Source organism: Odocoileus virginianus, chromosome 4 (genome assembly GCF_023699985.2).
Source record: "Odocoileus virginianus isolate 20LAN1187 ecotype Illinois chromosome 4, Ovbor_1.2, whole genome shotgun sequence".
NCBI lineage: Eukaryota > Metazoa > Chordata > Mammalia > Artiodactyla > Cervidae > Odocoileus > Odocoileus virginianus.
In genome coordinates, this window is record NC_069677.1 from 16174875 (window position 1) to 16316221 (window position 141347).

General features: G+C 37.9%; 1 protein-coding gene and 1 pseudogene across 9 annotated transcripts; one reads left to right on the forward strand and one right to left on the reverse strand.

Annotated features, from left to right (window-relative positions):
• Positions 1–22617: 22617 nt before the first annotated feature.
• On the reverse strand, positions 22618–120759 carry OPA1 (OPA1 mitochondrial dynamin like GTPase). Of its 9 annotated transcripts, none has more exons than XM_020882586.2 (31): positions 120688–120759; positions 106723–107041; positions 105975–106071; positions 104239–104346; positions 103550–103603; positions 102803–102870; positions 93121–93231; positions 88217–88270; positions 85263–85367; positions 76147–76233; positions 75417–75530; positions 74625–74705; positions 74426–74500; positions 74046–74117; positions 73864–73963; positions 73167–73297; positions 70132–70204; positions 69975–70047; positions 68842–68957; positions 67598–67662; positions 66767–66843; positions 60700–60865; positions 58391–58543; positions 57015–57123; positions 56477–56556; positions 53078–53218; positions 51184–51300; positions 49295–49388; positions 48706–48816; positions 27902–27976; positions 22618–25717 (listed from the first exon to the last, which is right to left on the reverse strand). In XM_020882586.2, the coding sequence occupies exons 3-30, from the start codon at positions 106048–106050 to the stop codon at positions 27912–27914; spliced, it is 2676 nt and encodes an 891-aa protein (XP_020738245.2). In that variant the 5' UTR covers positions 106051–106071; positions 106723–107041; positions 120688–120759; the 3' UTR covers positions 22618–25717; positions 27902–27911. The 9 variants fall into 9 exon arrangements, with proteins under 9 accessions (XP_020738245.2, XP_020738247.2, XP_070322322.1 ...); XM_020882588.2 differs by lacking the exon at positions 120688–120759 and adding an exon at positions 110773–110982; XM_070466221.1 differs by lacking the exon at positions 120688–120759 and adding an exon at positions 110688–110762.
• Positions 120760–131016: 10257 nt separating this feature from the next.
• On the forward strand, positions 131017–131950 carry LOC110130519 (ribosome biogenesis protein NSA2 homolog pseudogene; annotated as a pseudogene).
• The last annotated feature ends 9397 nt before the right edge of the window (positions 131951–141347 follow it).

A 141347-nucleotide genomic window follows, 5' to 3' on the forward strand; every position in this document is an offset into this window, starting at 1 on the left:
AATGATTCTGTTATATATATGTAATTTAAATTACATATATAAATATATATATAATTTTTCATGTTCTTTTCCATTATAGTTTATTACAAAATATTGAGTATAGTTCCCTGTACTATACAGTAGGTTCTTGTTGGTCTTTTTAAAATCTATTTTATATATAGTAGTGTGTGTCTGTTAATTCCAAACTCCTAATTTATGAAGATAAATTAGAATCATCATAAATTTTAAAAGATACATGGGAAGATGCATATGTGAGCAGGTACACACAACTATACACATCTGTTCTGCTAATGTGCCCAGCTCCCTCAGGGCAGGCCCTGCGCTGGGTGCCAGGCCACAGCCTCATGAAGGATGTGGACAAAACCTGCAAACAGAAAACAGAAAGCGACGTCAGGACATGCCCGGTGCCTTGATCCTTGGTGCATTTGGAATCACGTTTGAACCCCAAAGACATAATGCTGAAAGTAGAAAACTCATCTGCCGGTTCACAGGGCTTGGGGCAGGTCACAGAAACCTCGCTGGCAGCCGGCAGCGTCTCCCCTCCCACTGACCCGCCTGTCCCCTCGCTCACTGCTCTGATCACGTGCGGCTCCCTGGGGACCCCATTGTCTGCACGGGGTTCATTTGGGAAACCCAGCTCTGGGAATGGAAAGGGAAACTTCAACCGTGGCGTTGGACTTTTGTGCCAATACAACTGTGTTTTGTTTGGGAGTTTTGTCTTTTTTCAAATAACACTACACAGAGAACCCTAAGAAAGTCCCCAGGCCATGGCAGACAGACGCAGCAGTTCCTTTTATCCCATCAGTCAGGGGGAAAAAGTGAGAAAGAGGAAAGAAAGGGAAGAAAGGAGAAAGAAGCCCCCGAGAGCCCCTTCCATGTCCTTCCCATCAGCCACGTGGGTTTGCACAATTAAATCTCAATAGCTCCTTCCAGGGCTTTGTCCCCTGACTGCCCATAGGACGGTCACTCTGGCACTCAGTGACTCCCCGCTCCAGACTGCAGGTCTCTCCCCAGCTTCTCCTTCCGGCTGCACCCAGCAGACTCACTCTGCTGGAGGAGCGTGGGGCACTCCCCACGGCAGGGGAGCCCACACCAGGCGCGGAGCAGCCCAGGTTCCAGCTGGGAGAAACTGCCAGTCCCTGGAGAATGTAGAAAGCAGGCCACTGGCGTCGCTGGCCTTTTATGTGGCTGCAAAGAGAGTTCATCCTGAGTGTAGGCTGGTTTATAGCAGAAGTAAGGAAATGGTTTGTTTGGGGATTTTTCCTATTAAGGACCCATCAGGAATCACATGCATTCACAATCATCTAGCATTTTCTATTTTAAAAACATCCTAAACTTTGAATTTATCTGATAATAAAATTAAAGTCATGAAACTTATTACAAGATGTATATTTTAAATCTGAAGCTATGGTTTCAAATAGGCCTTGGCCCTAGTTTGGAAAGAAAGAGAATTCAGAAGGAGTGCAGAGAGTTAGAAGGAGGAGATCAAGAGGCTTCTCCGGAATGGGTTCCCCACATCCCGCTCCACTTCCATCCTCCCTCTTCCTTTCCTTTGCCCCTTCTCCTCCTTCCTTGACTCTGTGGGTCTCTCTCTCAGGTTCTCGTGAGTTCCACTGCCTGCACAGAGCATTTCGGGGTTCCGTCCCTACCCCTCTTGCAGCACCTTCCGCGTCACCACAGCCCTGGGTACGGTATCGCGCTCCATACTCACCGATGCTGTATTATCCCTTCTCTTCTACCAGAGTGGATTTGCCTGCATGGCTTAGCCATCGAGGACCAGAACTGCTTGCTCCCTGAAGGCAGGGGTGGGGTCTGAAGTGCCCCTAAGGTCCCCCTATAACCAGTGACCTGCTGCGTAATGGGTATCCAGTGTGTCTGAGTGGACCTGCAGGTGACAGAACGTGATGCTGAGTCTCTAATAGCTTGACTTGGCTGTTTGCCACCCCAGCCTCCACAAGGATATTGGCCGAGCTGACTGGAAGCTTCTTCTGCCAATTTGTTCAACAAACAGGTATTCATTGGTATTCATTACATAAATATCCCCAGTGAAAAATAACTCATTTAATCTTAAAGTTCACATGTGGAGGGAGGACGGACATGGAATGTGAGTTCACAGACCTTGAATTTGCTTTCAGAGTCACCCATGCCACTGCTGATACTATTTGCTCATCTGTAAAATGGAGCCAGTAACAGTAACATCACCTACCCTGTCGTCTTCTCTGTTTGTGAAGAGAATGTCTGTGAAGAGCACTTTGTAAAGAGCGTTTACCATATAAATGACTGCAAAGCAAGGCTCCTGTGCTGGGAAGTGTCATTCTGTAAGCCGTTGTTCTCAGTACGTAGAAATAGATTTGAGAATTAACAAAATTAAAGACTTGTTTTTTAAAAAGAATCTATATATGAAATTATGATCTCTGCAGTGCCAGGGATAGGGTGGGAGGACATTAGGGAAGGGAACTGGGTGGATATGAATGCGAATGGTAACCAGTTTTCCTGGAGCCAAGATAATGAGTGAGGTAAATTTGGACAGGATAGTTGGGGCCACAGGGGCCTTGTGTGCATCTTAACGGAGCCCTCGAGGATCTCTGAGCACAGAAGTGGGGTGCTGTGAGCTCTGACTGGTCAGTGTGGCGGGACGTGTTGGATGGGGAGCAGAGACCAGGGAGAGGGTTGACTCAGCCCCACACAGCAGGAAGGGGACTCTGATGGTCACTGCCTGGGCCGGGGGAGGGGCAGCCCCAGGACACCAAGGCTGGGCTATCTGTCATCCCAGGGCACCCCCATCCATGCAGGACACTGAAGCTGCCGTGGCTTGTCTGTCTCCCACGCAGAGCCGTACACTCCTTGAAACAGGTGTCAAGCCACGTATGTGCCCAGCATCTGGCCAATGGAAGGTGCTAATAAATGATTAGTGACTTATATTTGAATGAGAGTGACTTATACTTAGTGAAGTGAGTGAAGTTGGGGTGTCTGCTTTGTGGGGGAGCTATATTTTCAATAATGTGGTCCCCTGGACCTCGCCCCCCTCCTCACCTCAGGATGGATAAGGCTCTGGGAAGTTTCCAACTGCCTCCCTTCAGACATTGCTTTGGCCCTTCCCATCTGACATAGGTCCCCTGGGAACACTAGACCAGGCTGGACCACAACCTGCTCTTCACTGAGAGCCATCAGGGCCAGATTTGTAGTGTCAGCTCTGTGCTAGACCCTGGGTGTATGACATACATCATCTCATTTAATTCCAGTTCATCTTTATGGCAACCTTTTAAAAGGGTTAGAACCCCATTTATTAAAGGTAGGAAGTGAGACTCAAAAAGTTCAGTAACTTGCCCAAGACCATACAATAGACCAGCGGACCCAAATTATCATGCTATGAACTCCTTAGGGTGGGATTGCCTTCTGTTCGCTCTCTATCCCCCACAACTTTGCCCGTGTGATGCAAGTCTGAGTGTCCATTGAATGAATGACTGAAACAAAGTTCTTCTGACTCCATAGCTCAAAGTGCTCTGAGCCTTCCTTGCCTCATTGGGAAATAACATGACATGGATGGGCTTGGTATGAGGTTAAAATGGGTCCTGGCAATATGTTTGGTAAATAGAGGGGGTATGGAAGCTATGTGCTTTCCAGAATTCCCCAGATCCCAGACTGCAGACAAGGCTAGCACATATCATTTTGAAGAGGTTTGGCCTTCGGAGCTCAGCTCGCTTCCCGTTAGGGCACATCTGTGTGTCCGATCTGATTCTCAAAACTGGCATCATCACCTGCCACCAGGCAAAACTTCCAGGAGAAGCTGAACAAACTCCTTTTATTTCCACAGCATCTGAAACCGGCTCACCAGTCCAGTCCACCACCCCACCCTGACCACACCTCCCAGCTCCCCCACGGCCCTTTGTCAGGGAACTCGGAGGAAAGGTTAACCGAAAGGGGGCCGTCTTTGTTGCTAGAACAAACTGAAGGAGTCTTTTGGACCTAGAAAAGGGAACAACAGTCTCAAAGGCCCCTTGCTGAATCTTCTAACTTCGGAGAAAACAAAACAGAACTTTAGTCCCACCCTGATGCTCCAGGCCGGTTGCATCTATCTGGGACTTATCAACCCCTGTCCAGAAACCTTCCACCCCCTACACCTGCCCAGAAGACTTATCACCCCCTGCCCAACTACAAATGTCGTCTCAACAAAAGAATACTCAAAATATCCTGCCTGATTAACGTGTCCCTTATCGCTTCCACAAACCTCCCTATAAGTATGAAGCCTCCCTGATCCCTCTCAGTGCTCAGCCTGGTCGTTAGGCTGACTGTCGCCCCTCCTTGCCTGAATAAAGGTAACCTACTTCCATTGAGGTCATCTTCCCTTTTCTGCTTCGCCCAAACTATACCCTACACAAACTAGCAGGGGCATCGCCATCTCCACCTCCCTGGCTGAAGTTTCAGCTGCTGTGGCCACACAGAGCAAGCCTTGTTCTTTCATCAAAGTTCTAGTCCTAGTTTTGCTCCAGCGTTGTGCAGACTTCAGCGGGGCCTTTGTGACCAAAGAATCCCCCTGGACAATAGGGACACCTCCTCCAAAGAGCCTGCTCCACCCTGGAGGGAGAGCCAAGGCTCCCAGGCTGCCTGGCTGCCCAGCAACGGTGGATGTGGAAAGTTCCCTGAGGCCTGGGAGAAGGGGAGGGCTCGGCCTCCACAGTGTCGGGCCTTCTCTTAGGCCAAGTCACAACCCAGGGGGAATGCTGCCTCCAGCCCTCGCCAGCTGGGGCCAAAATCAGCCGCAGCCACATGGGGACAAGACAGGAGACCTAGACTCAACTGAACTGTCTCTTAAAGAAGCTGGCTTTTCCTGCCTGGTGTAGCTGGGTCCCCTCTTGATCTAGAATCCCAAGAGCATTCATGACCAAACAGAGAGTTCAACAGGGAAGGTAAGGGAAGAGAAAACGTGAAACTTCATTGACCATTTAATGAATGCCAGGTGCTATGGGAAGCACTAAAAAAAAAAAAAAAAGAAAGAAAGACATAGGGACTTCCCTGTGGTTCAGTGCTTGGGAATTCGCCTTTCCACAACGAAGAGAAAAAGACGGTCAAGAATAGTTCTGCCATACAGTTTTATACACCAAGTCTTTTCTTCATCTTATTAAATTATCAACTCTATAAAAAAAGAATTCGCCTTCCAATGCAGGGTATGCAGGTTTGATCCCTGGGAGGGGAACTAAGAGCCTGCATAACACAGCACAACTAAGACCGAGGGCTGCATAAAAGAACCGTGCACGCTGCAGTGAAGACCCAGTGTGGCCAAAAATAAATAAAGACACACCATGCCATTTATTGGAAGGTTGGAAGGCATAACATAGAAATGATGTCAAATGATCACAGATTGATAGGTATAATGCATTTCCTATCAAGACATTAATATTTATTAAGTACTTACTACATCCCAGGTATTCTGTTAAGTAATTTATCATTAAGCATTATTTATTCTGTGCTTATTATAATAAGCATTATTTCATTCCGTGTTCATCTTATAAGGAAGGAACTGTTATCATTCTTGTTTTGGAGATAGAATTTGAGGTTCAGAGAGGTTAAGCAACTTGCGTTAAGGTCTTGCAATCTGTAAGTGGTGAGCTGGAATTTAAATTTAAAGAATACACCTAAAAAAAAAAAAATAGAATACACCTGTATTCTTTGTTTCTTTATTGAGGTATAACTGACATACAATACACTGCACATATTTAAAGTGTACAAGTGGTAAGTTTCTGCGTTCGTGAAACCATAACCGGAATGAATACAGTGAACTTACTCATGAGTCCAAAAGTCCCCTTGTGCCCTTTCATCCTGGCCCCAACCACCCACTGATCTTCTATCACTTTATGTTAGTTTGCAATTCCTAGAAGGTGGGGTTCCTAGCAGCATACAGTATGTCCTCATTTATTTAAAAAATCTGGCTTCTTTCACTTAGCATCATCAATCTGAGATTCACCTATGTTGCATGTATGCCCATTCTTTTTACTTGCTGAGTAGTATTCCATTGCATGAACATACCAGAGTGTGCTTATCCATTTCTCGCTTGGTGGACATTTGGGTGATATTCCATTTCTGGCTGTTAGAAATAAAGCTGCAAAGAACATCTGTGTATAAATTTTTATTTAAACACAGGCTTTCATTTCTCTTGGGTAGACACCTAGGAATGGAATGGCTAGATCATATGGTGGGCTATGTATTTAACTTTCTAAGAAACTGCCAACTGTTTTCCAATGTAGGCTCAAGCAACTCTTCTTCCCTTCTGGGACCCAGTTTTCCTACCTGTGAAACCAAGCAATCCTTTAGGGCCTTCCCAGGGACAGATACCCCATGTCCTCTGCCTCCTGTTTGTAAGAAAGTTTTAGCCTCCTAAGTCTGAGTTTCAAAGAATAAAGTTAATCAGATGTGAAAAAAAAATGCAAAAACAAAGGAGAACGGTCAATCAGGACAAAATAATACTGGTTTAGTCATAAAACAAAATCAATGACCTTTAGTTTTGCCTCGATGACTATACAGAATATCCTTAGCCAGATCCTTGGGGTTTTCTTTGCAGATACTAAAACCCCCAGCATGTGGGAGAAGTGAACTGTATCCTGACCACAAACATGCAGACTTTAGACCAGTTGGAACCATAAGGTTGATGATATTGTTATTTGAATAACTTCCAAAATACCACTCTGTTATCTCACCACCAACCAGTCAGAAGAAAGTCCATGAGCTGATCATGCACCCTACAACCCTTTCCCCTACTGTTGCCTTTAAAAACCCTTCCTGAGAGCTATCAGGGAGATCAGGTATTTCGAGCATGAGCTGCCTGTTCTCCTTGCTTGGTGTTTCGCAATAAACACTGTACTTGCCTTCACCACAACCCAGGGTCTATAGGCTGGCTTTGCTGCACATTGGGCAGGCAGACTCAAGGTTGTTTCTTTACCTTAGAAGAAGCAGAACCCCTAGCTCTGACACACTTTCTGTAAGCCTTTTCCACTGCCTGCCACCCCAGCCCACCACCACCACTACATACACACACAGAGGAAGGCTTTAGGAATGTAAAAGGAGTGAGATATCTGTCTCATAGCTGACTGTATTTAGAGGCAAGTTTCCAGCCTCCCTTCTCAGTCTCCCTGGGACAGTTTTCAGATAGGAGAATGGACCAGGTTCAGGACCAGAACATGTCAGGTGTATTTCAGTGGTGTGGAGAGAATCCTGAACTGACCTGTCCCCTGATGTTTCTGGATGATGGTATAGAAGGAGGAGATGCAGTGAGGCAGTGGGCAGGGCAGCCACCTCTTTCTTAGAACATGTCTCCAAACCTGTGCATGGACCCGGGCTCACAGACAGTTCTCCGGTGCACAGCCCGTCTGCTTCCTTAGTGGAGCCACAGACCACACACTGGCACTGGAAGGGCCCCAAGAGACTCAGACCAACTCTGTCCTTTAACAAGGCCAACCCAGATGCCAGCGTGCTGAGGGCCTTGCCCAAGCAAGGGTGGAGCTGAGATCTTTGCACGCTGCCTTGTAACCACACCCTGCTGGACAAACACATAATACCTTGGCTTCAGATACCAAGGGAAAGTTTCAGAAGCATGAGATTCAAAACAGGTGAAAGTAATTTGTGTTAGACTAGGATAGGTCTTCCCCACTGTCTCCGTGGTAAAGACTCCACCTGCCAGTGCAGGAGCCGCAGGAGAAGCAGGTTCGATCCCTGGGTCGGGAAGGATCCCCTAGAGGAGGAAATAGCAACCCATTCCAGGATTCTTGCCTGGGAAATCCCATGAACAGAGAAGCCTGGTGGGGTCTTCTGGGGTTGCAAGAGTCAGACATGATTTAGCAACTGAGCAAGCAGGGATAGGTTAGGTTAGTGGTCACCCTTGCAGGAGGTGATCCCGGGAGGGAACGCAGGTGGGCTGTGGGATGCCAGAAACGTCCAGGCTCTTGACCTGCTGAGTATAGGATGTGGCAGTTCCCATCAAGCTGGACAGGTGACAGGTGTCCACTACATTTCAATAAAAATGTACTTTTAACAAACGAATGAAAAGAGACAGGAAAGGCAGTATGTGGCCTGAACACGGTTGGGCTTCCCCATGGCACGGAGGGTAGTGTGTCTGGCCCCCCAGCTGTGCCCCTGGGAAGGGGCTGGAGGGCCGGTCGCCTGCGCTTGTTGGCAGAGCAAACACCCAGGCCTCTGAGTGCACTGTCTCCTCTGTGTACACAGGGTGTTAGGCCAGGCTCCGCTGAGCTGCACTTCAGGGCGACAAAGACAACAATGCCACCATCTCGTAACTGTCAACAGCATCACCGTGCTCCAGGCTTTGTTCCAATATTTGCGGAGCCAGAAGGACCAGGTCGCCTTTATGATATTGACTTAGATGCACCACTAACCAGCAAAAGAAGAGTGTCCGGGCCTGTGGGCTCGCGGCTGGGGCCTTTGGGACGTGCGTGGCCTTAGGCAGATGGTGCAGGGTCCTGGAAACCCGACCCGTTGGCTGTTGTTACTATTGTTACTGTTACTATTATCTTCCTGGTGAAGTCATGAGTTTCCAGACTGTTGTGAAGACGCCCTCAAATCCTTTGTAATCCGACCTGCCAGATATGCAGGGAGAGCTGGAAAGATGAAACATGAAGTTTACATCTGGAACTGAAGTTTTTGGAAAATGGCAGTGGAAAGTTTTTCATAAGGAAGTTTTCTTTTTTTATAGGAAAAAGAATTTCTCTTTTTCTCCTTAACTGGATCACACTCTATAAATGCCAAGCTTGTTAGCCTCTAGTCGAGTGTTTTACTGCCCCCAGTGATTTCAGAGTGAGACACTCTACCACTGACAAATACTGAGGCTACTTTCCAGAAACCCGTGTTGCCAGGGGAAGCCCCCGCTCCCCCTGTGAGCCCCAGGCCTCCGGGCCGGCCGTGACCTGCGACCTCTGGCGAGGGGCCAGCCTGCGTCAGCTGGACAAGCCGGCTGGGACACACCGCCCTGGGGCTCTGCTCTCCAGGAGGGGCTGACCCCTTGCTGCAGGTGCCCTTTCCCCGGGGCGGCCTCTCTGTCCGTCAGGTGACCAGAGGCTCAGAGCCTCTCTGCGGCCTGAGAGGGTTTCTCTTCTTCCCGTCTCATCAGAAGAGCTCGCCCTCCGTGCCCTGCCCCTCCCTCGGCCTCCAGGCCCACACATTCAGCGAGGCCTTCAGTAACCGTTAATTTAGCCAATTTCCTGGGCCCCACCGTTCCCCAGGGACCCCACTTTGGTGGGCAGCAGCGGAACAAGACCGCCTGCTGTTTCCCCTTCCCTTTTAATTACACGGGGACAAGCTTCCTTGGGCGGACTTTGGGAGGCAAGCCCCGGGCCAGGCTGGCTGCCCTCCACGAAACAAAGCACACATGTTCCAGAGAATTCCCTCCTCGCCTAATCCGGGCCAGGAAGAAAAGGGCTTTTCTTCTTGTTGTCAAAGGGGGTCTTCGATGCTAAGATACCATTTTGTGTCTCAAGTCATGTCACGGGACTTCTGCCTGGGCCTTGTGGCCTGCTCTTTAGAAATGAAAGACACAGCCCGTGCTTCACCTCAGGACAAGTACCACCCCCCACCCCCCCAACACGCCCACCTCAAAATGCAGGGGCTCGGGGGCCAAGAGAAGCGGGGAAATCTCCCAACTCCCACTGTTCCTTTCTTATCCCAGCAATCTCGTCTTTCTGGACTATTTGCCCAAAGGATGAGTAGGGAGGGCTGGGCCTCACCTGCTGATCTCAAGGGTCATGAATATTCTTATAATCCCCTGGAAAGAGCAGATTCCTCCTGGTGGCTGAGGGGCTTGCCACCCTTTCCTACCGGCAGCCTGTCTCCTCTCTGCTCCACGACCTCTGGGTCCCAGCTGGCTTCTCCAGATTTTCCAGAGGCCTGGCTCTGCTGCTTTCCGTCACGAATCTATGTCCCTATTTTATGGGTGAATTAAAGAAAGTAACAGCAAAAATATTACAGACATGCAACCTGATGCTTAGAAAGGAGTTGGGTTCAGGCCCAGAGAAAAAGAAACTTCCTACATTGCTGATAGTTGCACACACTTAAACGTTTACACTTTACCTTGTTTGGCAAGAGGCTTGAAGGTAGCTTTTGGAAATACCCATGAAAATTCAGATGAAGAAATCAAAGATAACTGCAGGGGAAGTAGTAAAATGAAATCAAGGCAGAGTGAAGTCAGTTAAGACATGTAAGTGTAAATTTCTGTTTGTGAGCAAGGCTCAGCTGAGAATTTAGCTTCCGGCTTCCTAAGCAGCCAAAGAAAAGGGAGAAGCAAGGTCAGAGCACGCCAGGCGCTCAGGGGAAGCAGTTCTTGAAACTGAGGCCTGACGCGTATACACTATTGATGCTATGTATCAAATAGATAACAAATGAGAATATGCTGTATCGCACACCAAACTCTTGAAGATCCTCTGTGGTGACCTGGATGGGAAGGAGATCCACAAGGGACGGGATATACATATATGTCTGGCTAATTCATTTTGCTGGACAGTAGAAACTACCAAAAATTGTAAAGCAACTACACTCAAGTAAAAAAGAATTCTAAATAAATAAAAACAATGTAATGCAATAAGAAAAAAAAAAAAAAGACACTAAGGCCTGAAGCTCTTTGCTCCCTACCCCATCCCCGTGAATGGTGAGATGATGAGTCTTCAAACAAAAACACTATGAACTGCATTGAAAATGTCATCTCTGGTTTAAGTTTCCTTAAGCTGTGCCTTAAAATGGTTGAGTGTACAACTCACATAGCAATGATCACTTCACTCACTAGACTTCCTTCTACTCTTGCCATCGTATTTAAAATATATCCTGCATTCAGGCTAAGAAACAAACAAATAATTCTTATGGGGTCAGCATGGCTGCAGATATTTTAAACAAAGGCTCCGATCCTATCGCTAAGCCTTATAGTACAGAGCAATCATTTTCAAAGTTTCAATCTTTTAAAAAGTACTGTGCACACCAAAGTTTTTGCTGACATGGGTTTATGTCTATTGATCTTTAATATTTGATATTGATACATTAGAAACTGAAACATAAAAAATTAAAATATTTACTCTAATAAATTTTTAAAAATAAAACAATTCCATGTTTTAACATAAATTATATTTCTTATGGAAAACAAAAGAATGTAGTGTCAAGAGTAGCCTTCTAAAAGTTCTTTGCAATCCTCTTGAATATGCAGCTTGATAGGAGATAAATGGATTCTTCTATCTGCTTTTAGATTCAATCTGTTGCAATATGTTGTTTTGGTTGAAGGCGGTGAAGAAAACTTGGCCTCACACAGTAATGGGATGAAAAAAAACAAGGAGAATGGGAATAGCCTTTCCAGGTAATTGTGCAGCTTCTTTGACGTGACACCAACACTTGACAGATCAGTGAACCTATCCTCTGTGACATAAAATCCCTTGGTCCATTCCCTGCTTAGAGAGGAGCTTCCCCCCTTGCCTGTTCTAGATGTGTCACACACTAGCTGATCAGAAAACCTGGTTTCCCGGGTTATGCAGATCTTCCAGCTGACACATTTCTTTTGACAATAACAAAAAAATCACATTCCTGGATACCATCCTCCATCTCATCAGAAAAATACTGAGAAGCTATCAGACTTGTAATGTTTCTTCAAATTCTCATTTTGGCTTAAATGTACAAGTTTTCTCATTGGTGACCAATATAGCAGAGGTGTTTTCCTGAAAGTGGCAGGGTTACTCTTCTTTTTGAGAAGATATCTGCTTTATGAGTCAGTTTGAATTACCACAATCTATTAGTCATTCTTTTAAGCAAAATGATATTCCTTGAAAAAAATGACAGTTTCGGTCATAAGTCAAATAACCGCACAAGTACCTTTTATCAATATGACCATCATATTCTGGATTGCAAACAGTTTTTTATGTGATGCTCCTAATTTGTCACAGACTATGTACTTAAGGGTTGAGATTAAATAAAGCTAAAAATCACTAAAATACATTGGTAACATAGCAATACAAATTAGTAAAATGAATGATTTTTAATATTTCATCAAGTCACTCTTTAATTAAACTAGCTTGCTTATTTTTTTTTTTAAACCATGAGTGCATCTTAGTAAAGATGACATAGCACCCATTAGGACAGGTCATGCCATTGTCTTGATCATGCTAAGCAGTGTTACCCACGCTGCTTTCACAGAGCCAGTGAATGTTGACATAGTGAAAAGAAGAACCAAAATACCAGTGCTATTATAACATCATGTTGACCATGTGATCACTGAAAGGGTCTTAAGGACCACCAGGGGTCCATGGGCCACTCTTCTCAGCTGCAGATGTAGAAGGCTTGGCATCTAAGGCAGCAGTTACTCTAGAAGCGATTCCAGATACCAAAAAGGAAGAGGATTTCCCTCTGAAAGTGGTTTGTATCTTGAGCATAGCTTTGATAGCTAAAGGAATTAGCAATGTATCCTCTGTTGCAGCAAATAAATACTTCAGAAATTTAGTGCTAGAATCAAGTTATTTGATTAAGGTCAGACAAATGTTTAAAATAAGCCAATAACTGAAATGTAGTCATTTCATCACAATGACTACCTTATATTTTAAAGATCAAGTGAGATAATAACTCTGAAAGCTATATCCCAATTCAGGGCAGTTTTATTTAGAAAAGGCAGTTTTATATCAAAATAGTATCAAAGGTTTTTACAAATGTCAGCATTAGAAGGACCTTTAGTGAACAGCCAATCAAACCCTTATATTTTATCAATGAGGAAATTAATAAAGATGCAAAGGACATTCCAAATTATAGCAAATCCTGGTTTATGGGTGCATAAATGGTTTTTTGCCAACTGAAGTGAAAAGTTAATTATTTAACCAGATAGCAAATGAAAAAATAGAACACATGCATGTGTTCACAAACACATAAACTTGAGTAAACATACAGATAGCAGTAAATGTTACCATACCTTATACATAACTCAATGTCTACATAATACATGTTTTATAGACATAAAAAAAAGTTCACTCATTTAAATAGTTTTTTAATATTTGTCATGTGCCAGATGTTATGCTAAATGCTAGGGATAAGGAGATCTGTAACACTCGATGTCTGCCCTTAAATATCTTCCAGTCCCATGAAGAAACATGTGGATGAAGCAGCAATCCCAGTGCACAATGCTATGTCAAGACAGACACACGAATGGGGTGCTAATGGGAAAGCAGCCAATTCGGGTGGGAGTCAGGGAGGAAGGAAGGGGGCACAGAAGTCTCCCAGAGGAAGTGGTGCTGGATCAGGGTCCCCAAGGATGGGATGAGAGTTATCAGAGCAAGGAGGACATTCCATCCTGAGTAGTGTGTGTGCACCGCTGATAGCACACACTGTGATAGAAGGTGGGCTGATAGCAGGAAATTCTGTGGTTCTCCATACAGATGTGGACTGAGGGGGGTGACTGGAATTGCTGTTAGAGAAATGGGCAGATCCCATCCCCTGAAGAACTCTGTGCTAAAGATTCTGAACTTTATTTGAAAATTATCTGGAGACAGTTTTAATCAAAAATGGTCATGTTTGCATTTTAGATTCTTCTTCCTGGCAAGAGTATAAAGGATGCTTAAGAGAAGTGAGAATGAAGGCATGTGGTGGGAATAGAGATCAGCCGTGGGGCATCTGAGGTGTGCAGAGACAGGAGGAAAGAGACTAAGGTCAAAACTGTAGACATTGATGACTAGGTCTGTTGTTTGTTTCAGGGACAAGGGGAGTCCTGGGTGTCTGTCTCGGCAGCCATCACAGTGCCTGTCACCCAAACAGTGAAATCTGGAGAAGGAACAGTTTTAATGAAGAAAGGGGTGCTTGCACTTTGGACAAGTTGAGTGTAAGACATCTAGGGTACATGCAAGTAGGGAGCTGGAGCTGGTGTTTGGTAAGGAGAGAGAGGAACAGGGATAGAACTGGAGAGTTTAGAGTCACAAGCAATGTGGCTGGAAGTTGAGCAGGTAGGAGGAATGGAGACAGAAAAGGAGAGTTCTAAGGGGGCACTCCTAGAAAGGCCCACCCTTGGGAAGGTGGGTGAACAGTCCTGACAACCAGCAGCCATTTTGTTATAAGATGGAGGATGAGGATAAAGTGGGGTCACAAAAGGACAGAAGTCAAAGAAATGAGCTGACAGGGAGAGAGAGAGAATAGATGTCACAAAGTATTACCCGGCCTTAATGAGTCAAACAAAGTAAGTATAGAAGCATTTGGGGGGATTAGCATGGAGGTTGCTGGGCGCCTCTGTGAGAAGCAGTGGTGGAGGCAGTGATGACATGGAGGAGGGAGGCCCAACTGGCAAAGAAAATGCCAGCTTGGAGTGAGAATATGGCGGTGATCTCTCTTTCAAGGAGCTTGGCTGAGAATGAAAAGAAATATAGTGCATAGTTCACAGATAAATAGGGATCAAGGGACGTGATGATTTATTTCTAGATCCTGTGATTCAAGGACATTTTAAAAGTTAATTTGCTTTATTTCCAGATAACTCTACCCAAAGTATTCAGAAGACAGTAAGTTAAAGCGGTGGTAGAAAATGGAGGATGAAGTGGAGGTATAAAGTGGTGGTATAAAAGTAGACGATGAAGGAAAACATGTTCAAATTAGAAAAATGTAAAAACAGCTAACTCAAGCAGGCATACTGAATACGATGCCCCAAATCCGTTTCCTTACACTTGCGTGATAAAGTGTGGCCTGTTAGCAGGGCCAGTAGGCAATACGGAGCCAGTCCCTTTGTGCTCCCGGGAACATGAGGATTCACACAGCTCACAGTGTGCCCTCCCAGACAGCCAATCCACAGTCTTCAAAGACCTACTGGGCCCTACTTCCCTCCCATGTTCCAGTGCAAATTAAGCTCGTGCCCTTCCCTCTGGCAGGGAGGAGATCTGGGTGTGAACTGTCTTCTTGGCAGTCAGGGGATGCCAAGACTGGGTGGCCCAGTTCCCAAGGTCTCGGGTGTGGTGAGGTGTGGCAATGAGTCCTAGAAATAGAAAAATGTGTTCTATTTGCAAACATTCCCGAGGGAGCTGGAACTTTCTTATCTACAACTCTCAAATGCCTGCCTTCTGAACTCACAACCTCTCAAACTTCTCTGACGCCCTTTGCCAAAAGCAGCTTCAGCCTCAGGCTTCCTGCTAAGCGATGCAGGCCATTTCTAGCGGAGAGGCAGTTTCCAGGGCAATGGTTAAGTGTACAGACACAAGAAGCCAGATATCCCAGGTGGAAATTCCCACTTTGCCGCTGATGAGCTAAGCAAACTAACAACTTGAACAGCTCAGAGACTCCATTTCTTTTTCTTCCCCTCCTATCTATAATAGGGGGGAAATACCAGAATCTAGCTCTCAGGGCTGTGGAAACCAACAGTGTTCATGAAGGTTAAGTGTTTACAGTAGGACCTGACACAAAATCAGCACTTAGCAAACGTTTCTATCATTATTTAGGAGGATTTAGGGAACACCGTGTACCCAGTTTGGAGGCAAATATGATGCTTTCCACTGAAAAGAGAATGTAATCTGGAAAAGGTCCTGTCCTGACTTAGCTGGACCAGGAGACATTTTCCTTTGGGTTTGGGAAAACATTTTTAGATGCGAAGTGTAATCAATGGCAGAAACTCATAGGCCATCTGGGCTGGAGGCCTTCGGGAACATCCCAGAGCAGGAAGGGGCTCTGATAAGGTTACCTATCACGTGGGCACAGAGCATAATTAGAAGCACAGCTCTCTGGCTGCATGGCCTGTTCCCTGCCTTTGCTCTCCTATGTAAAAACACACAGGTTCAAGACCTGAATGTATGTGCTTGTCAGGGCCTTGCCCTTCTTAGTAGCTGCCTTCTTTCTGGTGGAATTTTCCCAAGTAGAATTCTTTTTCTGGAACCCGTGATGAATTCTTGATTACAAATCCAGGAAACACACACACACACACTCAGTATTAATAGACTTTCCTTTATGACAAAGCATGCTTTAGTGAGTGAGGTGGTTTTATTCCAGCTGTGCCACAAATTATCAATACAAAATAATTATTTAATACCAAGATTCTGGATTACCTCCTCCTCGTGCTCAGCTGTGTCCGACTCTTTGTGACCTGCCAGGCTCCTCTGTCCATGGGATCCTCCAGGCAGGAATACTGGAGTGGGTTGCCATTTCCTCCTCTAGGGGATCTTCCCGACCCAGGGATCGAATCTGAGTCTCCTGCATTGACAGGCAGATTCTTCACCACTGGGCCACTTGGGAAACCCAGTACCTCTTCTTCAATAAACCTTAAAAATAATGTGCTCTGAATACTCAGAATTCACTGAAAATATGAAAAACTGGTATGACAAGTGCTGTTTTCCCTGACTGAGGTTTACCAGTGTGACTTTCAGAATTGAAGAGTTTGATGTTTAGAACGAAACGCTTTTATGTAAGTCTGTGCATCTTGTTCAGTCGGGGTTTTCCCTGAGCGCTGACTCACCCAATCCAGGTCTCCCTTTATGAATATGCCTGCCTCTTTACCAGGCTGCTCACAACACGAAAAGGAACTGCATTTCAGAAGAGTCGAGGAGGGGAGGCAAAGGGCTGTTTAGCACATGGCCAGCCCATCCAATACCTGCACTTTGCTCAAAATTCTGTGCTGAAACCTACCTGAGATCCCAGAAAGACTTGGCCAACAAGCCGGTCTTGGGACTGCAGGTAGCTTCTCTGAGCCAGAGTTGACCTGCTGGTAACATGTTCCCTTTAGTCCAGCCTCATCATCAGAGAAGCTAGAGCTCTGTGTATCTAAATGAAGCTAAAAACCTATTCATCTCTAGGAATGACCAGAAATCATATTCTTTTCAGAAGCCCTAGTAATACTGTCACTCAAATCCATTGAGGCCAGAGGTGAGCATAAAGTGACAGTTTAAATCAGAGATTTCTAATGGTGACCCGGTAGTGTGGGTAGTGTGTTATAGATGTTTTGGTCTGACTCACACACCAAGACTCTTAAAATCAGCTGCTAACATTTTAAAGGAAGTTTTCACAGGACTCTCAGGATTCCCAACTTCTACCAAATGATTGGCTTTGGAGGTATTACATCTGTGTCCCCTGACATTAATCATCATGGAACAGAAACAATACTTCCCTGGGGAGGCAGGAGGCAAGGGTTTCAGCTAGACCACTAATTGAACAAATTGCTTCTCTCTGGGCCTTTTTCTTCTACTTTTTTCCTTCTTTAAAACAAAACAAGAGTTATTGTTGTTCTAAAACTATAATTCATTTTCTAGATAAGCAAAGTAAATCTGAGGGTAGAAAAAAAAAAAAAGATAAAATTCCTCTGGAAATCACACCATACTCTGTACAGTTAGCCAGGTGGTAGGAGGTTTTAAAAATGTTTCAGAATATATATAACTGTTAACATAAAAGATTATCCAAACTATAGGCGCCGGTATATAAGTCATGGTAACTCAGAAAGAGGAAGCTATTTTTAAAAGATGAGGTGCTGGGTCTCATAGGCTCGGGAAGATGGAAGCTGCCCGCCACCAGATGCTGAGCATGCAGACTTGCTACACATCCATCTGCCATGGAAATTTCCCTGCTTCCACACTCATCTTGTCTTTCTGAGGTTGAGCATGCCACGCCTCAGCCTTGGAGGCTTTCTGCTCTGGTGGCTTCAGACAAAGTTACCATTAACTCCCCAACCTGCAAGAAAATTATTTGATACAAAGGATTCCAAAATGTCCTCCTCTCCCCCTACAAGCCTGCAAACAAATGGTACAGGAATGAGGTCAGAAAGGAATTCCCCGCCTACCAGGCCCCTGAATTCATTTACCTACCTCAGAGCCCATTCAGGGGAAGGGGTGGGACTGGGAACAAGAGCCCCTTGGAGGCCAAGTGGAGTTTGGGGGTCGAGCGCTACATTACAAGATCTGACAGGCCTTTGCCAGCCTTCAGCTTCTTTGTGTCTCTCACATAATAGAGAAACACAAACTGAGCAGCACACGATCTGCGGTTACACCCTTGGACCCAGCGCACTCTTTGCAAATGCTAATAGTATTGTAGCATCCTGTCACCCAGGAACACAAAAAAAGGATGTTGATTTTCACATGAACCAGAACACGCCCATTGTACACAAGTTGGTGACCAAGTTGTAGTATCTGCACATCAAAAGCCCAGCCAATCACAGGGCACACAGCTGGTGAACTGCCCCGATCGGGCTGCCTGGCCCAGAGAACAGATCCAAATGCCCTGTCCCCCGCTGCAGTGACAAAACACAGGACTTTTGAAGTGAATGGGCCCACAGTTTCAGGGTCCTGATTCAGTGATGACCAGAGCAATTGGTGTAATTAGCAAGAACATCAGTGTCTCAGATATTTAAAAAGAGAACTCTGAATGTATGAAAATGGGAGTGGCTTCATGCTTCTGCCGAGAGTCTTCAACACAGCAGAGGGTAGGGATGTTCAACTAGGCATGCACACTAGTGGGTACCAGAGGAACAGAGAAGCTCCCAAGAATGTTGGCAGCGGAGTATTTATTATCTGTTTCTAATAGTCCTGGGAAACTAGAAACTCTCAGGGCAAGAAAATTAAAGAATATATAAGGTATTCCCGAAAATAAACTTATTAAAGATTGCAAAGGTTTCTGTTAATAGCTTTTGGAAAGTGTTTAAGGCAGTCAAAATTTGGAAAAATAAAATATTCAATCACGGTTTTGAAAACAGGTAAAATTAATTCTGTGTCTTAATAGTTGGGCTAACTCAAAAAGAGAGGATCTGTAGAAGTGAAATGGGAAAATTGTTGAGTATTGATGTTGAGGGAAAACTGCAGAGTATTCATTTCCACTCCTATAACTTAAGGTCTGGGTTAGCCCTGAGATTAGAACCCCCCTGAATCTCAGTATCACCTTGTCTCGAAGGGACCTGTAGGGAACCACACATCCCTGCAGGGCTTTCCATTCCCACGATGCGGCAGAAACCTCATATAAATTAGGGAAAGCCACCCTAGGGCATTTCTGTCAAGTTAGCTCAAGTTGCACTTTCTAGGTATATCAGTGCCCTAATATCTCAGAATTGATAAATAAGTTCATTTTCCTAAAAGTATTTTTGAGAGTGAGCGAGCATGCTTTGGACAGTGGCTTGTAACCAGATCTGTTTTCCAGTTTAGATTCTATTCACATGAATGACATTGGTTACTTAAAACTTTTCTGAGCCTATTTTCTCATTTATAAAATGGAAATAACCCTGCCTGTGATAATGGATGCATAACACAAGACGTACTGGTTCCTTTGCTTTAAAGTTCTTTTCTTCAAAATTTAAAAGGAAAGTCAAAGAAGTTTCATGGGATTAATCCTTGGAAAAGACAGAAGAGTGGCCTAAAAGTGTTTCAGGGGGTTTCCAGATAGATCCCCAAAAGCTCATGGCCAGTGACAGTCCACTCCCCTGCTGTCCTTTACATGGACACTAAGAGTCCTTCTGGGAATCCTCCTCAGGCTGTGTGGCCACCCCTGCAATGCTGTAGACGGAGGCGGCTGCACTCCTTTCCTCCCAAAATGCATCAAGCACCACCTCCTCCCATGTGTTGCCGCTGGCAGTGGGGAGGCACGTTGGCTGTGAGCTGGTATGTGCCTGCAGTCCCAGCTACGCGGGGTGCTGAGGCAGGAGAATCATCTGAGCCCAGTTCTGGGCTGCAGTGCGCTATGCTGACTGTGTGTCTGCACGGAGTTTGGCATCAGTACGGTGACCTCCTGGGAGTGGGGGACTACCAAGTTGCCTAAGGAGGCGTGAAATGGCGCAGCTCAGAACTCCTGCGCTGATGAGGAGTACTGGATGCATTCCACCTGGAGCACCGCTGAGTGAAGTGAGGCCTTCTGACTGAAGCCCTCTAGACAGATACAGTTCTTAATGGAGAAACGGTAAGGACGGCATTTTTGTTAACGGCCCATGACTACTTCCGTGTTAAGATGTATGGAAAAGAGATTAAAAATGGAACACAAACTAAGGAAGCAGAGAAATGAGTAGGTTCATTCGTTAAGAGATATGTTAATTTCAATACTTCCTGGTAGCTGAGGCAAAAAGACAGGTGAAGTCTTGAGTTCTCTTTGACAGAAGGGAAGCACTGTACATGGGCTTCCCTGGTGGCTCAGAAAATAAAGAGTCTGCCTGCAATGCAGGAGACCCAGGTTTGATTCCTGGGTCGAGAAGATGCCCTGGAGAAGGAAATAGCAACCTACTCCAATATTCTTGCCTGAAGAAGTCCATGGATTCACAGAGAGGTGGACATGACTGAGTGATCAACACTTTAAGCACTATATGCTTTGGTCTGAAGTGGAAAACTTGGCTGGTCCTGAACTATCTTGTAATCCTCACTTCAAAGAACCTAACTGTTAATTGAGACATGTCATTTTACTTTTGCAAAAGGTGCTGTGTATTTTCTTCAAACAGGTGCATCATGAAATATTTGTCTGTGAAAGCAAAGGACATAACATTAGATAAATTAATAAGTGGGTAAAAGTAAGTAGTTCAGGCAGTAATCCTTTCTGATTTGGCCTAATTCTCAGATAAACTTTAGCAAAACAAACAAGATGGAGTTAACCTATTCCCTACATACTTTCTCACAAATGTTAGAAGTCTCACAAGCTTTTGGCAAGTATTAGATCATGTACACCATGACCATAATTTTTCACAAGTGGATAAAATTCTAATTCCTGTGTTGTTGCTATGATTTAGTTATTCCAAGAGACAGTTTCAAAATGGATATTCTTCTTTGAACTCTTAAGGAGTGAAACCTATATTCTTAACTCTACCGTAAGACATACCTCTTTGGAGGCTTCTGGCAGTTTTCATTGGATCTTCAGTGGGGTCTCTGGCCTACAATTTTTTAAATGACTTTTTGCATTTTCTCAAATACTTGGATAGGAACCATGCTACACATAGGTTAGTTAGTTAAAAACAAAACAAATAGTAAAAATTCTTTACCACATAGAATAAGGAACTGGTTTACAAAAACATTTAAAAGCTGTAGTTATTCCAGTCAGTGACTTGACCCCAAATAAACCTTAACACTGATCCTGTAGAATGTGAACAAAACACACATGAAGGCTTCACAGGGTGATCATATACACATTCTCTGTCAAGCTGGTAACTCAACTCTCATTTCAAGATACACACTTAACCCAATGCCTTATGATGTATATCTTTTCTCAGCTTATTTTATGAAAGTGTCTTTAGGCTAAGTATCACTCACATTTAAACTCTGGACACTGCTCTGCTTTTTAATCTTTGACAACTTTTATAGTGCCTATCTTAAGTTTTCTACATCTACCAACTTAGTCTAATATGTGCAGGAATTATTTATGACTTAGTTATCACAAGTTGAATATTTTATTGTTTAAATAGTAATCATTAAATAACACACTTTGTAACATAATTAAATAATACATCTCTATTATTTACAGGCACATGGTAGCTTCTTCACTTTGACAAAGATGATAATTCTTCAGCTGAAAGTATTGGCAGAAAACAGATAAAATTACCCTATTAAATCTTCAGGAAGCAAACTCTTCAAACTTTCTTGATTTATGAAGTTGGTGAAGTACACAAAGGATGAAATAATTTAAAATGCAACTACGTTTGGGGTCTCACACTAGGAGTGGTCTGTTAGCACTGATAAGTAGCTGTTAATATGATTGAAATATGTCCTTCCCTATAAATTTTCTCAAGGAATTTAAAGACTGTCTTAACATCTATTCACCAGAAAATATACCACACTCCAGCGACTGTGCACTACTTAGGGAAGTAATCGTGACTTTACAGACTCTTCCTGGTTTTGGCTTTAGCTAACCATATGAATCAGGGAGAAGATACACCCACGCTCTGTCTTATTTTACATATCTAATGATCACCAAATCTTTAGCTCAGCTGGTAAAGAATCCACCTGCAAGGCAAGAGACCCCTGTTTGATTCCTGAGTCGGGAAGTTTCCCTGGAGAAGGGATAGGCTACCCACTTCAGTATTCTCGGGCTTCCCTGGTAGCTCAGATGATAAATAATCCACCTGCAGTGTGGGAGACCTGGGTTTGATCCCTGGGTTGGGAAGATCCCCTGGAGAAGGGCATGGAAACTCACTTCAGTATTCTTGCCTGGAGAATCCCCATGGACAGAGGAGCTTGGTGGGCCATAGCCCATATGGTTGCAAAGAGTTGGACACGACTGAGCAACTAAACACACACATGAGCAAAGTTCTGGGAAAAATTCTAAAATTAAAAAAAAAGGGAGTTTGTAATCGAGTGGTGGATGGAATGAAGTGATCTTTAAGGTTCCTCTGGCTCTAATACTTAATGATGCCTTCTTAGCCTCATAAATGACTAAACAGGTTAGGATCATCAATGAAAATGATGGCCATGGTAGCAAAATACAATTAAATACATTAAAAAAAATATATTTTACCAAAGAAAATACCAAACTGTATTGACAAATATCAAGACATGAAAAAGAGCATGGTTAGATCATGAATTACAACTGTGCAATGTAAGGCATGTGAAAGTCAAGCATTCAAAGAAGAGCCACATATTAAGAGGCTTGTTAGACCATGAATTTGGTTATACTGTGGAGTCAATTATCATCCTGGGTGCATAAGTTTCTCTCTCTCTCCCCCTCATTATAACAAAGACAACTTAAAAGATGCTCTCCAATAACATGATTTCAGTGTCTTTAATTACTCATCTACACCAATGATCTTAGATCAAGCACAGGCAAAATATAAATTGCAGTAACATCTACATATAGTGTGAACATTTTTAAAAATAATACAAAGTTCATTCATAGTGCACAAGTAAAAACAAGGCTAAGTTTTAAATATTTAAACATAAAGCCATGATTATTCAAAAGGTAAGCATATTTATAAACATATTTCTATACTGCTGAAGTTCCTGAAACTACAGCATATACCAGCTTAGAGAACCAAAACTGAAAAAAAACAAAACACAAAACTTTGATCCCCTTTATTGGAAAACTAAAACATATTTCTTTTAGCACATAAATACATCTAAAATAAATAAAAATAAAATTATTGACTGGTTAAGGGATTTACCTTTTAAACCTACACTCTGAATCTTAATATCATATGCAAAATTCCCAAATTATAAGGTCAGGAAATACCACTCTCTGCAACGTTCCCTACTCATTATTACACTACTCATTTGTATCTGGAGGCTCAATAATTTGTGGGAAGGAGTGTGTTGGAGTAAAGCCTGGAAAGAGGGGATAATACAGAGAAAAGAGGACATAATTAAGCGGCTAAGAAAGGCTGACTGCTCCGCTTGTAACTACAGCTCAGCTGAACTATGGTTCAACCGTGAAGCTGCAGGAACTGCTCATTTCCTATCATTCACTGCCTACATAGCTTGATTTCTTAAATTGATACCTGGATTGAGTAAATTTTAGATACAATCTATTTACAGTTGTTCAGTCTTCAGTACAGAGTTTTGTTCATTCTATTCCTTGCAAATTCTGTGGTGCAATACAAAATGACTCCTGGTCTCATTAGAATTTAACTTTTATATACTGAATTTGTTTCTATTTGTTACATTTTTATACTTTTGTGTAGTGATTTGTTTGCATTTGAATCATTTGTGATTTCTGAACTACTGACACAACACAGTTTACTGTTGAAAATCTGAGAGGTTTTTTTTTTTTTTTTCTTTTAAAACATCCAATTTTAAGAAATAGCTAGCTTTTGGGTGGGGAGGGAAGCATGCTTAGTGTGAGATCTGCCATAAAGGAAAACAATATATAATCCATGAAAGAAGTTATATTACCAAGTAGGACAGGGAACTGTCTGGACTCTAAAATGGGATTTTTAATAAAATTTTATTATTTATATATTTAAATCACAAATACCAATCTCAAAGAAATGGAGACATCTCCTTTAACCACCCCTTCTTAAATTTATAGAAAGAGATGTAATAAAAGCACTGACTAACATCAGCCTTTTGCTTGGGGGAAATCTGTAGAAACACAGCTGAGCGCTTTTTTCCCTATCCATAGCTCACAGAAATAAACACGGTTCCTTTTCCTTTTTTTTTAGAAATACATTTGTAGTTGTAAAGTTGCTGTGTTTTACAACTGCAAAAATAATAATTACTAACTGAATGATGTCTGCTTCAGTGAGGGTATTCACTCACTGGCCAGCACTAGTTAGAGGGAGTTAACCAGTAAGGTCACCTCTTAACCTTTGTACAGAACATCGGGGAACCCTATTCCCTCTCCATTCACCCACCCACCCACTGTCCCCAGGTCTGAAGGATACAGAAATGTTCTTGAAGACTCAGTTCCCAAATAAAATATATTGCTACTCTCTGCTTAAAACTGCATCTACATCCTATCAAACAGTATATAACAAATAATTCCTGAATTTTCAATTTCTGAAATATTTTGTGGTATCCTTTAACCTTGCATATTGTGTCAGATCTTGATAGAGATCACAATAAAGAATGTACTGATGTTAAATTTAAAAAAATGTGGGAACTGTTACCAGAACATAATTCTAAGAAACTTAAAAATTAAGTAAACTGTAAAATAAAAACCGTCACAAAATGGGCACTTTTATTAGAATACTAAAGGTATAATGAAATGGCAGCAAGAAGCAGAGTTAAATGGCAAAGACATTGAAAGTCAAAAATGGCCTATTTCTTTGCTTTAAAGTCCTTTAGCCATTACAAAATATTAAAAAAAAAAACACATGAAAATGATGTGAGGATATTACCATAATTGAACTGCAATGAATTAAACTTTATATTTTTCTTTAAACATCCAGGGAAGAAGGGAATGGTCAACATAATTCTAACTGTTGAAATAATTTCCATTTAAAACACAATTTTATGAAAGAAGGCTTTTCCTGAGGCCTCAATGAAATGTTGACAATAGTCTAAATGAATTAGTCAATTGATTATTCTTAATCTTCCCCATCTTACGTCACAATCCAACAGCTCTGTCAACAGGTTAAAAAAAAAACAACAAAAAACCACTGTCAACAAGAAAGCCTAGCTCAAGTATAAAACATCCAAAATGAATGAATTCAAATGGATAGAGAAAGTACAAAAACATCAACTGAATCAAATAGGTAAGCTGCTACTGACTTAGCTTCTAAGGCAACTTCTAAGCTGTCAATGAAGGGTTGAAATCTTTCACTGAATGTACACAGAATTGTAATACAAATTAACCTATTTGAAGAGTTTTTCTGTTAACTCACTTTCTTTCAAGTAAATATAAACTGAACTATCCTGGTCAAATAGCTTCTGTACACAGAACATTGCAGATACAGACAACAACTCAGCAGGTTACCATCATTTTATATACAATTGATAGCCTTTAGAAAATTGCCATAAGTTTTATTTCAAAACACCTAACATTCTTTCTCTGGAAAAGAAATTACATCCAGTAACGTTGGCTAATGAGTCAGTTGAACTCGTGCCACTAGAAATGAGACAACAAGCAGGAGTGCAAGTTTCTTATCTTCAAGGACAGCCTAATGGCCACACCACTTAAATTATCCCAGTTTCTCACTTTAATACAATAAAACAGAATGTTAATAGCATTTCCACTTTTCTTCCATTCAAAAGGTAGCTGACTGTTAAAGTGCCTCTAACACACATAAATCATTTTTATTCCATGACTTTATTTTATGTTTAGAAAGGCAGAATAGCAGAAGAACAAAAGGCAAGACAAAAGACTTTCGAGTTTTCTTTCTTCAGATGTATGCAGAGGTGATTATATGATGAGTAGGATTCTGTAAAAATAAACAATTTTCACTGGTAAATTTAGGTCTGGGGAGACAAATGTAAAATTTCTAAGTAAATTTTACTATTGTATGATCATAAAAATATTGAAGCTTAACTGCCTAAGTTGCTAGCTTCATTAAATTTAAAATATCCACCAGAACAATACAACAGTTTTTATCAAATATGATGTATGAATCAAAAAATATTGGAATTAATCTTCAGCAAGTATCAGTTATTCAAAATGATCAGGCTGAGTAACTACATGCATCTCAAAACTCACTGAGAAGAATACAAATTCCTTAAGATGCCTGGCAACTTTTATTAAATGGTCAAAATGAAGCAAGGCTACAGTTTCACCAGATTTATTCTTTTACTTTTTTTTTTCTAGCCTTGCCTGTGGCATGTGGTATCAGTTCCCCAACCAGGGAACCTATTGAACCTAGGCTCCCTGCATTGGGAGCACAGTCTTAACCACTGGACCACCAGGGAAGTCCCAGATTTATTCTTTTAAGTGGATTTGCAGTATACAAAATAGATCATCTGTCCAACTCACAGATAAATGTAACAGTTCACAGAGCCATGAATGTCAAGGGGTGGGAAGTGCCCTAGAGAGCAGAGACAAGTAGGGAACAAAATAAGCTGGGACTGTTTTCCGGTACACAGTCTGCCTCGTAGGACTGTCTCGGCCTTCACCTGGGCCAGACACTTTGGCAGGAAAAGGCATGTTCCTGGCAGCAACAATCACTCCAGATGTCACACTGACCAGCTTAGGTAAGTGACACTGACCTGGTTGGCTCTGGGCTTCCTTATTTCATTAAAGAGATGGAAATGTACCTGATATTTTCAATTGGGTTTCTGTGAATTCCAACCCCCCAAAAAACTATATTTGTAAACAAAAGTATCAAGCAAACTCTGATGCTTATGAAGAGAATCTCCAAATCCAGAAGATTCTCAAATGTTTCTAACATTACCTACTGATAGTAAGGAACTATGACAATGAGGAAGACATCATAACATTTCATGGTTTTAAAAGAAAATATTCGTACACTGAAACTGTATAAAATGTTTACGAGCATAGATACTTAAAAACACTGAATTATTTTTGGCCTGTGTGAAAGATGATTAATATTTAGTTTCTAGACACATTTTTGCATACATCCATATACCTGTCTTAGCTTATGAAAGAGAAATAAACAAAGTAACAAAGCATTATTCTAAAGCTTTTTACTCCTTCCTCTCTCATGCATTGCTGGTGTACCATTCTATGTGATATTGGTCTAAGCTGTGCTTCCTTTTTCTAGCTTGCTTTCTCAAATATATTGCCTCGACAGTACAAGAAAGTAGGCAGGCTGATTTAAGGGCCTTTTCTGAACACAGTGCAGCTAGGGAGAAAAACCTTCACGTTTCTACTCCGTTTACTTCTGTGTTGCAAGCTGTCTACTGAGCAAGGACTCACAAATAAAGTGAGTAATTAAATATTTTAAATAAGTGATAAGGTCTTAATTATAGCATTTTCCTTTTCTCGACTTATTCAATAAAAGACTTTCTAATTATATTTTTTCAGCAATAATTAGCAATTAACTCTGCTATTAAGGGAAGTCTTCAAATATAATATTTTATTAGGCACTGCTGCCACACACTACAGAATTAGACAAGAGCCCACACATTTAGAACAGTCCTAAGTTCTACAGCTGTCAAGTTATTTTAAATTGAAAAAGTTTATTTAAATGTTTTTAAATGCTGAAAATAAGATTAAGAACAATTATTAAAATTTTTAGTCAACCCCAAATAAAAAGATTTGCAAGTGAACATATATGTGATTATTTACTGAATACGAACAATGAGAAAATGAGTGCAACAGTTCAATTCTTTATAAACAGAAAACCTATGAGCTACCAGCATATCATGAAACATTTTAGCTTTGTTCACCTTTTTTCTGTTCAAAATGAGTTCTAGGGGAGATTTTTAGTTCAGCCACAAGGCGATCAAGTTATTCAAAGGAACACCATACATAAAAACTGTAGAATCTAGTTTTGGAAATTCCTGCTTTTTAAATTATTCAATTACATTAAGATTATTATTAAGGAGTAAGTAGGATATAGTTAAGCAGAATGATAAACTATTAAAGTAAGTTTTAAATATAAATTTTGCATTTAGACAGTACCAATGCAGTAAGAGGTTTTTTTACTCACTTATTATAATTTACTTCTCCTGATGAAGAGCTTCAATAAATGCATCAAGTTTTTCTTGAATTTCTCTAACTTTTTCTGTAGATATAAAAAGATAACAAATTAATTAAAAACAAATTTATTTCTTGAAGGCAATGGTTTGGGATACTTGAACTACTTAGGAAAAGGGGAAAAATCATCTTCACATGACACACCATCTGATATCCAAATGAAGTTCAAACAGATTATAGCAATAGCCCTTCTAATAATTTTTTGGAAAGGGGAAGAGTGTAGGGGACAGATCCTTTTGAGAATCTAATAAATGTTGCAGATTCTTACACAGAAAAAGGCAAATATAGATATAGATACACATGCAATTATGTGTAGAACTTTAAGGAGTTGTTAAGATTCTGTGAGGTCTAACCAAGGACTCACAGTTAGCATTATCTGGAACAGAGGAAAATATAAAATAATAAAACCAATTTTTTAACATTAGAAGAGAATACAAGTGAGTATATAACTGGCCTTCAACTAGGAAATGACTTTCTAGGTGTGAAGTAACAGGAAGTTACAAAGATCAACCAATACGACCACATTAAAATGTATATTTTATATGTCAAAACGTCCTAACACTGAAAGACAAAAAAGAAACTGTAGGAAGTACGTTCAACAAAAATGAAAAAGTCAGTAACACTTAAAAAAAAAAAAGTACTTTTCTTTCTGTGAATGAGGAAAGGAAAGTTTAAAAACACCAGAGCCACTGAAGACAGATTTACATTATTTTATTTGATTTCAGGTTTTCACTTTAGGTGTTCAAATAAAATCTACAAATTCTCTCTGAAATATAAAAATTTCCTTCAAAATGTATTCACATGGCATGCCAACCCCCTAATATTAAAAGCAGAAAGAATCATGATTTATTCTACTTCACTGCTAACTTAATCATGCAGCTCCTATTTTAAAACACAGGTTAGGCATGCTATTGAACTGTGGTGCTGGAGAAGACTCCTGAGAGTCCCTTAAACAACAAGGAGATCAAACCAGTCAATCCTAAAGGAAATCAGCCATGAATATTCATTAGAAGGACTGATGGCTGAAGCTGAAGCTCCAATACTTTGGCCACCTAATGCTAGGAAAGATTGAGGGCAAAAGGAGAAGGCGGTGACAAGAGGATGAGATGGTTGGATGGCATCACTGACTCAAAGGATGTGAGTTTGAGCAAACTCCAGGAGATAGTGAAGGACAGGGAAGTCCGGCGTGCTGCAGTCCATGGGGTCGCAAAGAGCTGGACATGGACTGACTTAGTGACCGAACAACAATAGTAAGCATGATAACAAGTTCTTTTATCCTGTTAACGTAATATGTTCGTGAGAATTATCAATTAAAGTGAAATGACTGGTTCAAAGTTGGTGACCTAAAGGCAAAACTGCAAAGCCTTCTACCTTCTATTCTTACTCTTACGAAGTTTATATTTTTTTCAGCTTTTCTTTTTTATTTTTTAAAAACTGAAATATAATTGATTTACAACATTTGCATCTTTTACATTTAAAAATAAATAATCTGCAATCAAAGATATAAGTATCCTTTTCTATCAATGAGATAGCATTTGTGATGAGTAGCCAATAAAAAGGACTGTTCTTTTGGTAAATTCTTGTCAGCACTGTAGGAACTCAACGTAGCCTACCAGAGTTGTATATAAAGAATGCAATGTTTTCATTTTCTTTTTCCAGTAATTTAGAACTTCTAATTCTTAGTACTAGACTGAGATGAATACACACCAAAAAAAAAAAAAAAAAAAAAAAAAAGCCAGGGCAGAGGGATCCCCTAATATTTTAAACAAATTATTTACTGAGAAAATATGTTACAGGTAAATATAAACAAGAATTCCTTGCTTCTATCTAAAAAAATCAAACTCTTGGAAATTTAGTTTGTACTTTTTGTAGTCTTTTTTTATGGGGGGTTTTGTTTTTTTAACTAGCAGTCAAGCCAGTAAACATCCTTCCTTTCACAAAATAAGGCCACATTTTTATTTTAAAAATTATTTCAAATAGTTACTTAGAAACAGTTCATCTATCTTCTTCACTGAACATTTACAGAGTTTCAGATACTATAGCTCAGTTGAAGACTTTCTTTAAAGGAGGCTGGGAAATAGGGGGAAAAAAGTTTTCTAAATCATCTCATACAATTTTGGAAATGGATGAGGTTTTTAAAAAATCATCTAGCTTAAACAGCACAAAATATGGAAATCTCAAACAAGTGTTCAGAGCCTTAGCAGCTCTCTGAACACTGTACTGAGAACTACTTCTACGTGGGAAAACTGCATTAAATCACCGTCTATCTGCTCCATCATCTGAGTACAATCAGGCAGCTGAAGGGCCAGCTCTATCTGTCCTTTGCCCTGTCAATGACCTCTATGCTCAGCTGGACAGACTATCTGTGAGTGTGTGGGACAGGAGCATCACTCACAAGAGACTTCACAGCAAGATCGACTTGTATTGACAGAGACCAAGAGCCACTCTGACGCATGTGCCTAACTGTGGAATCTGAATCAAATTCAAATTCTTCTAAAATTCAAGATAAGTGATGTTTCTCATAAATTAAAGTTTTTAAAAAAACTAATTATATATGAAAACCACAGAATAGAAAATTACCAACTTTCCCTTTGAAAAGTTGTTTTTACAAAATATTTTACCACTGGAATATCAAAACACTGTACCTCTATGCCCTGAAACCTCAAGAATAACACAAAGAACATTAGTAAGTAACTAAGAAGTTAATGGGAGGAAACGAGAGAGAAGAGGATGGAGGTAAAAGTTGAAAGAAAAAAGAATAACTGTGATAAATGTTTCCTTTTAATACTAAATTGGAAAACTCATTTCTTCATTTGCTCCTTCACTTATATAATGTACTTACTGAAGTGACATGGGGACATATGATACCCTGCCTTTAAGAAGAATTCCTTGCTTACCTTCTACCTCTCTCTAAGTCTGTAAGTGTCTACTATATTTTGTGTGATTTCAGATCCCACATTTCATTTGGTCCTCATATAACCCCATACATTTCACTGCCAAAGACGAGGCTATTAAGCCTGGAGAGTTAGCCTTGTCCACATTCCTCCACTTCAGAGACATATACTAGATCTACTACCATATGCAGACTCTAAATGGTAACAAAACAAATGCTATTATTGCAAGTGTATTTGTTGCAAGTTTTGCCTGCCTATTGTGAAACAAGATATTTTGATAATAAAAATAGGGAATAAGATAGTTACTGAGCACCTCCTAAGTAGTTCTGTGTCTAGAAATGTCTAAAAAAATGAATATTATGCTATCATAATATGAATATTATGATAAGATGAGTATTATTACTTCTTCCTCTTGAGATTAAAAGGAGACCTTTGGAGAACAATCTAAGAGCAGGAAACTGGACCAAATGTCTACAACAATGTCTGACTTACTATATATGCTCAATAAATATTTGATAAATGAAATTACCAGAAGTATGGCATGGAGAATGACGGCTACAGGTTATCAAGAGGGGGGAAAGAAGCACTTAACATGCTTCCAGGATGTTATGCCAGGATCACAAGAGCTACAGCAAGTCTGGGAACAAGAGGCAGGTTAAACGTTGACAATGAAGAGCTGGTGGGCTCCCAACAACACACAACAGAGAATACTCAGGTCTTAGAACACAAAAGCAATTGGTGGGGGAGGGGAGGGAGGACTTAATTATTACACCTTATTTAAGAAGGCTAAAATATGATGATTATACAAGCACACACAAGCATGATTTCAAGCTTTGCAAGGAAGTTATATTATAAATAATAAGGAACATTATTTTGCATATTTGAATTAATTTTAAATTCTGATGTAAAGTTCCAGCAATATCTTTTATCTGGCTGCACAGAAAACTGAGTTATGCATAAAAATCAAGTTGGAATGTTAGCAACTAACACTTTCCACTTTCTGATCCTTCAAACTAACGTCTCACTATTACAGTGTTTTCAAACCCCCAAATCTTAATGGTATTTAATTTATCAACATTAGAACTTACTTTCCCATGGAAAAATGTGTATATATTAGCAAGGCTAATTATAGAGCAAACTCCTTTTTCTATTAAATATTTGCATTAAATATTTACATAGCTAGAGAATTCTTATAAATTTGTGATTTACTTGATAAACTAAACCAACTCAGGAAGGGATTAACAAACTGCTATTTCTGTACACTGAAACAGCCAATTCCACATGGAGTGAATACGGAGTCTACTTTCCATTTATCCAATGTTTACTTAAAAGATGAACAATTTCAAACATCAATTCATTGTGCTTCTTGATTGAGTCATGAATATTCCCATAATCCCCAACTCATAAACCATCAGTCTTAGTGAATGAAGTTCCTTCTCTTTTTTCTTTTCTTCAGATGACTTGACACCCATTCATGTTTAGGGTCTCTTTATCTCTACATGAAATGATACCACTACTCTCATTTTCTTTTTGAGTCTTCTGATACTTGCTCTAAAAGTCTCAAAAACACACTAATCTGTAATTAGGTTTTGAATACACTGTGAATCCAAAAGGCCAAACCCGGGAGAAGGTTCACTTCAGTGGGTAATAACAGTTTAGAACAGGAACAAAGAATCACACACAAAACACTACCACATGAACCGAAATAAACCTTTTACAACTTTTGATGTTTTTAGAGAAAGCATAGAGAAATGAGCTGCAAACTTATGGATGCAGTGTATTTTACACAAGCACACATCCAAAGATCCAAATGTTCCTTAAGAGAACTGTTTCATAACACACTGCATGCACGTTTTCTACCAAGCTTGGGGACACCTTGTAGGTGAAATTTTGCTATAAAAAGCTATTGACTAAGGGACTGAAAATTAAAGGAACACTTCTTATTATGTTACATATGCTGTTCCTGAACAGGCTTGCTTTTTATTAGACAATTACACTGTAAGTGCTCTTTAGAAATTTAGTGTTTAAAGGAATCATCTAGGGAAACAAGGAAAGAAAACCAACCAAAAACAAGTGAATTGAGACCAGATTCAAGATTCTCAAAACTACAGTCAAAATCTTAGACTTAGCACCAGAAAACATGTACACCTTTGACAGCTGAAAGGAAGAGCCGAAGAGATATATAATCAAATATACACATTTAAATCTAACACTTATCTTCTGAGTCCTGGCCCTCCAGTTTTTTTTTTTTCTCTTCCCTACAAATAGGTATGATTATTTTGAAACATACTCATTAATGAAGACAAATGGTAGACTTCTGTTTGTTACAGAAGAGGGAGGCGTCATCTCCTACGTCCTGGGGAAAGCTGTTTGAGACTGGGACAGTAATTTCAAAGCTGGGTGGGGTCCAGACTTCCAGGGGTCTCTGAGGTGGAAATATAGTTCTCTGGGTTATTTCTATTGCTTCAAAAGTTCAAATGGAAATCTTTGTTTGGGCTAGAATTATATCTACTCTTGTAACAATTATTTGTTTGGGCTGATTAAGAGATATAATTGCAATTCTATGTTTCAAATTAAAAATAAAAGCATATTATAGACAAACCTTATAAAACATGGACTTCACAAAATGACGTATACAAAAATAAAACGAGTGTCTGACAAAAAACAATGTTAGGAATCCCTGGTCGAATGCTCCTAATAAGCAATAGGGTAGTTATTTCATATGATTTTTATAAAAATGAGACCACACTGTACTAACAGGCATATGATAATGTGATCAGGAGAACTACATTTCTAGTCCTGGCTTTGCCTTTAACCTTACTATTGTGGACAAATCACAGTCCTAGTTTATCAATAAAATGAGAGAATATGTCTTAAAAAATTCAAAGTCTATACTAATGTACTTTAAAACTTAGGACTGAAATGTACTATTCTGATGTTATTAATAATTGCACCTTTTTAAACTTATTAGTGGTCTTTTGTTCTTTAGTATCTTTTTATCTGCTATTAAGCTACTAGCAAAAACTGCAACCACAAATGATAATACTATTCTCATAGGATTGCAGAGTTCATTTTAGATTCATTTTATACTGTCACCCTCCCCCACCCTCTGCCCAGGAACAGGCCAGCTTATATGAATTGTTTACTTGCAAAGAAGTCTGTCATTTAAAATCACTCAGCAAGTGCTACACTTGCTATGTAATAGATGCCCATGAATATTCATTCATTTGTTCATTCATTTATTGACAGGTGCGTTATCTGACTTAACCAATACTTAATCTAAACATTAAAGATGATTACTTTAGGGACTTTCCTGGTGGTCCGGTGGCTAAGACTCCATGCTCCCAATGCAGGGGACCCAGGTTCGATCCCTGGTCAGGGAACTAGATCCCACATGCTGCAACTAAGCGTTCACATGCCACAACTAGGACCCAGTGCCGTCAAATAAATGATTTTAAAAGTTTTAGAAGTTTATTTCAGACTCCAAAACAATATGATTTAGAAAGCTGCCATAAGAAAAGTCTGTGAAATAAATTATAATTTATGTTCTGCTTCACTGACTACACTGAAGCTTTTGACTGTGTGGACCACAACAAACTGTGGAAAATTCTTAAAGAGATGGGAGTATCAGACCATCTCACCTGTCTCCCGAGAAACCTCTATGCAGGTCAAGAAGCAACAGTTAGAATCAGACAAGGAACAATTAACTAAATGATTCAAAATTGGGAAAGGAGTCTGACAGGGCTGTATATTGTCACCCTGCTTATTCAACTTACATGCAGAGTACATCATGTGAAATGTTGAGCTGGATGAAGCTCAAGTTGGAATCAATATTGCTGGGAGAAAACATCAACAACTCAGCTTTGTAGATGATACCACCCTAATGGCAGAAAGTGAAGAGGAACTAAAGAGCCCCTTGATGAGGGTGAAAGAGAATGGAAAAAGCTGGCTTAAAACTCAACATTCAGAAAACTAAGATCATGGCATCTGGTCCCATCATTTCATGGCAAATAGAAGGGGAACAAGTGGAAACAGTGGCAGATTTTATTTTCGTGGGCTCCAAAATCACTGTGGATGATGACTGCAGCCATGAAATTAAAAGATGCTTGCTCCTTGGAAGAAAAGCTATGACAGACCTATACAGCGTATTAAAAAGCAGAGACATCACTTTGCCAACAGGTCTGTATAGTCAAAGCTATGGTTTTTCCAGTAGTCACGTATAGATGTGAGAGATGGTCAATAAAGAAGATCGAGTAATGGAGAATCAATGCTTTTGAATTGTGATGTTAGAGAAGACTCTTCAGAGTCTCCTGTACTGCCAGGAGATCAAACCACCAATCCTAAATGAAATCAACTCTGAATATTCATTGGGAGGACTAATGCTGAAGCTCCAATACTTTGGCCACTTGATGAGAAGAGCCAACTCACTGGAAAAGATCCTGATGCCAGGAAAGACAGAAGGCAGGAGGAGAAGGCAGTGGCAGAGGATGAGATGGTTAGAGAGCATCAATGACTCAATGAACATGAACCTCAGCAAACTCCGGGAGACAGTGGAGGACAGAGGAGCAGGGTTAAGACAGAGGAGCCTGGCGTGCTACAGTCATGGGTGTTGCAAAGAGTTGGATATGACTTAGTGATAGAACAACAACATTCCTTCACCACAACCCAGTGTCAGTTGATTAGCTTTGCTGTACCTAGGGCTAGGGGATCAGAGACTGGTTCGGCAACACCAGTAGGGAGCTCAAGACTAAACTGGCAGCTTGTTTATAGCAAAGTATGCAGAACCCTCGAGAGCACCAATCTCATCCTAAGTTTCACATTATTTCACTTGCCTGGATTTTCTCTTCCCTTCCACCCTTTTAATTTAAGAATTCTTACCTTTTGCACAGGGTAGATCTTTATAAGCTGCATCAAATTGTTTTGGGAATAAGGTAGGAAATTAGTAAACTAACAAGCTAGTTTGTAGAAGATACACCACAGGCAGCTGATATACTGTAATATATACACAGTAATATACTATAATATTCTAAAAATGATCTTTTTATACCAGCAGTGCTTTTAAAATCAGTAATTTAAGAACATTTTTAGGAAACAATATTATCACATTTAACCTTCTATGAACAATCTCTAAATGAGAAAATTATTTTCATTTCTGCTCAATTCTCAGAAAACGCAAAGATACAAATATCTATACTTAAAGTCATTATTTTCAGCAATAGAAAAAAATCATAATTTCTATACAATTCATGATCATTTTTTAAAAAGTTAAGATTCTACCATAAGATTATAATCATCTCCTGTGAGTTACTTCATTCTGTATCCAGTACATAAAATATTCCATATTCATACAACTATCAACTAAAAATTATGATGAAAAAATATTTAGAAGTTATTTTATATGCTAACTCATTAACATATATTGATTTTTTTCTCAAAAACGTTTAAATAAATACAGTATTTCAAAGTAAATAATTTCTTTTCTTTCCCCACAGGAAAGCCTGAAAATCAATACAGTTTAACAACTATGATATAGGTAATTAATTGGGAAAGCTAAAAAAGCACTAGCCTTATGACCAGTAAAATATTCAGTCCCAAATAATTAAGAAAGCATACAAATAATTTATCATTTCTTTCTTTCCTATTTTCTTATTCTTAAAAGCGTATTTTATTCTGAATTTTGTTAGAAGAGACTGTTGAAACATTTTAAGAAAAGGAAACCACCCAGGCAGCTCTTAAAGAGACAGGACATCATTTATCACTTGCAAAGACAGATTTATAAGAAGAGGGCCCCTTCTGTTCCTTTAAGACTGCCAAACAGATGGGAAGTGAATGGACAGTCAATGGGACAAGAAAACACATGGGAGGTGCTGTTCTATGTATGTTCCCAGCATAAGAAAGAGGTCAAGATTGTAACTGCATGACTGGATCCTGGAAAGGGTCTTTCTTCAAGCTGTTACAAAGACAAATGCTGTTCCTCATACTGCTGTCAAACTGTTATAAATATTGGTTTGTCAAAAGACCTTCAGTTCTGAAGATTTAAAAGGGAGGAGTAACAGATGAATGAATCATGAGAATAATTCTTAAACAGCTCATTAATGTAATTTTAAAAGTAAAAGAAAATAATACAAGAAGGGAGAATGTAATTCTGATTTATGAACCAAACTAAAGATTGTAGAAAGTAAAGTATGGAATTAAAAATTACAGACTTTAATAAAGTTATGAATTAAGTGAGATGAAAAACAAAATTGAAATATAATTTTATCTCTTAATAAAACACTGCATTAGAACAAAGTATTATTAATTTTATCACAAGGAGAACTAATAGCATTCATATTTTTTTTTTTAGGCTGATTTCATAAGTTTTCAGTTATTTCTCACTGTAACCCTATAAAGAGGTATCATTACTGATATTGGTTTCATAAGTCAGAATGAGGCTCAAAGACACAAAAATAACTTCAGAATTAATTTCATGCATTCACTAACTTAGAAAATCGCCTTTAAATTATAATCATAATTTCTTCTACAGAAAAGGAATAATCGTAAAATTGAAAAAGCAATAAGCATGCATAGATTTATATGCCTGAGTTATCTTTTTCGAAGAATGAAATCATTACATGTCTTTAGGAAACAAACTTATTGTTCTAGAGTTAATGATTAGTTTAACTAGGAGAGCAGGGTCTGAAACCAACACATTGAAAAATAATATAAAAAAGGAAGCCAAACTATATGAACGTGGTTATATACAGTCACCCACTAGCACAATTCCAGACTAAAGATTAAAAGAATCCCAAAACAAATCTAAAAAGATACTATCTCTAATACATATTGTTAGTCCCAGCTTTGCCATAAAGATTTTTGTGCTTGGCTAAACCATTTTCCTCAATGAACATCAATTTTCCCATTTGAACAATGGGGATAATAACTTATAAGCCTTATATGCCTTTACAAGGCAAACCTAAGAAACTGTGTAAAGTGTAAAGCTCTGTACACATTTAAGGGGTATATACAGAGTTCCAAGCAGGATTTGAGTGGGATTCCAAAGTACCTAATGATGCAGCTACTCGAGAATACTTTCTTTTCCTAAAGCATTGCTTTCTTGACTGTCAGCAATCTCAGTGAGAATAAAGGTTACAAAGCTAAGAAGAGACTGGATGGTTTAAAGTGGAGGTAGCAGCCAAACATTCAAACCATTTCCTGTTTAAAAGAGAATCATGAACTGACCCAAGTTTTAAGAAGCGAATGCTTCAAGCATATTTGAAGGAAGGGGAGACATAGTGAAGGCACAAGTACGTATAGGAAGCGCCAGGGTCCTAAATACAGGTGGAGATTAACTTTAAAACAGTAATTTTTAGTACATGTTTTGTTACAAGATAGCCTCTGGAATACCTCATCTATTTAAAGTAATAAGCACCATAGTTTTTATTTTTACTAATGCTCCTTATTCCTCTCAATGAATCTTTTTGAAGTAAGTTTATATGAAGAAAAGGAAAAGAAATTTAGCCTACTGATAGATGAGAAACCAGAAATAGAGGCAATGACAACAAACTGAAGACTCAGAGTACAGGTGGAAGCTAATCCAAGATCTCTTCATGAAAAATGCGTTCCAGATGTATGACACAAGTTACAGCCCTAAGATCACATTAAAAACTTTATTAGAATACAGAGCTACAGTGGTTATTTCTGGGCAGTGGCAATAGCTTAAAAAGTTCTGCCATCTATATTTTCTAATTTTACAAAATGCATATGCACTAGTTTTGTGATTTAAAAAAAGATGAAAACAAAAACACCCAAAATTCTAACAGTTGTACTGGGTGAAAACAGGTACATATGACTCAGAACTGGCACCATGAAGTGGTGCCAATAAAAAGAGAGACTAAAAAAGACTTGAATTCCTTGACCCAGAAAAAAAGATCTAACTTAAAGCACTAAAACTAAAGTAATAGACTGAAAGAATTCTCTTAAGAGGAATCAAAATAGACCATTTCCATACACCAGCTAACGAAGAAGCAGACAAAATCTGTTCTTTAACAGGCTGCACAAGATTGAAAACTTCACTAGTTCAACAAGGTTTCAATTCATTCACAGATGACAGATCCATGAAGGAAATGAGAAGAATTCAATGTGAATTCCCCACCACAAAGGATGAAACATTGATGATCACTTATCATGCAGCCCCATGAAATGTCTCTTGGTGTCACAATCACCAAGAGGTTATTTGGGAAGATAATAGTCATTCTTAAGATTTATCATATCACAAACCAGCTTTATCATTTCTATGAACATGACAGTTAAGAATATGCAATTTCTAAGGTAATTCTGAATTGTGCTCATTTGGGCAAAGAAGCAGTTAAGGAATGTATAAAATGGTAAAGAAATTAAAATTCCTTTTGCTCTTAACGCCCTCCCCCCCCAAAAACTATTCTGAGAACCCTATTTCATAAAGATTACCAGTTCAGTATGCATCAATTTGTCCTTCAAGACAATTTTTTTAAAAAATTATTCATTTCTGCTTATTTTTTAATATACTGTTACACATGTCGATGGATTGTTTCACAGTTCGATTTAGCTTTCAGTGACTAGATTCCATTTTTCTATCCATCTCAGGATGGAGAGAATAGTACAAAAGACATAATTAAAAAATAAAACAAATCAAAGTTTAATCCCAAATATAAACAAATCATTTCATTCTAAACTCTCACTGAGGGAGTGGTAAGCAGTAACAAGGGGAAAACAGCCTAATTTCTAGTTTTAAATATGAGCACTGGCTTTTTAATACATATTAATATACACACAAACACATAACACAGTAACACATAAATTGAATCCACTTTAAAATGATAACCAAAATTCAATTCATACATTACTCAAGAGTCCTTTCCTATCTTTATTCTGACTTTTATCAGTTAAAAATGTGGCTTTTAAGCAAAATGAACATACTTGCTGGTAAAGCATTGAGTACCAGTAGCCTATACAAGATTTTAGAGAAGTAAATATCCTTTTAATCTTGTACCAATTTATCAATATCCTTCAATGTTGTCCTTAAAAGACAGACTTAGTGCATGAAAAATGTGCTTGATTCTAAAAGCTCCATTTTGACTCTAAATTTTTTCATGAATAGGAAAGCACACAATTTGGACTCATCGTGTGGAATCATGCCTGTAAATAACTACTTCTCTAACGCAAAGGACTCTCCCTGAGGATTCCTTTATTCTTTGTGTCAACTCACACACACACACTCTCTCTCTCTTTTTTGGGCTACAACACAAAGGCAGAGTCTACTTCATCTCTGCAGACTCAAGGTAAAAATAACTTTTCACTCTCTTTCTTAGCTGCTTTTCAATTTCATTTTACTAGGAGAAATATTTCACAAAGGCAGAATTTAAAGACTCAACCACTTTTACCCTGAGAAGATGCCTGAAAGACTTCAAACACTGATAACATAACACAGGAAGCAGTTATTTATTCTGCAGTGAAGAAAAAAATTCCAATCTTTCCATTTTTCAAATATATTCACATCTACTAACCATTCCAAAAAGTACTAAATATCAGAGAGAATAAAAATACTCCAATCGACTTAAGACTTCCTAATAAACACACACAAAAATGAAAATGCTTTGGTGAATTGGGTGGGCCAGTGATTAGGACATCACAGGTAACCAAGAAAGCAGGGGTTTTGTTAGGGATGAAAGCTAGATCATAAAATGTTAGCAAAGGAATGTGTGGATACAGAGCTGAATGCAGGAAATGTGAGCTGTTCCATAAGAGAAATGAGATGGCAGTTTCCTGGCAATACAGAGGAAAGCTTCCTTAGGATGAGAAAGTTTCCTTTTCCCTCTCTTGTAAGTTAAGAGAAGTGGGCTAATGAAGAGTCTGTATTAAAGCAACATGACTCAACATTCAGCAAACATATACAATGTATGATTTACAAAGTAAGGGGAATTTACGAAAGAAGCCTATCACTTGGGCAGAAGAGATCATACATAACAGACATGAAAAAAACTCTTAAATTGGCTATTTTGGTTGATCTACAGTTGTCTATAGTGGGAAGCCTGCCTTATGCTCCATTAAACAACACTGGCAGTACCTCGGTAAGGTTTCCAACCACTGAAGGAAGGTAGAAAAGCAGAGAGGAGGGAAACACTAGCTCAGGACCAAGAGATAATAATGACACAGAAGAAGGAACAGTGAGAGATAGTAGAAAAAGAGAGACAAAGGGAAAAAGACTGCTTAGAAATGTGCCAGAAGCCAGCAGAGATGAGAAACCAGTATTGAGGTTCTATAATTATTGGCCAAAACTCACAATGAAAGCATTTAGATATAAATGATGCCACAAGGATTGTCTAGGTACCTAGAATTCTACAACTCAATACTATCCTCTTATCCTTTAAATCAAATCCCTTCAAAATTAATTTTCTTTGGTCATGTTTACAGAAACAAAATGGACATGCTACTACAAATGATAGTTCAAATAACAAATTTTCAGTAGCCACATGATTTATCACACTCTACTAAAAGAAGATAAATGACCATTTCACCCCAGTTATAATTTGGCAGACTGTACTGCTGAAAACATGAAGAACTCTCTAGAACACTGGTGTGAGGGCATGGCATGAGTAGCTGCTGTGATGCATGGCAAGAATCACCTATGGAGACTTGGCAAAATACACATACCAGAGCCCTGGCTCTGGGAAAGGTAGTTTAAACATGACTTCCCTTTTCTACAGTGTTAAGTTTCAGATTCTGAGTAAAATCTTTCAAGGATAATTTTTAGTCTCACACTGCCGTGTGGCCGCTATTTTCATCCACAAAGGCCCTCAAAGATTCTGTAGGTATGGCAGAAGTTTAGGAATGTGGAGGAACCAATGAAAATTAAATTCAAGAGTTATCTATTTCTTTTTTCTAAATGAAGCACAACAAAATTATTCTTGCTGAAGCTTTTCTCATTTTGATATTTTCTGACTACTTTTTACCCAAGTTTTAACATGATGTGAAGAAATTTAACTCTTATAAATTAGAATTATATTTTAGAGATAATGAAGGTACTTCTTAAACTGGAACAGCTAAGGAGCATTTCTCTTCAAAACTTGCTTTTAAATGTAGCACTGGATCATTCTGCTGTTGCTCCCTTTTTATGTAATTTATAAAATTAAATTATAAAGCCACTAGTATACTAATCATGAATAATAAAGTTTTCATTTAAAAAATAATTTGTTACTATCTGATAGCTCAGAGAAAAAAAGAAATTTCCATCTGTCATCTATATTTCTAAGTTTTTAGCATCAAAACTGAATCTCCTGCACACTAAGATACAAAACTTGTATCTTGACTCCATTCTAATTATCAAGAGAAAGCACAGAAAGAAGGATAAGAGGAGACTGGGAAAGTGAGGAGATACAAAGACGAGCCCCACCAGCATTGTATACTCCCCAGAGAAACAAACTTTAGGATTGGAGAAACAATTGCTGGCTGTCTGGGAGATGCTCAGGCATCAAACAATAAAGAACAGTCAACAGAGGCAAGAGGCCGAGCACGCTGCTGCCACTGCTACTCTAATCCCCAGAGCTCTAGGAAAAAGGCCAGCTGTTGCCACCTCGCGTAGGGAGTCAGCAGAGCAAATTAACTACGGGCGAGGAAAGCTGCGGATATTGGAAAATTCCAATTTATCAGCCTCTTTAATCTATGCTGCTTTTAACATTAAGGGCATCAAAATTATCATTAAAATAAGCCTGTGCAATGGTAGCCCAAGTAAAAAGTTTATTACTGTGTTCATATTTCATTAGTAAATGAGATGTAAATATGAAATATTTGGCTTTGACTGAAGCATATCTTCTCTTCATGTAAAATACAAGAAATATAAAGAAATATACTGAAGCTTATTATAAAACATCTCAATACTCCCAGATAAGCTCAACAAAAAAGTTCAACTAAGAATAACAGCCATTATGCTCAAGTAAAGATTCTGTATCTGTTACAGTTGGATCTTAAGTCTCCAAGTACAAACACACCAGACTGAAAAGCTGTGTCTAGATTTTGGGCAACTTACATACAACTTACCTATGGCGGAATCTGATCAAGTACACTTAGAGACAGGTCTACAAGTCATATAAAGAAAATTAACTTCCTTCAATATGTTTACTGGTGGTGTTCACACTTTAGTGTTCTCCTACCCAGATTTTCTACCAAAGGTTTCACATTGTTTGAAAGTTTAAGCTGCAATGCTTTTGTACTACAGGAAGTACACAGGATGATAGTGATCATGATCATAACTAGTATGTACATCTTTCTGACCCACTCCGTAAGGCACACTGTCAAGTATGGAAGTTTCCAAATATACAAGACTGTTTCATATAATTATATAGTCTAATGCCTTGGGGGTTTTTTTGCTCCTCAAAAAAAAGAGTTCAGCACAGTAGTTAAGAAACCTGAGCTCAAATCTTGGCTTTACCACTATGTGGGTGTTTTTAGGACTCCATTTCTTTATTATATATAAGTGAGAAAAAATGACTGTACCTATGAGAATATGAAAATGCATTTTAAACATATAAGCTAGTATCTAGCATAGGAAACATATTTAAATAATAATTCATTTTCACAAGCAGAATCAAATTCTGATACAAAAATGAAAAGGAATTTATTTTAAAATAAGGAGAGGAAAATCTAAATGACTGTTAATATCCCTTTAATTATTGGGTATCAGTGATTCTTTGATTATGTTCACAGAGAATGAAAAGTATAACTCAGATTTTAGTGAATAAGAGCTGAAAAAGAAACCGAAGCTCTAAACTCCTCGCAACTGATATCAAGGTCCAAAAACTCACAATAATCTAGTCAACTATTGATACAATATTCATAGAGCAAACAACAGAAGAATCCCGTGCTGTACTGATGAAACGCAGTTTAGCAACACCACCAGCAGCTGTTACCAGTGCCCAGACATTCAGTTTCCGGGCTGGAGTCGAGAATAAACCCCGAAAAAAAAAAGTCTACGAGGAGTTAGCAATATTATTTTATATAATAACAATCACAAAATAGATCTTATAAATCAGATTATAGAAAAATTTTGAAATGAGCTATATAACATGCTTCTTTTTCCCTCTCCAAAGAAGGCGTTTTAAAATTGCAGTCTATTTCAATAAATAGATAGGACACACTATTAAAAATTATGCTGGGAATCCAAATGGATTTTATCTAAATTAATGTTGTACTTAAATATCTATAAAAAAGAAATCCTGAGAAAATATTCACTACAAAATCAAAAGCATTTCATCAATGTCATAGTGGATACTGGGTAGTTCTGAATATGAGTAGACATTGCAAAAAAGGGATTAAGGTGGAAAGATCAGTTACGTATTTTATTAAATTGTCCATGAGGTGACCCAATCTTTCAACATCTTCAGAGATGATGTTTTCAAAAGCCTCATTTTCTCTAAATTATTTTCATATGATCCCTGATCCTGTATCAGGATATATCCTTTTTTATCCTTTTCTCAGACTTAGGAAACAGTTTTAAGAATACCACAAAGAGCATAATTTTCCTGAATCATTTACTGTCATTATGCCTCATAAGCCCCAATTGCATTGTGTGTTAGCTACAAATAAGATTATTTCCCTAAATAATCTCAATCTAACAAACAAAGTTTAAAAATTGATAATGTTGACATATGACTACCATGTAACCCTCAGGTCCCCACCAACTGTCCCATTAACATCCTTCAGAGCAAAAAGATTCAGCTCAGCATCACATAAATTGTCTTTTGTTTTCCTGTTCTTGGTCTCCCTCAAGCTGGAACAATTCCTTAGCCTTTCCTTGTCACCCATGATCTTGATTCACTTAAGAGATTACAGCCAGCTATTTTGTAGACTGTGCTTTAACTTGGGTTTTTCTGATGTATCTTCATGATTGAATTTAAGTCATACATCTTTGGTAAGAAAATCACAGAAGTGACACTGGGTTCTTCTCACTGAATTCTCTAAGGTAGCACATAGTTCTGATCTGACCATTACTGATATTATTATTTTAACTGCTTGATTAAGGTGGTTATTATCAGTCTTTTTCAACATACAGTTACTCTTTTTTCCTTGCACCATCCTTTTTTACTTTGATGCCCAAATTGTCCTAGTGTTGGCTAGCAGGAGCCTCTGCATGTTGGCTTCTGTATCTTGTTGACATGTCCCTATCATCCTTCAACTACTTCCTTACTTTCTACATCCTCAAGATGCCCCAGGGTCCTCCTGACCTCTCCCTGTTCCACGATGGAATCCACTGTTTCTAGAGTCTGGGTTCCTTGTATGACTCCTCAACTGATGAGCCTCCTAAGACTAGAAGAGGCAAACTCTTCTTTCATCTTTCTAATTCTAGTTTTGTGGCTTCATTTCAATATTGAAAGTGGTACCTCTTCTTAAAATGAAAGAACATCACACTACTTTTTATGTAATCATCTTAAAGTATAATCAGTTGCTGAACCTCCAAAGTAAAGTGGTGAAATGATTTGAAAATGGGCAAGCTTAAGCCTGGCAAAATACATGATGCATCAAACTTGTACCAATTTCTATAATATTTCATCCTGTATCCATTTCAAATTGTAAAAAAAAACAAAAGCCCTATCTGCCTTCCTTTCTTTAAATTTCATTAACCAACTTAACATATTCTAATTAAATATGCTATACTAGGAACTCTGATCTGTGTAATACAGTAGTAACCATTAAACTTTGAAAGTTTTCTGGCTGAAAGTATCCATGACCATATTCCCAAGTGTTAGACTGAAGATAAACAGTAAGGAAAAAGTACTCTCAAGATTCTTTTTCAACTAATGGACAAAGTCATGTCTCATCTCCTTTAGTGTGACTGATGAGGCTGAGTCACTGGTCAAACACTTGCTTCCAAGGACATTATTTGGTACATAAACATTATGATAATTATATATTTATACACACACACAAAAGTGGTAAGTCATTTCAAGGGAGTCATATGAATACTTTTTCAGGAAAAACAGCAGGAAAACATAATAATTGGCTTGACAGTACACAAATTTGTGTTAGCAATACACTTTCTTTAAATAATCAAATTGGGAGTGAAAAGTGATGGGGTTACATAAGAGTCTATTAAAGGGACTTCCCTGGTGGTCCAGTGGCTAAGACTCCAAGCTCCCAATGCAGGGGCCTAGGTTACACTGGTCAGGTAACTAGATCCCACACACGCCAACTAAAAGTTTGCACGCCCCAACTAAAGAGCCCACGTGCTGCAACTACGACACAGCACAGCCAAGTAAATAAATATTTTTTAAAAAGAAGACTATTCTAAAACTTGAGAAAAGACACATTTTCTAATCACTTAAGAATGCATATTCAGGTAAAACACATGGAAGTACTTCACTGTCTGATAACTATTTCTTGAGAGACACAAAAGAAACAGATCTGTATACATTGTGAAACTGATACATCTCTTCCTGAACAGTACTAATTCAGCATAAAATTATGAACCAGGAACTTACAAATCTTTTTTGAAACAATTTCCCTAACAATCCTATAAAAAAAAAGTACTACTGTAGTACCACTCTTTCAAAGGAAGCTAAGGTTGTGGGAGATAGCCTGCCTAAGAAGGGGGAGACAGAGGATGAGATGGTTGGATGGCATCACCGACTCAATGGACATGAGTTTGAGCAAACTCCGGGAGATAGTAAAGGACAGGGAAGCCTGGCTTGCTGTAGTCCATAGGGTTGCAAAGAGTCAGAATACCACTGAGCAACTGAACAATGACAACAAAGCACATGGTAGTTCAGATTTAAGTACAGACCTGTGAGTTAGCACAAACTTAACTATTCTGCCGAAGTGGCATGAAAAACTGGAAGAAGAACAACAGGAGATGGAAACAAAAGTTAAAGTGAGATATGTATCAAAGAAAGATTACCTAAAGAAAAGAAGGAAAAGGCAAGGAGAAAGAAAGAAGCAGCTGAGGTAAGCTGGGAGGAGAGAGGAGAGGACAAACAGTGGAGGACACACTGCTCCGGCACAGGGAGGAGACCGGAAAACTGCCGGGTTTTTCTTGGATGTTCTGGGGACTGTGTTGTAGTGCTACACATCAGCTCAGAAACTGTTTTCAGATTTGAGTAAATGCTTTCTGTTGAGCATGTGCTATCTTCTGGACATCAGAAAATTCATAGATAGCAAAGCTAAGTATACATTGAAAGGAAAAACTACTGTTTCATGAAGCTGAAATAAGGGAAACTTGTTACAAGGTTAATACAAACAGAAGCACTGATCACTAGTATTTTTATTTAATAATATAAATCTTTCACCGATTTCCTTGGATTCAGAAGTATCTAAGTAAATCTTAACATGAAATCCAAACAGCTTAAAGTGAGGAATTCACTAGCACCCAGGAAAGAACCTCGACCCCTATGCCCTAAAAACAAAGTGACAAAATGATGAGTAAGGCTCAGCGAGGTTGGGGGCTGAGGGTAGGGAGCCATATCGTCCTGGTGTATGTGTTAAAGCCAGTACAAGCTTAAGAGGGTATTCATGTGGGGGTGTGGTGACCTACCCAGTAGTGAGGAAAGGATTCGTGGAGGAGGGTAGGCAGGCAGTGCAAAGTGCCAAAGCACAGGCAGACAAAAATGGTATCTCTACAAAAGCATGTTCGGGATTCAGGTGAGGAAGAGTCCTTGTGTAGCTGGATAGGGAGCAGGAAGAACGAGGAGAGACAGTGTCAGAGCATGACATCAGTAAAAAGGACTCCATGAGGAAGGGCATCCTGGCACAGAATGTCACAGCCGAGATGAGGTGGAAAGGGTATTAACACAGGAGGAGGAACTGTGGTGATGGCCTGGAGTCAGGTGAGGAGAACCTGAGCTGGGTGAGGACATTTAAGCAATGAAGGGGACAGTGCCAAGTTTAGTTACATGTAAGAGGACCGATGAAAATAAATATATTAAGGACACTAAGAGCCAGAATTCTGTCAGAAAAAGGAATTATAAATATAGAAAAGGGGAGATTTCTCTGGGTGGTCCAGTGGTTAAGAATCTGCCTTCCAAGGCAAGGGATGGGGGTTTGTTCCCCGGTTGGGGAACTAAGATCTCACATGCCGTGGGACAACTAAGTCTTCATGGCACAACTGCTGAGCCTGCAAACCAGAGCAAAAGGTCCTGCATGCCCGTGTGCCACAACTAAGACCTGATGCGGCCAAATAAATAAATATTTTAAACAAAAATACAGAAAAAGAGAAAATTAGAATGAGCTCAGTATTATTAGATTAAAATCGAAAGTACTGGTGTCAACTGATGGTTTTCAATATAGACACATGATTAGAAATAGATATAAATGTGTGTATATGTGCACACAGACACATATGCATATTTGTTCCCTTGCTCCCCTGAGCGCGTCTGGGAACAGTGATATTTCAGCAACAATAAATGTATCTAGTTCCCAGCTCTTGATTTCTAAAGGCTGTGCTGTGCTTAGTCGCTCAGTTGTGTCCGGCTCTTTGTGATTTCTAAATATCATTCTACAAAAAAGGGAAGCTGGGTCAGGGAAAACAAAAGATGCATATGGAGTATCTTGTGATATGGAAGGACAACATAAGGACAACAGGTGAAACTTGAATGGAGTCTAAATATCAGATGTAGTAATTTATCCTTGCTGTTAAAATCTTGATTTTGATGGTTGCTAGGAGAAAATCCTTGTTTCTAAAAAACACACATTAAAATATTTGGAACTGATGGAACATTAAGACAGCAACTTTCAAACAGTTCAAGGAAAAAAAGCTTTTTGCATATACTCTTCTGTAAGTTTAAAATGAAATGGAGAAATAAATGGACATGCGGAAGGTGAAAAGGCATTGAGATGGAGGGCAGGCAGGATTACTTACTGAGGTCTTCGGCCAGTTGAACTCGTTTGCCAGTAAGCAATTTTACCTTCTTCTCACTGTCTTCAGCAAAATCTTCCAATACCTCTTTAACATTTTTCTCTAATCGCCTGACTGTTTAAAGCAAATAAGGAACACAAGAAGCACCATTTTTACGAACGTACAAGAATGACAAAGTCAACAATATATATGGAGAGCAAGTTCTTATTTTTCTCATCATGGTAAATCTATTAAGTTCAGACTTCTCAGTTATAGGGAGAATCTCTACCTGATATACATTACTTTATATATTCTCAGAGACAGTCTTCTTCTTAAGCCCTAATACTTTCACGGAAGTACAGATTTCCCCAAATCCTAAGTGATGCCTAGCACACCTTTAATAACAGAGTTTTTGGGTAATAAAGACTCCTGGTATGTTTATTTTCCATATTTCTCAATTATGATTTTATTTTCATTAATATTTTAAAGGTAAATTATTTTTGATTTTTTAATAAATCTAATTTTCAGGAAGTATTTGGGCATCCTTCTATTTAAAATGAACATTACGGTTATTTTTGATGTCAAATTAGAAAGCAGTGCCTCTGTGGCTTACCTTCAGTGTTTGTAAGTTGCTGTCTTAAAGTATTTGCGGTGATAGCAAGCATACGCTGTATTCGCCAAAACAGGACAACATCATTGCATTCCAACTGAAATATGAGGTGATTAAGATTACCAGATGCAATTTAAAAATGAAACCACAATCATGAACCCATACAACTACTAAAGTCAGCACCTACATCTTATGATTCAATAAAAATATTCGGATTTTACCTAATATACATATTCCTCTTATAGAGAGAACCTAGTGATTTTTTTCTGTATAGGATCCATGAAGTTCTGCATGATTTGGGTTTTATCTGCTGCACAGCTAAAAGTTTTGATTTCAATGACAAAGCCAAGTAAACTTGGGAGGTAGAGCATTTCGTTACATTCTATACAAACAGAAGTCCACAAAATACATCCTTAATTAGCATTTAGTTTCAACTAACAATCACAGTACCTTAAATATGTCCTCAGGCTAACCTCTTTTCTTTGAATGTGCACACAAGCCATTTTTGAAATTCACTTGCATATGAAAATAAATTAGTGATATTTTAAAAAAGAAGCTTATCCTCTGGGTGAGGAGTAAAAGAGGGATAGGGATTAAGAAGTACAAACAACTATGTATAAAATAAACAAACTACAAGAATATATTGTACAGCACAGGGAAACATAGCATAACAACTTTAAACGGAACATAATCTATAAAAATATTGAATCCCTATACTGTGTACCTGAAACTAATATAATCTTGTAAAATAAACTATACTTCTAAAAAAATCTAGCATGCTGCTTCTCAAAAGAGGAAGAAATAAAGCTTATTCTACACAGAGAGGTCTTTCCAATAATTGTGGGTTAGTTGCATGTGTGCTCAGTTGCTCAGCTGTATCTTGACTCTTTGCGGCCCCATGGACTGTAGCCCGCCAACCTCCTGTCCATGGATTTTCCAGGCAAGAAAACTGGAGTGGGTTGTCATTTCCTCCTCTAGGGGATATTCCCAATGCAGGGATTGAACCCGCGTCTCCTATGTCTCCTTCATTGTAGGCAGATTCTGTATCCACTAAGCCACTGGGGAAGCCACATTCCAACAATTAAAATGATGCAAAAAAAACTTGTCAATTTTTACATTGTCACATTTAAACAAAAATTTTCTTTTAAGCTGCTCAAAAGAAAAGCATTTTATGGATCTCAAATAGGACTGCTGATTAACAGAGCTCTTTCAGTATACTTTGAAAAGCATTTATTTCTGCTTGCACGAAAATTCTCAAATGCATTAGTCTACTGCCACCTAGGGGTTTTCCTAGGTCTATGGAGTCACAGTCAGATAACTGAACAACTAACACGCTCACTGCCACCTAGGGGTTACTCTGTAAAATGTGACATTAAACTGCAATTGTCCATTTTAAGAACTTTATACAGTTCTTTAAAGAATTAGTTAAAGCAAAATTTTCATGAAGAAATTGATGCTTTTGAACTGTGGTGTTGGAGAAGACTCTTGAGAGTTGCTTGGACTGCAAGGAGATCCAACCAGTCCATCCTAAAGGAGATCAGTCCTGGGTGTTCATTGGAAGGACTGATGTTGAAGCTGAAACTTCCAATACTCTGGCCACCTGATGTGAAGAGCTGACTCATCTGAAATGACCCTGATGCTGGGGAAGATTGAGGGCAGGAGCAGAAGGGGACGACAGAGGATGAGATGGCTGGATGGCATCACCGACTCAATGGACATGGGTTTGGGTGGACTCTGGGAGTTGCTGATGGACAGGGAGGCCTGGTGTGCTACAGTTCACAGGGGTCGCAAAGAGTCAGACATGACTGAGCGGCTGAACTGAACAAGGTTACTTCTAAGCACTTAAACAACTATCACTAAAAAACATTTCTCCTTGCTTTTGGAAACCTTACCTCAGAATCAACAAAATGCCTCTGGTAGTAATAGAAGCCTCTTCGACAAAGGTTACAATGGTTTAGAGCTGTTTTTAAGAAATGTCTTCTATAAACTTGGTGCCAAGTATCCTTAATCTGAAATAAAAACAAAGAAAACCAAGACCAAAAAGTTACTGCATACTCTCCAGGTTGATCAAACACATTTTGAAAAGTCACATACAAAGTTTATTTATAAAAAATTTAAAAAAAAAATGAAAAACAACAGCAATGTTGTTATTCTGTCAACTGTTTATATCCATTAAAAAATGTTTCAAGATAAAGATTAGATTACTACTAATCTGACTCGTTAACAGTCTTTGTACTTCAAAATTTGTACTGTTTTTAACAAGCATTATTATTAATAATCTAGTAGAGTAGACAGGGTGGGGATTATCTTCCCCTAGCTAGAATTAAGGTGTCTGAGGCAAATGAGGTTGTGAGCATTGACTGAGGTCAGGGCTAGACTAGGAAGCTGGTCTCAGACCATGTCCATCAACCCAACAAGATTTCCTTTCTCATTATTAAATTTCACTGTTACCTCAGCAATATGGTCCCCATCATTTTATTACTACATAGTCTGTCAGAGTGTTCAAGGTTCTCTCACACCACTGTCTTCTACTGAGCATGACAATAATGTGGAGAAAGTAAACAAGCCTAATCAACATCATGTGGCAGTTGAGAAGGGGCTGAGAGAGTTTATACCAACTGTTACAGGCAGTATTACCAGCCAACGGAACGGAAATGCACCAGAACTCACATCTCCTGACATCCAGCCCATCTAGATTACAGTACTCTGTTCAGTGAACATACGTTCTCTTGGGGAGAAAACTGGCATTTTCTTACTCACAGAAAGTAATTAAGACATATAGCCAATGCACATCCTAAGATATGGACAAAGTCCCTCCTATTTGTAAAGTTCAAAAGTATCCAACCAAACACAATTTATTGTTAGTGAGAGCGAGGACTAATGTGGATAAATTAAATCTGTATTCAACTAATAACTGCATGTAATCAATTGCTTTAACTTCATTTTCAATTTACAAACAATGAGATATATAACAGCTTTATCTGTTTCTTTTCATCAGTTTTCTTTTATTGTTCTGATCTCTGGTGAATTTTTTAAATAAGTATACTCTTTTCTCAAGTGCAGAAACATAAATAGCAAATACTCTTTAAAAGAATTTATATATGGCTCTGAAATTTCTTAAATGATTGTTTTACCCACTAGAATTACTTTTCTAAATGGAATTCACTTAAGCTAATATTAAAATGAAGTTGATTCTTTACACCCTAACTAGGGAACATAGATCCAGAAACACAATTGCTTTTTAAAGACTTTCTCCAAATAAGCATCATGAAATAAGCAAAAAAGTACTTTAAACTATAATTATATAGCCTCATATTTATTTATAAAGAGCAAAGAGATAGAACTCAAAGGCATTATCCAATTTACTCATACACATTAAGTATGATTAAGATACATCTGACTGAAAAAAAATACATATAAATGAACTATATTTAAGCAAAAATTTTATTTTGTAATCTGAGCCAGTGTAATGTGGTACAGAGATCTGAATGTGTTTCATCCCCTTTTGCCAGAACTAACTGCTAAATTTGCCCAGATACTTCCCTTTTCTAGGTCTCAGGTTCCCCATTTACAAACTAAAGCATTACACTTAACAATACTGAGAATAAAATTTCAAATTTTTTCCACACTCAAAATCACTGAGTTCTTTCTGTCAGCAAAAGTACCCATGATCAAAATCAAATTAAGTACTTAAGTATCTAGGTAATATATTCGAAGTAATAACATTTTACTACAAGAAACAAAGACTCAGGAAGCAAACTCATGCTTTTCAGAAACATTCATTACCAAGCTTGGGTCTACTTCTACTCCTCGTGATTCAAGGTTCTTTCGGACTGTAGTTATCTCATCACTCGCAAGGTAAGCTGGGTGCTCCTCATTACACTTCAGCATCTTCTCCAGCTCATTCTTGGTTTCATTGTGAACACACTTTGAAATGTTTAAAAGAGGACTGTGTTTAGATAGTTCATGATTTGGCATAATTATAAAAACAGAGTTCCATTTTTAATAAACATATTACTTCGGCACGACTGGTGTCACACGCCCAATTACAGCAAACAAGGAAGAACAGAACAGCACGGTTTGTGAATGCAAAACAACCTGGACATACGAAGGGCCACAGGGCTAAGGGGATTAGCCCTATTTGCTGTATTTTACTTTGGCTGAAATGTTTTGCTGTCCAAATTAGAGAACCAGACACCTTACTATGCACTTCCTTTCTTGACCTTAGGGTATAAGTTCAATCTAGGAAAAAGCACCCTGTATACATGGGAAGAAATAATGTTCTATGAATGCCTTAAATCTAAAAACTGGATGACTATAAGGCTCTGTGCCTGTTCACATAGTCCTTTTCTGATAAATTAAATATGAAATTAATATTTAAGTCTTTTCATTAAAAATCATTATTAGACTGCTTCTGTGAGGTATCTATCATTCTTAAATTCACTTCCAGTCTCTTAACAATTATATTGCTTATAATCTCTTCACCAAATGAGAAAAACACACACACTAGTGATAACTTTGAAAGCAAAACTAGAATATGGTGTCAAAGTAAATTTATATTTTCAGTTTTCCATCCTTTCCAAATTACATGGTACACGAAACTAGCTTCAAATTCACTGAATTACAGGAAACAAGTTACTGCCATAGCACTTTGCCCATAAGAATAACACTTAAACACAAAGAAATGGCTTGTAAATGAAACTACTAAATAATATTCTCTGAAAACATGATACATTAAAAGACATTTAATAAAGAGAAATTTCACTGCTTTCTTAAACTTCTGCTATCTGGTCCGAGAGAGGAAGGAAATCTCTAATCATGACATCCTCCCACTCTTCCTGCACTGTTTCACTTCCATTTGTCCACCTGTCCCCATCATACTGGGTGTCCAGGAGGCTACTACTCGCCCATGTATCCTGACCAATTTTCCATTAGTTTAGCTCAAAGTGAGAATGCTTCAAAGGAATGGATTCCCCCCTCCCCCCACCCCCGATTAAGGAAAAGTAACAATACAAAAGCAAAAAATAATTTTTAGAACATGGATTTCTCCTTTTCAACACAGGACAATCTTGTTTCTTTTCCTAAGTCCTGCCAATTCAGAAAGAAATGAAACTGTTACAGAGCTATCTAAATCTGCCAATTCAAAAAGAAATGAGACTGTTACAGAGCTATCTAAATTTGCAGCATGAGACTTTAGGAATATTCTCAATCTCTTCTAGAATCAGTTTCTCACTAAAGCCTCCAGGTATGAAGCCTCCAGTGGTTTTCACCTGGGAGTGGGAGGGTTAGAGAGACTAGAGAAGGAGAACTTAATTCGGTGGGTCTGACATGAAGCTATGTACTGAAAGAGAAAACAAAACATACATATACAAACACCTCCCCTGTGATTCTCCTGTCACTCCCCTCTCCAAACTATGGCCTCCACTCATCTATGGATCTTATGCACGCTGCCCTGAAACCCTAAAAGAAAGTTTCCTCTATAGATCCTTGCTTTGACCTTAAAACTTCTGGGTTGGCCAAAAGGTTTGTTCAGGTTTTTCCTGTTGTTGTTTTTTATGGAAAAAACCTGAACGAACTTTTTGGTCAGTCCAGTAATTCCCCTGCTTCTCTTTTAAGGGATTCCCTGTAAGTTCAAGTTCCTGAGAAAGTAACATACAACCAGGAACCATTCCTCTCTGAGAATGTTTGGCTAAAGCATGTTTACAACTAGTTGCTGAAGTAAGTTCTGCCATCATTGGTTGTTCTAGACCTAATTAAGCCTAACTAAGCCTTAAGGGTCAGACACCATTTTCCTTGGAGTTTATCTGCCTTACACCAGTTCTTTCTAATCAATGTTTCTTCCTGTCTCAAAGTCAGAAATCTCCGATAGATAGCCCTAAAATTCTTTTTTGAAGACTGCCTCCCCGAAGCCCATGTGGACAGCAGAGGTAACTGATGTACTCTGAACACAGGCAAGTGAGTGAAGTTGCTCAGTCGTGTTCATCTCTTCGCAACCCCATGGACTGTAGCCAGCCAGGCTCCTCCATCTATGGGATATTCCAGGCAAGAATACTGGAGTGGGTTGCCATTTCCTTCTTCAGGGGAACACAGGCAAGACCCAACCGTAATTCTGTCAACTTCATCAGCTTCTCTTCAGTCTCTTCATGACTCATTTTCCCAAAAAAATCAAATTAGAAAGAAAAAGAAAGGAGGAAGACTATCCCTTCACTATTTTAAGACAACTGGGACTCAAGATAGTCAGCTTATGAAACAAGAAATGCCTAAAACCAGAAAAAATAATAGGATGCTGATCATATAATTAATATATATATATAATTCTTTTAAAAATGAAAATAAAAAATAAAGAAAAAAAATATAAGTGATATATCATTTGGTAACCTTTCATTCTCCTTATCTGCTCTTTCAGTATTTCCACATTTGATGGTCTCATTTTGCTAATTATATGGATTCAAGAAAGGAAGAAAGGAAATGAATTGTATGCCACCTCTTTTTCTTATCCATTACTTTCTTCATCTATGTATTTTGATTCTATATTCTATTTACAATCTTTATTTAAGGAATTAACATAAGAGATCGTGGTGTAAGACTCAATGCTAATAGGAAAAGAAATCATAAAAAGGAAGGAACAAAAATGGGTAGAGAGAGGATTTTATTGACTACACATTTTCCTTCTATTTATTCACTTATAAAGTTACTTATGTTTGCCTTACCATTTTGTTAAAGTGCTAATTAAATGTTTATAAAATGAATGAATTATATAATTCTACTTCCTGTCTGAATTTTTAAACTTATAAGCACAGGAGCAAAAAATGCAAAAGAATAACTTGAATAGACAACTAACAGAAAATTTAAGTGATAACCAAATAAAAGTTATCATATCTTTTATTCTAATCACATTTATTCTACATCCTCTGAAATTTTTATCGTTTTATTCTTCTGTTTAAACTTCAGTCTTTATTTTACCTCAAACAGGCACTTCAAATGAACAAAATAATCAATCACTCTTTTTAATAACACAGCTACCTCACTTTTTAAAAAATTTTCTTTTATAGTTTATTCTACAGATTTATTATATTTTAGAAAGGCTGATATAAAATATTTGAAATTATTAAGTTTGGTCTAGAGGCATTCAGAAATTATATTTTAATGCCTGAATTAAAATGCTAAAGATTTGTTTGTTTTTACCTGTTCTTGAGTTCGATTCTTCCAGTATAACCACCTCTTTTTCCAATCTGGACCTACCATATTTTCAATTGCATTTTCAGCTAGAAAAATTAAAAAAAAATTTATCACTTACCAGGCACATAAAATATAACTATATTGCCTTCTTAACTACTTCAAAACACTGTGTCAATAAAGTCAGTTGAAATAAAGAAAAACTTATATGATTGATATGGTGCATATAGAAGCTAAAGAATTTAATTTTATATGTTTAGAATCTATGAAAACTATAATCGCTTATGACGTTTCCATAAGTATAGCAGCAAATACTAAAATAGTCTGAATTACAGCTTTTAAGAATATAATTACACATAAACATGTGTCCAATTTAACATTTTAGTAGTTACAAGCAGTTGACTGAAAAACTGCACAAATAATATTCAACTAGAGTAGCACTGACAAAGAACTTGCGATGTTAACGCTTTTTTAACCAATGTTCACTAAAGTTAGATGACTTTCCACTGAGAATACTAAGAACTTAATAATCCACATTCCTACTTACTATCCTTGAGACGAGCCTGAAGAGCCTCTTCCATAAAATAAATAGCTGCATCCCATTGCTGTTTATCAGATATGGATCGATCTTCTAAAGCATTGTGTTGAATAACCCTCTGAAATAACAAAGAAAAACAACCACTTTGATTTATGTCTTGTCATCTTAGTAACTTTTTTCTAACCAACAGCTCAGCAAATATCCAAGCTAAGAGATGTATCTACAATAACATAAAAGTATGTCCCTCCCATGCAAATGCAGAGGGTCCCATTATCTGCTTGCGTCAGCGTCCTGTATACTTCAAGTTACACCCTAGAATCCTGGTACTCAGGAGCTAATGGTTCAGATTGTATCTACTGCTTCTTTTGCTGTATGACCTACACGTCAGCATTTTCAAAAAAAAAGGAAAAGAAGAAAAAAAGCAATAAACATTATCTCACTGTTAACAGCAATGGAAAATGTAATGGAAGGAGGCTTAAAAGGCCTACACAATCCTAAGTAAATGTGAACTACTTATAAAACATTAGTTTTCAAATCTTACACTTTTTAAATTAATGAATGAATGAAAATGGCACCATTCTCTCTCAGAAAACCAATCTTAGTAAGATGCTTAACAAGAATGTATATGGCTTTCAAACATGAAGACAAACATTTCTTAAAAAAAAAAACCCACCTTGTAATTAGGATTAGCCCATAGTGAGATATGCATTTCCGAAAACAGAGCAATCTTACCAACAGTTCCTCTCATAACTCAGCAGAACCCATGCTTAATGAGGGTTTGACTATGGTGATGAGAACATTCTACATAACAAAAAATTTATCAGGTGATGAAGGTCAGGAGCCAGGCCTTTCTTTATAACCAAGACAGAGAGGGAGCGTGTATCCCAGCTTTGCAAGTGACAATAATAGATATGCTTAAGATTGAAATAAAATAAAGTTTATAAAATACATAGCCGAGCTTCTGGTACCATGTAAGCATCCAACATATTATGATTTTAGGAGTCGTTAAACATTTTGACTCAGTTCCATTGAAAACCAATGCATCTAATTCCTTTTGTTATCACTGAGGGTAAAATGAGAAGCATCTATAGCTCAGGCCCATGCAAATTTTGTGGAAGTTTACAGAAACCTGTTTACTGTAAGGTTTGATTTTTTTTTTTTTTCTGAAATGATAGCCAAGGAAGAAAGAGCAGAGGGTGATTTTAGAAGGGCAGAGAAACGTCAAAAGGCTGGTTGCATTCTATAAATCTATTTCTTCCCTTCATTATTTTCAGTATTTTCAACGCAGAACCTAAACTCATAAAAATAGTCTCCTATAAAAGAATATCAATTTGAGAAATCACACAAAAATAGGAGACTGGCATCCTAATACACAAATGACATACCAAGCTGTCCTCTGCAAAGTCATTCCACTTGTGACGTTTAATACTTTCTTCCTTAACAGCCTCTTTGAGTTTATCAAATATGTCATCATGTTCTTTTCCTTTTGGTTCTGTCATGAAGCGGGAAAATTCTTCTTGTAAGGTCTCCCAAGCTACCTAGAATGATTTAAAAGAAAAAAGCTGTATTTATATTCATACTTTCATTTACTGTGTAACAGGAACAATAAACACATGAATATAAGCCAAGTAGCTGTGATAAATCAGTGTATCAGAAATTACATTATGAAATCACATTTTTAAAAAAAGATAGCAAATACAAACTCTACCCTAAAGACCTCATACTAGTAGCTGGTGGGATAGATCTGGCCTACTGACATGTTTTGTTACAACACATATATGGCCTCCTAAATTTAAAAAAGATTGGTAACCAACATTTAAAAACTGAGAGACTTCATATAAAATCTGTTCCCAGTCTCACTTGAACTGTCTAGCAACACTGGGCCCACGTTCTACACACCTCTGCCCACTGGAGCAGAGAAAGCATGCAGCCCCCATCCGCCACCAGACTCAGTTCACTTACTTATTATTTACTTCACTCTGTACAACATCTGAGTTTGCCTGCCTCTTTCATACTGTAAAAAGTTTTAAATTTTTTAATGTTTTAGTCTTTTTCACATCTTTGCCCTTATGCAAACATATGAAGCAATGTGTCAACACTTTCAAACAAAGGTGAGTACTATTGAGTTTTGTACTACTACCAATTCCCAATGATCTGAACAGTGAAACGAGAGAACAGTGTCAAAAGCAATTAAGAACTAAACCTACTTAGGACCGCGTGGGCTAGCTACTGTTGTACTTAATGTTCTGCCTTCTTCATTTTAGACATGAAGAAATTATGGCATAAAGAAGGTGACTGTCCAAGAATACAGAGTGAGGTATTAAAATCTGTTTCCTGACCTTCAGCAGGTTCATGTCTTCCTACCACACCTAGGTGTGAAGGGAGAAAGTAGCAAAAGAGAGAGTCACTTGCCATTTTTATGACTGCTTCCACTGCTTGAACCTTAGGATATGAAAATACGCTATCATGGGACATGGCCCATGTCAGGGCCAGTTGTGAGAAGAGGTGGCAGCAGCTCTCTAATTACTTTAGGGGGAAATGTGTTGAGACCAGGGATCAGGAACACCTGAAGGCAGAATGGCTGCAAGAATTCTCAGAAAAAGAGACTTGAGGAAATTGAGAGCAGAGATAAAGAAGCAAAGACTGGCAGGATAGGCAAGGGTAAAATACACTTGAATAAGTAGACACTGACATTTTGTTTCTAGTAAGTATGAAAAACAAAATTATTTTTAACATGGATTCTAATTTTGTGAGCAACTTCACACAGAGGCAGAGAACACACTGACTCTGATCTACAACAATCACTCTTCAAAGTAACGTGCATGGCAAGATCAATTTGGATGATGATGGTCATCATTGTAAAGCAGTTGGCATTTACCAAGTGGTTACCATGGACCACACATCGTCTACGTATTATATATGTTAACTCTTGACTCCTTATAACAATGTTTTATGTAGGCCACATTTCCCCCTTATTTTATTTTATATTTATTTTTTTTTACTTTTTGGAATATATCTTTTTTTTTTCCCATTTATTTTTATTAGTTGGAGGCTAATTACATCATTGCAGTAGTTTTTGTCATACATTGAAATGAATTAGCCATGGATTTACATGTATTCCCCATCCCGGTCCCTCCCCCTTATTTTAGAGATGAGAAAACAGAAACATTACTAAGCAAACAGCCCAAAGATCATACAATTGCAAAGTGGTAGAACCAAGGTACACAGGTATTAGAAATGCATTCTCTAAGAGGAACATGTAACTTTCTTATACTCCTAGTCTAACCTTTTGGCAGGCTCTTAACTAAGGAAACTATTTAATTAAAATTGAACCCTGCAGAAAACAAATGAAATGTTTCATCTGTTAAACATTTTCCTTATGGCATATCTAACCACAGAAGAATTTAAAAGTATTTCCTATTCAAGCAAATTTTGCTTGTTTTGTTAAATGTCACCTTTGGAAGGAAAACCAATACCCTCACACCAACACCACAGCAATTAGCAAAACTTTTTAATAGTAGTAACGATAGCAGCATTAAAGTTAATCCCAACACAGAGATCAGCAATAAAGAATAAAAGGAGTTTCAGAACCAAAGGAACCAGAGAGACTGTGATGGGAATAAATCATAAAATTCACAGGTCCTACTCTCTTCAGATAATGCTTCTTACCCATTTAATTAAATTATATCCTAACCTCGACTGCTTTATTAGGAAGCTGCTTATCAGTCCACTGTTTAAGCTTGATATCCACTGTCGTATTAAAAGTCCCAGAATTCATGGTTTGTGCAGCTGGAAGATAGATGTTTTCAATCACATGAGTTGATACTCTTTCCCACAAAGACTGCTGAAGGATTTCCTCCCTGAAATTAAAAAAAAAAAAAGTTCCAAGAACACCAAATTCAAACATAATATCAAGTTTTTATAAACAGCTTCATTAAAGTATCATTAAAATTGTCATTAAGTTACAATAAGTTGCATATATTTAAAGTTTTGACATACATACACATCTGTGCATCACAGAAATCGAGATTATGAACATATTCATCATCTGCAAAAGCTGTAGCCACGAGATTTACTTTGTCACTACAGATTGTATTTTCTACAGCTTAATGTAAATGTAATCATATACCATGTACTCTTAGTTTGTCTTCTTGCATCAGCGTAACTGAGACTTATCCATAACATTGTGTATATTAGTATTTCACTTCCTTTTTTGCTGAGTATAGATGGTTGGACGGCATCACTGACTCAATGGACATGGGTTTGGGTGGACTCCGGGAGTTGGTGATGGACAGGAGGCCTCGCATGCTGTGGTTCATGGGGTTGCATGATTGAGCGACTGAACTGAATTGAACTGAATATTCCATTACACGAATCTGTTTACTTATTCACCTTCTGATGAACATTTGGGTTGTTACCAGTTGTTGGCTATCACAAATAAAGCTGCTATGACCATTCATGTATCAATACAAGTTTGTGTATGACATAGGCTATTATTCCTCTCTGGCAAATAGCGAGGAGTGGAATGTCTGGATCATACAGTAATTATATACTTAACTTTATAAGATACTGTCAAACCATTTTCCAAATTGACTGAACCACTTTACATTCTCAGCAGAGGAGTATGAAAGTTCTAAATCCTCTACATCTTGCCAACATTTGGTATGATAAGTCATTTCCATTTTTGTCATTGTAGTAATAGGTGTACAGTGGTATCTCAGTATGGTTTTAATTTGCATTTCCCTAATGACTAGTAATTCTAAGTATCTTTTTATGTACTCATTTACCTAATATTAATACACACTTTATATGTGTTGACTGTGAAGCGGAGTCCAAGACTGTACACTTCTTGGTACAATTTTAATAATTTATCAGCACAGAGCAGAGAGATGCTATGGTATGTTGCTAGGTAAAACTGCTCAACATTTCATGATAATATAAAGGATGAATAATCAAGCTGAAAATTGTACCTTAAAAGACACCTTACAAGAACACAGTTCTCTAAATAGAAAAAAGAAAATTATTTTAATCAAGAAAAAATTTGTAATTTCTAGAAAATATTTATTCAAATTCTCGAAAATTAATCTCTACTGTAAAACAGTGCTACAACATACAAAAACACCCTGCTTATCAAGTGATCAGTTTTAAAAGTAATCTCACCTTTTCGGATACAGTTACAAAGCTCTGGGTAACAGAAACACCCTCTTCTGTCCAAAAGCCAAACTGTACTTTTCTTGGTTGAGGAGACTCAACACTCCCTACTGTGCAAGCTGACTCATATTCACTTAACATTTTGTGTAACATTAAGTCTATTGGGTCAATGAGTTTAGCTGCAGGTTTTCCTTTGTTAATTTTCAGGTCTTTTTTCTATTACAACCAGAAAACAAAAGTATGCAAGGGAGGACCAAACAGGTGAAGAAGATGAAAAGGTATACACATCCAGTTGTAAAATAAATAAGTCACAGGGATATAATATACAGCATGAAGAATATGACCAATAATAATGTAATAACTTCACATGGGGACAGATGGTTACTAAACTTACAGTGATTGTTCCATTAGGTATGCAAATGTCAAATCACTGTGTGGTACACTGAAACTAACATAATACTGTACATCAACTATATTTCAATAAAAACAGAAGGGAGGAAGGGAGGGAGAAAGGAGACAGAAAGAGTGTGAGGAGAGGATGCACATTGAGGGTTAGAAGGACAAAGTCCATTTAGTCATGGTGATAATGACAGATAATGGGAGAACTTTAAGAGCAAGATGGAAGAAAAGAAGCTTATCAGGGTCATCTATTCAGGTAACTTTAAACACAAACTCAAGACTTCTGAAAGATGAACAAAAAATCAGGAGTCAGCCTCTGACCACGATGGCCTTTAGCTGCTCCTGCTGCAGTCTGTGACAAGACTCTACAACCCATACACCTTTTCAAAGTGATCATAAAAAAATTCCAGACCATCAAATTCTGACAAACCTTAGGTAAACTTTTTGCAAAGGACCCTCAATGATATCTTCAAATTCTGCCTGGAAGTTCCTAATTAGCTGCATGTGCTTCAGTGTTAGGAAGAGGAAGCTATGTTCTCCCAGTCCCACAACTTCTCTTCCAAACCACTAGTCCTCAGCTTACACTGGCCAATTCCCCAGCATATGTTCTAGGTAACTGAAGGCTTCTCTACTCTAAGTCTTGCAATCATCTAGGGATTCAGTTCAGTTCAGTCGCTCAGTCGTGTCCAACCCTTTGCGATTCCATGTATCACTAAAACACAAAATACAGTTACCATTATAGTTCTATTTATTACCCTCTTTATCTCCCAAACTTTACCTATATATTCTTTCAATTAAAAATTTTTTTCTTTCTTCTTCTAAAGCATAGGACTTACTCCATAAAATAATTTAAAATCAACACAAAAAAAGAAGTCCTCCATAATTTGTCTTTCACTGAAAGTAAAAGTGTCAGTCACCCAATCATGTCTGACTCTTTGTGACCCCATGGACTGAAGCCCATCAGGCTCCACTGTCCATGGAATTCTCCAGGCAAGAATATTGGAGTGGGTTGCCAGGTTCTCCTCCAGGGGCTCTTCCCAATCCAGGGTTCAAACCCAGGTCTCCTGCACTGCAGGTGGATTCTTTACCATCTAAGCCACCAGATGATCACTATTCACAGCTTAATTTATCATTTAAAAAATTTAATGCCTACATTACTATTTGTGTGTTGACACAGGTGATATTACACATACTGTTTAATTAATACAACATAAAGCTAGATAGTACATGGTTTTCCATGTTAACATCCTATACTTTTCAATGGCTACAGAGCAATCCACTCTATGCATAAATCAAATATTATGTAATTCCAAATAAAAAGCTAGTTTTCAATTTCTTTACACTTATACTATCACTTCTATCCTCTAGGTAACCTCTCAAATATCTCAGAAATGTACTCTCTTCTCCATCTGCACAACTACTATTCTAGTCACTATTCTCTTTTCATCTAGACTATCTCAAAAGCCAACTGTCTCCTTGCTCAGTTTTCTCCACCTGTATTCCACTACCCCTATTACAAAAATCTGTCTAAAACGCAAATCTGAAACTCTTCAGTGAAACCCTTCACTGGTTCTGACTGCTTATAGGACAAATTCCAACCTTCTGAACATGGTATCTAAGGCCCTTAATCATCTATATTTTGTTTATATCTACATTTATTTCATCTTCTGCCTCTTGCTTCTTCTATGCTAAAACCATAAGTAACTGCCTTAAGTTACCCATGTCATTTTTCTTGCTCTCATCTCTTGGCCTCTGAAATATTCTGGTCACTGGCTTACCTAGCACCTATATATTCTTTAAATCTCAGATTATAAGAATATTTTTTGATTCTTTACAACAGAGTTAGGGTGCTTAACTATGCATTCCTATTTTCCTTTCATTCTTTTAACTACAACAAAATAAACTTAATACTTCTCACCAAAAAATGTATGCATACCATGATACCATTTTTTAAGTGTATTTCTATAAATCCAGCCAGTTATCCTTCTAAATAAGGATAATTATTTACTGCTAGTGTCCATAATTGACTCCTAATGATCAAGTAAGTATACTATGTGAAAATGCTGAGAGGGTATTTCTCACTATAATGAATCGTAAGTCAAATCTAAACCTCCAAAAACTTTCTTAAAATATAACTGAAATACAGTAGACAAAAAGCTTGTAAGAGCGTTTCTGGATCACCAAATACAGATCAAACAGTCCTGTGACTCAAATAATAATAAACATTATAGAGGTGTACCCTAAAATGTCACATAAGACATTAAGCAGCAAAAAGATACTACCTAATACAACATAAACTATGTCACAAAAATAAAACATTTTGGGTGCAATGCAGTTGATATCAATGTGGCACAAACAGCTAAGATTAGGACCTGTGATCAATGTTTGTGTTAATCTACAGAATCTGGGGAAAAAGAGGGGTGGTGATGAAAATATCCAGCAACTCAAAGAATAAATCTCTAGCAACCAGATGTCCTAGTTCTCTCCTTGCTGGCTCAATAGGCAATCTTGACAATATAGTTTTCTTGTCCCTTCACAATTCACTTCACCACCAAAGCGTTTATCTTCTAGGCTCACTTAAGTGTACGTATACTTTGATTTCAAACTTCCTCTGTCCAAACAAAACTAACCATTCCATTTGATGATGCCAGAAATTTATAAAGGCACATTTTTCTCCATAAATAGCATTACAATTATTACAGTTTTACAAATCACTTTTTTTGTACATCATCCTCAAACAATCTAGTAAGGTCAATAGTATTATTCATTCTGTATGTATGTATGTATATGTTTACATGCAGACACACACATATCTATCTCTGGCAAACTTCAAAAGCTGGATGACTTACAGAAAAGCACTGCTGTTTAATTGCTAAGTCGTGTCTGACTCTTGCGACCCCATGGACTATAGCCTGCCAGGCTCTTCAGTCCATGGGATTCCCCAGGCAAGAATACTGGAGTGGGTTGCCATTTCTTCTCCAGAGGATCTTCTCAACCCAAGAATGGAACTCGCATCTCCAATAAAGATAAAAAATTTGCTGTGTGTGTATGTGTGTGTGCGCACTTTCCTGATGGCTCAGATTAATCAACAAATACAGGTAAGATCAGAATTCTTTTTTGGACAAGGAGAAGAGATTAAAAATAGGCAAATTTTGATTAAGAGAGAAAAGAGATTTTACTTTAAAATCAAAATCAAATTTTGATTATTTTAAGAGATTACTGAGGAAGAAAGGGCACCAATGTAAGGAAACTAGCACAGAATATAAACTTCAGGAATGGATACTACTGCCTATGTTCAATTTTGATAATCTTCAACTGAGCATATAAAAGTTAAAGAAAAAGTATTTATAATAAATGGTAGTAAAGACAGTTCTACTCTGAGGTTAATAAATTCTTAAAATACTACTGATTTTATTATGAAGGTCATTTTAAAATGTTATTTATTAATTTTATAATACAGATTATAAAAACTTAAAGGATATTTATATATAGCTTGCTTAAGATACATGGACCCTAGTTTGGTTACAGTGCCATTCCAACACATTGATATAACACATAAATTGAAGATGACAGTTGGCCTTAAAAGCAATTTGAATGAGTATTTTTCAAGAGTACATTTACTTGCTATCTTAAAAAAATCTCAAATAGGATTCATTTTCAAATGTGATTTGCATAAAACATATTAGACACATATTATAAAAGCACCAGTGTTCTTATGTAGATATGAGAATTTTAAAATAATATACTCTTCTCCTTTTACAAATCAACTTTCTCTGTAGTTTTGTTCTCTATGTGTGATCAAACAAGAATAACTTGTTTTGACAGACTGTTTTGATACTTAGCTAAAGCACGATCTAACAAAACATTCATCTTAGGTTTTTCCTTACCTTATAATTATTTTTTAAGTATAAGGTAAGGAAAAACCTAAGACGAATTAAGATTTCAAAAGAGCATGGCGAAAGCTACCTTTCAGAATATCTCTTCTCCAAGAAACCTAATAAATACCTAATTCATTATACTTAAAATATTTAATTGGTTAGACTAAAATAGTGGTTTTATTTTATAAAAAGACATTTTTATGTTCTTGTCTGTTTCCTAAGTGCTTGGGGGATGAGCCAAGGCTACAATAAATCACTACTTTATCAATCTAAATTTTAGTATTCCATTATAATTCACATAGTAAAGTCTTTGAGAAAAGGTCAAATACTCACCAATGTTTTGGGGTAACCTGGCTCAGACTGATAACTTCATCGAGGATTTCATTTTTAGCTTTTTCAAATAGTTCATTCTAGGCAACATAGATACAATTAAGTAAGATTTTCATAAGACAGTCAATTTGTCCTGCCATGATTTTCAGAGATAACTAAAAGGAAAGCCTGTGATAGGCTACTGGCTGGGCTTAGGTTTGAAGCATCCATGACCTGCAAGTAATGCTCTTCTCTTCTAGACTCTCTTTAGGAATGCCAATAACCAGATAAGGACACAAAAACTGACACAAATGCCTAGTTATTCACTCAATTCTGAATGTAGCTTTTCATGTAACATTTGTTTAGGTAAGTTTTCCATGTAATGTTATGTGACAGCTGTCAACACATATTAATTTACTATAGTAATGACAGTATCTGATGCTGTTTCACAACTGATGGCATTTTAAAATAAAGGAAAACCAATACTTAAGTCCTATTAAGAGTATAAATACTAAAAAGGTTAAAAAGCTGATGCATAATTTTTAAAAGTTTATATTACATAAACATGTTAATTTATAAGACCTTGAAAGAACAGTCTTCAACTTCTCAGAAAAAATTTTTTTAAATACTTGCTTGCAAATGCTAGAATCCCTGATTTTTAGTATTATGTAATAAACGATTTAAATTATTGTAGAAGTGACAACTGTTCCTTCAAATGTATTCCTGTAACTCTAAAATTAGTAATCATGGGTAAAAACAATTTAGCTTACCAGATCTTATTCATCAACTTAAATTTTGTTAGAGGACAATATTAAATTAGATATACACAAAATTCAGAAGTCACACAAATATTACCCGGTCAAGTTCTCGCAGGCGAGGATAGTTATTCTTCCACTCAGTTTCAAGGTTAAAACGTGTTGCTGAGGAAGAAGGAAAGATGTTCAGGTTTGAGGATTCTCCTTTGTTCCAGACACATTGGTTAAAGGCTATCTCACATATCTGGTATATTAACTGAATTTCTGAATGTGCACTGATAGCTCCTGAGAAATCTGGGATCTCTGTATCTGCTGCTGCTGCTAAGTCGCTTTAGTCATGTCCGGCTGTACGACCCCACAGATGGCAGCCCACCAGGCTCCTCCGTCCCTGGGATTCTCCAGGCAAGAATACTGGAGTAGGTTGCCATTTCCTTCTCCAATGCACGCATGCATGCATACTAAGTTGCTTCAGTCGTGTCCGACTCTGTGTGACCCCATGGACAGCAGTCCACCAGGCTCCTCTATCCACGGAATTCTCTAGGCAAGAATACTGGAGTGGGTTGCCATGTCCTTCTCTGTCTCAATATCTCAGAATCTGCATTACTGTAACAGTTTTCCAATATAATCCTTTTGACTTTAGTTTTTCCATTTTCAATCCACAGATCATACAGATGACACAATTTAGTACAGTTGCTAAGAGCATGGGACTCTGAAGTCAAGCCACCAACTCAATTCTGATTCTGAACTCCATTCAAATCCCAGGTCTATTATCTATTACTGTGTGATGCTGGGTACGTTATTACTTAGGCAAGTTATTCTCTGCCTCAGTCTGCTCTTTGGTAAAATGAGAATAATACAAGATTGCTGAGGGACTAATGGGATAAATAGGTAGGATTTCCTAATGAGAAAATGGAAGGAAAGTATACTCTGGCCAAATGAAACTATGGAAGCAAGCAAAGCCATGGAAAAGGAAGGCCTGGGATTCAGAAACCAGTACAATATATCTGAAAGTACACTGGCTGCTCTGCCACCCAACACATTTCCTCTCATTCCTCTAACAAGGCGGAATCTGAGTTCTGTACAGTTTTCTAGGCTCTTTCTCTCAAATATTACTGCAAACTTTTTGTTAGACTTCGTAATGTGCTTCCAGCAACTGTTCCTCCAAAAGGAAAAATCCTGCTCTCATACAACTAAAGATTGGTATTTTTCCATTTCCCACATACTACCTTATAATAAATGAACAAAAAGCAATTGTTAAAGGAAGTCAAGAATCTGATGGATGCCTAAGTCTGTCAGGTAATAAAATACATAAATTTGAGAGCTTATTTTAAAAACCCAACGTACCTTTGAAACTATCGGCCTGTTGTTCAACTGACTCTCGTACCATTTTCCAAAAGCAGTCTGATACAGCAAGGCTTAGATTTCTTGTAGTCACCTGGTGTGCCTTTAGCATGCTTGTCCTACAAAACAATAACCAAAGTATATTATGAGAACAGCCACTTAATTACTTTATGCTAGGGCTGTCCAATGAACATTCCATGATAAATAATCTATATCTGTGCAGCTACTAGTCACGTGGGGTTAATGACACCTTGAAATGTGTGGCTAGTGTGACTGAGAAACTCCAGTTTTCTTTAGTGCTAACTGATCTGAATTCAAACAAGCACACAGGTTAGTGACTACTGTTAGTACCGAAGAGCTTAGTTCTTGTCGCTGTTTAGTCGTTAAGTCGTGTCCAACTCTTTGAGACTTCATGTATTGGAGCCCACCAGGCTCCTCTGTCCATCAAATTCTCCAGGCAAGAATACTAGAGTGGGTTGCCATTTCCTTCTCCAGGGACTCTTCCTGACCCAGGGATTAAACCCAAGTCTCCTGCTTGGCATGCAGGGCTTCCCAAAAGATAATTCTCAAGACAATGGGTGAAAAGACTACCTTGACTTACATTACTAATATAGAGGCAAACACATTCATTCTTTCAGCTCAAGACTCTCTACATGTTACAATGTTTTAAAATTCAGTTGCTCTTTAGCATCTCCTTTTTGCTTTTCTGTTAGTATCTTATTTTCTGTTAACATTTGTCAGTATCTATTTAAGGATACCCCTTTGACACTGCCACCTCTCACTCCAACTTTCCCCAATACTCTAAGAGAAATCTGGACAAGTATTTAAAAATCTAAGTGTTGATTTTTAAAAAATCACCTTGTAAGTAAAACAACTTAAGAGGTATCAGTGTTGTCTCCAGTGCCCATATACCAAGGGGCAGGTGATTATGACACAGTTTTGTACTATGTGATAAATTGCTCCCAACTTTGTCACAGTAGTCTGAAGACTTGCTTACTAGATACAGATCACTATTTGAGAATTCATCTCTGGAAAGTCAATGTTAAACTGACAGTTATAAGAAAACTTTTAAATTGAAAACAGCTGAAGTTACTCCCTCACTATAAATTCTTTAAAGATTTCAACAAGATACTTACTTTAGGAGTTTTGAATTCTGAAAAAATTCTTCTTCATAGTCCCTTATAGCTTCAATGCTTTCAGAGCTGTTTCCTAGGGAAAGACGGTGGTAAAGTTCTAAGTTCATTTTTATTACTTGAAAACAACAAAAAACTGTAATAATCCATCTTTGCATACCTTTTCCTGTTACAACAGCAAAATAACCTAGAGCTTTCATTGGGAAGAGTTTTCCTTCAATTATCTGCTGAATCTATTTTTAAAAGTGGTAAAAAAGAAACATGACAGGTGAGTTTACATAATTTTAAAGCATAATATGCTATTTAGAAGGCAAATTTAACAATGCTGTATTTGTATATGTTTAGGTTAATGTATGTCTGTACAAGTGCTGAAATGTATTTCAAATGTTATTTGAGGAAAAAATAAAACACATTTAATTTTGTTATATCAAAAATGTCTTATTAAAACATAAGTACCAAAATTAGAATTTGGAATGATGTACAGTGACTTAGAATCAGGCCTTATTTTGAATTTCTGCTCTGTCACTTACTAGGTATGTGGCCTTAAGTAAGTTACTTAACTTTTCAAAATGGTAGTTGAGAAGAGTATATGATATTTAACATAGTGCCAGGCACGAAGGCGCAATCAGTAAACAGTAGCTACTATTATTATTTCCCCAATATCTAAATTCTAACAAAGTTGGATGGTCTTTTTTAATTAACTCTGAAAAAAAAAATTTGGATCCACTGTTGTTAACTCTTTGGGTCAAAACTCCTTTTCTAAAAGTAATAAAAACTACAGACTCTGTCCCCAGAAAAATACACATTTGCAGAGATCTATCACTCACACACAATATAAAAGAATTTCTACTTCCAGAAGCTCATTCAGATAAATATTGAGGTAAGAATCCCTCCTCTAAGTAACATTCTTAAGCTAACGCTAAATCTTCAGTGTAAAAAGAAAAGTGATACAAGCTTCAACTGTATTTAAAGAAAATACAAGCTCATTACCCTAAAGAAGAGAAGAAAATGAAAGAAAAGATGGGAAGTGGGAAGGAAACACAGAAGTTTGCTTCCACCTCACTCTCCCCCTTCTCCGTATCAGGACCAATACTGCCATGGCAGGCCTTCCCCTTGAAAACAGGGCAGAGCTAAGGTCATGGAGACTGCAGAGTTAACACAGCAGGCTTGAGACTGCTGTCCTCAGAAAGGCCTGCTTGTCCTTGGCTGGCATCTGTGAACTTAACTGGTAAACAATCCCCTACATTGATACAGAACTTTCCCTAAATAACAGTGGTTTATTGTGCAATCAATGTGGTTTATGCTGAACATCTGCTTTCCTTTGGGCGTCTGGAATTTTGGTGCTTGTGGGTGCCTATGTGACCAGCCCCCAGTACAAACCTTAGGTGCCGAGTCTCTAGTTAGTGCCTCGTTGCTGGCGGCTTGAGCATTTCCTCTGTGACTCTACTGGGAAAGGGCTCTTGGAAACTCGAGCTTGGTTTCCTTTAGACATCATCTCTTGCATCTTTTCCTTCGGTCTAAGTATGACTATGCACTGAGTCCTATGAGTCCTTCCAGACAATCAGTGAACCTAGGGTTGGTCTCTCTTGGGAATCTATACCACAGAGGCATAGTCCCACAAATTTTTAGATTTGTGAAAAGAAAGAGCGAAATTCTAAACAGAAGCACAGGGATGGCTACTTATATTTCAAGCTGTTGTTCTGTGGGGGATGAAGTTATAACAATGGATGATAGCCACAATTTATGTAACACTTTCATGCTAAGCTCAACCACTTTACAACAAACATTTAACTCAATAAATCTTCATCACCTAAGAGATGTGCTTCTGCTTAGCTGCACATGTGTGTCAGACTCTCTATGAACCCATGGACTGCAGCCTGCCAGGCTCCTCTGTTCATGGGATTCTCCAGGCAAGAATATTAGAGTGGGTTGCCATTCCCTTCTCCAGGGGATCATCCCAACCCAGGGATGGAACTCAGATCTGCTGTGCTGCAGAATTTTAGTACCATTAATATTTTCATTTCTAATAGCCTAAAGCACTGAAAAAGTGAAATAACTTACCCGATATTACATAGCAACAGCAGAGCAGATGAGAAACTAAGCAATCTGGCTTAGTTTGCACACTTTCACCCACTTTTATATTAAAGTGAAAGTGAAGTCGCTCAGTTGTGTCCGACTCTGCGACCCCATGGACTGTAGCCTACCAGGCTCCTCTGTCCATGGGATTTTCCAGGCAAGAATACTGGAGTGGGTTGCCATTTCCTTCACAATTAAGAAGAGAGCACACCCTAGTAAAACTTGCACACAATGGTACCTTGAAACAAAATTCTTTCCTTGTTAAGGGAGGAGGAGAAAATGGACACGGAACACCATGTATAGGTGTCATGTGTGTGTGTTTGTGTGTATGCTCAGTGGCTAAATTGTCTGACTCTTTGCAACCTCATGGACTGTAGCCCACCAGGCTCCTCTGACAATGGAATTTTCCAGGCAAGAATCCTTCTTCAGGGGATCTTCCCAACCCAGGAATTGAACCCGTGTCTCCTGCATTAGCAGGTGGATTCTTCATCACTGAGCCACCTGGGAAGCTCATATAGAAGTCACAAGAATATAAGAAATGAAAGTGACCCTAGAGATAAACTAGCCTAAAAGACTGGATTGTGCACTGTCTGGATGCAGAACAAATTAACAAGATTTGTCCAAGGACATGTAGCCATCTGTTGGTAGAGCATGGATAAGAATGCTGAGCCTGGACACCCCATCCAATGCCTTCTCTATTATGAAAATCTGCCACACGTTCTTTAATCAGTTAAGAAAGGTAATATTTATCTGAATAAAAAAATAAAAAAATTTAAAACAAAGAATAACATAAGTAATGTCCAAAAGGAATCTAAACTGTCACTAGTTTTACACTAATTTGTTAAAAAATACTACAATGAGGTTCATGACTATGTCAGCCTGCAAAATTTAGAGTAAGCAACATTAGTTTTAAGAATTTGAATCAAACTATAGTTATAACTGTAGAATTAAACTTAAATCTCAATTCTGCACTTATGCCGTTTACTATAACTTTACAATACTTTGCTTTTTTTAAATGAAAACCAAGAAAAACCCCATTACTACTTGTACTTCACCAGGAGATGTGCCCCCGTCAGTTTCTGTCGGAGCTAACGCTTTGCTTAAAGAGCCTGCCCTCACCCTGCTGGGGCTGGCCACGTTCTTCTCCGCCAGGTCTACTTTGGTCAAGACGAATATCGTCCTTCTTCCATGAGGGTCCATTTGACTGACCAAGTCTGTAACAATGCTGCGCTCAGCATCCACAGATCCATCTGAAAATACATTGAAAAATGACACAGTAATGGTTACAGAGTGGGTTTTTAAAACTTCAAGAAGCTACAACTGTGTCATCTTGTGTCTACACTATAGTAAGATCATGTTTCCTTAATATTTTATCTTAGTTGTGAAAAGAAATTCTAGCCAATAAGAATTTCTATGATGCCTACACAGTGAAATTCATCAAACATATTCCCAACGTCAATTCTACTTACTAATAAAATGAACAAGAGGACAAAATAAAACATCTATTTTATATGTTTATGTAAAGTGAAGTCGCTCAGTTGCATCCAACTCTTTGTGACCCCATGGATTGTAGCCTACCAGGCTCCTCCATCCACAGGATTTTCCAGGCAAGAGAACTGGAGTGGGTTGCCATTTCCTTCTCCAGGGAATCTTCCCAACTCAGGGATCGAACCTGGGTCTTCCACATTGCAGGCAGACACTTCACCATCTGAGCCACCAGGGAAGCCCGTGTTTATGTAACACATGTGTAAAACAAACCTTGATTGCTAAATAAGGAAGAATATTAGTGCAATTAAAATCTTTCAATAAGATTTACCTTGAATACATAGTATGATGGCATTAGGGTTCTGCATGTAAGCTTTGCTGATACTGAAAATAGTTTCCTTTGTGTCGGGAGCCATGCCTGATGTCACAGTCTTGAAGAAAAAGGTTTTAAAGGTCATTATAAATGTCTGCCACAACAGAGTAAGATAAGATACATGCTTTGTATACACTTACATTAATCACACCTGGTAGGTCAACAAGCACCATCCTCTGTAGTCCAGGACCTTTTACATTTAAGGATATGGTCTGTTCAGGGGGAAAAAAAAATCCAAAAGCCAAGAAACTTTTGAGAGGCAGCTTGTGAGAATTTTTTTGTTGACACATATCCTGAAAATTCTTTATCTCATTCATTTAGATATGTGGTTCAGAAAAAAGTTATGGGAGTAATTATTTCATAAAACTTTTCCACAAAATGATACATTCTTTGGAATATTAAAAAAAAAAAGACTGTGTATCTTTAAATTACTTCAATCTAAATATCAATGCTCTATGATTTCAAATCATAAAACACTGGATCTCCATAGAACACGGCTGACATGAACTGCAGCACTTACCTCTGGACTGACAGTACAGCCTTCTTTCACATTTTTCCGCATTCGGAGTTCTATTTCATGTCTTAATGCTGCAAGCTATCAATGGGAAAACAACAAAATCCTAAGAAAATTGTCAGTTAAATATACCATTTAGTTGTCTTTTATGTTTACACAGATTATTAAAAATTACACATACAAACCTCATACGAAATCTACTTACATCTTCCTCTTTAGTAAGATCAAACTCCCGAGAACTATCTTTAAATAAGGCCACATGATGAGGGCCTTCACTGAGAGTCACCTGAAATTAACAGAAAATTGAGAAGACTGTATTTACAATTTCTATTAATTCCCACAGTACTTACATGGTTCCATTTCCCAGTCAATGTTATAGAGTACCAAGCACAAAACCATCAATCTCAAACAAAACTTGAAAAACTAAAAGGAAATTTTGCATTTCACATCAACGGTAAAGTTAGGTAACAATTCATTTCTTTAACATCTACTTATTGAGAGTTAAATGTGTCAGAGGTTGTAGGTCTTCTCCGTCTCCACTCACTCCCTAGGCAATCTTAGCCATTAGGGAGTTAACTACCACTTTCAGATGTTTGATTGTGACTCCTCCATTTCTATCTCTAGTCCAGACCACCCTCCAAACTTCCATATCCAGCTGCTGCTTTGTTAACATCCCACAGGCAAGCCCCAAACTCCTGATCTTTGTCCTTTGTCTGAGGAGTGACTTCTACTAATTCCTACACTAGGAATAATTCCAAATGCTACATATCAGTTATTTTTTTGGTCAAAATTCTTCATTTCAACACAATGGACAAACTTTGTTAAAGTGATCACTTCCCTGAAGAACTTCGTTTGGCCTATCTTTTTCTTTTAACCAAAGTACAGGTAACAAACAATATTATGTTAGTTTTGGTGTACAAAATAGTGATTCAACATTTAAATACATTAGAAAATGATCACCACAGTGTCTATTAACCCAGAGAGCCTATTTTCTTACCTTAACTGGAGAACGTGTCATCATCTCCCCAGATCCTCTAGGAAATATTCGTGCCTGAGCAATCATTTCCAACACACTAGTTTTTCCAGCACTTTGATCTCCAACCACAACAACCTTACCACAAAATAAATACCACATATTCATATTTTTTGATACAAACTTAAATTTAATACATTCGGAATGCTGCTGAGAACTAGTCTTTAAAAACTGTCCAGTTAAATGATTTTAAAATATCCACAAAAAAAAATGATAGTTTATACATGGATGTGTACTGAAAATAAACAGCAAAATATTAATTGGGTCCATTATTTATAGCCAAATTTTTATTACTAATTTAAACCACTAGTTTTAAAACCAAATTAACATTAATATTGCATAAATCTCTTCCACAGCTAATTTACTCTTTACAAAGACATTTTCAATTCTGTGAGGTTATATTTCTCCTATGTACCTAATTTTATCTACCATTCAGGAATTTTAATATCATGGACATCATTAACATATAATGCCAAATATCTGAAAGCCTTCCTTCATTATGCATAAATATAAATAAACTAATGGACCAAAATAGTCAAACAACATTCAATGCTTGAGACATCACCTAGAACACATGATTATTACAGAGAAAATTTTATGTCTCTGCCTATGTATACACACACATAACTTTAAAAAAAACTAACATGCTTTTTTGCTAATGGGCAATTTCACTGTGTACTAATTTTTCACTTACCCTTGGCAGATGATCTTGTGTATTATAACTGGCATCATAATCAGACAGAACATCAAGAACTTCAGAATACATATCAATCAAAGATTTCTATAAAATTAAAAAATCAATATTATAAAATACAGAAAACATTTAAAAAAACCCACAGATGTGTCAGGATAAAAAAGCTGATAAATTCAAGGAGTTGAGGCCGGGGAAGGCACAAAACGCAGGAGCAACCGAATCTGCGCATTTGTGGAGTACCCGAAAACTGGAACCGCACTCAACGCAGGGCCCGCTCCATATAGAGCAGCCGGAAGCCTGAGCAGTGTAGACGGCGAAAGCACAGACACCCGTGAGCGGGGCAAACCCAGCGTGGCCAGAACACGGTGAGCGCTATCCACACAGAGCGGTGTCTGTCTGCAGCGCCCCGCCCTCCCTGTAGCAGGACTGAACTGAACTAGCGAACCTAAATAAGAGATCACCTCCGCCCGCCTGTGTCAGGGCGGAAATTAGACACCAAAGAGACAGCAAACAGAAGCCAAATAAACAAAGGGAACTGCTTCAGAAAGGACCGGTGCAACAGATTAAAATCCCTGAAGGTAACACCGACTACACGGGAAGGGGCCTACAGATATCGAGAAGTGTAAGCTGGAAAGAGGAGCTATCTGAAATTGAACTGAACCTACGCTGACCGCAATCACCTCAGAGAAATTCCTAGATATATATGTACATTTTTTTTTTTTTTAATTTAAAAGAAAAAAATTTTTTCTTTCCCTTTCTTTCTTTTTTTTTTTTTAAATTTTTTATTTTTTCTCTTTCATTTTCTTTTATAATTCCCTATTACTCCCCCATTACTCCTCAACTTTCATTTTCATATATTTTTACGATTTTTTTATTTGGGAAAAAAAAAAATTTTTTTTTTTCTTTTCTTTTTTTTTTTTTTTCTTTTTCTTGTTTTTCTCTCCTATTTCCTTTTAGAGTCCTCTAATACTCCTCTATTATTCCTTAACTTTCACTTTCATTTCACTATAGCCACAAAAAAAAAAGAGAGAAACCCTATTTTAAAACTGAACTTCATATACAGTTCTAAATTTTTTTGTGTGTTTTTGTTTTTAAATATTGTATTTCAAAGAGTCTAACCTCTACACTAGATTTTCAATCTTTGTTATTCTCCCTCAGAACACCTCTACTTCCTCCATTCCCCTTCTCTTCCCAATCCAACTCTGTGAATCTTTGTGGGTGTCTGGGCTACAGAGAACACTTTGGGAACAGATAACTGCGTAGATCTGTCTCTCTCCTCTTGAGTCCCCTTTTTCTCCTCCTGCTCACCTCTATCTCCTTCCTCCCTCTCCTATTCTTCATGTAACTCTGTGAACCTCTCTGGTTGTCTCTCACGGTGGAGAATCTTTTCACCATTAACCTAGAAGTTTTATTATCAGTACTGTATAGTTGGAGAAGCCTTGAGACTATTAGAAGAATAAAACTGAAATCCAGAGGCAGGAGACTTGAGCCCAAATCCTGAGAAAACCAGAAAACTCCTGACCACACGGAACATTAAGGAATAAGAGACCATCCAAAAGCTTCCATACCTACACCAAAACCAACCACCACCCAAGAGCTAATAAGCTCCAGTACAAGACATACCACGCAAATTCTTTAGCAACGCAGGAACATAGACCTGAGTGTCAACATACAGGCTCTCCAAAGTCACACCTAACACAGAGACCCATCGCAAAGCTCATTACTGGACACTCCATTGCACTCCAGAGAGAAGAAATCCAATTCCACGCACCAGAACGCTGACACAAGCTTCCCTAACCAGGAAACCTTGACAAACCAATCGTCCAACCCCACCCACTGGGTGAAACCTCCACAATAAAAAGGAACCTCAAACCACAAGAATACAGAAAGCCCACTCCAGACACAGCAATCTAAACATGATGAAAAGGCAGAGAAATACCCAACAGCTAAAGGAACATGAAAAAAGCCCACCAAGTCAAACAAAAGAGGAGGAAATAGGGAATCTACCTGAAAAAGAATTTAGAATAATGATAATAAAAATGATCCAAAATCTTGAAAACAAAATGGAGTTACAAATAAATAGCCTGGAGACAAAGATTGAGAAGATGCAAGAAATGTTTAACAAGGACCTAGAAGAAATAAAAAAAAATCAATTAAAAATTAATAATGAAATAAATGAGATCAAAAACACTCTGGAGGGAACCATGAGTAGAATAACAGAGACAGAAGATAGGATAAGTGAGTTAGAAGATAAAATGGTGGAAATAAATGAAGCAGAGAGGAAAAAAGAAAAAAGAATCAAAAGAAATGAGGACAACCTCAGGGACCTCTGGGACTATGTGAAACGCCCCAACATTCGAATCATAGGAGTCCCAGAAGAAGAAGACAAAAAGAAAGGCCATGAGAAGATACTCGAGGAGATAATTGCTGAAAACTTCCCTAAAATGGGGAAGGAAATAGCCAACCAAGTTCAAGAAACCCAGAGAGTCCCAAACAGGATAAACCCAAGGCGAAACACCCCAAGACACATATTAATCAAATTAACAAAGATCAAACACAAAGAACAAATATTAAAAGCAGCAAGGGAGAAACAACAAATAACACACAAAGGGATTCCCATAAGGATAACAGCTGATCTATCAATAGAAACCCTTCAGGCCAGAAGGGAATGGCAGGACATACTTAAAGTAATGAAAGAGAATAACCTACAACCTAGATTACTCTACCCAGCAAGGATCTCATTCAGATATGAAGGAGAACTCAAAAGCTTTACAGACAAGCAAAAGCTGAGAGAATTCACCACCACCAAACCAGCTCTTCAACAAATACTAAAGGATCTTCTCTAGACAGGAAACGCAGAAAGGTGGTATAAAAGTGAACTCCAAACAACAAAATAAATGGCAACAGGACCATACCTATCAATAATTACCTTAAATGTAAATGGGTTGAATGCCCCAACCAAAAGACAAAGGCTGGCTGAATGGATACAAAAGCAAGACCCCTATATATGCTGTCTACAAGAGACCCACCTCAAAGCAAGGGACACATACAGACTAAAAGTGAAGGGCTGGAAAAAAATATTCCACGCAAACGGAGACCAAAAGAAAGCAGGAGTCGCAATACTCATATCAGATAAAATAGACTTTCAAATTAAGTCTGTGAAAAGAGACAAAGATGGACACTACATAATGATCAAAGGATCAATCCAAGAAGAAGATATAACAATTATAAATATATATGCACCCAACAAAGGAGCACCGCAATATGTAAGGCAAACGCTAACGAGTATGAAAGAGGAAATTAATAGTAACACAATACTAGCAGGACACTTTAATACCCCACTCACAACTATGGATAGATCAACTAAACAGAAAATGAACAAGGAAACACAAACTTTAACGGACACAATGGACCAGCTAGACCTAATTGACATCTATAGGACGTTTCACCCCAAAACAATCAACTTCACCTTTTTCTCAAGTGCACACGGAACCTTCTCCAGAATAGATCACATCCTGGGCCATAAATCTAGTCTTGGTAAATTCAAAAAGATTGAAATCATTCCAGTCATCTTTTCTGACCACAGTGCAGTAAGATTAGATCTCAATTACAGGAAAAAAATTATTAAAAATTCAAACATATGGAGGCTAAACAACACGCTTCTGAATAACCAACAAATCATAGAAGAAATAAAAAAAGAAATCAAAATATGCATAGAAATGAATGAAAATGATAACACAACAACCCAAAACCTATGGGACACTGTAAAAGCAGTGCTAAGGGGAAGATTCATAGCATTACAGGCCTACCTCAAGAAACAAGAAAAAAGTCAAATAAATAACCTAACTCTACACCTAAAGCAACTAGAGGAGGAAGAAATGAAGAACCCCAGGGTTAGTAGAAGGAAAGAAATCTTAAAAATTAGGGCAGAAATAAATGCAAAAGAAACTAAAGAGACCATAGCAAAAATTAACAAAGCTAAAAGCTGGTTTTTTGAAAAAATTAACAAAATTGACAAACCATTAGCAAGACTCATTAAGAAACAAAGGGAGAAGAACCAAATTAACAAAATTAGAAATGAAAATGGAGAGATCACAACAGACAACACTGAAATACAAAGGATCATAAGAGACTACTACCAGCAGCTCTATGCCAATAAAATGGACAACTTGGAAGAAATGGACAAGTTCTTAGAGAAGTATAACTTTCCAAAACTGAACCAGGAAGAAATAGAAGATCTTAACAAAACGATCACAAGCAAGGAAATCGAAACTGTAATCAGAAATCTTCCAGCAAACAAAAGCCCAGGACCAGATGGCTTCACAGCTGAATTCTACCAAAAATTTAGAGAAGAGCTAACACCTATCTTACTCAAACTCTTCCAGAAAATTGCAGAAGAAGGTAGACTTCCAAACTCATTCTATGAGGCCACCATCACCCTAATTCCAAAACCAGACAAAGATGCCACAAAAAAAGAAAACTACAGGCCAATATCACTGATGAACATAGATGCAAAAATCCTTAACAAAATTCTAGCAAACAGAATCCAACAACATATTAAAAAAATCATTCATCATGACCAAGTAGGCTTTATCCCAGGAATGCAAGGATTCTTTAATATCCACAAATCAATCAATGTAATACACCACATTAACAAATTGAAAGATAAAAACCATATGATTATCTCAATAGATGCAGAAAAAGCCTTTGACAAAATTCAACATCTGTTTATGATTAAAACTCTCCAGAAAGCAGGAATAGAAGGAGCATACCTCAACATAATAAAAGCTATATATGACAAACCCACAGCAAGCATCACCCTCAATGGTGAAAAATTGAAAGCATTTCCCCTGAAATCAGGAACAAGACAAGGGTGCCCACTCTCACCACTACTATTCAACATAGTTTTGGAAGTGTTGGCCACAGCAATCAGGGCAGAAAAAGAAGTAAAAGGAATCCAGATAGGAAAAGAAGAAGTGAAACTCTCGCTGTTTGCAGATGACATGATCCTCTACATAGAAAACCCTAAAGACTCTACCAGAAAATTACTAGAGCTAATCAACGAATACAATCAAGTTGCAGGATATAAAATTAACACACAGAAATCTCTTGCATTCCTATACACTAACAATGAGAAAACAGAAAGAGAAATTAAGGAAACAATACCATTCACCATTGCTACAAAAAGAATAAAATACTTAGGAGTATATCTACCTAAAGAAACAAAAGACTTATACATAGAAAACTATAAAACACTGATGAAAGAAATCAAAGAGGACACAAGCAGATGGAGAAATATACCGTGTTCATGGATTGGAAGAATCAATATTGTCAAAATGGCTATACTACCCAAAGTAATCTATAGATTCAATGCAATCCCTATCAAACTACCAACAGTATTTTTCACAGAACTAGAACAAATAATTTCACAATTTGTATGGAAATACAAAAAACCTCGAATAGCCAAAGTAATCCTGAGAAAGAAGAATGGAACTGGAGGAATCAATCTGCCTGACTTCAGACTCTACTACAAAGCCACAGTCATCAAGACAGTATGGTACTGGCACAAAGACAGAAATATAGATCAATGGAACAGAATAGAAAGCCCAGAGATAAGTCCACGAACCTATGGTCACCTTATCTTCGACAAAGGAGGCAAGGATATACAATGGAAAAAAGATAATCTCTTTAACAAGTGGTGCTGGGAAAACTGGTCAACCACCTGTAAAAGAATGAAACTAGAACACTTTCTAACACCATACACAAAAATAAACTCAAAATGGATTAAAGATCTAAATGTAAGACCAGAAACTATCAAACTCCTAGAGGAGAACATAGGCAAAACACTCTCCGACATAAATCACAGCAGGATCCTCTATGACCCACATCCCAGAATTTCAGAAATAAAAGCAAAAATAAACAAATGGGACCTAATGAAACTTAAAAGCTTTTGCACAACAAAGGAAACTATAAGCAAGGTGAAAAGACAGCCCTCAGATTGGGAGAAAATAATAGCAAACGAAGCAACAGACAAAGGATTAATCTCAAAAATATACAAGCAACTCCTCCAGCTCAACTCCAGAAAAATAAATGACCCAATCAAAAAATGGGCCAAAGAACTAAACAGACATTTCTCCAAGGAAGACATACAGATGGCTAACAAACACATGAAAAGATGCTCAACATCACTCATTATCAGAGAAATGCAAATCAAAACCACAATGAGGTACCATTATACGCCAGTCAGGATGGCTGCTATCCAAAAGTCTATAAGCAATAAATGCTGGAGAGGGTGTGGAGAAAAGGGAACCCTCTTACACTGTTGGTGGGAATGCAAATTAGTACAGCCACTATGGAAAACAGTGTGGAGATTTCTTAAAAAGCTGGAAATAGAACTGCCATATGACCCAGCAATCCCACTTCTGGGCATACACACCAAGGAAACCAGATCTGAAAGAGACACATGCACCCCAATGTTCATCGCAGCACTGTTTATAATAGCCAGGACATGGAAGCAACCCAGATGCCCATCAGCAGACGAATGGATGAGGAAGCTGTGGTACATATATACCATGGAATATTACTCAGCCATTAAAAAGAATTCATTTGAATCAGTTCTAATGAGATGGATGAAACTGGAGCCCATTATACAGAGCGAAGTAAGCCAGAAAGATAAAGACCATTACAGTATACTAACACATATATATGGACTTTAGAAAGATGGTAACGATAACCCTATATGCAAAACAGAAAAAGAGACTCAGATGTATGGAACAGACTTGTGGACTCTGGGAGAAGGCGAGGGCGGGATGTTTCAGGAGAACAGCATTGAAACATGTATATTATCTAGGGTGAAACAGATCACCAGCCTAGGTTGGGTGCATGAGACAAGTGATCGGGCCTGGTGCACTGGGAAGACCCAGAGGGATCGGGTGGAGAGGGAGGTGGGAGGGGGGACTGGGATGGGGAGTACATGTAAATCCATGGCTAATTCATATCAATGTATAACAAAAACTACTGTAATGATGTAAAGTAATTAGCCTCCAACTAATAAAAATTAAAAAAAAAAAAAAGAAAGAAAAAAATAAAAATAAAAAATAAAGTAGTATACTAACAAATATCTATTTAATACAAAGGAAAACAGTAAAGGAGGAACAAAAAATAAATGAAAAAAAAAAAAAAATTCAAGGAGTTCTCATAATTGTATTCTGAGTAAATGTAAAACAGTACAGAATAAAATTCCATACTTTCTTATCCAATCTATTTCAAGAGACACTGATTTAACACAATATGTTAATTTAGGATTTCCTAATCTTCCAATTAAACATTAAAAGAGGGAGGTTATTGTTCAATATTGAAGACCTAGGGACTTCCCTGGTGGTCCAGTGGCTAACACTCCCAGCTCCCAATGCTAGGTGCCCCAGTTCGATCGCTGAGCAGGGAACTAAGTCCCACATGCCCACAACTAAGAATTTGCACACTACAACTAAATATCCTTCATGCTGCAACTTAAGAGAAACTAAGGACCCCACATGCTAAAACTAAGGACCCGGGGCAGACAAATAAATAAATATTAAAAAAAAAAAAAATACTGAAGAGCTAATATTAAATGCCCAACAAAGACAGACCATTAACACTAAAAAGGTCCAATAAGCCAGGTACCAACTGAAAGGAACATTTGGTGTATGTGTCAGAGAGGGAGAGAGACACTGAAGAAAGGGTAAAGTAGAGAAAGAATCACCAAAATTCCTGTTAAATCAGTGAGGAGGAGTAGTGTATACTGATAACTGGGCAGACTAAAACGTGAGAGCACCAGGAGCAGACATCCTGTACTGTTCTCTCGGTAAAACCAGGGTCAAACATGTTTTCTGGAAAATAACAAGCTTCAAGTATTTGAGGAATGACTGAACATATAAACAGGCCAGGCATTTAATAATTAAAGGTAAGTTTTAATACCAAAGTAGGAACAAAATGAGGGCCTGAAGTTCCTTTCATCTCTTTTAACACCTAAAATTAAAAGGAAACCAACTATTATCCCTTTGACCTAAACAACACACTTTTCAAATCTTCATTACTATTTCACTTAATGAGAGAAAATACAATTTCTCAGGTAAATTCTCAATATTTATTAACATTTGGATGTGGCTTTTCTAACTGCCACATACTGGCTTATAAATAAAGTCATGCTGATATTATGCAGTTGCAATTTGGAGTCAGAACTACTAATACATGTTGGTTAAACCAGAACTGTATATCTTTGGACCGTGGCCATAAAATGCATGTGTCATGATTTATTGCAGTTTTGCTACATATACATTCTGTTTACTTACATGACATTTAAGTTAAAAAAAGAATTACTTCAACTTAATGTAGCACATACAGCTTGGTTTAGTGGGTAATAATAATATTGAATTTACTGATAATGGTAATTATCAATATGCTGATAACAATACCAGCATGTTTTTTCAAAAATTCTTTAAAATGCCCAAGGAACCTTCCAGAAGAATATGTTAACTATTGTAAAACTGAAGAAAGTGGCCTCTTCATTCAGTGGCATTTACAAGTAAGGTAATAAAGATAGGACATATGTAATTTTCTATTAACTTACTGATTTTACAGCTGCAGAAATGAAGCAAACCTAGGAATAAAGTGTTGGTCACTCAGTCGTGTCCAGTTCTTTGCAACCCCATGGACGGTAGCCTGCCAGGCTCCTCTCTCCATGGAGTTCTCCAGGCAAGAATACTGGAGTGGGTTGCCATTCCCTTCTCCAGGGGATCTTCCCCACCCAGGGATTGAACCCAGGTCTCCTGCATTGCAGGCAGATTCTTTACCATTTGAGCCACTGGGGAAGTTTCAATATTTCAGAAAAAAATAAATTGATTCATTGATTCACAAGTATGAAGAATTTATGGATCTAGTAAAAAAACAAATGTTTGGAGATTATAATTTACGAAGTCTTAACAAAAGAGGAGACCACCCTTTTCCCTAAGGACACAAGATTGGAAAGAAAAGGACAATAGAACCCTTTGCAGTTCCTTAAAAACTGATATTGATGAACACACAATGTGAAGTGGCAGAGTTTTGAGAGATAACAAGTTAACACACACTTAAAATACCTTAAGCTTTCTATGATGGATGCCTTTGTCATCTTTCTGTAATACTAATTTTCTCAATTCTTTGTTCTCCTTCTCGAGCCGTTCCAAGATTCTCTGGTACTTTAACTGCAACACAGTAATACAAGTAACTTCATAAGAAACCATCAGTTAAAAAATAACATTAAGTATAAATTAAAATATTCCTTGATCCTGAAGGACTTAAAATGAATTATTTCATTTAAAAGTCAACTATGAAAACGTTGAACAAAATAATGATGAATATTATCTCAAACAATGAACTTCATAGTTTTCTGTTATAATTGGCATCTTATTGGAAAATTCTTTGCTGTTTATGTTGAAGAAATTAATAAAAATATTAAAAATAAAAGGAGTTTAAAAGGCAAGCTCTTAAGTATCTCTATGAAGCACTATTTCCTGCATCAAAATTTTAAATCTTCAGTTAAAGCACATTTGACAAAAATTCAAATTTTCCTTATGCCTCTATATTATTTTATTACAATGGTATAAAATAAAAATAGCTAACAGTATCTGACCATGAGTTACATGACAGGCCTTTTACTCACTGCTTCACCTGTATTAGCTTCTTTAAGGCTTCACATTAGGCAAAGGTTATACAGGTTAGGAATCAGAGGTTAGAGATGCTTAGGAGCTTATCCAAGGTCACAGAGTTTTGAATATAGGTCGGAGTTGAGGGCTCAAACTCTTCTAAGTTTTGGTAAGTTTCTATGGTCAGAGATTACACATTAATTTTTAAAATACTGACATAAGAACAATTTAAAAGACTAAAACGTTTATATAGGCTTTTTTGTCAAATTAGATGCTTGGCTACTCACTGTTCTCCAATAAATGTGATCCTTTTATAACTGGTTTTTCTGTTTATACACAATTATTTCTTCTATAGAAATTAATCATGTTCAGAAAATTATTAAGAATTACTCTTTCTTACAACCAACTAGATTTTTTAAAATTTTATTTTCAATTGGAGGACAATTACTTTATAATACTGTGTTGGTTCCTGCCATTCATCAACATGAATCAGTCATCGGTATACACACATCCCCTCCCTCCACAACCTCCCTCCCCATCTCACCAACTGGATGTTTTTGTCCAATTTTACAGTAACATGTCTTTTGTTAATGGAAAGAAGGAGATGGAAAATATTTCTTGGAAAATATGTTAGGCTGTTACAATCTTCCAAGCACAAAGTAAATAACAAGAGATCATGGCTTTATCCTCAGAGAATGTCCAATTTAAGATAAATTTAAGAAATTATATAGTATGAGACAGGTAGAACTATAGGCTAGTTTATATTATAAACATATTTTTACAGAATTTGTTCATTTATATTCAGTAACAGTACACACAACAAACTTCCGGCAGTTATCTAAGAATTAGACCTATGCTGTCTAATACAGACAGCAGCCACTGGCCACATACGGATACTGAGCACTTGAAATGTGGCTAGTCTGCACTAAGGTGTGTGTTAAGAAGAAAACATACATCAGACTTCTATAAAATACATAAATACCACATTAATATTTTTATACTAACTAGATATATAACTATTTTAGATCTACTTTGTTAAATATATTATTAACACGAAAATTCTACCTATTTCTTTTTACCCTTATTTTAATGCAAAAATTTTAAAGTACACATGGCTTGCATTTTATCTCAACTGGACACTATTAATATACATAATGCCATTATTATATCATGAATTCTCCATAAAGTACTTTCAACAATGCCTACCAGCTTCCAACAAATGGAAGGATTGATATCAACAGGTATATACAACAGTGGTAGGATTTCTACTGGTTCACTTGGTAAATACAGAATCAATTATGGGGTCTACATTTTCTGGTGCTGGAAACACTCTTTAGTATACATCAGTCTGCAGGCTTCCTGCAGAGATGTGCTACTGGGCCATCCTGCAAAGTTCTAGGCCAGTAATTCTCAAACTTAAGAGCTCAGCAGCATCACTTGAGGGTTTTAAGAACAATGACTGCTCAGTTCCATATCCAGAGTTTCCGTTTCAGTGCATTTGGGATGGGACCAATAATCTGCATTTCCAACAATTTCCCAAAGAGTATCACTGATGCTAATGCTCCAGAGATCACATTCTGAGGCCAGTGATTCTTAATCTCTAGCTGCAGACTGTAATCATAACAATGTTAGGGCTGCTCAGAGCACACTTGATTCTAACATACTGTTGAGTATAAGAACCAATACATAGATATGAAGAAAACCTGAGACTCAACATACACTGGTTCCTAATTTTATTTAAATTGCTTTGCTGTACTTTTCCCTAAAAAGAGACCCGATGAGTCTTTTTAATTTAAACTTAATTACCACATATCATTGGATCTATAGAGAATAATTAATGATAGAGTGGATAATGTGGCAATTTTTCACAAGAATGTTCCCTACTCAATTACATTGCACAGAACAATTCTTTAAAATAATAATTGTATCGTCAACTATAAGAGAATAACTCTTTAAAGTAGTGTCAGAAATATTAATACCTTTAGAAAGATTATTATCTGATTGGCTTTGGACATTAGAGAATTGTGATAGAACTCCACTTCAATTTCTTTTAACTGTTACTCGAATTAGCCAATCAATGTAAAAAGGCCAGCACAGGTTTATACAAGGACAAGTCACTTTCCCCCGTCTTTTCTGCCATAGTCTTCCTCTAAAATGAAAAGCATAAGATTCACTCAACAATAGCTTTTACACATAAATGAGTTAATTAAACTTATCAAGTTCCTTCATTATTCCTTATTTCTCAATTAGCTTTTGCATTTGTGGGGGCATCTATTGATGATAGTAATAAGTTTTTATCATTAAATCACTACAAACTCTGCTCAGATAAACTTCCACATCACCAAATTTAGAGTACAAGACAAACTCTTTGGTTCTTTTTACCTGACTATGAATTACATTAGTATTACCTGAGTATGCAGAAGCTCTTCTTGAAGCTGGTCAATTTTCTCTTTGTCTGACACCTAAATATTTAAAATAATTTTTTTTATTTGAGTAGAATTAGATTTATATAGAATATACAATAAGTTAACTTTTTAAAGAAACCATTTTTAAGAGTAAAAACTATAGACTTTATATGGATATTTAATCAAAGGAAATTTTAAATCAAATGCTTATTTAAGAAAGTAACCTTATTCAACAACAAAAACAGCTCTTGAAAAGTTTATATAAATGAAAACCTTAAAAAGAGATCATCTTCCTATTGCCATTGTAGTCATTTCTTATGACTGGCTTGTTAGAAAAATAAGAGATCAACACATACATTTACTATGTTCTTGACAGGCTGTTTTGTACTCAAGCACAGGGACTTGGATGCCTGAGAAATAAAGCACTGAAATCCTTACAAAAATGTTTTTGAAGTCAGACGCGTTATAATGTACAGCTACTGAAAACATTCATTGGTCATAGTGTATCTTTTAAGAAAACACTTATCCATTTCTATCCCATAAGTAGGAAAGTGTTTAATATGTGCAAAGAACAAGTGCATTTTCAGAGCTTTAAGTGGAGCCAGATGCTTGTTTTTAAATTTAGTTTCACTGCAAGATCTTCTAACCCATAATAAAGCAAATGCATCAGAGGCAATGAAGTTGAATAAAGCAAACAAAATTGATTTGAAAATAAAACAAAAGTAGGATAAAATCCACAGGTATTGGGGAAATGACTCCTAATTATTACTAATGCTAATAGTTCTAAGATAAGATATTCAAAATAAAGAACTTTATTCTACACCAGGCTGTAAAATAATCACAATTCTAAATATAAAACACAATAACCAACTGCAGTTAAATGATGTCACTTAGGACAAACCCACACAACTGCTTTGACTCCTTAGGGAGATGCCGAAGCTGCCATTCTCAATCTCAAAATAATTATCTAATTTCTGTACTCAAAATTTTTAAACATGATTTTATTACAGGAGACAAAAATCAAGTTAAAACTCAAGTAAATCTTTATTCATCCTGATTTCACTGGCTACTTAAGCAGCCAAGACCTCACGGTAGCAAATACATATGAAAATATTCTAAATGATTTGCTTATTGAAGTGGACGTTAATAATTCTTATCCATGCAATAAAACGTTACTTTTGAGATTTTAATTCCTATTTCCAAATGCATTCTCAAAATTCCCCCCAAACTTCTTTTAAATAAAAATGACAATACTTGCCAGAAATAATAGGTACATAATCCATAACTGCTTTTTCCTAAAAAGTCTTTGTCTAAAAATTTCAAATTTTGTGAATTAGAAAAACGCAACATAAAACAAACTTTGTATCACTGCTTCCCACTCCTGTGGGGCAAGCAGCAGCTTCTGGACAGAAGCGTTTTTCATTTGACTGTGTTTGTGTAAAATGGACAAGAATTATTAATCATCTCCTAAAATGTGAGAAAACAAGCGTGTTGAGGAGCCCACAACCTAAGGAACAAAATCCTGAAGGCCAATGAAGAAATAAATTCCATATTTTGATCATATGGCATGATATCACACTCATAATGTGATCATACACATGATATCACACACCAATGTGATCATAAAAATTTTGTTATGTAGATTATATTCCCAATTCATCTGGAAAGTTACTCTGATTTACTCTGTTCCATTAAATATTCACCCAACTGAAGTTAAAGTAGTATGAAATGTATAAACAGTATTAGTACAGGATGTGAATATTTAATGATATCATGCAATATAATCTAAGTTACAGTAGAATATCCAACATATCTCTACAACTGCGGCAATAATTTAAAAAGCAATATAATTACATAAAACAGAATGTTTGCACAAGCCAAGGACTATAGAGGACTAGTCTTGACAATGTGGTAAAATAAAACAGATACATAAAGAGTTAAAATGATATAAGGTTATTAGAATATTACAAACACAATTTTTATGCTAATATTAGTATTTAGTAACAATGACTTAGGATTTTTATAAATTTGTATTTTTGAAGTATTTGAATTTATCATGTGCCCTTCTGGCGTGACTGTTAGGAATAACTCATGCATAGTTTCACCAATACCATTCCTATCTGCTTAACGTTAAATTAAAAGATTAATACTATATTATATAAAAGACAGGTTGATGATAAGAGTCAAGAATTAAATCTAGGATTTTACAGGAAACAAGATTAAAACCTTCAGGTTCACAAAATAAATCTTAAAGATTAGTGATAAGACACTTTAACGTATTTTAAGAGAATAATACATGCTATTAGTCTATCATTTATCTGAGGTCTTAACTAGCAACCTGGGATATATTTTATTTTGATGCACTTTACTAGTAAACTTCAGCTACTTACAGTAAGTCCTTGTCTTGTTGTTTAATATATTTAGTTTTCATTATGAAATTAGTTCAAAACTCACCCTGACAGAAATGGGTATCAATAGTCTTGAAACCAGAGCTTTCCTACAATTCCAGGGCTGTAAAACTGATGGAGAAAGAGTGGAACCCTCTGCAGAAACAAGCTAAAGCTGAAAGAGAAAAACCTTTACTAGCTCCTAACAAAAGCAAGCCTGATTTTTAAATTTTAAGTATTTCTTCCTCCTAAGCAATTGTAGCCATTCTGAAATACGGAAATGTATAAGACTTGCAAAAATTTCTATGTATGTGTACATACACAGTTACAGGAGGCAAATCTACCAATGGCAGTTTTAATCTACTATCTCTGCATGAGCGCCTCTGCTTGAATAATACAGGGAAAATCTACTAGCTGCTACCAATAAGATAAAAATAGGGACTTCCCTGGAGGTCCAGTGGTTAAGATCCTTGGAGAGGGTGTGGGCTTGATCCCTGGTCAGGGAGCTAAGATCTCACATGCTGTGCAGTATTACCAAAAAAAAAACCCCAGAAAGCATTAAAAAAAAAAAAGGCCTACTAATATTTTCAAAATGTAGTAGGAAAGAATCATCAAAAAATGACAAAAAGTTGCTGTGGTTTTGTACCTCAAGTAAACCTCAAATGCCTGGAAAGATAAAAGCCTCATCAAATTAGCATTTTGGTCATTATGACAATGTAAGGCTGAAGTCACCAGTGTACTAGCTATAAGGGGAATGGAGGGAAGATACAGTAAGGAAATCATCTTTAAGGACAGTAAAAGAATGATACTGTTATAGAGGTGCACAAATTGTTTTTCGTCTCATTTACTTTCACACAAGGTAAGTGGGCAGGAACAAGCCCCGTTCTGTGCCCTTCTAAGTACATCTTAATAAACAAAATAGACAGAGGTACAGCCCTGTCAGTAGCTCTTTCACAAATATGGAGAGTGAGGAATAAAAGGGTTATACATGGATAATCCAATAAATATTAGGAAGAGGAAGGATAACTCCAGGTCTGAAAAAAGGCCCTTGGCAGCGTAAAAATAAACAGTATTCACTACTGCTTTCATTTAAACTGTCAGATTCAACAGGATATTAATAATCTTAAACGGTATCTTAGAATCTTAAAATAGCAGATCTATGGGGCTCACTGTAAATTTTTTTACCATTAGGAAAAAAACAAGATCTACTGGTCTTGAAAACAAGAGCTATATTCATATTTCTAACACACCAAAACATAACAGTTCCTTTCCCTCTTGTTTATAATGAAGCTAAAGGACAGATGCTTACCCTGAGCATCCAACTTGTTAGTATATTTAAGTGGTACTCTGAACAGCATGAGAATAGAGAATGCTAAACACCATTTATACTAAGTCCTACTGTGATTTAACACAAGCAGGAAAATAATTTGTTTTCTATTTCCACCTATATTATTCATTTACTGAAAGCTAAATGACATATAGCAGTTGATTTCACAGCCATGGAATTGAGAAAAGCCAGGAAGCGACACTGAAAAAATAAACTGCGATTAGAACTCTCAAGTACTAACCACCACCAAATGCGATAGGGTTAGCCAGCAGGATCATTTCACTAATTATCTGTAATATTGGTTGATTTCAATATCAGAATGTACAGGAAGCTAATCATATGACTGGATCATTTTTCCTAAGATTTATATCTAACTGGTAAAACTTTTCTAATATATGTAACTAGCCGATGTCAAGATCTTACAATAAAATTTTTAAAATCATTTTAAACCCTTCATTTGACTCTAGTCTCTTTAGGACATTAACCTGGGGATCTACAGTATAGAATCATCTAAAGCCAAAAGCATTATATTTAAGGATTTTTTGGTGACACCTATAAGCAAATATTTGTACAGTGTTACACTGAGTTTTATTAGAATCTGTCCTTTAGTGACCAGAATTATATCAAATTTCCAATGTTCAATTTTTCAGTGGACAAGGTGAAAATCTGTGCTGACTTTGTTAATAAATGTCAAAAGTTTTATTATAAGTTTATCAAAGTATTTAAGAATAACTGTCCAAAAGTTAGGTCAAAATAGTTTTCTTTTGTAGGAAACAAGAATTCTCTGCTGAATCATTTTAATTAAAAAAAAACCATTTCATTCTTTAACATGGTCATTCACAGTAACCCTTTTCATTTTAGAAGTGAAAACTTAGAGAATAGACAAGTTGGCCACAGATTTAGGGTGATTCAATAACTGGGCCAAGTAAACCGCAATTCACAATTACCTAAGTACAAGTCCATGAACCCTCACAGATCATCTAATTTTCAGAAAATAAATTACTATGTTTAATATTTTGGGTTTGTTTGCATACTCTAGAAAGTTGCATATCTGTATTATCTTTCACTATTTTTATCTTATCAAAACTAATTTCTCATAACTGTAGTCCATGAATGGATTAAGGTGACATGATATTGGTAGAAATGGCTGATTAGTGTAAACAAATCAGTAGCCCCCTTAAACCATCCATCACCTTGCGCTTCTGTTGGGCATAGCTCGCGCTATACTGGCCAGCAGCTCTGCGTGCTTCCTCTTCATGCTCTTGAATTTGCTGTTGTAAGAGAATGAGCTCACCAAGCAGACCCTGCCATGAGTTTACAGCCAGGAGAAGAGGAAAATTGGGGAGGAGAACAATGTTAAACCAAAGGGCACAAGAAAGGAACAGATGTAAGTTAGGGAGGAATGGATAGCTTGTAACAAAAATGGAAACTCAGTTATGTACCTTTAGAGCCACTATATAACTGGGCTCTGTACCACATTTCCACTTTTCCCCTCAGTAAAATTATGTCTCAAATATAAAACACCATAGTCTAAAAAGTGAAAAGGAAAATGCAGTAAGTGACTGTTTGCTGAATAAAATGAGCCAGATATAATATCAACATACAGTAAAACCTAGACTAACTGGAATGCTCAAGGAAGGTGGAACTACAGTTAACTAAATGAGTAATAGGAACATTGAGAAACAAATACTTTCACCCGTATTTTTGAATTGCCAATACGAACCAGTGTATGTTCCTGACTTGATACATAGGGGGAAAGAAAAACAAAAGTGATTTTTCAAGTGGAGATCTTACAGGCCTGAATCTAATTCTCAACCGTCAAGTTTCTTAAGACTAAATGGAGAATACACAATAGCTTAATTACTTATTAAATCATTATTTTTAAGTAAATATTTTTCCTTAACATCTAATGTCTTCAATTAAAGATCCCTTAAGGGACTTAGCAGCAGCAGCAGCAGCGGACTTCCCTGGTGGTCTAGTGGTTAAGACTCTGGCTGCTTCTATTGCAGGGGGCACGGGTTCAATCCCTGGTCTGAGAACTAAGATTCTGCATGCCATGGGGCATGGCCAAAAAGTAAATAAATCAATAAATATCCCTGAAAACTTAGTTTTGAGCATCAAGTTAATCAAAGTTTTACATTAATTCATAATTTTACATGCCTACACACATAATCTTATTTGATTAAAATTTAAGAGTTTTTTAATTAAAAAATGTTTGAGGTACTTTTTTAACTTTATACAACAACAAATAAGAAGTGTGACTGAATTTTCACTTTTTATGAGCTGTTCTGACATTCAGTAAAAATGGCCTCTGAGAATATAACCAAGGGTACATTAATTACTAAAGCATGACTTCCATTAAAGAACATAATTAAAATATGGAGATAATACAGTTGTTACAAAACAAAACAGAAACAAAACTCAGTTTGGACCTATGTACAAAGTAATCACCATTTTTATGCTTAAAATTCATTCCATTTAATAATAATGAAATGCTCTTCTAAGGCAGTGCATTCACTTGTGGAATGAAACTAAAATACATGTCATTTTCTATACAGCGCTTTTAACTGATGGTCTATTAGATAATCAACCTCAAGAAATGTCGGAGAAGTAACAACTGGGAATTGACAATTCTATGAACCTTATATTTTCTCAACTAGAAACCCTAAAAAGGTAAAGTTGCGATGAAGTCACTCTTTAATCTTCATAAGAATAGTTTACCTGGGAGAACAATGGGCTCAATTTTTACCAAGTCATAAAAATAAAAAGTTAGGAAAATTAAAATTAAAAATGAAAATAAAACTTCATTAAAATAATCTAAGGAGTTTCAAATAGCCTCACAGCTTTATAACTGCTGAAAATACTTTAATATAATCATAAAGCTTCTTAAAATGAAACACTGATTAATGTTACATTTACATTTTAATTAGCAGACTCACCCAGAAGCATGTTAGTTTATATAATCCAAAGACTTATATATAAAAAAGTTCACCAGAAAAGAAGTAAATACAAAAAGAAAAGCTGTGTTATAGTACAGCACTTTAAGGGAAATATTAATAAACAATTGGGGGATTTTTACCTTGATTCTTAGGTTTAATACATTAAGCTATACCAATATAATGAAACTGGTTGACTTACTATAAATCAAAGGATGAAACTAGTGGATATTTCTGCATGACAAGTAAGAGAATATCAAAGTGGCAAGTAACATAACTGAAATTTTGACATTTGTTTCCAAATTCAATAGTACAAAATATAAAAAACTGCAGTTATCTTTTAGATATATTCTTTAAATAAACATTTTTATGGTCATTGATAAATCTAAAAGAAATGCAATGTCAACTCACTAGCCTCATCATTCCCGTAACTTTTTATGTCCTTTTCTCTCATTTCATGTATCACTGCCTTTCATCAGGCAGAAAGAAATTACCCAGCTCATTTTTATTCAGTCATTTATCATAATAGCTTCTACTCATCCAAGTGTTTAGATTTCTCAAAATAGTTGTCTTTTAAAGAAGGCATCCCATGTTGGCTTACACATTAATGTGCCTGTGCTTTAATTAACATAATCCCCATTATTATAGTTTATAAAATGCCAAAGCAGTAAGAAAATATTCCACATTTCTAAACTGTGCTGGTCTCTTAGGCACAGGTTTCTTATTTATTGATAACTTAAACACCCCTCCCTAATCCATTCCTTACATGTATATACAAACTGTATGGTAAATACTCTAATATCTTAAAGTACAAGAAAAACACCCTCTTTCTAGTGACACCTCACTTTCCTTCCAAGTCTGTTACTGAAGCACTGCTATGTGAAGGTAGTTGAAATTAACTGTTACCTCCTGAAAAAAGTAGGAAGAAAACAAGAATTAGACACAGAAAAAAACTCTTTACACTATACTCTACAACTAAAAAAGGTTACTTTTATTTTAGGCAACACATCTCACTCTAAGCACTACTAGGCTAGCTTTTAAAGCCAAGGCCATGCTGAATAAGGAGGAAGAAAAACACATGTGCCTCCTGTGTAAGATACATCCTTGTATAAACAAAACATTTAATAAATATTTTCCAAAGTTCAGACATCTTTCTCTCAAGAAACAGTACATTATTTTTAAATGATATATATTAAAAATGCAGTAACTGTGGTCTACAATAGTAGTTATTGTAAACAACCACATATGATGCACTCTCAAAACAACTCTTGGTTACTGTCAGTTTGACACTGCTGCTCCCATGGTCCCATATCGCATGTACAATGTTCTTGGATTTTTAAAAAAGTATAGTGTCAGACCAAGAAAATCAGTGATAGCTCCAAAAACCAAGACATAAACTGAAAGTGCTGAAAGACCTCTAAAAGTTGATGGTTATTATTTTTAAAAACCTTGAAATTATGACTCATTTTTATGTGAATACATTTAAAATACTACATTTTGGTAAGTCCCTGGGTGTCCAGTAGTTAGGACTTGGAGCTGTCACTGCTATGGCCCTAGGTTTGATCCTTGGTGGTCAGAAAGCTAAGATCCTGTAAGCCAAAAGGCATGGCCAAAAAAATAAAATACTGTATTTTTAACAGTATTCGAAATATGAATAGCAGAGCAGGGTCTATACCTTGTTTGTTTTTATACCTAGCACATAGAATAAGGTCTTGACACAGGTGTGTCATGGCCAACACCTAGGTTAGGGCTTGGCACATGTTTGTTGCAAAAATACACGAAGTTTATAGCATAAAATCCAAATTGGGTTTCCTAAAAATTGCTTACTCTGTAAATAAGCTACACATCAACCCTACAATCCATTTTTCCCACTGATCACAATTCCCAGAACAGACTCAACAGGAAATAAGAAGAAATTCATCAAATAACATTAATATGCTGTTAACTCATGCAACAATTCAAAGTATTAGATGATAATAATATCATTATATTAATATTTCTTGAGTTTTATTATGTGCCAGATCGTCTGCTGAAGGGCTTTAGGAAATGCTCACACTAACCATTATCAGGTAGCATGCCCCCTATCACTGAAGAGGAAGCCAAAAACCTGGAGAAACTAAGGAACTTCTCCAAGGTCACACCCCTCAGAAAAGCGGAAGGGCAGGGTCTGAACACAGGCAGCGTGACTCCGTCTCTACACCTGACAGCATCCTGTGGGCTCCACAGTCACTATTCTCAGTGCCTTTGGCTCTTCAGGCTCAATCTACATGTTAATAAGGAACATGGTAAAACTACAACACTTCGGAGGACACATGTAAATTACTCGTTAGAGAAGGAACTGGCAAACTATAGTGGGCTGGCTGAGCCCACAGGGCTTGCAAATCTAAAATATTTCCAATCTGGACCTCTAAGAAAAAGCTTGCCAACCTCCGTTTTATTAGTTTGGGGTACAGGAAACAACTTTGTGAAAGTAAAAACTTCTTTCCCGTTCCGCTTAAAAAATATTTCTAGGCACTAATCTATTTTTCAAAGTTTGAATAATTCTGCTATTAGCTATAAAGATCTATTTTCCTACTTTTCTCCCTCCTAGTAATATATAATTCTTCTCAAGATATTCAGAGCCAATCAAAATACGTTTAATATTGGATATCAAAAGGAAACAAGCTTTCTACTTGAATTATTTAACTTGCCCCAATTCAGAAATGCCATATCCTGTTTTACTATTTGGACAATTTCTACAAATGATAATTTTAAAAGATGAACAAATCAGTCTATTACCAATAGTCTTTATCAAAATTACAATTTCTACCAAATCCCCTTTGTTCCAAATTATTACACCTAAAGACAGTGTTATGTACACAGTATATATTTAATGTAAAAAAACATAAAAATGCAATATGATTATTAAGGAATAAAATTTTAAGTATCTAATCATGTACAACTGCTAGTTGTTAGCTGCTCAGGAAACTTAAGCTTCCTGAATCTGTGGCTACCTGATGGTGCTGGTTGTGAGAATTTCCTTTTGCTACAGTTTACATCATTTGTTGCATGAGGATTTCCAGAAATGTAAATCCCACTTAAGCAATACTGCTTTGTTACAATTCAGAAATCCAAGTACATGTGCTCCTTCACATTCTTATTCTCCTCAATAGTTGTCAAATATTGAAGGCCAAGAGAAATTCACAGGTAATCAGAGCAAAATGACACATTACATAAAATATTTGGGCCCACTCTTGTTAGCATTAGTCAAATTTACTTACTTTAAATTAGCCTTTTACCGAGTTAAATCAATTGATGGATTTTTTTAAAGAGTTCAGCAATATCCTAGGTGCTTTCAGAACAGAGATTTTGTGACAGAAGTCGTCCATTAAATACTAAGAATGGAAACCAAAGTAAATAGTGCTTCATCTGTCTAATGTCTTAAATGTTAAGAGTATAATTAATGGGACTAAAATGGTTTCAGAAGGCTTCATGAAGGTAATGACTGAGCTGGACTTTGAGGATAAGGGAAAATTAGGCAGAGAAAGGGAAGAGAGAAGTGGGGAGGTACAAAATAAGTAAAGCCACACAAATAAGAATTATAGTAACATGTGGAAAGGAAGAACAGTACTATTTAATGATTATTTTTAAAATGGTAACAACACTTTATGATTTGGACTTCATATATTTTCTATAAATTATACATGTACTTATAACCTTCAGAATAATCATATTCCCTACTTCTGTGAGATGTTTATAACCAATCAGAAACATGATCGAACAAAAGCACAGATAATGTCTCATTTAACAAATTAATTTCCACTAGAACACAACAATGTTACTGAATCTAAAAAGAGGAGATACACTATATGGTCCCGTTACCTATATATATTATGACTGAATACAGAAATCTGGGGATTTACAAACCAGGTGAGTCCATAAATTCACTAAGAAGGCTTGCCACTCCAATTCTGAATTTGCCTTCAGGTCTCCAGGTCTCAAAAATATTATTAAGTTCACACTAAGGGCTCTTTCCAGTATTTTTCTATAGTGGACACAAGTTGAAACTTTTCTGATTAAAAACATTTACTAAAATATAGTTTCAGTATTTTTCCATTTATTTATTTATCAAAAATACATACAAGAGATTTTGATAGACATAACTACTGTCCACAAACTGAATAGATATAAATCCAGGCAAAATCAAAGAAATCTGACTGATGTTTAGTTAGCCTGTGCAGCATTATGTGGATATATGCTTTTTGACTTTCTGAAGACCTCAATTACAATTTTTCAGAACACCTAAAGTCTAACAACTCCAGACTGGGAACCACAGGTAATCTATTTTGTTTTCATTCTGTCGACTTAAGTCAATTGACCTCTGTGTTCCTGGAACTCCCTGTCACTTTCACTTAAGTTGACTTACAAAGATTCCTAACTGTTCTACTCAGCAGTGTTTTTCCAGATGCGTTCTCTTATTAAAAAGAAGACAATTTTCTTTTTAGTTCTATTCACAGAAATGCTTTTTATTACATTAAAAAAAATCTAATTCACATTTACATTTCTAAGTAAGTCTAGCTAGAAACTTTGGTATAAACCGATCAATCATCAAGCTAAGCCATGACCATTATTTTAAATCTTGGGGCTCTCAGACACCACACTAAACCAATCAAAAATCCACTGCCTGAACTCTGTCTACCATCCTACCACGTCTGATGATTGCCCAAAATTTTTAATTTGATGTTTTAATTTCAAAGAGGCTTCTGCTAAGGTCTCCCTTCCCATGCTGACATTCAACCACCCATTTACAGACAAGTCTCCTACAATCCATGTATCTGCATCTTGTCTGAGTTCATTATTTTCAAACATCACGGGTACACAGTTAAGCCTTGAAAAAATGCTGCATATTAATAAAATTCAAAACCACTAGTTGAAGCTGACAATACTATCTCTGTAAATATTTATACTACATTTAATACTATCTGATTTAACCTATGAAAATGACTTAATTAGAATTTGATGTAGTATTTATAACAAATAGTTGGAAATAACTGATGAGTTTTTAATGGAAAGATAATCACCATAAATTATGGAAAAGTTAAAAAGAAATAGCCTATAGCAGTATTTATCTTCAAGCAAAGTGAATTATAAAATAAAGGAAAAAATTTGCTCTCATGTCTCATGTCTAAAACCATGTCAAGCTCGTTTTAGAAAAGGCAGAGGAACCAGAGCTCAAATTGCCAGCATCTGTTGGATCATCGAAAAAGCAAGAGTTCCAGAAAAACATCTACTTCTGCTTTATTGACTATGCCAAAGCCTTTAATTGTGTGGATCACAATAAACTGTGGAAAATTCTTTAAGAGATGGGAATACCAGACCACCTGACCTGCCTCTTGAGAAATCTGTATGCAGGTCAGGAAGCAACAGTTAGAACTGGACATGGAACAACAGACTGGTTCCAAGTAGGAAAAGAAGTATGTCAAGGCTGTATATTGTCACCCTGCTTATTTAACTTATAGGCAGAGTACATCATGAGAAACGCTGGGCTGGAGGAAGCACAAGATGGAATCAAGATTGCCAGGAGAAATATCAATAACCTCAGATATGCAGATAACACCACCCTTATGGCAGAAAGTGAAGAAGAACTAAAGAGCCTCTTGATGAAAGTGAAAGAGGAGAGTGAAAAAGTTGGCTTAAAGTTCAACACTCAGAAAATGAAGATCATGGCATCTGGTCCCATCACTTCATGGCAAACAGATGGGGAAAACAGTGGAAACACTGGCTGACTTCATTTTTCTGGGCTCCAAAATCACTGCAGATGGTGATTGCAGCCATGAAATTAAAAGATACTTACTCCTTGGAAGGAAAGTTATGACCAACCTAGACAGCATATTAAAAAGCAGAGACATTACTTTGCCAACAAAGGTCCGTCTAGTCAAGGCTATGGTTTTTCCAGTGGTCATGATGGATGTGAGAGTTGGACCACAAAGAAAGCTGAGCGCTGAAGAATTGATGCTTTTGAACTGTGGTGTTGGAGAAGACTCTGTTGAGAGTCCCTTGGACTACAAGGAGATCCAACCAGTCCATCCTAAAGGAGATCAGTCCTGGGTGTTCATTGGGAGAACTGATGTTGAAGCTGAAACTCCAATACTTATGGCCACCTGATGCGAAGAGCTGACTCACTGGAAAAGACCCTGATGCTGGGAAAGGTTGAAGGCAGAAGGAGAAGGGGATGACAGAGGATGAGATGGCTGGATGGCATCACCGACTCAATGGACATGGGTTTGGATGGACTCCGGAAGTTGGTGATGGACAGGGAGGCCTTGCATGCTGCGATTCATGGGGTAGCAAAAAGTCAGATGTGACTGAGTGACTGAACTGAACTACTGTATAAAATAAAATCGGTAAATATAAATAAATTTTCAGAGATTACTTCTCTTGTTTCTTCTATACTGCAAAGCTCCTGACCACTTATCAATTATTACTACTCATTTATCACTTTAGCAGGATTATAAGGGAATTATCTTCAGGTTCAAAACAGGCAGGATTCTCATGAACCAAAACAATCATAGGCCATGTCAGAAAAGAACAGAGATGCAGGACTCGCCTAACTGATCTAGGCAGCAAGAAATCTTGTCACTTGAAAATCATACTACCTCCTCTGTAACAGAGGTTCCTTCTCCTCAGATACATTCGTTTTCTCTCTGCACATTAAATCTACCTGCAGCAAGGGTCAAGCCTCTGGCTCAAAAAAAAGTTGATCATCATAGGCTAATTTCTATTCAGATTTTTCTTCCCAGTAGCATGCACAGTCAAGGGTGTCCCTGGTCAAAATAATGCCAAGGGTAAAGGAAAAGGAAATGGAAAAGGTTATCAAAAACTGATCAAGTTAAAAGACAAATACACATGCACACATACACAATCTTGAAAAATGTTTTCTCCAAAAGATCAGGTTAAAAGACAAAAGAAAAAAAATTTTGAAATATAATTGACACATGGAATATCAAATAAAAACTTCAAAGCTGAAGGATAGGAAACCAGATAGAAATCTACACAAAGCAATTATTTTCTTCCTGCTTCCCCCAAAAGCCATGAAATTATTTACCTCAATGCATTAAAACCACAATAACCTTCATTATTTGTTAAATGTTTGTACTTAATTTTTAAATGTTCATAGAGTATTTTACAGATATCTATTTACCTAGGTATTATTTTGAAAAAAGCTTTCAAGGAATCACTTACATTACACTTACATTACAATTTTGAAAAGATGAAAAAAGTGAATACTAAGACAATATCAAGCTAACATGAATATAAATACACAACAATGCATTTTATTCTATATCAGCAAATCTCCTAAAACTTTATATGGATTTTAAAGCATGTATGGAAATTAGCATATCCTAAATAACTCCATACATAATTTTGTTGACTACCAATGTAATAGAAATCTACATCCCCCAGTAACAAACTTGCTATTTTCTTAAGATTTCCCCTAAGTGTATATCATGAAACACTGGTATCTAGAAGATATTTCATGGAAAAAAGGGTTTTGTTGGTAAATATATCTAGAAAACTGCATATTTTGACAAATCTCTTATAGCTTCACAATGCACATGCATATATCAAGGTCTGAGAAATCCTAGAGAAAAGAAGCCTGCTTGTTTTATTTACACCAGTTTTCTCCCACACATATTTAACAACAAAACCCTTTGTTGCCAAAACACTGGAAACTAATATTTCTCAAATATATTTGAGGGAAACTGGCTTATACAGTTCTATCTCCAGAACTGTTGCACAAATCCCTCACGTTTTGCACCAAAAACAACAACAATACCTCCACTGAGTAATGTTATGTTTGCTTCTCAGATGTTATCATTTTAAAATCTTCCAGGGCAGGTAAAAACTTAAAAAAAATCTTTCAAGACTGTCTATGTGAAGAGTGCTCCTTTATACTTACCTTTCTATAACGCTTGTCACTTTCAGATCCGGGATCTGTCGCTCTAAAGGCCGTTTCTCCAGGTGAACCTTAAAGATAAATATGCAGTCTTATAAATTCTCCAGTGAAGCTCAAAGTCTAAACTAAATTCCATATTATATTTAGTCAGTTGAAAGGTAAGTGGATTTTTAGAGCGAAAATCATTTTGGAAAGCTATTCTTATTTTAAGGAACAAAGTGGTAACCTAAGAAAAAAAAATTTCAAAACCATTGTAGGACCTGTTTAACTGAGTTTTTAAAATGTCACTGAAAAGTACAATTAAAAAATAAGAATCTTTGATAAGGATTATTTTACAAGAGAGTACTTACAGTTCAGCCATACACTACTGCCATAACAGACCACATACAGTAAAAAAAAGTAAAAATGTCAACTGTGACAGGACAGATGAAACAAACTAAAATGACTGTTTCAATTATGAGAAACAACCAGATCTGGTTCAAGAAAATAGTTTGGTTAAGCAAACTTTCTTTTTAACAGTTTTAATCTTATAATTTAGATACATACTTAGGAATTTTAGTTTTATCACAAAATAATTATTTTATTATTTCCACCTAAATTTAGGATAATGAATTTGCCCAATATAATTCTGACATTTTAAAATTCAGCACAAGCAGCATTATAAATTTGGTCTGCAATTTTACTTGCAACTAGTTTATTAGAAGCATTTAAAAGACACGTTAAGATCAGCAAAAATATCTGTTTACACACCTAACAAGAGAAGTAGGTCAGAAGCGTCTATGACTTCACTAACCAATTTGTGACCTGTGAAAAATCAGCAAAAGGGGAAATAGAAATGTAAAATTTAACAGAAATGAGCAAACAAAGATGTCTGAGACCTCAAATTTATATCATGGTAGGGCAGAATTGGGCAAATACACCAGGATTGACCTTAGTAAATTCTACTCATCATGGTCCATTATAATTAAATGTTTTAAAATTGGCTCTAATCAATTATGAATAGCAAACACACAGGAAGTCTCATCTACTTGTCAAGAACCAGTGACTTATTTTCCCCTCACTGACTAAAGCCAAGATGTTTAAGTTCTTGAAATTTTTCATTTTGCTGGGCCAAACAAAAATTAAAACCACAGGAACCTCTCTGGTGGTCCAGTGATAAGACTCTGTTTCCACCGCAGGGGGCGTGGGTTCAATCCCTGGTTAGGGAACTAAGATCCCACATGCTGTGCAATGTGGCCAAAATATAAAAATAAATGAATTAAAAAAAATTAAAACTACGGAGCAACAAAATTTTGTTTTATCTGTCTAATAAAAAAACCTGGCTTTTATTTGTACTAAACATTTTCATTTAAAAGATGGAAAAAATGAATGTATCTTAAGTATCTTTCCTCTGTGTTTTCTGATATTTTAAATGAGATCAAACACAGGTCTTTCCTTACCTGTGGTGAAAAAGTCCTTTAGTACGCTGAGGCTTTCAGCAATCTTGTCAAAGTCAGGTGCCAATTTTGCAAGGTCCTCTGAATTAGGAAGGGCTTTTCTAATTTTCTCTGAAGAAAAGAAAAGGTAGTCTCCAAATTAAAATGTGACTACTGAACCATTCATACAATTTAAATAAATCATATACAAACTAAGTTTTTCCATTTTTCTCTCTATTCCAACTATAATTGCTACATGTATCTGAACCAATGTGTTATTCTGATGATATTCTATAAGCCATGAAAATTTTTTAAAAAGGCCCAAACATATGGCTTAGATATTTTTGATTCATAAGTTAAATGCCTTGAGACAGAAGCATAGTATAAATGTTAACACTGGATTGGAATCAATCCAGTACTTTAAAGAAGTACTTTAAAAATCTTTTGTAGCACCTGGCCCAAATTCTAAAAAAGTAATGTCAGTTTAAACTCAAGAACAGAATTTCATTACTTCTCTTTCTCCTTTTATGTTACCATTTTGAAAAAACTGTCTATGAACCCAAGACAAGCCTTTATTTTTGCTAGCTTTATTTGTAAAGTGACCAAGTATTTATTTTTGTTTACAAATACTCAACAATTCTGTCCAAGTTTGGTACAACTTTACAGTGTCTTTTGATTCAAGAAGGGCTTTTCTTTCTCTGGAGAAGATAGAACACAAAGTTTCTCCAAATAAAGATATGTATTAAGTCTTAGTCTAAACGCAATAAAAGCATTAACTTGTTCCATCTTCATGGAAATGCTACAAATCAGTTCTCATCAGCCCCATTTTACAGATCAGGAATGGAACACAGAGACATAACAGGACCTGTGCACCCAGCAAAGTGGTGCAGTCAGGTTTAAGACTCGGTAGCCTAGCTTCAGAACCAAGGCTGGTAGCCATCACAGTGTATTATTGGTGAATGTATCAGGTTAAAAAGCTCTCCTCATAAATGTTAGAAAAATAATTTGAAGGACTGCTTTTCTTGTAAATATCTTTATCAATGCAACAATCTTTAAGAAAGTGCTGTAAACAGTGCATGCAGAGATTAAATCCATCCCTGGATACATCTAAGCTAAAGTCTAAAAAAAGTCTACACAGTCTATAAAGAGAGACCTGAGGAAAATAACTTCATCAGACAATTTTTTCTTTCTAAAGATCACCATGACTTACTGGCAATCACAAATAAACCTGTTTCTCATCTATTACTAGAAAAAGGAACAATGACAGACTAACAGGAGAAATTACTCTGGCCATTAGCAGGCTTTTCAGGAATTTGGTAATAAAAAGTAGAGGTAACCAAGGTACTCAAAGAGAGCTAGTTAGGTGAAGCTGTTCTGAGTAACATACAACACTGAAAATGATGCTCAAGAAGGCTGCTTGGCAGCGTAGAAAATGCTGACAAATGTGTTAGGTAACAAAAGACAAGATAGCAAAGTGTTTGTTCACTATGACTATACAATTTTTAAAAAGGAAAGTAAAATATTAACCACATACACAAAGTAGGTACAATTAAAAGAAACTACAGTGGCAGCTGTATTAAAGTGATGAACCAGTGGGTTATTTTTGTTTCTAACCAATTGTTACTCTGCTAGTCTATTACTTTCATTATGAAAATAAAACTGCTGTAACCTTAAATTTAGAGTTAAGGAGCCATCTCAATACAACTATTTTTCTTTCCTAAAGAGACAACCAAGAAAAGTATTCTAATGTTGATACAAACCCAAATCAATGTACTCATCAATCTCCCACACGATGTCAGGTACAATCCATTTATAGTCACTAAGGTCAGGTATCATGTCTTTCCACTGATCAAAAGTCTAAAAGATAAGAAAGTATGCCAATCAAATAATCTGAATGCCATATAAAATAAAAACTAGCTAAATTCATTTTGTTAAAACTTGCTAAGCTGCTAAGAGTAATGTATTATGTTCACAATTTTGAGAAACAAAGTGGCCTTTGCTCGTTTAAAAATAAATTAACAGACAAGCATATAAAGCATGTAAATGTTTCTTTACTAAATATAGAAAATGGAAAAATTCAAAGTAAACTTCTTTTTCAAATAGTTTTCATGATTTGACGTTAAACATGATTTGAGGAATAGAGGGAAGACAAACCAGGGATCAGGAGACCCTGCCTCTGGTCCCAGAGTTGCCACGAACTGGCTGCAGGAGCATGCCACCTACTTCCGTTCCTGGCCTAGTAAACGGCAGAGTTGCAAACCAAACCAAGGTATTCTCACTCCCAGGTCACTGCTCCTTCCATTAGGCCATTTTCACCTCTTATAATAACTAAGATTCTGAGAGCATTTTCCTATTAGCACCATTAAAACAGTTTAGCACATGACAGAGACACACAAATGTTTAAACAACTAATTATATTCTACTGCGCTAAAGAAAAATGACATATGCTATGAAACCTTAAAATATTTGCTGGAGTAACTGGAAAAGCAGTAGCAAGGTGAAACCCACCTTTTTGGCTGTATAGCCACCCCCAACAGCAGATCCGAGTATGAGATACCGGAGTTTCAACAGTCTTGCTGCTAATCTGGCTGGCCAAAAATTCCTGTGGGGCTGGTAGCCATATTTAACCGGAGAAAGTTTCAGTTTACGTAAAGGAAGGCTAGTTAGAGAAGAGAACTGCTGCAATGATGTCCTTAATTGGGGTCTTTGAAGCTTTAAGGTAGGATGATGTGTATGATAAATACTTCGTGAAACCAGATGTAGTTTTTGTAGTGGTAAACTTCCTTTCGTTCCAGAGCTGCGTTTCACTAAAGATTGGCAGACCTCACTGAAAGAAAAGTAGGTATGGGAGAAAGATCAGACAGGAAAACAATGTAAAGAGATGATATTAAAAAAGCAATACACAAAAGGTAAGCCACACAGGGCACAGCTGACCCATTACACTGTGTCTCACGATAGCGCTCAGGCATTAACCATTTACTGTGCGCCAGACACTGCTGCAGTGGGCGCTAACTCAGTTAACCCTGCTGACAACCCTAGGACAAAAGTACCAGGATCACCCCCATTTTACCGACAAGGAAAAGGCAGACAGATATAAGTAAGTTACTGAGGTCCCGCTGATAGAAGAAGTAATGGAGGGATTCAAACCTAGACAGCGGGACTCCAGAGCCTGTCCCTTGATTTACGATATGTGGGTTATGATCATGGCCCAAAAAATCAAAACTAAATTTGAAAACAAAATATCTTTAGTGACATATCTGACCTAGACTTTACCATGGTGATCATTTTGAAATGGTATAGAAATACCAGATCACTATGCTGTGTAATAGGACCCAATGTAGTGTTGTAGGTCAATTATACTTCAAAACCAAACATTCACACTTAGAAAAGAGATCAGATTTGTGGTTACTAGAGGCACGGCGGTAGAAGGGGGAATTGGATGAAGGCAATCGAAAGGCACACATTTACAGTTCTAAAATAAATACTAAGACTGTAGTGTACAACATGATAAATGTAATTAGCACAGCTGTTATGCTATATATGAAAGTTAAGACAGTAAATCCTAAGAATTGTCATCACAAAAATGTTTTTTCTATTTCTTTAATTTTGAATCTATATGAGACTATAGCTGTTCACTAAATTTATTGTCATAATCACTTCATGATGTATTTACATTAAATCACTATACTGTTCACTTTAAACTTATACAGTGATGTATGCCAATTATATCTCAATAAAACTGGAAAAAAAGATGTGCTGTAATAGCAAAAAATAATGTTACCACTTAAATATATAATATTAAGAGCAAAAATGTATCAACTATGGCATATAAACAAAAGAGGATACTGTAGAGCCATTAAAGTGATAAATATGAAGCCATGTAGATATAACAAAAGACTTCATGTAATGTTAGGTTAAAATAGTGACTTGAAAATAAATGTGGGCTTCCCTGGTGGCTCAGTGGTAAAGACCCAGCTGCATATACAGGAGACATGTGTTCGACCCCTGGTCTGGAGAGATCACACCTGCTCAGTCCAGCACTACAACTACTGAACCCATGTGCCTTAGAGCCCTCACTCTAGAGAGCAGACCTCACTCACCGCAGCTAGAGAAAGCCCTGTGCAGCAACCAAGACCCAGCACGGACATAGATAAGATGACTAAAAATTGTTTTAAAAAGAAAGAAAATAAATGTGAATTATGGATGCACCTATACAAAAATGGGCACATAAACTTTTACTTTTCATCACAAAAGTTCCAGTAGCTCACAATATCTATTCTTTGCCTTCTCATGTCTCACAATCCAGAGACGGTTTAGGGATGGAAATTAAGGAAAAATTAACACCTCAGGTACCAGAGTCCCCAGAAACAGAAAAAAAGACACCCCAAAGAGAAGGATCTAAATGCACATGTTACTTTCTCAGCTCTTCTCTCTTGTTCTTCCTGGCAGCGAATGAAAGTCTCCTACCAACAAACACACACTTGACTATCTTATTCAACACACAGTCATAGTGCTTACTACCAGCCAGGCCCTGTTCTAAAGAGCTAAAATATTTCATTTAATTACATGGGATTAGAAATATCTTAAGAAAAAGGAATAGAGGAACACTGAAATTATGTTGTGAAGGAGGGCAGTGAGGGGCAAGGGGTATGTAACTGACAGGCATTATGTCAGATGTTTGCACAAATGCTACTGTTAACTCGCAGAAAAACCTGGTAAGGATCCTTATTTTTCCAATTTGCTTTTTTAAACTGTGTCTCACCTAAGGTAGAATGATTAGTGAATGGTGGAAAAGAATTTGAATATATACTTCTGTATTTAGGCCAAACTAAAAATCAAATGTGATGCAAAACAAGGCTCCCCGACCCTCACTCCAGAAATCATCTATTCCCATTTATCCATCTTCTTTTAACCTGCACACTGTTTCCTAGCATGTAATTATTTTTTCAACAATTTTATGTAAATACTTATTGCACCTAAATAAATGTTGGTCAATAGTCTTCTTACATGTCTATGAGTGTGTACATATGAGTATGTACACGTCAAAGAATGTTTGTTAAAGAGTAAGAATTTAAATGTACTCCTTCATAACATTCATAGAAACTACATCAAAAGACAAACTCCAGAACATGGGGCATCTGACCTTCCTCATCTCTAACTGGGCAGGCAGCTAAACTGTGCAGTCACCATAAGATATCTTAAACCATGACTATGGAGTCAACAGTAACTTTAGAAACAATTTAGCTGACAGAATCCAACTGAATAATTATCAGTTGATATCTAGTTTGTTTCTAAACTCAATTTTTAAAGTATTTCCTAAATATCTTAATCAATTCAACAAAGTACGCTATTTTCTGAAGTCTTTCCTCTTCTTATGTAAAGAAAACTAGATATATTTCCCCAGTAAATAATGAGAAGTAGAAATAAAAAGGCTGTAAAGAACTTAGTGTAGTACCAAGGGCTTACTCAGAAATTAAAATTCCATGAGGTCGGAAGTAATTTATTCAAGTATTCTAATTGACTAAAACTACAACTATTGTATGCTTTTTTCAGTTCTAAATTTAGACTCAAGGTTAACCTACATAAAGCAAATGGATTCCATCCCTTACAAACATTATAAATTACACCACCTAAAACACTCTGAAAAAAATACTCAAGACAGGTGTTTAGAGACTGAGTTAATTCAGGAAATCCAGGTTTTTCCAACTTTGCTTGATACATGTTACTTCTCATCGCATGCCTGCAACAATAAATTAAACCTGAAGGCATTTAAGGTCATCAGAACACAACTACGTGTAAAAATTAGAGCCAAATTTAATTTCATTAAAATGCACATAGCAACCCATAGACATGTAAATACTTCTATCATTTCCGGTTTAGGATTAAGTCAGACCAGGTCAGCAATAACACGGTGATTAGAAAAGTGGTGCTACATTCACCAACTTACATCCAAAAAACAACTCTCCCTCCATGAACACTGAAAAGAAAGCTGCTATTAAGAGAATATCTCTAATCACCATCTCTGACACTGTATGCGTCACTGCTCCAAATGTGACTCCAAATCATGTTCTTTAGTGGACCAAGGGAAGAGGCAGAGTCCTCTTTGCCCGAACAGAACAGCTCGGGTGCCTGCAAAAGCAATGTAAACCTAGCGTGGCGGTAGAAGAAAAAGACGCGGAAAAGGTGACACATGGATAGCACCAGAGAGCCCGAAGAGAGAGGGAACAGAAACCAGAAGCCACCAGAGACAGATATAACAGCGAGGACAGAAGGGTGAAGTGGCAGGTACAAAAGGACAACAGAAACAACAGGCCAAGACTGAAATGGGCCCAGAATCTTCCCGAGGGGAATAGGGACAAGGGCCAGTACTGGTGCCAGCATCTCAGGTAAACCCAGTCAGGGCTCCAGTCACTCTGGGACCTCAGAAATATCCCGGAACCATCCAACTGCCCTCCTCCTGGCCTGAGAGTTACCTGCACACTCTGGAGGTAGTGATGGGGCAGCCCCGTTTTCTGGACGCCCCAGAAATAACGGGGCCAGGTCGGAGCCCGGACTTACCAGGCCACGGCAGCCCGGCGAACTCGCCACATCCCGCCGGCGAGGAGGTCACACAGGCGCCGAGGCGGCCAGCGGGGAGCCCTGGTGTCAGCCCCAGTCCGGTCCTGCTCCGGGAATGACCCAGGAAGAGGCCCGCAGCAACAAGGGCACAGAGCAGCCTCTACGGCCCTCCCAATGGCGAATGGACTTCCGTAAGAGCCTGCTCGGCACCCGTACTCGGTCCGTCGGCCAAACCTCCGCCCCGCTCTTCCAGGAGGGCAGCAAAAACGGTCCGGCGGTGGACTCGCGCATGCACTCAAAGCCCCTGTAGGAACCACTTTATTTCCCCCTTCCCTCTCCCTACCCCGCCCTCTTTGTTTCCGGGGTGGAACTGGGAACTTAGTGCCTCTCAAGTTAAATTCTTGAGGAGCGGAAAGGTGGAGGTGCAGGACAGGGACTGAAAGGCGCGAAATACAGGTGATAAATTATCACCGGGAGGCTACCAATTTAAGAAAATTTAATATTGCTGGAGCATAGAGGCGGCTAGGGAATACAGAATGAGTTAATACAGGGATAGACCAATAGAATAGAGTAATGAAAACCCACTGCTGCCCTTTTGCCCTGCTTCTTTGTATGACGGCTTTGTTTAGGAAAAACATTCATAAACTTAGAGCAATCTCGGGAGCCTGAGAGGAGTATTGGACGGGTTAAATGCTTTAGAATCTGAAGGAGATCCAAGAGAAACTCATGAATTAGGCGAGCTTGAAACATGCATGTGCAGTTTATAAAGGCATCAAAAATAATTTTGTTCATTCACTCCTTAACTGGCAGTCATCTGGCTTTTAATTTCACTAATTTGTTGATATTGCTGTTGTCAAAAGCCACCAACAATTTCATATTGCCAGTGGTTACTGGACTGCTTCACGTTCATCTCAGAATATTGGATACTCAGCACTCTCCTGGCTTTCAGGACCCACACTAACCTTTTCTCCAGGACTGCTGCTCCTCAGTCTCCTTTGTTGTTTCCTCCTCCCAGCATTTTAATGAAGGCTTCCAGATCTTAAGCAATCCTGGACCCCATCTCTATCTATTATCTCTGTCAGTAGTCTAAGGCAGTTCTATAACTTTAAATATCTTTTTTCCCCTTACAGCTCTTACCATTTCATGTTTTATGTGGAAACGGGCCCATATGAAGGACATGGCTTGTGAAAGATAGTGAAGTCAATTAGCTGGTCAAGGCTATGGTTTTTTCAGTGATAATGTATGGATGTGAGAGTTGGACTGTTAAGAAAGCTGAGCGATGAAAAATTGATGCTTTTGAACTATGGTGTTGGAGAAGACTCTTGAGAGTCCCTTGGACTGCAAGGAGATCCAACCAGTCCATCCTGAAGGAGATAAGTCCTGGGTGTTCATTGGAAGGACTGATGCTGAAGCTGAAACTCCAATACTTTGGCCACCTCATGTGAAGAGTTGACTCATTGGAAAAGACCCTGATGCTGGGAGGGATTGAGGGCAGGAGGAGAAGGGGACGACAGAGGATGAGATGGCTGGATGGCATCACCGACTCGATGGGCATGAGTTTGAGTAAACTCCAGGAGTTGGTGATTGACAGGGAGGCCTGGCATGCTGCGACTCATGGGGTCGCAAAGAGTCGGACACAATTGAGTGACTGAACTGAACTGAACAGAAGTCAATACCCATTCCTTCAAAGTGACACTGAGTATAGACCCAGCCTTTGTTAGTAAACTTCCCACATGAAGGACCATGGGAATTTTCTTTATTATATTTAGTGTGGTGACTATGTTAATGAAAACAGCAAATAGAAACTTGCTGTACTGATCTGTACAAACTATCTTTTTGTAGAACTCTGGAGTTATGCAAAAAGTCCTCTGTTACTGTTAAGCCCCAGTTGTTTTAATGGGGGGAAAAATGGAAACCAAATAATGGCAACTCCTTTCCTGTATGGGTTATCTTTGCATCTTACAAAACTCTTGTTTTGTGATTTTACTTCTAGGCATTTAGCCTGCTGAATCTGTTCCCCCAACAACTGGGTTCTCCTCTTGGTGAATGTTGAGCTGAAAGACACAACCAAGCCAAAGCTGGGGAAAAGGGAGATTTTATTACTTGCAGCCATGTGATGAGACCACTGGGAATCTTTCCCAAAGCAATGCATCCTTTCTTAGAAAGCTGGGGAAGTTTTAAGCTAAGGGTACATGTATATTCATGAAGGGGCTCAGTCACTTAACAGTGTCTAAGCTTTAGTTGATTGGAGTCACATGGGTCAGAAAAGGTCAACATCATCATTCCTTAGATTCCAGTTGATCTGATGGTTGAGGCTTCAGGCTAACCTTTAGCAGTGAACGAGATACTGGAAGTGTTTACAACTGATGCGTTGTTGCTTCTCTTGCCTGATAACAGTTTTCTTTCTGCATTCTTTCATTTTGTTCACTTTTGTTGTTATTGTTGTCTAGCTGCTAAGTCATATCTGACTCTTCAAGAGCCCATGGACTGCTGCACTCCAGACCTCCCTGTCCATCATCTCCCGGAGATTGTTCAGGTTTATGCCCATTGAATCAGTGATGCTATCTAACTATTTGCCTTCAGTCTTTCCCAACATCAGGGTCTTTTCCAATGAGTTGGCTTTTCACATCAGGTGGCCAAAGTATTGGAGCTTCAGCTTCAGCATCAGCCCTTCCAATGAATATTCTGGATTGATTTCCTTTAGGATTGACTGGTTTGATTTCCTGGCAATCTGAGGGATTCTAAAGAGTCTTCTCCAGCATCACAATTTGAAAGCATCATTTCTTTGGCTCTCAGCCTTCTTTATGGTCCAGTTTTCTGTTCCCTTAAGATCATTAATTCCTGAGACCTGAGGACAAGCTTTGTGGCCAGGCTTAGATCACAAAACGGCTTAGGCCAGAAACGACTTCTCGTGCCAAGAAATCCATACCTGATTTTCTGTTTCCAGACCCTCTACATTATTTGCTTACAAACTGTGCAAGATGTATGCATGATGTTTCTTTCTGCACTGTATGAAATAGCAGAAGATCAGAATCAGCATGATTAAAAAATAAACCCTTTAAATTTTTAATGATTCAGTTTATCTTTTAATCCCAGAGATCTTTGGAAAGGGAGATGTTAATGGAAACTGAAATGTTTGCATTTATTTTTTTTAAGTTTTATATTAAAATTTTTATAATAGAAGTTTTTGTCCAGTTCTTCCTGGGAGATGCCCAAATTCCCTGACACCGCATTCTTCCTCTGCAGTTTCCTGGAGAGAGAAACTAGCTAAGTCATGCATAACTGCACCGTTATGGTTATCAAACTATTCCCACCCCTCAGAAAAGGATGTCATAATCCTCATCAACAAACATTTATAAATTATTTTCTACAAATCCTCATTTGGGGATTAAAAAAAAATGATATATATTTTAAAAAAAGAGTAAAACCCAGCCCTGTTCTCAAGTGTCCGTGGTCTGGCTGGGGAGACCCATACCTTAAAGGGTAAATAATATAAACAGTGTTTACAAAGATTGAATTGAATAGACACTGAGGACCTAGTAAGGGATGGAAGTTCTACTACAGGCAGAACTGTAGCATTAGCAAGTGGGCTAAAGAAAGATAATTCTGGAGAAAACAGAAAAGGGTGAGTTTGTAAAGAGAGACAATTTTGGGAAGGCCGGATAAGAAGCTATGGAGCAATGTATGTGTGAGAGGTCTAGATACAACATTGGGGATAGAGGTGAGAGATTATCTAAAGGAATATTGCTGAGTATTTAAAGCAATGGGAAGCTGAATGCATAAATTCAGGACAGGAATCAAAGATGATTGGTATTTCAATCTGTAGTCAATGAACGGTGCTAGTGATGGTCACAGATACTGGGAAGCTAATTTGGAGTAGAGACGATCATGCTGGTTCTGGATTGATGATTAATGCTGAGGCATTAATGAGTTATCTAGGTGGAAAAATCTATGAGACTCTTAGAAATCAAATCCTAGAATTCCAGAAGGAGGTAAAGCTTGCAATACAGATTTGAGGGTTGTCTTTATAAAGTGAAACTGAATCACATTAACCTTTGCAAAACTTTGCAAGAACGTGAAGTTGTTTATAAAATATTAAATTCATGTAATTTTGTAATTTTATATTTAAAATATTAAAATATTTATATTTTAATATATTTATATTATTTATAAAATTTATATTTTATATTTATATTTTAGGACTAATATTTTAGGGATGGGAATAGTTTGATAACCATAATGGTGCAGTTATGCATGACTTAAGCTAGTTTCTCTCTCCAGGAAACTGCAGAGGAAGAGTGCGGTGTCAGGGAATTTGGGCATCTCCCAGGAAGAACTGGACAAAAACTTCTATTATAAAAATTTTAATATAAAACTTAAAAAAAAATGCAAACCTTTCCGTTTCCATTTCAGTTTATATTTTAAGACTAAAAGTATTACATGCAGTGAAATAATGCAAGAAAAAGAAATACAAGGCATAACATTTTCAATTGATTGTTTACATTGAAAACCGTAAGAAAAAAATAAATAAATAAGCCAGTAGAAATATTCAGTGGGTTGAGTCCCACAAAGGTAAATATAAAAAATGATTGTGTTTTTATATACTTACAAAGACACCTGTGTATATATCAGGTCTGAATTCTTGGAATTTGTAAATGTTACCTTAATTGGGGAAAGGGTCTTTGCAGATGTTATAGTAAGGATCTTCATCTGAGGAGAGTATTTTAGATTATTCAGGTGGGCCCTAAATGCCATTACATGTATCCTGACAAGAGGAAGATTTCATACATACAAACAGAGGAGAAGGCAATGTGAAGATGAAGCAGAGATCGGAGGATCTAATCAACTAGAAAGAGACCATGCTGGAACCATTATCTTGGACTTTCCAGCCTGCAGAACTGTGAAAAATGTCTCTGTTCTTTTTAAGCTACCCAGTGTATAGCATTTTATTATAGCAGCCCTAATTGACTAAGGCACAATGCCATTAAACATGGGCAAAAATTCAAACAAACACTACACAAAGGAATACACACACACACACACACATATACACACACACACCATGGTGGTGGTGGTTTAGCTGCTAAGTCATGTCTGACTCTTGCAACCCCAAGGACTGTAGCCTGCCAGGCTCCTCTGTCCATGGGATTCTCCAGGCAAGAATACTGGAGTGGGTTGCCATTTCTTTCTTCAATTATTACCCTTATTTGATGTGAAATCAGTGGCCATGGGTCTGGCCTTAGTGAATGTGCTCAAAGAGAGTTCCAACCAACAGCCCTGAAAGTACATGAACCAAAGGCTCAAACTGTATCTTACTGAAAGTATAAGATAAAGGATGAAGTCTTTAATCCAAAAATCACAGCACACACCACAGAAAACATAAATGAAGTGCTCAAAGTTCTTAGTCATCATGCTCAGTCACTTCAGTCGTGTCCAACTCTGTGTGACCCTGTGGACTGTAGCTCACCAGGCTCCTCTGTCCATGGAATTCTCTAGGCAAGAATGCTGGAGTGGATTGCCATGCCCTCCTCCAGTGGATCTTCCTGACCCTGGGATCAAACCCACATCTGTTGTGTTTCCTGCACTGGAGGTGGATTCTTTGCCACGGAGCCACCAGGGAAGTCCTATCATTCATTGGGGTAATGCAAGTGAAAACCACAAGATACCGATTATGTTTCCACTAAAGCTGCTAAAATTAAAGACCTACAATACTGCATTTGATGAAGATGTACAGCAACCAGAACTCTCAGGCACTGCTGATGGGAATGTAAAGTGATATAGCTGAAATGGAGCAGGACGCTATGGTCTTTGCCCCCTCACCATGTCATCTGTCTGCCTTTTGTCTGTGGAAAACTTTAGTCAAAGAATAAGTTTAATCAGAGAAATGAGAAATGAGAAATGCAGAAACAAAGGACAACAGTCAAAGGAGATTTAATAATAATATTGTAGTCATCAAGCATGGTCAAGGACCTTTAGTTCTTTCTCAAGGGATGTGGATAATATTCCGAGCCATATCCTGTGAGCTGTCTTGTAGATACTGAAACACCAGGTGGAGATGTTAACCACATGATGACTAGACTGTACCTGGAACACGAGATGCCACAGTTATAAGAATTGGCCTCAGAGAAATGAATCAAATGGACCTTGGAACTGAAGAACAACTGTACCTAAAGTAATCAAGATGACTCTGATCAGATGACAGATGATCAATTTGAAGATGACTGTCAGGTGTGCTGTTTCTGCATGTAGCCCCCTCCTTCTCCCTATAAAAGCTCTTGCCCCACTGGTTGCCAGTGGGATGAGTTGGCCTTTGGACAGATGTCCTCCACCCACCTCCCTCAGTTGCCAGCCTCTGAAATAAAGCAAACTTTCCTTTCCACCAACCGAGCCTGTTTATTGGCTTCTTGGACAGCGAGCCGCCGGACCCCACACGTTCTATTGGTAACACTCTGATGCTGACTCTTCTCCCTCTTCCACATTTAGGGACCCTTGTGATTACACTGGTCCCACCCAGATAACCTACATTTATCTTTCTATTTTTAAATCAACTGATAACAACCTTAATTTCAACTGCATCCTTAATTCACCTTTCCATAGTCACAAATTCCAGGAATTAGGATGGACTTTGTGTGAGGCATTCTCCTGCCTACTACACAGCTCCATTTAAATTTTTTGACTGATCTCTCTCTGATACTATGGGATGTATGTGTGTATTTGTGTGTATGTGTGCGCATGTGTGTGTGTGTGTATGTGTATGTCTGAAGTATCACGCTCCACCCGTTCCCCCAGCTACACCTGGGAATATCTGTAGTTTTAAATTTGTACTTCTAATCTTTGTTTACAAGTTTATCATTTTCTTATTTTTAATGTTTTTATACATTTGTCATCTTTTTTACTGCAGTCCAGAAGGAAATCTCAAGTGTGTATTCCATGTCACAGATGTCATTTTCTGCAATGGTACTGTTGCATTTCCTGCTTTCTAAGTCATTTTTTAATACTCTTTTGCCTTGTAAATCTTGAGATATTGCCCTTACTTATCTTTATTGCTTTCTCTGCCTGTACCTTAGAGGTCAAGTTTTTTCATTATCTTAAATATGCAAAATTATGTCTAAATTTTTTTCCTTGTCCCTATAGTAAATAATCTCATAGATAGTAGAATCATGGGTATCATCTTCTTCTCCATCTATTATGACTGATGTGCTTACTGTCACCAATGGGTGCTCTTTGAATGTGCTGGGCACCAAGCTCCCTCTTTACATACACCTCCTTCCATTCTTTTGCACAACATTTTTTTTCACAGGCTTTGCTTTTTCTTCCTTGCTTTTCTAGGCAAGCAGGTTTACTTTGTTTTCTATTGCAAAGTATGTATTATTCGACATAGGCTCCCCTGGTGGCTTGCCAATGCAAGCCTGCCTATGCAAGAGACGCGGGTTCGATCCCTGGGTTAGTTTGGTCCCTGGAGAAGGAAATGGCAACCCATTCCAATATTCTTGCCCAGAAAATCCCATGGCCAGAGGAGCTTGGTGGGCTAGAGACCATGGGGTCACAAAAGAGTCAGACATGACTTAGTGACTAAACAACAAAAACAATGAAAAAACGTAATTGGAAACAGCAGATCCATCAGATTCAAAGGCATGATGAAGATTAGGAAATTGTAGGACTCCAGAAGTTATCTATGACTACTTATTGTAAAAAATGTTATTTTCTACACATGTGGTTATTTATTATGTCTATTATTTATGTCTGATGGAAATACTATATAATAGTGTGCTATTGTGTATCTTTCCTCAACTCTTCTTTCAGTGACATCTTGCTGGTAGGTTGAAATTAGTTATATTAGTTATTAGTTATTATAAATCAGTCAAGACTTGACTTATTGTTTTGTTGACTGCTTAGTCTTAAGTAGGTGATAGAGAAATGGCAATACTGCAAGTTCAATTTAAAAGTGTGTTGTGTCTGTGGCTGTTCCATTGTGAATAGCACAAAACATTGAGGAAATACTCTTCCAGTATTTAAAATCTGTTTTCTGATTCAGGAAAGAAATCTTACACATCATCGTGGATGATCTAAGTTCTGACATGCCTTTGTCATTTCACATTTCTCTTACTTGTTAAGGAATATAAAATACCAACTTATATTCATGTTGGATCTGAACTCATAGCCCAGTGATATAAGCAACTTCTTTTTTTTTTTTAAGCAACTTTCTTTAGTATCTTTAGTAATTGATAGTACGTTCTTCAGTATCAACAGTAATAAAAATAATCAAGCACTTATTCCTAGTAAAGTTTATAATGACCTTATGCATATGGATGCATGCTTTTTTGGAAGAGCTATTGCTAAACATTTCCCGGGACAACACTGGTGTGCACATGTGTGCTTGGGTAACAGGCTACTCTTCTTCCACCTTTCCATCATTGAAAACTTGTGCCACTTATGGGACTTCCCCAGCTATCCAGTGGTTAAGACTCCATGCTTCCTCTGAAGGTAGGGCATGGGTTCAACCTCTGAAGGTTGGGGAACTGGTATCTCACACAGTATGTGGTGTGACCAATCCCCCCTCCCCCACCCCCACCAAACAAGCAAACAAAAAATTGTGCCATTTAGTTTTTTTTCTTTGTTTTGAGGTTTTCTGTACCTCTGGCCACTTATACAGCCATGTCCTCTTTGGGGCTAATGTCATGTCTAAAGCCTGCAGAATATTCCTTTCTCCATTCCTGGGGTTCTGAGCTTTCTCCCTCCTGCTTAAAGATATTTTTTCTCTATGCTTTGAAACACTTCCTCCTTTCTTGTCTTTTAGATGCATAACATATCCCTACCTCCCCCCAATTTCCAAGCTCAGCCGTTCAAGAAATATACTTGCTGTTAAGTAACATTGCGTGGTAATCCAGGTTTTCCAGCTTTCTGGTGTCCTCAGCAGAAGTAGATTGAACTGTGTGCCTTACAAAGGAATAAGCTCTCGCATGCTTGCTATTGTCGACAGCCTCCTCATTCTCTCATACTTTTGTTTGCCTTAACTTTCCTTCGTGGCAGGAAGGGCCAAGGTGGGTGGTTGAGGCAGCAGCCTGCTACAATGCTGATCCAGTTTACAAACACCACCAAAAGAGTGAGATCCACCATCTCGTGGTCAGGAGACCCATCTTAGCAGCAATGGTGCTTGCATTTAGAGAAGGCAAGGTGGTTCATTTATCAGCTTATACTGGTAGGAGAGGTGATAGGAATGCATAGCCTTCAAGAAGTTCTTAATAAGCGGAATTAGATTTACCTGTTTGTATACACTGAACACAAATTAGAACACTTTCTTCTTTTGTTTCCTTTACCTTACCCAGCTTGCCATTTTGTTCCCTCCTAGGGGATGGGTGAGATGTAGAGAAACAGAAAGGATGGGGGAAGAAATACCATAAGGGTGTGTGTGGTGAATCTGGGAGTCACTGAGCATTTTAGGTTTGTACTTCTGCACTGTTCTGAAATTCCAGTACTTAGGCCCCCTGATGCGAAGAGCTGACCCATTAGAAAAGACCTGGATGCTGGGAAAGACTGAAGGCAGGAGGAGAAGGGGATGACAGAGGATGAGATGGTTGGCATCACTGACTCAATGGACATGAGTTTGAGCAAGCTCTAGGAGATGGTGAAGGACAGGAAAGCCTGGTGTACTGCAGTCCATGGGGTCTCAAAGAGTCAGACATGACTGAGCAACTGAACAGCAACAAATCAGTCTGTTATTATGACATTATAGTACCTGCTGATGTGTCTATCTGAGTACAAAATGACTTAATACATATGAGGCATTTAAAGCAAAGCCTGGTACAGAGTGAGCACATAATAATTGTAGGTTGAGATAGGTTGAGATGGGCTGCTCTGGAAGATAAACCTCCAAATCTCAAGGACTTAATCCCAATAGAATTATTTCCTTCTTACATGATAGTCTGATGTGCCCTGGGCAGGGAGGATCTCCTGAAGGCGGGTGACTTGGATGCCCAAGTTGCTTCCCACTTGACCCTATACCATCTGAAACATGTGGCCTTCAAGGCCACTTTGGTGAGCATGGAGCATTGTCTGGTATCTTTAAGGGCTAGAAATGACTTCAAAGTATGACCACTATGTGAATGGTTAAGAGGGGCAAAGGTCACTTCTGCTCACATTCTATTGGCCAGAACATAGTCCCCTGACCAACTTAACCACGAGGAAAGCTCAAAACTACTGAGGAAAACACGGAAAGTTGTTCTGAGTGCTGATTGCTGCTAATGCTTCATGTTACAAGCATTAGCTATAATAATAACAATAATGTCATTCATTACTCTCCAAAAATGAGATATTTTCTTCTAAGTACTGCTATCTGTATTTCCGTTGAACCTCTAGTTTAAGATTACTTTTTAATACATGTCCTTCTGTTTCTAAAACCTACTTTTATTACTTTTATGCTCCATAAAGAGAGAATAACCTAATTTTATTTTTTATTTAAAAAAAATTTTGGTCACACTTTGCAGCATGTGGGACCTTAGTTCCCTGAGCAGGGATTGAACCTATGCTCCCTGCATTGAAAGGCAGAGTCTTAACCACTGACAACTGGGTAAGTTCCGTAGTCTAGTTTTATTTTACTTTCCGTAACAGGACCATCGCATTGAAAGTGACTGAATTTCTCAGAAACCAAATACATGAAGGCTCAGAATTAAAATTCATTTGATTTAAATAAACATAATATTTATCACACATATGAGTTTACAGTCTGTGATTTATACCTGCTTCATTAAATACACACTTATGCAGAGAGATTTGAAAGAGACTGAAGTATTTTCAACTTTCAGAATTGCTAATAAATTCTAGTTCTTTAAAGAGCCCTAACAGAAAGGTTTTTGTGGGGTGTAGATGTCTACATGCTGGGTTGCAATTTAGAGATCCATTTGATGAGAGATTGGACTTGAAAATGAATCCCACTGCATCAGCTGAAAAGACATGAGAAAGACTGTGCTCTGATGTTCACCTTCCTGTTATGTTGGACACTGGACTTAGGGCTACCAGTGAGACTGATAAGCAGTGTAGGCCATATGATTTCCACATTCTAGTCTCCCAAGGAACAGTGTAGACTATATAACTTCCATGTTCTATTTTTATGGGTTCAGAGAAATATGTTCATTTTCTCAAGCTCACACTTGAACTTTTTCAAGTATGGTATTAATATATTTACAGCTCCATTTGCAAACCATTTGCCTAAAAGAGTAATGGAAGAGAAAACAGAAAAGCAGGTTCAGAGCAAAACACAAGAGTGTTTTGAAGATGTCAAATTATGTTTGGGTATTTTTCTTTTGGCAAAAAGAACATGTAATTTCTTTGTGGGGAAGCACCATGATCCATATGATGCTCTGTGGAGGTTAATCTACCAGTGGCTGGTAATATTGGTTAAAGGTGGGAGGCAAAAGCAGAGAGCCCATTTAAAAGGAAATTTTAATTATCCAATGTGTTCTGACTTGGATTAGGATTATGAGGTCAAAGGTGACAGTGAAGATTTTAGCCTAAATGGCTGAGTTTTTTTTTTTTTTTAATGTTAAGGCTTAAAGATAGCTGTATGCTTTTTTTTCAAGGTTTTTTTTTTTTTTTTTAATGTGGACCAATTTTTAGTCTTTATTGAATTTGTTGCAATATTGCTTCTGTTTTATGTTTTGTTTTTTTGTTATGAGGCATGTGGGATCTTAGCTCCCTAACCACGCATCAAACCCACACCCCCTGCATTGGAAGGTGAAATCTTAACCACGGAAGTCCCAATATTTGTATGTTTTTGTGATAGACTTTTTTGACGTGATGTTTCTTTTCCTTTTCTCTTTTGAAACATCCATTCTATCACAATTGCTAGTACATCCATACTTCCTCCTTTCATCCCAGCAGTGTCTGTGCTAGTGACAGGAGCACCACTGTCTCCATAGACCTGTTCTGCAGTATGCATTTATGACTGTTCTTTTCTGCATAGCCTCTAGGCCATATTCTCCACCTCTTCCAGAGACTCTATGAGCTACCCACTATTGCTTGATACATTCCTTTCTTGCTTAATTTTCCCAGAGTTAGTTTCAGTTACTTGCAAATTAGAACCATAACTAAATCAATTTTCTTTTTTGATGTCATAACCCAGATGTTGACTAGAATAACCCTTCCCTGATAATTTAGATAAGATTGATTGCAATTCTACTCCATGGATTGCAGAGTCTAACACCTTCTCCAAGATTTCTATCAATTCTATAGGAGACTTGGGTTCTCACAGACACATCTGACTCAGAAGTTTTGTATCCTCTAAATCAAGATTTCTCAACCTTGGGACTATTGACCTTTTGGGCTGTACAAGTCTTTATTGTGGGTGGCTGTCTAGTACATTGAAGGAATTTTTGGCAATATCCCCAGTATCTACCCACTTAATGCCAGTTTGAATGTCATGACTGCCGTGTCCCCAGTCATGACAAAAGTGTACCCAGACAATACTAAATGTTCCCTGTAGCACATGGGGTGGTGGTGCAAAATCACCAGTATTTAACTTGATACTATGTAGGAACTGCCACCATTTGTCTCTGTTCTCACCAAGTCTGTATACATGTGGCAATCAGACATTTTTCTCTATTTCCACCAAAATTTTTTAATGTAAATTTTTAAAATCTTTTTTTAATCTTTAATTTCATTTTTAATCTAATACTAATACCAACTTTTATGGAAGTTCTGGAGAAATAGATTTTCATCACAAATATGTAAACAAATCAAATTTGTTAGATGCTCATGTTTTCAAAAAATCTTTTGGTCATTTCTGCAACTTGCTTTCTAGCTTCTGCCCACATTATTTGCCCCCTTTCCCATTTATCTTCCTTTATCACTGAATTCTTCTTTCTCTCTCTCTCTTTTTTTTTTTTGCTTTTCCCTGTCTCCAAATTCCTGTCCATTTTCAATTCAAAGTGATTTAGTTATATCTTTTTATTTCTCTGTACCAACTCATCCTCTTAGGGACTTATCTTGGCTTATCAAAGGTAATTTCCTAAAAAGAAAAGCCCCCATAGAAATTCTGGAACCTATTGTGAAGATAATTCTCACTACAGCTCCTCCTAGAGCTACTGTAGTATTAGGCCCCTTTTACTGGAAGGAATCTTTTCTAATTATCCATTGCAGCATAGATGCTACCCAAAATTTAGTGACTTAAAACAACCACCCTTTCATCCTTAGTCAGTCAGTCAGTTCAGTCTTGTCCGAATCTGTGACCACGTGGATGCCAGGCTTCCCTGTCCATCCCCAACTCCCAGAGCTTGCTCAAACTCATGTCCTTTGAATGGGCGATGTCATCCAACCATCTCATCCTCTGTCATCCCCTTCTCTTCTTGCTTCCATCTTCCCTACCTCTCTCCAAATGGCATATCACATGGTTAGCTTGGGCTCCTTGCAGCAGATTATTTATTCTCAGACTAGTTCACCTTTCATGTTGTGGCTCAGGACTCCTAGAGAAAAGACTCCTCCTGACAGAGGTAGAAGCCGCCAGTCTCTTAAAGTGTGACCCCTTGGTGTCATGTCTGGCATATGGATGAAGTAGTCACAGAGCCTGTCCGCTAAAGTAAATGTGCAGTCATCTTTATTACCATAGTACAGCCTCTGGCCACAAATTTAGACAGTACTCCTTCATGCAGATTGCCCTGTTTCCCTCCAAGAACCTGCAAGTGTCTCATTTTATTACAGCAACAGACTCAGAATTGAGGTGGATAAAAGAACTAGGAAAAGAGCTAAGAGACCTTGGTGCTCTGAAAGCTGAGGAAAGGAGTGGGTTCAAGAAGAGAGTGGTCAAAGATCATGTAACACAGAGACTGAAGAGAAGAGGACTTTGGGTGAGGCCAACAGATGGCTTGGGTATCATCCTTTTCCTCCTCCACTGCGGGTGGTGATGCTGGGAGTCAGAGACTTTGTTCATTGATTTATTTTTATATACCATTTTATATACTATTTTATATACCATTTTCTTTTTCTGATGAGTTGAAACCTATTCCTTCTAGGAATTTAGGAAATGTGGGGATAAATGTATAGGTAACCATCAAAACCTTTTGTTGAATTGATTTTCCAATTTTTTATATAAATATGTATGTTTAAGCATCTATATATGTTTGACTATGTGTACATATATCCACTTCTTTTTACTCCTATTCTTTCCCCAATTGCTTAATCACCAACGAGACTTTTCCATGGGCAGTCAGTGTAAGGTTACAATGGGAAAGCAAGAGAAAGAAATGAGACAATAATCAGTACTTAAGTTTTTGAAATAGACTTGAAGTTTCCGAAAGATACTTTACTTAGAGAAAAAGGATTTCTGAGTCATTTCCCCCGCCTTTTTTTAAACTTTTTTTTTTTTTCTTTTTGGCCATGCTGCACAGCATACAGAATCTTAGTTCCCTGCCCTGGGATCAAACCCATGTCCCCTGCAGTGGAATCATTGAGTCTTAACCACTGGGCCACCAGAGAAGTCCTTCTGTGTCTTAGAGTTTGATTTTTTTGTACAAAAGCTGAATTTTACTTTATAAATAGTAGACTTTGGAAGAACGAATGATGTAAGATCCAGTTTTGGGGTCACAGATTTGACAAACATTTCACAGCTGAGGAAGGAGAGATTGGGAAGTCTGAGTTTTGTGCTGATGTCAGTTCCAGAGACCCACCGTACCTTGTGGGATGACAAATGACTCAGAGCAGTGGGGCTGGGCACCTCAAGCAGAGAACTGGATCCTGAGCCCTCGGGAAGTCTGAGAGGACAGTGACATTGACAGAGAAGTCCGGAGTTCACAGCGGAAGTGAAGACGCTAGTGAGGCAGGAAAAGCCCAGCGGGGGCCCTCCCCTACATTAACGGTGGTCCAGGAGGCTTGGAAAGTGCCCTAGTATTTCATTTGGCCTAAAGGTGTGGAGAGGGCTGAGAGAAGGCTGAGGTACAACCCGGTGGAGCCACAGATGTCTCAAAAGATGCAAGCCTAGAAATGCAAGTAACTGTGCATGCAAATGATGGCTCAACCTGTGCCAGTGAAGGACGGAGGACAGTGAAAGACCAGTCTTCCCCCCTCTGGGACACAAACCTCTGGGGAATGGAATCTGGTGGAAGTAAGTGGAAAGGGGGACATCCTTAATTGACTGTTTAAACACAAAGTGCTTGGGAGTATCCTGGGGTGACTTAGCTAACTCATAGTTGACTAGATTCATTTGCTGCCATCAGGCAAAATGAGGTAGTAAAAGAAAAAAATCAAGTTGAGATATAAAACCATAAAGTTATATTTCCTGCATACTGTGACCTAAGAAATACATATCATTGTTTATATATGTATGTATGTGTATGTGTGATCATCTGTTAGTCCCTAAAGTTTTTATCACATTGTTTATGGAGTTTTACTAAACATTCTATCACAAGCAGTTTAAACATGCCATTAAATATTCTTGGGCATGTTTTTACTGACTATGTAATAAAACTATCATGTGGGTATAGTTTCCTTTCCCCTTCCTACATTCCTTCCTTCTTTCCTCTCTTACCTCCTTCTTTACTTCCTTCCATACTTCCCTGATTGTTTGATATTTACTTTGTTTCTAATTTTTCACTGTTATATGAAGCATTTTTAAAAATAGCTTGAACCTTTTACTATAACTTGTATTACTTTCTGAGGAACAATTTCCAAAAGTGAAATTATTGGGTAAAAGTATATAAATATTTTTGAAACTTTTCTATTCACATTGTCCAATGGTATAAAGAAGGTAAAGAATCCGACTGCAATGCAGGAGACCTGGGTTCAGTCCCTGGGTCGGGAGATCCCCTGGAGAAGGGAATGACTACCCACTCCAGTATCATTGCCTGGAGAGTTCAAAGGATAGAGGAGCCTGGCGGGCTATGGTCCATGGGATCGCAGAGTTGAACACAACTGAGCGACTAACACAGCTCTTGCCTATTCGTGCCATTTATGTTCCCATCAGCTGATTCCTTCATGTCCCTTTCTTCAGAGACCACTCAAAGGGCAAAGATCTATATATATGAATGAAGTGGAGATATGCAGCAGGAGGTCAAAGGCTCTGACTCTTGTCTAGGCTTTGAAACATCAAAATTGGAGCATGAAGGCAGTCCTTTGACACAAATTGTAGAGTTATATTACGCCACTAGAGGGCAGAGCTATCCCACTAAACTAAGGTACTATTTGTTTCTTAAACCAGTCTATACTATCAGTTTAGATCTAAATCCTGACATTGCCACCAAGGTGGCTTCAATTATTTTAACAAGATGATAAAGGCTGGGTTGCTATATATTTAAAATAAGCAGTTTCCAGTGACTGAAACTTTTATCCATACTACTTTTTAAAGAATGAGCTTTTAATTTTAGAATACTTTTAGATTTACAGGAAAATTGTGAAAATTGTGTAGAGAGTTCCCATATGTTCCAAATCCAGTGTTCGCTACTGCTAACATCTGGCATCAGTATGGTACACTTATTACAATTAATGAACCAGTATTGACACATTATTACTAACCAAAGTCTGTAATTTATTGAAGTCTCCTTAGTTTTAACCAAATGTTCTGTATTTGTTCCAGGATACTGCATTTCACATAATTGTCATCGCTCCTTAGGTTCCTCTTGGCTGTGACAGTTTCTTGAAATTTCTTTGTTTTGATGATCTTGGAAGTTTTGAGGTATACTGGTCAAGTATTTTGAGCATTGTCCCTCTATGGGGATTTTGGCTATTTTTTTTTCTCATTATTAGACTTTTATTATGAATTTGAGAGAAGAATATCACAGAGGTAAAGTGTCACTCTCATCTCATCTGATTAAGAGTACATACTGTGAACATGATCTAGGACTGTTGATGTTGACCTTGATCACCTGGCTGGGCTAGTATTTGCCAAGCATCTCCACTGCTAAGCTACCCTTTGACTCCTTCCCTCACTTGCAGTTACTGTGAAAGGCAGTCACAGTGAGCGGCCCACACTTAAGGAGCAGGGCATTGTGTAACCCTACTGAAGGAGGCAGTATCTACACACATTATATGGATTCTTCTGCTTCAGAGATTTGTCTCTTCTTCCCCATTTACTTATTTACTTTATCCTTTGTCTATATCAATGTGGACTCATGGGTAGTTACTTTATACTTTGGGTTATAATCCAAATCCAATGTAAAATTTTTGTTTCTCAGATTATTTCAGCCCTTGAACACTCTTTCACTTTCTCCAGTGCCCTTTCAATATACCCATCATTTTTCTTTTTGTCTTTGTTGTGTGTTTTTGTGTGAGCGCTTCTTAACTTCCTGGCCGTAAATGAGGCTCCCAGCTCACCTTGTATATTTGCTGCCTTAGTTCTGGAAGAGAAAGATTACGTGCCCAGTTGTGTCTGACTCTTTGCTAGAGACTGTATAACCTGCCAGGTTCCTCTGCCCACGGAATGTTCCAGGTGAGAATACTGGAGTGGGTTGCCTTTTCCTACTCTGGGGGATCTTCCCAACCCAGGGATGGAACCCATGTCTCTTGCATCTCCTGCATTGGCAGACAGATTCTTTACCACTAGAAACATCTGGGAAGCCCTAGTTCTGGAATCAGCCATTTTTCTTCCCATGAAGCCCTGGTCCCTGTTGTTGGAGAATGGTATTCGAAACAAAAATCAGGGTGCTAGATTTATGTTCACTTAGCTATACATTTTGTATAATTCTATTCTGCTAACTGTGGCTTGCCTGGTGGCTCAGCTGTAAAGAATCCGCCTGCCAATGAAGGAGACACGAGTTCGATCAGGAAGTTTCCCTGGAGAAGGGTATGGAAACCCGTTCCAGTATTCTTGCTTGGAAAATCCCATGGACAGAGGAGCCTGGCTGGCTACAGTCCACAGGTTTGCAAAAGAAACAGAATCAGACACAATTTAGTGACTAAACAACAACAACAACTTATAACGTTATTAGTCTTATTTTATAGATGAGCATTGTTCACAGCCATGCAAAATCTCCCTTGCTTCTGTAGTAGAGCCTGGCCTCATGTCCAGATGTGAAGTGACTGCAAACCCATATTCCTTTCAGTATGCCCAGAAATAATGGTTAAAGTGGAAGAGGAGTATGCATTATTCCCTGCAGTTGGATGAAAGATTTTCCCTTTACTTTTTATCCCCTCAGCGAAAGAATTTGTCTTGTAGTTAATCGTTCACTGAAGCTGTCTCTGGTAGTTAAAGAAAAGTGGTATTTCTAGCACCCCCAATTTACTGAGGGCATCGTCATGGACCCAGAACCTCAGATAGGCTCTGCTGACCTGGTTTACAAGATTAGAGGGAGACGGTCTCTCTGGAAGATGCTTGTCAGGCTTTGAACAGGACCTGGGCCAGTCTGATTTGGAGCGTCAGGGGATGGCAGGAAGGAAAGAAACAAAGAACATCACTGAGAGGAAAAACCTGGAAGGAGGAAACATTCTGGCTGAAAAGAGAAAGCCTAATGCGTGGTAGCTAAATTTCCATCTCTCTGGGCAGTTAAGGAGATTCAGTGGCTTGTTAATGAGGATAAATTTCCTGCCAGCCACAGAGTGAGGCACACAGGTTCTTTATTTGAATATTTTCTGTGTAATTGGAATAAATTTGCATTACCTTTCCAACTCCTTATCTTTGATAATAACATTAACTTCTAGCAGATGGTCCCATCAAAGACATTGACATTGCAAAGTTCTCAATGAAGGCAAGTAAGAGACTTGCTCTAGTCTAGTAGAAGTTAAGTAGAACTTGAAGAAATTATGCTATAGCAAAAGATATTTTTAATAGCATTTACTTTTTTCTGATTATGACTTTAAGGCATGTTTGTTGTGGAAATTTAGAAGAATTTCACTTTCCCTTTTTCTCCAGAAGATGCAGACAAACAAACAAAAATTCTCCCATTAGAGGTATTTACTCTTAGAATTTTGCCGTGTTTCCTCTTCTTTTTTCTTTGGCTATGCATCTGTGGATAAAAAACATGAACATGTGGTTCATATTGCATATAAAAATTTACATCTTGCATTTTTTAAATAGATTTTTTAATGTGGACCATTTCAAAAGTCTTTATTGAATTTGTACAATATTGCTCCTGCTTTATGGTTTAGTTTTTTGGCTGCAAGGCATGTGGGATCTTAGGTCCCTGACCAGGGATTGACCCCACTTCCTCTTCACTGGAAGGTGAAATCTTAACTAAGTTAATTCCTCAGTGATCATCCACTGAGGAATTCAAGTTCAGTAAAGGATACTGGGATTTAGGAAGATAGCAAAAAGAGTAGGTTAATACAACAATGGTGGGAGCATAGCCTCCAGGGACTCACAGTCTAAAATGCATCTGAGTTGGTGGACCGAGATTGTAAGGGTTGTGTAGGGTATTTAGGGGTGGATTGTATGGTCAGGCCACCCAAGATGGCTGTTCTTTTGCTCTCTGTGCATCCCTTGCCCAATCAGGGCTTGCTTCACCTGCATACTTGACCCAGGCCCCAGCTAATGATGGCTTATCAATGCAGTGGTGAGGGGCATGCCATTCTGCAGGTTTCCCTGGTAACTAATAAGCCTATCTGAATTCAGTTCCACCTATAACTGATCATCTCCCCTCTCCTCCACCCCCTTCCCCCTGGGAACAAAGAGTGGCACCATGTCCTGCCTGCCATGCCCCACACATGGTGGGGTGTTGATCCAGGACCTTGCTTCGGACATGTAAACCGCCCCATCCATTAAATCATTGTTGGCTCTGTTGCTGACTCTGGGCTCCTTCTTCAGTCTTGAAGCTGGGCAAGCTCAGGCCTTGTAGGTTTATGCAGCTAAAACCCAACACGACCACTACTTATAAACTAGATAACTGATAAGGACCTAATGTATAGCACAGAGAACTCTGCTCAATGCTCTGTGATGGCCTCTATGGGAAAAAAATCTAAAAAATAGTGGATATATGTATAACTGATTCACTTTGCTATACGCCTGAAACAAACACAACATTGTATTCGAACTATACTCCAATAAAAATTAAAAAAACAAAATAAAATGAGTCTGCGTTTCTTCTCCTGGGGAGGAAGAAAGTGCTTTGACTTGCTCCTTTCAGCAGCCACACAGGTTTGTGAACTGAGGACTTGGACACTCCCTTCTGCATGGATTTTACCTTTATTACTTCCCATGATGCCCATTCACTGTGGTCTTGTGATTGGCCCTTCATGGAGTACTTGATCCTGTTCTGAGCAATACTAAGTGCTTTACAATATCACAAGGATGGGAAATTTGAGAACTTTGAGCCGCAGAGACTACCCCTGGCGGCTCGGCAGCCGTCACCATGCCACAAAATGAATATATTGAGTTACACCGTAAGCACTATGGATATCGTTTGGATTACCATGAGAAAAAGAGAAAGAAGGAAGGTCTAGAAGCTCATGAACGTTCAAAGAAGGCAAAAAAGATGATTGGTCTGAAAGCTAAGCTCTACCATAAAACAGTGCCATGCTGAGAAAATACAAATGAAAAAGACTATTAAGATGCATGAAAAGAGAAACACAAAACAGAAGAATGATGAAAAGACTCCACAAGGAGCAGTACCTGCTTATCTACTGGACCGAGAGGGACAGACTCGAGCTAAAGTACTTTCCAATATGATTAAACAGAAACGAAAAGAGAAAGCGGGAAAATGGGAGGTCCCTCTGCCCAAAGTTCGTGCCCAGGGAGAAGCAGAAGTATTAAAAGTTATTCGAACAGGAAAGAGAAAGAAGAAAGCCTGGAAGAGGATGGTTACTAAAGCCTGCTTTGTTGGAGATGGCTTTACTCGAAAACCACCTAAGTATGAAATATTAATTAGGCCAATGGGATTACGTTTCAAGAAGGCTCATGTAACACATCCTGAACTGAAAGCCACCTTTTGCTTGCCAATACTTGGTGTATAGAAGAATCCCTCATCCCCACTGTATACAACTTTGGGTGTTATTACCAGAGGAACCGTCATTGAGGTGAACGTGAGCAAGATGGGCCTTGTAACACGAGGAGGCAGAGTCATCTGGGGAAAATATGCCCAGGTTACCAATAATCCTGAAAATGATGGATGCATAAATGCAGTCTTACTGGTTTGACAGCAGTTACATACAAATAACTCCTTATAATTACTGAAGACTATACACCAATTGGGAAACCATTACTCTGATATTTCTGAATACTACCAATCAACCTTACATGTTGTCTTCAGTCAAAGAAAACTATTTATTCTTTTTTAAAAAAGAAAAAAGCCAACATTAAAATGATCTTGTTTTACAAAAAAAAAAAAAAAAAGATCACAAGGATGAGGCAACTTGTAGCTTTCATTGAATGGATGAGGAAACTGAGGCTCACAGCAGTGAAGTGACTTGTCAAGATCACGTAGCAAGAGAACGAAAGACAGGAAGTTAATGTGTTTCCCACCTCTTGTCCCAAATACTTGACTATTTATAGGCACTTAGTATGTGAGTTCCTGGTTGCCAGATGCCAGAAGAGTGCTGACCAAGGAAGGTGCCCTGTGCAGATGTACCAGAAGTCGAGAGGAGAGGCAGGCTGAGATGCCTTGTGTAGAGTGGGATGTCTAGATTGGAATTGCACCAGCCAATCCCTAGAGTTCCTTCTAATGACAAGATTATCTGACCCTGAAGTCCTCTCATTTAAGAAGCTGAGGTTGCCCACCTTGGACAGTGAGGCTAACAAAACTTGGCTGGGATTCTGCCACTTTGCAGTGCTCTTTGATGGCTTTTCAAAAAGTCCCTGGAAATCCACCACCCCAAATCTGCCCCCCACTAGGCCTGGCAGGAGGCCTTCTGTGAAGTTCGAAGGAAGCTCCTAGGCAAATTTTTTGCCACATTGACTCTGCACTAAGCACTTTATATGCATTATCTCACCTGTCTTCTTATCAAAATGCAAGAGGTTTATTAGAGGTTAAGGAATTTGTTTTAGATCACACTGAATCTAAGTGGCAAGGCAATAACTGGAGCCCAAGACACTGGACATAAAAGCTCATATGCTTTTTTACTTTATTGATGTACAAATGGGCTACAATACACTGAGAATATAAAAAGTATAGAATATGTCAAGTGTATACCTGTGAGATGATCACCCCAATCAAGAGGACTGAAGCCCTTTCTTATCAACACTGGGTAGCAGCTTCTCTCTATTAATCCTAGTTCTTCTCTTGGCTTCACTAGAGCAGTGTCAGTTCCATCCTACATGACAAGCAGTCAGATGCCCAACCTGTGCTTCCTAAATCTTCTGTTCTTCTATTCCTCAAGTACCTTTGAGAGTTTTTGCAAATGCACTTCATGGGACATAACTGAGTTCCTCTTATCAGCTTGTTAACCCCCCCAAATTGATTTTGCCCAGGTAATTGAATATTTGGATGACTCTTCAATTGCCAAAAGCCATGCAGCTATTGTCACAGAGCAGACAGGTTGCAACCAGGCCTGTAGGTGGCAGGCTGCAGGGCCCAGAGCAAGGCCTAGTGAGGCAGGCTCAGTGGCCAGGGTTGGGATGTCTTTGACTTAACCTGGCCTGCTCCAAATGATGACATCTTTCAACCAATCGGTTTATGTGTGTGTTTATTTTAGAAAGATTAATAAAATTATTTTATCTTATTATTTACTTTTATCAAAGTATGGTGGATTTACAGTATTAATCTCAGGTATAGTGATTCAGTATTTTTATAGATTATACTGCCCTTCAAGTTATTACAGAATAATGGCTGAATTTTCCTGTGCTGTGCAATATATCCTTGCTGCTTATCTATTTTATACATTGTAGTTTGTATCTCCTGATCACATGCCCCTATCTTGCTCCTCCCTGGCAAAATAAAAATGATTTGTCTTTTTTCCCCATTTTCTGAGTCTATGTAGAATAAATATACAAATAGTATTTATAATATGCTTTGTATTTATATGTGCTTTGTATATGTATATATATATATATATATATATATATATATATATATCTGTTTCATATAAAAATATTTTTAGGGAAGAAAAAATTCCCAGGTATAGTTGTCTTTAACTTCCACTAATTTTTCCTTTAAAAAATATTCTTATAATTTGTTTGACACTAGTCTGGGTATGTATACACTATCTTGCTCATCCTTACAACCACCTCACAGATTAGAGCAGGAGTATTATTCCATTTCACAAATGAAAAAGTAAACTAATACCCTGTAGGGTGAATGGGATATAAACAAACAGAGCAACAAAGCAGGCAGACGATGACAAGTGTCCTGGGACCAGAGGCAGACTAAAAGGGTAGTAAGCTGCTCGGGCCCCAGTGCAAGGAGAAGTTCAGGGACATTCTTGTGACAGACACAGAAAGAAAGCGATGTTTCACGGAGCCTTGCAGAGGAGGTCAGTGGCAAGACAGTGACGGCCCCCTAAAACCTCTATTAGAACAGAGATTGAGCTGGAAGCAGGCGGACTTGTTTTAAAGTTGCGTTTGCTTGACAAACTCAGTTTTTCCTTAGATTATTAATCTAAGATGATTGAGTAGAGTTAGTGGAGGGCCTGGGCAAGCCGAAGACCTCAGCAAGCCCCCTTTGATACCTCACAATGGAGGGACAGGTCTGAGTACTAGAAGTGCTTCAGTTCCAATTTCCACTCAGTTTCTCATCAGGAAATAACACTTCCCTCACCCATTTGCTTAAGGCATTGGAAGACACCTGTAAGATGAACAAATACAAGCTCTGAACTTTATGAGGATTTCATTGCAGTCTCTTCTCCCTTCCCAAATATCATTGGTTGATACACTCGAGAATCTCTTTCCTTCTGTGCAGTGTCACAGATGATGAATGATGATGTCACGCTGATGAATGATGAAAACCATAACTAGCAAAAGTCATCCTAAAGTGGACATAAGGGAGAATGGCAAATAAGGAGCCCCAGTAGCCACTCCCAGTTTTGCCTTTCTCTTTCCATCTCCATGGGGGAGAGTTCTGACAAAATGTGGTCTACTGGAGAAGGGAATGGCAAACCACTTCAGTATTCTTGCCTTGAGAACCCCAAAAACAGTATGAAAAGGCAAAAAGATAGGACACTGAAAGATGAACTCCCCAGATCGGTAGGTGCCCAATATGCTACTGGAGATCAGTGGAGAAATAACTCCAGAAAGAATGAAGAGATGGAGCCAAAGCAAAAGCAACACCCAGTTGTGGATGTGACTGGTGTTGGAAGCAAGGTCTCATGTTGCAAAGAGCAATACAGCATAGGAAACTGGAATGTTAGGTCTATGAATCAAGACAAATTGGAAGTGGTCCAACAGGAGATGGCAAGAGTGAACGTCAATGTTTTAGGAATCAATGAACTAAAATGGACTGGAATGGGTGTATTTAACTCAGATGACCATTATATCTACTACTGTGGGCAGGAATCCCTTAGAAGAAATAGAGTAGCCATCATAGTCAAGGAGAGTCTGAAATGCAGTACTTGGATGCAATCTCAAAAACAACAGAATGATCTCTGTCTGTTTCCAAGGCAAATCATTCAATATCATGGTAATCCAAGTCTATGCCCTGACCAGTAATGCTGAAGAAGCTGAAGTTGAATGAGTCTATGAAGACCTACAAGACCTTCTAGAACTAACACCCAAAAAAGATGTCCTTTTCATTATAGGGGACTGGAATGCAAAAGTAGGAAGTCAAGAAACACCCGGAGTAACAGGCAAATTTGGCCTTGGAGTACAGCATGAAGCAGGGAAAATGCTAACAAAGTTTTGCCAAGAGAATGCACTGGTCATAGCAAACACCCTGTTCCAACAACACAAGAGAAGACTCTACACATTGACATCACCAAATGGTGAACACCAAAATCAGATTGATTATATTCTTTGCAACCAAAGGTGGAGAAGCTCTATATAGTCAGCAAAAGCAAGACCAGGAGCCGATTGTGGCTCAGATCATGAACTCTTTTTTGCCAAATTCAGACTTAAATTGAAGAAAGTAGGGAAAACCACTAGACCATTCAGGTATGACCCAAATCAAATCTCTTATGATTATACAGTGGAAGTGAGAAATAGATTTAAGGGACTAGATCTGATAGACAGTGCCTGATGAACTATGGATGAAGGTTTGTGACATTGTATAGGATACAGGGATCAAGACCATCACTGAGAAAAAGAAATGCAAAAAAAAGCAAAATGACTGTCTGACAAGGCCTTACAAATAGCTGTGAAAAGAAGAGAAGCAAAAAGCAAAGGAGAAAAGGAAAGATATACCCATTTGAATGCAGAGTTCCAAAGAATAGCAAGGAGAGATAAGAAAGCCTTCCTCAGTGATCAGTGCAAAGAAATAGAGGAAAACAATAGAATGGGAAAGACAAGAGATCTCTTCAAGAAAATTAGAGATACCAAGGGAACATTTCATGCAAAGATGGGCACAATAAAGGGCAGAAATTGTATGGATCTAACAGAAGCAGATGATATTAAGAAGAGGTGGCAAGAATACACAGAAGATCTATACAAAAAAGATCTTCATGACCCAGATAATCACGATGGTGTGATCACTCACCTAGAGCCAGACATCCAGAATCTGAAGTCAAGTGGGCCTTAGGAAGCATCACTATGAACAAAGCTAGTGGAAGTGATGAAATTACAGGTAAGCTAATTCAAATCCTAAAAGATGATGCTGTGAAAAAGCTGCACTCAATATGCCAGCAAATTTGGAAAGCTCAGCAGTGGCCACAGGACTGGAAAAGGCCAGTTTTCATTCCAATCCCAAAGAAAGGCAATGTCAAAGAATGCTCAACCTACTGCACAACTGTATTCATCTCACATGCAAGTAACGCTCAAAATTCATCAAGCCAGGCTTCAACAATACGAGAATTGTGAACTTCCAGATGTTCAATCTGGTTTTAGAAAAGTCAGAGGAACAGAGATCAAATTACCAACATCTGTTGGATCATCAAAAAAGCAAGAGAATTTCAGAAAAATATCTATTTATGCTATATTGACTGTGTAAAATCCTTGGACTGTGCAGATCACCACAAACTGTGGAAAATTCTGAAAGAGATGGGATTACTAGACCACCTGACTTGCCTCCTGAGAAATCTGTATGCAGGTCAAGAAGCAACAGTTAAAACTGGACATGGAACAACAGACTGGTTCCAAATACGGAAAGCAGTACACCAAGGCTGTATGTTGTCATCCTGTTTATTTAACTTATATGAAGAGTACATCATAAGAAACACTGGGCTGGATGAAGCACAAGCTGGAATCAAGATTGCCAGGAGAAATGTCAATAACCTCAGATATGCAGATGACACCACTATTACGGCAGAAAGTAAAGAACTAAAGAGCCTCTTGATAAAAGTGAAAGAGGAGAGTGAAAAAATTGGCTTAAAGCTCAACATTCAGAAAACGAAGATCATGGCATTTGGTCCCATCACTTCATGGCAAATAAATGGGATACAGTGGCTGACTTCATTTTTCTGGGCTCCAAAATCACTGCAGATGGTGATTGCAGCCATGAAATTAAAAGACTCTTGCTCTTTGGAAGAAAAGTTATGACCAACCTAGACAATGTATTAAAAAGCAAAGACATTACTTTGCCATCAAAGGTCTGTCTAGTCAAGGCTATGGTTTTTCCAGTGGTCATGTATGGATGTTAGAGTTGGACTATAAAGAAAGCAGAGGGCTGAAGAATTGATGCTTTTGAACTGTGGTGTTGGAGAAGACTCTTGAGAGTCCCTTGGACAGCAAGGCGATCCAATCAGTCCATCCTAAAGGAAATCAGTCCTGCATATTCACTGAAAGGAGTGATGTTGAAGCTGAAACTGCAATACTTTGGCCACCTGATGCAAAGAATTGACTCATTTGAAAAGATCCTGTTGCTGGGAAAGATTGAACTGTGAGGAGAAGGGGATGACAGAAAATGAGTTGGTTGGATGGCAATACCAGCTCAATGGACATGAGTTTGAGTCAACTCCAGGAGATGGTGAGGGACAGTAAGGCCTGGAGTGCTGCAGTCCATGGGGTCGCAAAGAGTCAGACATGAATGAGTGACTGAATTGAACTGAACTCCATCTCCAGCAGGGACCTGTTCTGAATTCCCACCAGGAGGCTCAGCCCAGTTCTTGGGTCATCCCACAGTGGGGGTATTGGTACCCAGACCAGCCTCACTCTACACCAGGAGCTCCAAGTCACACTACCCACCAGTCTGACCAGAGGCAGTATTCCTGATTGAGACAGAATAGGATGGTCAAATGGTTAGCTTAGGAACTCCATTAAGGAATTGTAGATAGGAGAATTTAGGGGATTGAGGAAACCACAGTAGGAATAATGATCACTCAAGAAAGTAATGAAAAAATTCTGAAACAATGTGGGCTTGCTTGACTCATAAGGCAAAACAAGTTGCTTAGTATCACAGTCAGATTGGCTTGCTTAATGATAAAATCAAGGTAACTTGCTTAGAAAACAATACCATGCAACAGAAACACGAGACATAACCTAAAACAAAACAAAACAAAACAAAAACCTATGGTGGCATGAGACCTATATCCTCCTGTGAGCTCAGTGAGCTGGTAACACCCTAAACATGTTTTTTGGCCCCAAGACATGTTCTTTGCGCCATGCAACCAAAACAATAGTAGAAAATAAGGACTACGACCTGCCCTGTGGTGTCATCAAGTTAATGACTCCCAAAACAGGCTCTGTGTACACAAAAAATAATCACTTATGGGAAGGTGACTTTTCAAAGTGAAAGACCCTCATTGCGCTGAGACTTGAAAATATTTTTTCCCAAGTGCTATGACAAACCTAGCCTGACCATACAGGGAGGGACAAGCAAACTTTCCTTGCTCTACGTGGTGGAGAAACTGATGATGGAAATGTGATGTCTACTCAAAAGAGACCATGAAGACCTTCTCCTCCTCCCCTCTCTTTCTCTGATTATAAAAATGTAACTCACTGAGTACCCAGGGCAGCGAAACACTTGCCTGCCCACTTGTGTACCTTACAAGCATCCTATTCTAATAAATCACTTCTTATCTATTGCTTTGTCTCTTGCTGAATTCCTTTCTGCACTGAGACATACAGGACTGTGAGGACCAGAGCTCTTTGGAGCCCTGGAAATGACACCTAACAGTTTCACTCTGATTCTGCTAATTGCGCTTCTGTCTCATTCCCAAACGTAAGATCCCCTGTGGGTACTACTGTTCCCCAGTTCCTGTTTGGCAGCCTGCCTCAAGCCCCAGATCCTTCTTAGGAGTAAGGACTAGGCTTTCTCTTGCCAGTCTTCTACCCAGAATTGGAACACTTCCCCAGGCTCAAAGTCTTTGGCTGGGCTTGGCCACTAGAGAACAGATTCCTGGAGCCAGCTTCCTGTTGGATTTCCAAGTATCACCTGCCCCATGTTCCTCATAGCTGGACTTAGCTACTTTTTGGAAACATTTCCATTTCTGTCTTATGGCCTCCTTTCCATGGCCAACTGCTCTTCTGAGCTGTAGGCAAAGATTGCCATAAGACAATTGGCTAGATTGAGCTTCCTTTGTTAGCACCTGCAAATTCATCAGTTTGCCAAGTACAGATATTCAGTCCATTGGGTATGTTCACAATCCTTTCTATTCTGCTAAATCAGTAATTGGATATATCCTACAATTCTGTGATATGGTCATGGCTCTATCCAGTTAGTGGATTCTGCAAATGTTCTATTTAAGTTGGACTTTCCAAATGAAATCCTCTTTTAAATATACTGGAGAGACTGTTCAAAGAATCCTATTCTGATTCCTTTGCAAAAAGTGGCTAGCATTATGGTGCAGTGTAAAGTACCTTATGGGCTTCCCTGGTGGCTCAGTGGTAAAGAATCCACCTGCAATGCAGGAGACACAGGTTAGGAGTATCTTCTGGAGAAGTGTCTTCTTGAGAAGATCTTCTGGAGAAGGAAATGCCAACCCACTCCAGAATTTTTGCCTAGGAAATCCCACGGACACAGGAGCATGGCAGGCTACAGTCCCTGGGGTTGCAAAGAGTCAGACACGACTGAGTGACTGAACGATAATAACAATAACAAAGTACCTTATATAAGACTCAAGTTCTTTATTTGAGGCCCGCCTCTCATAGATTGTGACCTCAGAAAATCATTATACAGTTTTCATGGAACTTTTTCTTCATCTGAGAAAAAATGAAGGTAATTTAGTAATTTCTAAGGTCCAGTTTACTTGTAACACTCTATGGTTCTTAATAATTCTACCTTAGCATGTATGATTTTGCATATTCAGAATTTCTGGTTAGAAGTTCTCAAAAGTAAGTACACTGGCATGAAGTTTCTGCCTGGGGATTTACTCTTTTGGCTTCCATTTTTATAGACTGTCCTTAAGGACCCGGTATTGTCGTAATAGTTGCCAATTGAGATACACTTCACAGAAGAGGAGCTGCCTTACCTCCAGAGAAGAGTTTTTCATTTTTGAAAATAACAGAAAGCCAGGTGGTTACTTCTGAAGGTGGACCAATAGGCCAAGTCACCCTAAGGAAGGTCAGAACCTGATGCCAAGCAGGGATATTTGAGAGCAATACTTCTGAGAAGTAGAGACAGTGGTAACCTACTCTTTTCTACTATAATTAATGGGGAGTCCCTGTATATTTGTATTAGACTCTTTCATCTTAGGGTTGCTAAATGTTTCATAAATGAAATTAATTCAATTAAACTTCACAGCGCCACTTTGAGGTAGGTAATTCCTCTTTGGGACCTCACATCTTTGCTTGCTACGATGTCATGCGCAGATTATACGGTACTGCAGATTAGGACAACTAATAATAAGATGAGTTTAGATAAAGTTCTAGAGTTAAAGGTTTCAAGCGCTTTGCAAGTAAGCAGACTGGAGGAACGAAGACTGGAGACGAAGCTTGAGGCAGCTCATTGCCAATGATGACAAGCAGAGACATCACGCTCATTTTGAGTTCCACTTTATATTGAGGACACATGACCCTGAACTGGTCTTTGTGACCCCTTTGTGACTCAGCTCCTACAGCACTCAAGTGGGAGAAGTAATATGACTCATCTCATTATTTCAAAGAGATGTTGCAAGGAATAATGTTTGTAATCTGCTGTGGAGTTCTCAGATGAAAGGTGGAGGTTAATACATGATGAAACATGATTACCACTTATCTTCACACCATCTAAATGGGTTAGGATGTGAAGACGTTACAGGCCCAGAGTCCTGGCAGAAACTGGAAGTGTCATTATTTCTATTTTGCAACCATTATATACACCCAAAGAGGGTGAATAAGAGCAGTGGACATGTTCCTGAGATAAATTAAAGCAAACTGGGACACCAAATCAGCAAAGAGGCAGCTATTTTTTGGTTTTCTTCTTTTCCACTCTTATTTGAAATGGAGTATTTGAGAGGGAATGGCTGAAGCAGCATCTTCTCTTGGGGATTCCTCTCAATTCTAAGTTATCAATATATAAATATATGTGTATTATTCAGATTCCTAAGAATGGGCTCACATGTATGTTTTTCAGTGGACCTTTGCTTTCAGTCTTCTTTGTCAGTAATGATTTCTCTCTCTCTCCATCTCCATTTGTCTAGGTTGGCATGGAGCTTCCTACCTCCATGAAGTCTTTTTGTTCTAACCCTACCTGAACTTTCTCTGCCACTCTTCTGTAATCAGCACT

Bases quoted from the DNA above. Each gene is read 5' to 3' on its own strand.
- OPA1 (XM_020882588.2), bottom strand. From the start codon at position 110,804: ATGTGGCGAGTTCGCCGGGCTGCCGTGGCCTG. The intron at 104,347-105,974 runs GTTTGTATCAAC...TCTTTTCTTCAG, and splicing joins TGATGAGTACATTGATTTGG to AGAAAATTAGAAAAGCCCTT. The intron at 70,048-70,131 runs GTATGCAAAGAT...GTCTTTCCCTAG, and splicing joins TGCTGTTGTAACAGGAAAAG to GAAACAGCTCTGAAAGCATT.